Genomic DNA, 121,896 nt, shown 5'->3' on the forward strand with positions numbered 1-121,896 from the left:
CCTACAGACAACCTCCCAACCTTATGAGGATTCTCACCAACAGCCACAGTCTATACCCCAGGCAACCCAGTCCTGGGCCTTTTCCTTGCAACAAAGCCCGCTGCCAGCTTTGTCCACATATCTATTCTGGTGATACCATCACTGGACCTAACCAGGTTAGTCACAGAATCACAGGCACATTCTCATGTTCCTCAACCAAAATGATATATGCCATCATGTGCCAACAATGCCCAGATACTTTGTATATTGAACAGACTTCACACTCTCTCAGACAAAGAGTTAATGGCACAAAACAGACATCAAAACACTCCTGATCCACAAACCAGTTAGTCTACATCTTAATGGAGTGGGGCATTCTGTTAATGACTTAAGAGTTTGTGTCTTATTGAAGAAGACTTTTCACTCTGCTTTGGAAAGAGAGACTGTTGAACTCTCTTTCGTATTCAAATGCGACACATTAACACACGGTTTGAACCAGGATGCAAATTTTCTGGGACACTATAGGGGCTCTTTTGCATACTTGGCTTCATCTAATTCTTGACTGCCTCCCCACCCCTCATCCCTCTGCTCTCTGATTTGCTCACCTTGATAATTTTTTTCTGATTTGTCAACCTCGATTACTATTTTTGGTTCTCTATGCCTTAAATATTGAGTCTGTTCTGGTCTGGCTATGGTCTGAAGAAGTGGGTCTGTCCCACGAAAGCTCACCTAATAAATTATTTTGTTCGTCTTTAAAGTGCTACTTTACTGCTTTTTTTCGTTTTGCTTTTTGAGGAGCTTTTTATTTTCTTTTTTTTACCTTTTATGGTTGGAGTTTTTGTCACTTGAGCATAGAATAACCATTACCAATAAAACAGTGGAGGCACATAAAATCTATGGAGAGGAAAATATAAGGGCTTGTATTGTTTATGTGCTTGATATTAGGATATATAACAGGAGCAGAATGTGGTCAGTCAGGCTCCAGAGTCAGAGCGGGGCAGAGCAGCGAAGATGGGATTTGTTCATAGGCCAGACTCCACACGACAGGTTAGCGTGTGAGTCAGATTTCAGGGTCCAGTCAGGAGGCAAAGTCCAAGTCAAGCCGAGGTTGAAGCCAGGTATCAGACACAGAAATGGTCATAGCAGCTTCAAAAAATCTACTTGCTGTCTAAATGTTTCCTGGAATGCCTTACAGAATTATATAGGGTGGGGAGCCAATCAAAAGCCATGAGGCTGCTTCCTGTCAGACCCCCTGGGGTGGGATGTCACATGGACTCTGTCCAAAACAGATCATGGTGCTGAGGAGTACAAATTGACTACAGCTGCTGTTGGGTGGCTGCATAGCTCTGCTAGTAGCCTGGATGCACTGCAAGCCTGGGTTCTAAACCTGGCAGTCTTACAGATAGAGCTTTTCATTGGTTTAAATGGGGCCCAAGTTTTAGTGAGCTAAAGCTGTTGGTGGATGGAGTCCAATGTGCATAAAGCTTTTGGTAGTCCCAGCCCAGTTCTCAGTTGACCAGTGTTTGTATCACAAAGCCACCACGACAAATTAACTTCGATTGACAACCTTGCTGTAGCTTCAGGAGATGCGTCTGTACTGCATTGTGGACCGTGGCTTGGTGTTTCCAAGCTCTCTCTTGGGCATCCACTCTGCATGGTAAACCTCAGCTTCCAAAGGCTGAACCTCACTCTCACAGCCATATTGAATCATCCATACTGCACTGCTTGAACCTTCTCTCTCAGCTCTGTGGCTTGAGCTACCTCCCCACTACAGACCTTTAAGGTTAGACCCAAGTCAGCAGGACTGGGACTTTGATGCATCACCCTAGCAGGATACTAGGAGCTGGGTCCAGAGTGCCTGATGACCTGATTCAGACTGATTTGTACGTGGACGGTAGGGGAACTTGGGCTCAAGCCTGAGTCAGACCTGTAGCATTCAGTGTAGACATACCCAGAGATGTCATGGTCTGAAAGGTCAGAGACTAAACGTTCCTTTCAACCTTAGAGGTTGTTGCTGCAGGTCAGAGTACTTTGTCCAGGTGGTGTTCAGTTGCTTATGTTATCATCAAATGTTCAATACCCGTTCTCTGGAAAATGTGTTTTATTGAGTCAATTTATACATAGTACTCAGCAGTAGTACCAACTATAAGCCCTTAGGTTTTGATTGATCCTGAACCTATTGGAGTACCTGAGAATTTAGCCATTGATTTTGAAGGGTGCAGGCCTTCTAAGAGACCAAAAAGAAAACAACAATGCTCAACTCCCAGCCAGCCACAGGATCTGTTTTGCTGGGCTTTTTTATATTGCACCTAGTACTGAGCATTCCCTGAAATGCTCGATTACCTCACCCCATCTGCCATACCCGACATCACTGCAGAGGTGTCATTCCATTTACACAGTTTCCGTCACAAACTCATTTTAGATAATTACTTCTTCAAACAATGTACACATATTGAGTGTTAGGTTTAGGCATTTATGCTGCAGTAACTTGACTGCTGCACCAATCTTGGCTCTTAAAAACTGTTCTTTAAAGCAGACACTTCAAATCTCTCAAATCATCTGTCTGCTTTCCCCAAGCGTGGATGTGTTTGTGGCTGTATCAAAGCATGCTCTTGACACATTAAGATGGCACTAACATGTCACAACCTCACTTCTGCGAGGTCTCTGTTGTTTTCTGATTAACACAGGGACAAAATCTTCTTCATACCTTGCACCCAGATTCTTTTATGGTTGTTTAAAATATCAGCCATTTCTACAGCCCTGTGATCATCTTCTTCAAGCAACTTCATTTTGTCATGAAAAAATGTCTGCATGGATAAAAGAAAGCCAAAGTTTGTTACATGGGTCTTCATATGTTGTAGAATATTCTTTGAAGCAGGTCCCCTTGATGGCCATCTGCCGTTACTATTGCCCGGTATGTTCTCGTCCCACATACTCACAAAAACTTTTCAGCAGCTTTAGTGTCTTTATTGATGTTCTGCCACCACTCAGAATGGAAAATATTGACTGGCACAGTGAACAAAATGCAGATACTTCTTTTCTGATTGGTCATAAATGTGGAAAACACTTCTGAAGCATAAAAGCCGCATTTGTGGGATTTTGACAGCACCATTTTTCACCTTACTTCAGATCTCAGATCACCCATGTTCTGTGCTATGCACCATTCAGCCAACTTTGGCAATTGCAATTGTGCTGTGCCTTCTACAAGTAACCTTTCTGCCAGGCAGAGTTGGCAGAAGCAAAGGCCGACTTCAATATCTAGGTCAGGGATAATCCATAGACGGAGCTTGGGCCAAATTCAAACTGCCAAATACTTGCCATGAACTATGTCAGCTGAAGCCAAGCCAGTGCTAGAGCTGTTGGGACCCATACCCACCCCTGGGGTGCTGGGTGAGGGAGGGCCAGGCAAAGGACCAATCACGTTGTTGGGCAGCCCCACCCCCCTCCCCACAGCAGCAGTGGAGGAATGGGGAGTGAATGGTGATTTTTTGGGGGCGGGGGGGTGGGGTGGCTCCACACCTCTGCCCACAGGGAAGCATCATGTGCCTCCATCTCAACCTCCTGCTCCAATTAGGAAGCGCTGGAGTGTCACATGCTCACTCTGCAGCCCAGAGCACAGTGCTGTAGGGGGGCCCTAATCCAAATTCTACTCTGGTTGCCATGGAGACAGCCAGGCCAGATGTGCCAGGGAGTTGACTTGTGGGCCTCAGGCTTCACCAGGCCGACTGGCTGGTAAGTGCCTCATGGGCTCCTGCAGCAGCCCCTTGTGCCAGGGCATTAAGTATGGCACAGTGCCGCCACCTTCTGGCCTCACGCCCCGCCTCCCTGAGCAGTCACTGGCATCAACCCACCCACACACACACTAGCCTCCCATTCCCCTCCCCCATCTTCTCCAGCTCCTCTCCCTGTCCCACCCTACCTCCTGCCCCACCCAAGTCCATCTCCAGTCACCTGCTTTATCACATCCTGGCATCTCCCCACCTTCCAGGGCTGCCATCTCCTTCCTGCCCTTTTACTATCCCAGTTCCCAAATGGGCATCCCACTGCTAGCTGGGTCACAGTCCAGTAGCTTCATCTCCTGGCTCTGAGCCCAGAAGTACTCACACCCTCACACCCTGCTTTGCTGCCCAGATGCCAGCTCACCTCCCTGCCCCCCGTTTGGAGGAGGGGACATGAGCAGTGACTTGCATGTCCCAACCCAATCTGCAAGTCCTGTTGTTTGTTCAGGGAAATATGGTCACTCTGGTCAGCATCCCTCCTCAGTTCTTCACATTGCATTGTGAAAGTGTCACATTACTGGATTTTAAAATTCAATATAAAAGCCATTTATGTCACCATCATATATAATTTGTACCCCATCATCTTGTGCCAGGTGGGTCACGTTAGGTGTCTAATGAAGGCTAGTAATGCCCTGAATCTGTTTGTTACTTGTCTAGCTATACCATCTTTGCATGCACAGTGATAGATATTGGCTTTATACCTGAACTAGAAATGGTGTAGTGCTGAGATTCACAATAGGAGGTGTGATCACCTCGCCAGCCAGGATGATGGACTAAACAACAAAGATTCAGATGTCAAATACACATCTCAGGAATTTAGGACTTGTCATCTGAGATGCAGCCAATGGCAAATGCCACAGCAGCCCACCTGGTCAGGTGACCCTCTGTTGCCTATGGAAGAAGAAAGGAATTTTCTCTCCACATGGCAAGCTATAAGATGGCCCTGGTAGTGACAGTCCTTTGTTCTTCAGTCCTCATAAACTAAGCCTGTGTGGACCAAGGGACCATCCCTCAGAAGGCTGCACTGGGTGGATTAGGTGAAATAGGTTTTATAACCTTTCACCTGAGTAAAGGGGGTTGCTAGTTCTGGGCATTAGGAGCAGCTGGAGAATCTGTGGGTTTGCTTGTGTGGCTTCTGGCTGGCCAGTGGGGGCTGGCAGAGGTACTTTGGTGGCTGGTTTGATTTTCCTTAGTGAGAAGAAAATCACAGCCTGGGCTGTAAGCAGACTGTTTTTTAAGCAATTTGCCCTGGATTGGTTCCCTCAGCTGTGCCCAGAATTCCACCCCACACCCACTCAGTCATACTACAGAAAGTCAGACACACAAAAGTCCTTTGAACATGCCACTCCCCTCCCCATCCAATGCATCCCACTCACAGTTGTTGTCCTTGGTCAGTGAAGCCCCAGAGTCCAGAGGCGCCTTTACAAGAGTTTAGCTCCCTCTCAGGGAGGGAAGGCACCTTAACTCAGTCCACCATCAGTTGCTCTGCCACCCCTCGCTCATGCCACCGTCAGCTGCTCTGCCACTGGCCATGAACTCTGCTGTTCATTTGCTCCTCAGCCACTTGGATGTCGGCCACTTGCACCATCAACTGCTCCACTATCATTCACGCTGCCGCTGCCTTCTTTACTGCAATTGCTGGGGTGTCCTGAGATCCCAACACTAAGCGCAGCTCTCAGTGACGTCAGCTGGTAGTGGGGAAGCCTTTCTGCTAAGGCAGGCTGGGCGGCCTCTTTCACAAGCCACCATCCCACTCATTGTCAGCCATTACAGCTGTAGTGGTCCACAACAAAAGATTCTCCCATAGAGTCTTAATCTGTTCTGGTATGACACAGTGGAAAGCGGGAGGGTCAGACAGTACCTGAGACACTGAGGCAGCGCCCACATTAGCTGGTAAAGGCATCTGTCCACCATCCTCTCTCATGTCCACTGGGCTTTGGCACCCATGCCTCTTGCCTAGCAAGTGTAGTTGCATTGAGGCGAGCCTCTCAATCAGGGCATGCCAAGCACAGTTCTGCTGCCCTGGAGTCACACAAGGATTAAACACCCTTTAATACTCCTGCCCCTAGGGTAATAAAAGGAGTTAAGAGCCAACACTTGCCGAAAGGGATCATTTGGGCAAAGCGCTGCATCCGTCATGCTGAGCACCTTGGCATAGTGACAAATCAAATCGGTTTCTGAAGTCTTCTCTCCCAGCTCACCCCTAGATGTCAAGGGACAGCTCGTTCAGCCCCTGCTTAGATCTGTTGCAGGGGTGGCCAACCAGTTAAAGTCACGTAGATAGAGTGCAAAGAGCCAAGCATACATTTATTTTAATCTATCTAGCTATCCAGATAGATAAATATATAATACATGGCTCAATGCCTTCCGTCTCCCACAGAGCCAAGCACACCCAGCTACCTCCCCAACTCAATGCCCTCCGCCAGAGCTAGGCACCCCTCATCAGCTTTAGCTTGATGTCAGCAACTCACTGGAGCCTCCGCTGCCATGCGCTTCTCCCACCAAGCACTGGGGCGCGCATGCAGAGCGGTGGACAGCAGCTCTGGTGAGTGGCTCTAAGGAGCTGCATTTAGTGTCTGGAAGAGCTGTGGGTTGGCCACCCCTGTGTTATAGCTAATAGCAATAACAGTAATGATGGAAACACTCTGGATATTTCTCTTCAACACATTTATGCATCAGATATATAAGCCAAGATGAGAAATTAAAAGGAAGAGTATTCAGGGATGAATTTTGTGAACTAGTGTTTCTTTCAGGGACCAGTTTGCCCGGGCACACAGTCCCTCATCCAGGGACATCTGGCCACCATAGTTACAGACTCGCCTTTTTCTTGCAAATTTGATTAAATCCACTGTTACCTGGGCTGAGTGGTCCAGGCTGCTTGAAGCGGGACTTCTGCTTAAGGGTGTGTTCATCACAGCTGACAGTTTGCAATAGAAAAAAAAATCATCCTAGAGTCACTGTCTAGAGGTTGACTTGCCTGTTCTGTGAGCCCGAGAGCCCAAACAGGAGTCTGGAGTCTGTGGTACCATAGATAGATAGACCTTTGAAATAGAGAATAAGTTGTGCCCAAAATACTTTTGCATCATGGACCCATTGTAGGAGTGTATGTTTAAGTGGGCAAGGAAATATATATGACGGAGAAGATGATGCCATTCTCTCAGGATGAATAATAGGAAGATTTAAGAATAGCCTGGCTTGATGGATCCAGACCACAGAAGATGGAAAGTGCCAAGACCACCATAGGACTCACTTCCATGACACTGCAGTTGATGAATAGAACATCCTGGAGGGTTAGGCATGGGGCTGTATGTACTGAGGTATGAAAGCATTCTCTATTTTCATGTAAATAACCACCCTTAGATGTAAGTATTTTCCTGGTGGCAAGGAGCCCACCCTTGAGCTTGTGCTAATGTCACTCTTAATAGAATGCCATCCAGCATATTAATACCTGAAAAAAGGTTGGCCACATTTCTAGCCTTCTTCCTTCAACTTGGCCCTGGAATGGATTTTAAAAACAAGCAAACCTGGAGACTGCTTCAAGGAGTAGGATAATACAGAGATGGAATGGTAGGGTAGCTATTAAGGCATTTGATCTAACTGTTCTTAAAAAGCATAGGTGTATATATTTAAGAGTTGTGGAAGATTGAAGTCCTGTTTATTTAAATACGTGGAAGTCGTATTTCCATATGCTGTCTTAACATTGTGTATAAACCCTAGTCTAGAACTATGTCTAGGAGTTAGAGCAGTGGTGGGTAACTTGTGGCCTGTATGCAGCCTATTACAGTGGTTCAATCCCTGTCTCCCATGATACTTCTGATGTAATCTAATTGCAGGCCGCAAGACATGTTGCTGATATTACTGCCCACACTTTCCATCTTCTTTCCCTGGGCAGCTGTGGGATATGGCAGTCTGCACATGGTGGCCAGAATATCCCTGTATTTGCCACTTCCCACAGCTCCCATTGGCTGGAAACAGAGACCCACGACCACTGGGAGCTGTGGGGATCAGTGCCTGTGGACAATGTCAACAAATGTTTTCGTGGCCTGCAATCAGATTACCTTGATGGGCCACATGGGCTGCAGGTTGCCTACCACTGAATTAGGGGCTTGTTGAACCCTGTCTTCCATTAAACCTTTGCTGTAGTTACTAATAAGGAGTGCCAGTTCTACCAGCCTGAGACTTTGACTATTGACCAATATCCTGAGTTTCCCTCCACTTAATCACTGGCAAAATTAAATCCTTAATGGACAATTTATGGCAAATTATTTGATGTGCTTGTGCGCACTTGGAAAATGGACTGTGGACATGAAACTCATTTTACATAGGTTGCCTAAAAACTTGGTGCCACTACTAACTTGGCATATGAAGTGATGTATAATCACTGATTCAGGGTTTCTCCTTTGTAGGTGCACAACAAAGGAAAGGGAACAGAAAACAAAATTAATAATGCCTGTGCAAATGTAACCTTTATTATCTGTTCACTGTATACAAAACACCATTGCTGCATAGTGATAACTTATTTGCTGTACAGTTGACAGTGCTCATCAACAAACAAGTATTAAAGAGGTATACACTTAACAAAAAGGCAATGAGAGCCAGTGCACATAACTGACAAAAACATACCAGGAACCTGCAACTTCAGCTATAAGCTTTAGCATACAGAAGTACTGCATAATCACCTAACACTGGAGTAGTGTATAAAGGGGATAACAAGCATCTACTGACCAACCAAAATAGGAACATGGATGGTGAGAAAAGAGCTAAAGTTTCTGATATACAACACAGAGTGGTAGGAGGAATTTTTACAGAGCTCAGTCTAACATTGTTAGAATTTAATAAATAAGAGAATCTCACAAATCTTTAGGGGCAAAATGCTCCACATTTATTTACATATGAAATGTGTTTAATACAGTTATAATGGACATAGTGTATAGTAACATTTGACAGCAGCAAGACTTTTAAAGAACGGAACAATTACTACAGTATATCATGCGGCTATCTATATATACAGAATTTTTTTAAAAAAGATACAAAATTTGTTTAGGGATACATACAAGGTATAAAATGCAAAAGAAACAAACAAAAATATAACTCTCATGGAGAACTGCATGTGAAAGGGACAGTAGGGTACCTTTTTTGTACTTCAAGAAAACATAACCAGTAATATAAAGTTTACTTTTGGAAAGGTTTACTAGTTTCAGATGGTCAGTGCTAAGTTTGCAAGGCCAGCTTTTAAATAGGCTGGTGTATTACCTTCTTGACAGCTGTGATTGGATGTAACATTGAACACCAGAACTTTTGGTATTAGCATACAGAGCTAGGAAATACCAACTCATGCAGCTAAAGAATTAAACTATTTTCTTTCAGGAGCCAGACCAAAAGAAAATACACAAAGCTGTGTACTTACCTTCTACATAAGGTTAAATAATTTATACAACAAAAACCACCACAATTAGAAAAATCTTCTTATCAAATTAGATAATATTTGTTTAATCCACTGCAACCCAACCCTTCTGCAACAATTTTAACAGTGTTTGACCTTCAACACTTCCTTGCAGGGCCTAAACAAATTGGCTATGTCTACACTAGAAGCATCTGTCTACAGAAGTTACTGTTGAAAGAGATGTTCCAACAAAACGTCTGTCAACAGATCGCGTCTACACATAAAAATGGATCGATCTTTTGATCAGCTCTGTCAACAAAAGGGCCCCCTGGAGGGTCTACACAGCTTTTTTGTCTCCGGTTTCTGTCGACAAAACGCATTTTGCGGGTAGACGCTCCACAAGGTTTGTCTACAAAACCCTTCAGAGTAGATGTAGCCATTATGTAGTGCTGCATAGTTGTGCAGTAACAGTTTTTCAAAAGTGCAATGACTTCCTAAGGTATATGTACCCTGAAGATTTAGCACCTGCTATTTCTGGTGCTACTGCCTAAAACCAACACTGCATTCTCTATGCATGCACAGACTGTTACTTGGGGAACAATTTTCAAAACTGCCCGAGAGATTTAGAAGCATAAGTCCCAACGATGTTCAAAATCTTCTCTATACGTAAAAGCACTGTTTTCTGAGGCAGTTTCATTAACTAAACTTTCTATCAGAAGCATTTTATATATAAAACAGGTTTAACAGAACCCAAGGAACTGCCCCCAAATTAAGAATTCTGTTTTAAAGAAATGTACTAAAAACAAACAAAAAACAGAAAACTGATTTTCCACTAAATATCAATACAAACACGTAACAAAGAGTATAAAAATTGTTAGTTTAAATATATACAAACTCTTTTCAACTCAAATACTGTTTTAATGCTTATTGAGTGTATAGACAATGAGGTGAAGAGGATACATTTATGTAGAATATATTGCAACAGCCAGAACCGTACTGTTAACACTATTATATGGAGAACTTCCTGTAACAAAAATGTCATTTTATATTCCAATGTGGACAGGGATTTTTGCTTCTCAACTATCCACTTACTTTTCAGCTGAACTCAATCTTTTAGATTTAATGAAGGCCATGCCATGTGTTCTCATGTGAGTATTTAAGGCCGCTTCAGTTTCAAATGTCTTTGCACACACTTTGCATTTTCGGTCTGACGCCATGTTGTCAGACGATTCATCTTCATGATTGGGTTTATTTTCTTGCTGATTATCCTCCCCAGACCCATTCTGTTTCGATACTGGCTGAGGCTCCTTCAGCTTATGTACAATGAAGAGATGCCTGGAGAGAGACACATGAGAGGTATAGCAGAGGCCACATTCCCTGCACTGATATGAAGAGCCATCAGATTTGTGCTGAGGGATATGTTCGTGAAATTGAAGAAGATTTTCTGTTGTAAAGCCACACACTGCACACTTGTGGACTTTAAAAACATTTATCTTCAACTTCTTCAATGGCTGAGTGATTGCTCCTCTTGGAGGCCTGAATTCCAGCACAGGTTCTTCCAATTTACGCTTTGGACTGGGAACCTAAAAACAAAAAAAGTGTATTTTATACAGTTATAAATACACAGCTCCTCTCAGGAACAGTCACCACCTGTGGACTAAACAAATTTCTATGGATGTGTTTCAATAAGCCCCTGCTAAATCCAATCCCTGAAGTAACAATCTATGTTAACAAGAATCAGTTCCTTAATATATTGTACAAGAGATTGGTTTTGCTAGCTCAGGTATAGTAGCAGCATTTGGCACATTGCATGAACATTAATAAATGTTTTCCAGTAAATATAATATTCAATGGTACAATATCATTCTATCAGCACTTCAGTGATTATGTTCAGGATCTCAATCTTAATAGGATTCAATTTTATTCCACGCATCATAATAAGAACTGTAGATCACCTTCTGATTATTTGTGTCCAGAGGGAGATACTAGAGAAAGATGAATCACTGAGTAAAATTTTTGATTACTAATCTACTACCAATCTTTTCTTCATTTTATGATGCAAGAGGCCTATTTTTCAAAAATCTTCCACTTATCTGCATGGCCCAGAGCATCCACACTATATTTCAAGCCTGTATAGTAACATGACCCTATTTTCAAGAATATTTTAAAAGGGGGAAAGGCAATTGCATGGCAACAATTTTTAGGTTTGTGAAATAGTCTCACAAAATCTCCCCTGGAAAAAATGTGTGCTGGCATCACTACTATCAGCCTCTGATTAAAAGATGTGTATGCGTCTTAGTGCATAGCGTTCTGTGGGAAATTAGTCTGGTGCTGCCGGTAAACATGTGTCCACATAACTATCAATAAACTGGCATCACTGGTAGAAGTCCTACAAGGCAGACAAAGGACTGAAGGATCAAGGAGACTGCACTGTCCTCTCTCATGCAGTGGCACTCCCCCAGCACAGGACTGAGCAGCAGTGGGCAGCCGACAGCCTGAGGGCTGCATGCAGCCCATTGGTGTTCTACTTGTGGCCTGCATACACTCCCTATACCCCCATGCCTCTCTCACGCTGGGGGCCCCACACTTACCTCCTCCTCCCTGCACTTCTGGAGGGTGAATCAGCCAATTCACAGTGCTTTAGAAATGCCTAGAGGGAGGGAGGGAGTGGAGAAGGAACGGAGTGCATGTGGGAGACAAGACAGGAAAGAGAGCAGGAGCAGGTGGGAAGGAAGGGGTACAGTGGGGGTGAGGCCTGGAACAGAGGGGATGGTTGAGCAGCCCCTAGCAAAATGAGAAGTGACATACATTTAAAGCAAGGGTATGCATGAGGTGTGTGATCCCCCTTGCTTCTTTATGCTACTTTTGCTGGCAATTTAATTTGCCTTTAATGGTGGATCTCATTGTGTTGAAAAGGCAGGATAAAGAAGGAGAATCGAGTGCAATCCATTTAATCTTATTCTTGGGGTCATGGGTCAATGCACATGCCCGATTTAATCTTGTGGCCCACTAAGATGAAGGAGGGCCAAGCATGCAGCCCTGTCTCTGGCCTTGGTGGGTGAAATCAAGGAATAGACAGGGTATTCTGGGGAAGGGTGACTTCTAGCTTCTGCTTCTATCTAAGCTGCAGCTGTTTGGATGATAAAAGTTTTTGGGTTGCAGGGCTTCCAAGAGAGTTCCTTGCAAAACGTACAAGTGAAGCAAGTCACCAAGAGATATGCTGATATCTCCATCACTTGAAGTCTTTAAATGCCTAGATGTTTTTCTAAAAACATGCCCTCATTTAACCACATGATATGGACCTGATGAATGACTTACTGAGTGAAATGCTCTGGTCTATATTATATAAGAAATGGACTAAGACCGAGGGTTCCTCAAACTTTTGCACCATATCATCTTCTGACAACAAAAATTATTGTATGACCCCAAGAGTAGGGACCAATGCCTAAGCCCTCCCATCCCAAGTCCAACCAACCCAAGATTGGGGTGTGGGGGGGGCTAAGGAGGAGCAAAACCTGACCTCTATCGCTGTGAGCACAGAAAATGAGGGTAGTCAAAGTTGAAGCCCCAGGGCTTCAGCCCAAGGCAGGTGGCCTGTAGCCTGAGCTCCAATCCCATGGCTGAAGCCCTTGGCCTTCAACTGTGGGCCTGGCAGTGGGATTCAGGCTTCAGCCCTAGGCCGCAGCATATCTTAGCCAACACTGGTGATCTCATTAAAATGGGGGTCATGGCCCACTTTGTGGCCCTGCCTACAGCTACAGAACCGCTGGCGTAGACAGTCATGATCCCTGCTGTATAAGCCCTACCAAATTCAGAGCCATGAAAAACATGTCACTGATTGTGAAATCTGGTCTTTTGTACGCTTTTTTCCTCCATACTATACAGATTTCACAGAGGGAGACCAGCGTATCTCAAACTGGGGGTCCTGGCCCAAAAGGGAGTTGCAAGGAGCTTACAAGACTATGTGAGAAGGCTCACGGTATTGCCACCCTTACTTGTAAGCTGCCTTCAGAGCTGTGTGGCCAGAAAGCAGCAGCTGATGGCCAGCGCCCACCTCTGAAGACAGCACCCTGTCAACAGCAACAACACAGAAATAACAATGACAACTCTATTACCCAAGATCCATAACCTGGAAATCCCAAACACCTCATCATCTCAGGCACTGGCACTCTCACTACTGGATTGTCTGCATATGTGGACTCTCTTCTCAGACCTTATGCCTCTAGCACTCCCAGCTTTCTTCGAGACACCACTGACTTCCTGAGGAAACTACTATACATTGGTGATGTTCCTGAAAACACTATCCTGGTCACCTTGGATGTAGAGGCCCTTTACACCAATATCCCACATGAACATGGACTTCAGGCTGTTAGGAACAGGATCCCTGAAGAGGCCAAGGTACAGCTGATTGTGGAGCTTTGTGACTGTGTCCCCACCCACAACCATTTCAGATCTGAGGACAATTTATACCTTCAAATCAGTGGTACCACTGTGGGCATCTGTATGGCCGCACAGTATGCCAACATTTTTATGGCTGATCTGGAACAACACTTCCTCAACTCTCGTTCCCTTACTTGCGTTACACTGATGGCATCTTCATCACCCGGACCCATGGGAAGGAGGCTCTTGAAGAGTTCCACTGTGATTTCAACAGTTTCCACCCCATCATCAACCTCAGTCTAGATCAGTCCACACAAAAGATCCACTTCCTGGACACTAATGTGCAAATAAGTGATGGTCACATAAACGCCATCCTATACCGGAAACCCACAGACCACTATGCTTACCTATATACCTCGAGCTTCCATCCATGGTGCACCACATAATCCACTGTACACAGCCAAGCACTAAGGTACAACCGCATTTACTTCAGTCCCTCAGACAGAGACCAACACCTACAAGTCCTTTACCAAGCCTTTCTAAAATTACAATGCCCACCCTAAGGAAGTGAAGAAACAGACTGACAGAGCCAGATGTGTACCTAGAAGCCACCTGCTACAAGGCTGGCCCAAGAAGTAAAATACTGGCCATTATATAGAGCCCCCAGCTAAAACCTCTCCAGCGCCTCATCAGTGATCTACAACTCATCCTAGACAATGATCCCTCACTCTCAGACATTGGGAGGCAGGCCAGTCATCACCTACAGACAGCCCACCAATCTGAAACAAATTCTCACCCACAACTACAGACCACACAACAGAACTGTAACTCAGGAACCAATCCCTGCAACCAACCTCAATGCCAACTCTGCCCACATATCTACACCAGCAACACCATCACAGGATCTAACCACATGAACCACACCATCAGGGCTCATTCACCAGTACATCTACTACGATAATATACAACTCTGCAGGAATCAGAGAGGTAGCCATGTTAGTCTGTATCTTTGAGAACAACAAGAAGTCCTGCGGCACCTTATAGACTAACAGATATTTTGGAGCATAAGCTTTCGTTGGCAAAGACCCCTTCATCAAATGCATGAGTGGGGGTGTGTGTGTGGCTTCAAAGGGGTATTTAAAGAGTGGGGTCCCGGTAAAAGGAGGGGCCAGAGTTGACAAGGTCTATTCAGTCAGGGTGGAAAAGGCCCATTATCAGAAGTCTGTATGGAAAGAGGAAAAAACAGGTCAGATGAGACAGGGGGGATATGGCCCATTGTCAGTCTAATGTAGAGATGTTAACACCTACACCTGTTAACATCTGAGTGTAGCAGATTTAAGGGTAACAGTCCTGAAACAAAGAAATTTCAAAAATCAAATGGAGAGAGAAATCTCTGAGCTGCAATTTATTTGCAAATTTGACCCCATTAACCAAGGATTAAACAGAGACTGGGAGTGGCTCGCACCTTATAAAAGAATAGTAACAGAGGATATGGTCTGAAGAAGTGGGTCTGTCCCACAAAAGCTCACCTAATAAACTATTTTGCTAGTCTTTAAAGTGCCACTTGACTGCTTTTTGTTCTTATAAAAGAAGCTTCTCTGCCCTAGGTGTTAACATGTCTACGTTAAACTGACAATGGGCCATATCCCCCGTCTTATCTGACCTGTTTTTTTCCTCTCTCCATACAGACTACTGATAATGGGCCTTTTCCACCCTGACTGAATAGCCCTCGTCAACTGTGGCCCTTCCTTTTACTGGGACCCCACTCTTTAAATACCCCTCTGAAGCCACACCCCCCCACCACTCATGCATCTGACGAAGCGGGTCTTTGCCCACGAAAGTTTATGCTCCAAAATATCTGTTAGTCTATAAGGGGCCACAGGACTTCTTGTTGTACTATAATATATACCATCATGTGCCAGCAATGCCCCTCTGCAATATACACTGGCAAAAGTGGACAGTCTCTGCATAAAATTATAAATGGACACATCAGATATCAGGAATCGTAACATACAAAAACCCATAGAAGAACATTTCAATCTCCCTGGACACTCAGTAACAAATGTATAAGTAGCCATCCCGCAACACAAAAACTTGAGAAGACTCCAAAGAGAAACTGCAGAGCTAAAATTCATTTGCAAATTTGACACCATCAATAAAGGATTGATCAGAGAGTGAGAGTGACTGGTCAACTACAAAAGCAGTTTCTCCTCTCTTGGTGTTCACACCTCCACATTACCTGCTGATTGAATTGACCTCATCAACTCTGGATTTCCTTTTGATTGAGACTCCCTCCTTTTCATGAGCCTGTATAATTAGACCTTCCTCCAGATTCTCCACTACATTGTGTCTGACTAGGTAGGTGTTTGCCCATGAAAGCTTATGCTCCAAAATATCTGTTAGTCTATAATGTGCCACAGGACTTCTTATTGTTTTTGCTGATACAGACTAACACAGCTACCCCTCTGACACTTAACAGAGAAATAAGTTGGCAATGCCATATCATGCCACCTTTACTTCTGAGGTGTTGTCTTCAGCTACAGACAGTAGGAGAGTAGTGGCTGCAGACTGAGGGCTCAGCTCTGGAGGCAGCAGGGCAGATGTAAGATGGCCATTCTTATGTTTGTGTTGCTGTTGTTGGTTCAGCATTCAGAACCGGGCTCCTGGCCAGCAGCCACCATTCTCCAGCTGACTGCCAGCTGAAGGCAGCACCTCCACAGCAGTTGTACAGAAGTAAGAACAGTACCACAACTCTACTCACCCCCACAATAACCTAGTGATCCCTGTTAACTCCTTTTTTGGTCAGGACACCTGGAATTCTCACAACATGAAATTTCATCTTTAAATAGCCGAAATCCTGAAATTTACAGTTTTTTAAATCCTCTGATCATGAAATTCATCACAATGAAGTGGGAATTTGGTAGAGCCCTCTTTTTGTATATATGAAAAGGTCTAACTTCACACAAAGGAGAATGGACCAAAAATTCACTATTGAAAGAGATACTTCTAAAGTGAGTACCTTTGTGTCTTCCTTTACTTCACTTTCTTCCATATTGGTTGATTCTGTCATTTCTTTAACATCAGGATCTTTAATGCCATGCATCAACTGAATATGTTTTTCTAACATCAGCCGCTTAGTAAAAGTGCGTCGTGAATCTGGACAGTGTCTGTAGAAGTGCAAACCAGAAATACACATGGTTAAATGTGCACATTTTTTATAAACACTTTTTTTTAAAAAGACAGATATGAAGTAGTGCATTAAATCCAGGTGCCAGTGCAATTTGTTAAAGGAAATGCAAATATTTTTCTAACCAAATTTGTACGTGTAAGTACTGAAATGTAAACAAATTTACCAAATACCGTATTAGTTAAAAATATTTGAGCAAATGAACCATTCTCTTGCAGTGGCAGTACTCTTTGGTGTACTATCCTAGGAACTGGCACATGGGAAAACCAAGTGAAAACACAAGTTGCTGAGCTCTTCTCCCTCTAGTCTTCTGTCCACATCACCAGTGGATAAAACTAGACAAACCCTTTCTACATCTCTCCTCTCCTCAATTCAAGCTTTACCCGGGCAGCAAACACTCTCCTACAATCTGAACTTGGATTCCAAATATTGTTGTTGTTGTTGTTAATTTTGCTTTTGTACCTACGTGTCTTATTTATAAACCAAGACCCCGTTGATCTAGGCACTGTAGAAACATCTTGGTCTGACCTCACTCTTGTATTCTTGTAACTCTCTGGGCCTGATTTTCTTCTTTCTTTGAACTAAGCATCCATTCGTAGTTCCCTTTTCACCTCATTTGTGCCTGCTGTTCTTGGCGAGCATCCAGGTTGGTCAAGGGAACAGTTTTATCTCCCCATGGGGCTTGCTCTCTGAGCTGGAGATGGTTTTGGATTTGAAGGCCTCCCAAGTGCCTGGGATATTCGATAACTATCTCCATAACTCAAGTGATGTTTGAGTTGGGCCTGGTGGTGTTCTAGAACAGTTACTGGGAGGAGTGTGCCCAAAGAAGAACAGCAGAAAGAGAGAAAATATATGCCAATATTCTCTTTCAAAATAAACCTGTTTTCAGGAATTAACATTCCCTATGATAACTGCATTGCTAATGGAAAACAATAATATTTGTTATACCAGCAGATGATTCTGAAATTAAAATGAACATCCACACTAAGTTGTTTTTCAAAGGCTATACAAGTCCAAAATAGAACTCTTCATGCTTATCACGTGACATATGAAACAAATGGAATAGTTTCCAAGCAGCTCACAAAATGATTGACTACTGTAATTCAATACTGCTTAGCAGATCAGCTGAAATCAGCCTGAATCGGACTTAAGAGTATGACACAACTTTCCCAATAACCAAAGAGGTGGCAAACCCTAAACTACACTCATTATTTTAAGTCCATAAAGCAATACGCTGTATCAGTGGTTCTCCACTTTTCCAAACTACTGTACCACTTTCAGGAGTCTGATTTGTTCCATCTACCTCCAAGTTGAATCTCACCTGAAAACTACTTGCGTACAAAATTAGACATAAAAGTTTCACAGCACATTATTACTTTAAAAAATGCTAACTTTCTCTTTTTTACTATATAATTATAAAATAAATCAAGTGGAATATAAATGTTATGCTGACACTGCAGTATATCCCACATAGAGCAATGTAAATAAGTCATTGTATGAAATCTGAGTTTGTACTGACTTCGCTAGTGCTTTTTATGGAGCCTGTGGTAAAACTAGGCAAATATCTATAGAAGCTGATGTAGCCACTGGGTTACACATATCCTGGTTCAGAATCACTGTGTTATATATAAATGGGACAGCTTGAATACTGACTCAATTAATTAACTGCTTGGTTTTGCATAAACAAGAAATGAACGTAAACTGACAACAGACTCTACTTTTCTCTCTACCTCTGTTTTAATTTATCTCAAAGAACAATAAAAGTGGAACTTACGAGCAGGTATAAACTTTCCTAATGCCTTTGTGCTTGATACGATTGTGGCGACACAGACTATGTGATGAACTGAAAGATTTGTCACATTGTCGACAAGGATGCTTCTTCATTTGCTTTAAAGAAGGGAAAAAGAATATTAGCAAGCAAGATAACCAAAGGCAGTGGATATCTTTCAAAATGATCAGAGAAAGGTTCTCACTTCCAGATGACACTGTAAATGAGGAAAGGGCAGCATGATGTGCTGCAAACTGTAACCAACTTGTCCGAGCAATTGGCTGAATAAGAAGTAGGCCGGAGTGGACTTCAGGCTCTGAAGTTTTACACTGTTTTATTTCTGAATGCCTTTGTTTTGCACATAATTCTACGTTTTTAAGAGCAACTGTTATGACAAAGAGAGTGCATTACAGTACTTGTAGGTGGTGAATTCAAAAAGTATTTCTTTTGTTTTTTATAGTGCAAATACTTATAATAAAAATACATATAAAGTGAGCAATGTATTCTATGTTGTACCTAAAATTAATATTTGAAAATGTGGAAAACACCCAAAATATTTAAAGAAATGGTATTCTATTATTGTTTCATAGTGCAATTAATCATTCAATTAATTTTTAACAGCACAATCATGATTAATTTTTTAATCATTTGACAGGCATAATCTAAACATAAAGCCAACCCCCTCCTAACATCCAAGGTACGAAAACAGATCTCCTGCAAAGAGCTATGCAGTTTTGGGAAAAAAAACACTGGTAGCTGAACGTACTGGTTAAGATGGAACTCCAGCAGCACCTTAGGTAAAAATTTAGGATGTGGACATATACCTAGTTGTTGGCTCTCTGCTAAGCCTGGGGATGGGGGGCAGGGAGGGGAGCACAGGTTTGAGGCTATTTTCTGTTCAGCCCCTTGAACATTTAAAAAATTGCCATGTGGCTCTCCGATGAAAAAAGGCTGGCCACCCTGTTCTAGAGACAGATTTAGAGAAGGTTCTTCTAACCAAACTCAAAAGCTGTCAAAGGGAATGTTCTATCATCAACATTGGAGATTAATTTCCCTTTCCTTCCTTAACCTGGACTTGACAGCCAGGCAGAAGGTGCACTTCTGGGAGATAAGGGACTCACCCAAGCAATGAGCACATTTATGGTGGCTGTTCCTAACAAGTAGAGCCTCTTGGGGGAACGAGGAGGAATTTAAAACTGGGTGAGCCAGGCATGCCCTGCCTACAAAATATGGCTCCCCAAGGGGAGGGAGAGGAACAAAACAATTCTCTCATTACAGATCTCTAACTAAAACGGTCACTAATGAACAAACAACTACAGGAAAAAATTTATACAAGATAGCAGAGTCCCGTCGAAGGCGGACCCACTAAGACTCTGCCTCAGGCCAAGGTGGCTGAGAAATAACTGGCAGTTGTTCCAACACCCATCCCAGTATCCTGACGGGGTATGGCATGAGGAAGCACACAGAGAATGTGCAGGCCAAATGGACACTGTTAAAGGAAAATCTCTGATTAAAGACTTGAGAGGCACATGTGAACCTGAAGAGAAGCACCTGTAGGGACAATACTTCAAGAAAAAAATTGTGTGGATTTCTTTTTCTATTTTTTTTTACCAACTCTAAATATTATTAGATCTAGATGAGGCAAAGATTCATTATGAGTGGAACATAGGTCTGTAATTTACAACAACCATGCTCATCTGGCCAAACAAAAAAGAAGTTGTTTCTCCAGAACCAAATTGGGGGAGGGGAATGGAAAAAGAATCAGAAATCAGTTTAGCTAAGAAAAATTTCACAGGAACTTTTTTCAGTCATTCTATCTGTTCTGGGCCAATGTTTGGTATTAATTAAATAACCTTACAATTAACTGACGGCTATGAGAGTCTTTCAGTAGAAATTTAAAACCTAAGCAACATAAAGGAAATGGATATGAGAACAGGAAAGAAAAAATAGAGCACAAAAATGAAATAATCAGTAGGAGTATAATTCTATTTATGAAGCTCCATTGAATTTTTAAAAAATAACTTTTTATTTTAGCATTCATTCATGTAATTTGGAAGTTACAGTAACTTACCTTTCCATGCTCTTTCCTCATGTGGGATATGTACACATCTCTCTGAGTGAAGAGTCGATCGCATTCCCAGCACGTCCAGCCAGGGTTGGTTGCTTTTTTGGGCTCTGCTTTCTTTACAGGAGAGGGAGACTTCTTCTCCAGCTTTTCAGTTCCGTTGATGGATTTTGTGTCATCTTTGTTGTGACTGGCTGAGTTTTGAGTTGGGGGTTTAATGCTCAGGGGCAAATGTATACCCAAGTTTGGGGGGCCCTCAACACTTTTCAATGTTCCATGCATAGACTAAAATATAAAAAAATTAAACTGTTACAGAACAGTTGAAATAAAACCAAGGTTGCAATACAAACAAGCAACATCAAAACCGCTTAGATAAAGAATCTTCATTGGCTGAATACAGTTACATTAAGTGAAGCTGTGTGAGTGAGGCTGCGCATACAATACGAGATAAAATTGATTTTAAGTCAGTTATCCCGTTTCTTCCCAGTGCCTGTTCTCACCGTAAATTCCATTAGCTCTATTTATGGACCACTAATATCATCATGATATTGAAATCCTAAAATCGGAGTAACCCAATGGATGTAGCGTCCTATTTGAATTTAATACCGAATGAAGGGTAGGGAGGATGCAGCATGTCTTTAAATTGAATTCATTAACCTATACAGATGTCCCATATGTGCCCCACAATGCACCACAGTTCTCCGCTCTGGCCTCTGACATCTCCACTACTTTCAATTGCAGAGGAATTAGGCAAAAGTACTGTTACAATTTGGCACCTGCAAACCCGTGGCTGTGGAGTCATAAGAGGCTGAAAAATCTTCTCTCTTTTTCTTTGCTAAGAGCGCAGCTGTGGAGTCTGTGCTTCTGTGTATATCCCTGCTAGCAGCCTTTTTTTTCTGCGCTGCCTGGTGCCAGCCACTGGCCCTACCATCTGTCAGCTAAGCTGTGGGTAGGGTCATGCTTGTCTGGTAGTATGAGAAACTTCTTTTCAGTTGTTTACATGTTGTTCTGACCCCCACATCCCCTCCTTTCCCTCCCCTTGGAGGCGCCACACAGTCTGGAACATTCCTGCACCCAGCCACATCACATGGCTTGACCCCGAACCAATAAAAAGATGTGCTGTGCAAGGTGCCAGGCAGATTGCGAGCAGTGAGGGTCATGATTTTTGGGGGCTGGCTATAGCTGGGGCTCTTTTAGCCACCTGAGGGTGATGTCTCCCTCAGCGGTCACAATTTTGAGGGGCTGGCAGTAGCCGGGGCTCTTTTAGCTGTCCGGGGGATGTCTCCCTTGGCAGTCATGATTTTCAGAGGCTGGCTGTAGCTGGTGATTCATTTAGCTGCCGGGAGGATGTCTCCCTCAGCCATCACGATTTTCAGTGGCTGGCTGTATTAGCTATACAATTAGCACAGTTGACGAAGCAAGGCTTGCAGTGGGGAATATTCTTTTCCTAGGGTCTTCTTTTCCAGGTGCAAAGCTGGCTGTAGTCTGGGATCTTTCAGCCTGATGAATCATCTGAGTTTCAGTGTAACAACTGTGTCTACTTAGACATAAGGGTCTTCTTTTGCAGGCTGCCTAAATCCAGATCCAAGTCTGAGAGAGAGACTCCGTGGGCAGTCACCATTTGCGTGGCTGTCACCAGTATACCATCTTTTAGCTGCCCTGGTCCATTACTGATGATTCAGTCAAGTTTCAGTGTAACAACTGCGTCTACTTAAACATACTTAACATGGCAGGGGAAAGAGGGGAATGAAATGTGGGAAGATGGTGTCATATACCCACATCTAATTGTGGAGCCAGAATGCAACAGGGCTCAGGGAACTGTGGGATAGGTTCCCACAACACAGTGCAGCAGCATTTGATTTAAGCTACTTGCATGTGGCTGCAGTAAGTTGATTTTGTGGGGAGCATGAGGGAAGGTGAATATGCTCAAAATCGAATGGATAAACCCAACGTTAAGAAACTGATTTTAATAAAATCGATTTTATCTCACAGTGTAGATGCAGCCTGAGAGGTTTAACCTGCTCTTTGGAGCGGGGATCCTTCAAAAAGGCCCTTTTTCAACCAGGAATTTGCCAATCAGGAGACTGCTTTCACGTGTGAAAGTCTTGCCTTCCAATCACCAGTGTGCTCATGGACTTTTACACTGTCCATTATATCTGGAGTGGCTAGACACACAAACCAGCAAGGCAAAAGTAAACATCCGATCTTATAGCTAGGCTGAGCAAGCAGTCTCACCAGTCAAAACCACTGAATACATTGTTGTACCATAGGAAACTGCTACTAGGATACAAATTTGATAGTTTGCTTTGCTAAAGTATCTCAGTGTCAGGCTCTTCTTTGCAGAATAATCAGATAAATTCCCTGGACTGTTTGCCAGGTATTTTGCCAATGTCATTCTCAGCTGTGCTGTGGGACAGGACTGTCTTTCAGTTTAAGTGGTCTACACATAAACTAATGGCATTTACTTTCCAAGCGAAGGGCTATGTCTACACAATCAGGGTGATGGGTGATTACTAATGAAGTGCTGCAATGCATATGCAGCACTTCATTAGACAAATTCTCCCCCATGGCAACTTCGAAATGTCAAACTTTGAAGTGCCGACTTCTGTGTAGCCGCGGACACTTCAAAGTGCCCACACAACTTCGAAGTGACTTTACTTCCCAAAATTTTTGAAGAAGGGGACAAGTGTAGACATAGCCAAGATGTTTCATTTACAATAAATAAATAAATAAATAAATGACTAAAAAGGTAAGTTGTTTTCAATTTTAACAATTTTCTAGCATGTCTAAATAGGGTATTAGCTATTACAATGAAATTTAGTCCCACAACAAGTTGACAAAAGTTCTGTGAAAAAGAGAGAGAACTTCTGGGGTGTGGAAAAAAGTTATAAAAATATTTTCTCCTTTTGAAGTATTCTGCACATTTTTAATTTAAGATGATGATATCAGAGTCAAATGTTTTATTCTTTACTTACCATATTACATACCAAAAATCTACATTAGAAGAACATTAATGTTGCAAAGTCAAGCACTCAAAAGGCTAGCAAGAAAAACTTAATTCAGTCCTCTTGTTTGTATTCATTATTATATAGTCTTTAATTACAATTCCATGTATTTTTTTCTCCAGAGAACCCCACCTTCAATGAAATGTCTCGTAGAATTTTTAAATGTGAACAAAACAGCACATTATTCCCCAATGTTGTTCTCAAATGGCTAAATTATTTTCAATGAAATTAAAAATCAGCCTGGAGGCACACAAGTTTTCAGCCCAAACAGTAAAAATCTAGCAAAGTGACAAGTTACAAAAATGAGGGCCTTATATCAGAAAGAGTTAGGTAATCTTAATTATAGATGTAGCTGCCAAATCCACATCTCTGCTTTAAAACCAAATGATCTCAAATCATGACTCAATATGTGTGTGTCTACGCCACTATTTACTCCTGTTAAGAAATAGAAAAAGCTGTACACACTGCAAAGGGGATGCTTTCAATAAAATGCTAAGAGAAGCATATCCCCTTGCTTGATGGTTGAACAACAAAATATGATAAGAAGGCAAGTAAAAGGCTAACTTAAATAAAGAAAAGGACAAGCACCAAGAAAAAAATTAGTAAATAAAAAGGGAATATACTACTATTCATGCAACTCATTTGATCATCATACAATCAAATGATGGGAAATATTTACAGTCAGATTAACAAAAACAATGACTTATTTCATCATTGGATGTATAGCCCCACATTACTGCAGGATAATAATTAAGATATCTGGCAAAAATGCAACAAGATTATGAAATAATTTCTCACAAAAACCATGTCACAGGTCTTAACATGGGAGCTAACAACTTTCAAACACTGAAAATACCTTGTCCTCACTTCTCAGAGCATCTTTTGTCATCCCATACATTTGATACACATGCTATTTTTCTCATTTTCAACTACAGCATAAAGTCACTCTGAACAGATGTGTGAGAGTGCATACAATGGTCAAGCGGTAATCGTGAACCACAGGGGCACTGTCTGGTACTGTACTTGAAACAGTGGAAGTTTTTCTGGAATAGAAATTGCGATACTGTCTATGCCATCATACTTACAGCAGAAAGAAAAAACCTAGGAATTTTAAGAAAAATAATTTCTAGTTTGCTTCCTCTTGTTTTATTTTACCTTCTAAGGGTATATAGAATTCTGCACAAAGCTTCTCTTAGCAGCGAGTTATGAGTACAAAAAAAAAAAAAAAGATAGTTACCTGTTCTGTAACTGTCCTGGTGTTTTTTGATATGCCCATTCCCCACTAGGTGAGTGTGCTTGCCATATGTACCGGTGCTAGAAGTTTTTTTTCTCTTGGAAGTATCCACAGGGGAGCAGCTCTGCTGATTCCTGACATGGAACCTCCATGGCATGGTAAAAGGGGCGCCATGTACTTCCCATGTCATCAGTTCCTTCTTGCTGGAAACTTGGACAGTGGGGAAGGAGTAAAAGTCATGGACTGAACATGAGCAACACACCTTGAAGAATACCAGTTATAGAAGAGGTAAACTATCTTTTCTTCTTCAAGTGCCTGCTCAAGTCCGTTCTGTATTAACTTCAAGGAGTTACCTGTATTAGCTAACTTCTGTGGAGGTGGATAGGAGTTCATGATCATGTAGGTTGCAGCACAGCTCTGTTGAATCCTGTGTTGTCCTAGCTTGCTGAGTCATGACATTGTGAGACACGAATGTGTGGACAAAACACCACATTACGGCTCTACAGATGTGTTGAATCAGTACATTGGCCAGAAAAAACGAGCTCTGGATGAGAAGAGGATGCATGAGCTTTGGTTGAATGGCTCTGACAATTAGCAGCAGTAGGACATTTTCCAATTCATCACAGGTCCATATGCAAAAAGATGATTCAATTGGAGATGACACTGGAAGGCCCTTCATCCTTTCCACTGTAGCAGCAAAGAACTGTGTGAGCTTGCAGAAGGACTTGGTACAGTTCAAGTAGAATACAATATCCTTACTGATATCCACAGTATGTAAACACCTCTCCTTTGTTGTATTCAGAAAGGAAAGCCTTGACATCAGAACTACCATATAAGGTATTTTACAGTGATGAGGTCCAGCTGTGTCTCCACCCAGTGTTTTTGCCCAAGTTGGTGTCCTCTTTTTCAGTCCTGCCTTTGGTCTATCCTCTGTACAGGGATGAGCATGGAGTTTTTTGTGTTCACAAGGAGGCCAAGAGACCTGCAAGTCACCAATAATTCCTTGATGTCCCACTGAACCTTAGACCTGGAGTGGCCTTTGACAAGCTAATCATCAAGGTACAAGACTATCTGAGCCTCCTCTGTGTCTCAGGCATGTGACAACCACCACCATGCACTTGGTAAACATGTTTGGTGCTGTCACCAAGCCAAAAGGGAGAACCACAAAGTGGTAGCATCCCTCCTTCCAGTGCTCGAGTGGAACTGCCCCCAGGTGCAGCAAAGCTTCCATCTCCTGTATGAGAAGATTCCCATGAGAGGGCCTCTGAAAGGGACAGGGAGGAGAGAAGAGAAGAGGGAAGGGAAGAAACAAACTGCAAGGTGTATCTGTGCTCCACCATCTGGAGGACCCACTCATCCACGGTGGTGTGAGCCCAGGCAAAGAAAGGCAGCTGGAAAAAGTTGGGGAAGACGTATCCTGGGAACAGCCTGGTAGGCTGTGCTCAGGCTCACCCTCAAAATGGATGCTTGGTTCCCCGCTTAGAACAGTTCAAGTGTGACTGTGTAGAGAGCTGGGCAGGTTGACTCTTACAGCCCTTGCTCCAGTTAGAATGGGGGTCCTGTCTAGGCTGGCTTGCCTGACTGTGGTGATTTAACTGCTTACGGGTTGGGGCAGAGACGCAGAACCCCAAGGTCTTTAGGGTCATTCATGAGTCCTTTACACCATTGAGCTCCCTGCCCATTTGTTCTGCAAACAGGGCCCATCCATCAAATAGAAGTTCTTGAATAAATTGCTGAGCTTCCAAGGATAGACCAGACAGTAGCAGCAAGGATGACCTGCATATAGAAGAGGCCAGCGTCACTGTGTATACTATCAAGTCAACCACATCCAAAGTTGTCTGGAGGGCCACCCTGGCTGCTACTGAGCCTTTCTACAGGATACTCTGGAACTCCTTGCTAGAGCTCTCAGGGCGCCACCTCTCAAATTTACTTGTGGCCTGCCAAGTACTGCAGTCTTAGCAGCCAAAGAGGGCTTGGTGGTAGACAATCATGAGCTGTAGATTACACAAATGAGTGAAATTTCTGCATATAAATAAATCCAGTCTCTTGGAGTCTTTATTTTTTGTAGTGCCAGGTTGTCCCCATCTTTCCTTGTGGTTGATGGCTTCCACAATCAGGGAACTGGGAGCCAGGTGGGTGCAGAGGTATTCATGACCTCTAGCACAATGAAATACTTCTGTTTGTCTCTCCTCGAAATGGGGCCAACGAGGCGGCAGTCTGCCACAGACAGTTATGATTGTTGACTCCCTCACAGGGAGGCAATGCCACCCTGGCTGGGGCAAAGGAGCAGAGCATTTGCGGGCTCTTTGAATTCCTCTGTTTGTAGCCCTAGGTTTGATGCCACTTTCTTTAGCAGCTCTTGATGAACTTTAGCATCTTCCTTTGGGGGGCAGAGATAGCCTTGTCTGGAGATGAGAAAACAAGATCAGTACCATGGGTGCTTCCACCTCTCTGAGCACTCACTGGTCTGTAGCATGGCCACCTCTGGGAGTTGGACCTCATGAGGGGGGCATGACACTGTAGCAAATCACCTCTCTGAGGCCCCTGTTACCAGGCAGGTGGGATGGGATGATTGCACGAACCCCCATGGTTCATAGGGTTGTGTGAACCCCCAGATGGCCCCAGACTCTGAGGCCATGTTGGGGGCTGCAGTTCCAACCACCGTGTTGATCCAAGCCAGGGATGGACAGTGAGTGAGCAATGCCCACGGACTAGCGTGCTGATGATCCCTGACTTCTTGCCAAGTAGTACTGGTCAGCGCATCGTGAGACAGAGAGTTCGGAGCAGGATGTGCCCCTGACATGGAACATCAGTGCCCAGCAGAGATCAGCGGATAGGTGATGGTATCCTGGTGGTCTACACCTCACTCTAATCAAGCAGTACTGGGACCTGGAATGGGAATAGAACCTGGAATATACCTAATTTCCAAAGGGACCTGCTACTCAGGAGGGATGTGCCACTCACCAGCAGGATATCACAATGAGATGAAGAAGCTATACCACTCTTCCTGCCATTTGGTTCATGCCTCCTCAGGTCTATGCCAGATACTGCTGAACTGCAGTCTGACTCTTGTTGTCTGGATCCTGGGCCTAGGAATTGCAGCAAGCTCCTGTAGGCCTGCATCCCTGTGTCTGAGGCATCAGCTCTGCACTGGTGAGCGCTGACAGGGCATTCCCCTGGACGGAGAACAGCGACACAAAGACAGGATCTATGTATAGGTCCCAAAGAAGATTTTCCCTTAGACCACAGAACCACTCAGGTCAGTGCAGGAAGCACTGGTAATGCCAAGGTATCTTGTGCCACCTGCAGGTTCTCAGGTGTTAATGGGGCCTCAGTCCAGTGCAGGCTCTCAGTGTCCAGTGTGGCAGACCTGGCTGAGGATGGGCTAGACTCTTTGACCAGAGCTGGTGCCTTACTTCCTGATGGAGGGGTTGAGCTCTCTGATGTGGGTAAATTCTCTCCTCTGGCCCTTTCCTTTCCAGGAGGTGGGAGATCTTCCCCTTTCAAGTTTTTTAGAGTCTCCTCGGAGGAAGACGGGGAAGAAGACCAGTGCCAGCTAAAGTAAGGTGCCAGTGAAGTGCACCACACCAATGCCATGATGCTCAGAGACGAATCTGATCTTGGCTCCAGTGCCAAAGCTACTGTGGACTCTGTTAGGCATGCCAGAGTGAATGTTACCCTCCCTTTTTGTTCTGGGTCTGAACGACTTACAAAAAAATATGACATCAGTCGCTAATGTGTCCTTCTCCCAGACAGCACAGGCAGCTGGTGTAAGGAAAGTTCATGGGCATGGAACATCTACTGCAGTTGCAGGTTTTAAAGCCTGGGGACCGGAGAATGCCCTGTCCTGTGGCCAAGTCCCGTTTGGGAACAACTACTCACTAATTATGCTAAAATTGCCAAGGAATAACAAGTAACTACAAACTATCAGTTTTACAGGGAAAACAGGCTGTTAGGCTGAACTACACTAACACAAGACAAACAGAACATTTCAGCACCGTCACTGGCAGCAAGAAGAAATTGAGGGTGTGGGGCTGTGTGCAGAGCCCCTTTTACCCCACCATGGAAGGGCTGCTCCCCTACGGACATTGCTAAGGGAAAATCTTCCAGTGCCGGTGCACAGTGTGCACACAGACCTGATGTGGAATGGACATGAGCAAGCGCTTGAAGAAGCAGATCAATTCTATAATGGGCTGAACATCAGCAACTCCCAACTGACTTCAACAAGAGCTAATGATAACTTGCACCCACTGTAAGAGATGCCCAGCAGGACTGGGCCCACAAATCTCACTATGGTCAGTATTATTTGTATATTACCTTGCACACAATATACACAGTCACTGGCAATATATAAAATATGAACATTCAGAAACAAATTTAATTAGTGACTAGAACACAGAGATTCTATATTAAAACTGCACAGAGATATTAACTGCTAAGTACTTATTAGGAATTACCACCATCTATTTCTTTCAGTAGTTTTCTTTCAATTTTGTGCTTTTCTGTGGTGACTTCATGTAAAGCTTTAAATGTGACAAATGTTGTATAAGAATTCAAATGAAAAGAGATGCCCACACACCTTGATATGGTCCATCATAAGTTGCTTCTGTGCATATAAAAGAGAACAGTCTGGACACTTGAAAACAGACACCTTCTGGTTTTCAATGTGTTGATCAAAGTGGCGATACAGCAAGGGTTGCAGGGTAAACACAGTGTCACACATGGAACATTTATATATTATTCTAAAAACAGAAGAAGTTCAGTAAATAAAAGTCAGTCATCCCAATCATTTAACAGCAGGAATCACTATGTTAATTTTCTCCTCATCACAAGTGTGACTAAATGTATGTGCACATGAATATATTAGTCTGTTGTGGAAAATCAAAAATGAAGATGATGATTAAATTTTGATGACTGTGAAGTAGTTTAAGTAAATCAGCACTCAAATAACACAGTATTAAAATCCCAAAACCAATGGCACATTTATACACAGTAAAACTAATAAATGCTTCTGACAAGATTTTCTCAACACACATATGTTTAGATCTTTAATTCACATATATAAGAAAAGAGCTTTTTGTCTACCTAACTTTGGTAGACTGAATTGATCAAAAATGTTAACATGCATAAAGCAGGATTAATTTTTGGCTTAGACATGTGTTACCAACTTCTTGAATTACTAGTTTAATCCCTCCAGTGCCTTTGAAGATGAAATTTCTCTAGAAGGCTGCTGCTCTATTTGCACATTTAACAATTGTAATCAGCTAGCTATTGGTTTCAAAGCATTGTAGAGAATGACCAAAGCACAGCTTCCACCAAAGCTGATGCCGGACGGCTGGAAATAGCAAAAGCCAACTGTGTAATTTTAATAGCAAGTAGACCAACTTCCTTCCTGTTATTTCAATATTCTAATAAAGATGTTACCTACCAATGAAAGCATATTAGCACAAATCAGCAGATTATTAAGTAGTGAAGAAATTCATCCAGGCTTCATAAACAGACTGGTGAAGAACCTAATACAGTAATTAAAGAGGCCCAAAATAGGCTGAAATAGCAAGGGACATTCTAACAGTAGTCTCTGAAGGTGACTTAAATGATAGCATAAAAATGCTTCCTTAAATTAAGGAGAAATTATTAATTAATCTTAAATGGATATAATTTCATCACAATTCTGACTGTCATGCTCCCCATCAATAAGTAATAACCAGAAAGAAACTAGAATGCACTAAAGAAATGGAAAGATCAAGTTAGTTCACTTAGAGGGTAACCCTATGGTCTAAGTGGGGAGTTCAAGCGTTACACAGCAGTAAATGAATGACTAAAAATCAGGAGGTAACTACTGGGATGGCACTGGGAGAAGGGGTACGCCAATAAGGCTGAAGTCCCAAAAGGGTTTTGTGAATGTTTTAAGTCTGGAGAACACTGGTCTAAGTAAAAGAGCTACTACTACCTTAATACTAGTTTGAGACTGGTTGCATTTTGTCAGTGATCTTGAAAACAACATAGAATGACATGTACTAGTTTTCTTTTAATGATCTTTGTTTGTTCTGCCTATTTAAATGTTTCACTTAATAATAAGTTATTAACTGTTAGATTTAAAAAGCACTATTATGACTGGAAGGCCCAAAACGTATCCTCTTTTTCATATACAGTATCTCCAGATAAAGCTCAAATAATTCAATTTATTTCTTCAGAACAACTGTAATTTTTTTAGGGAAAGGAGAGGAAAGGAAAGCATAATGCAGAAGCACAGGAACTATCATATTTGATCAGACTAGCGGTCCAACTAACCTAGTGTCCACTGACAGTGGCAGCAGCAGCCGTTCTACAGAAAAGAGAAGTGTCAAAAATTACCTGACATTTTTCATCATCAGTGCTTCTAAATTTTACTTCTAAAATGTTAAACATAATTTTCCAATGTTAATAAATATTTAGCTGAATCTTACTGGTGCCCAGTCAGAGCATGAGAGCTGAATACTGGAGAAAGATGCAGAGCAAAGAAGTATTCCCCCAGCCACTGAGCTATTTTGGACATGTTCCATGCACATTATGTAAGCCATAGGGATGCAGTAGCTCCTGTGCCCATAACACTTCCATAAGGGACAGGGGGAACCCAAGGATTGACATGGTAATATGTTCATAGTTTGGCTCACTGGGAACTGCTGTTCAGGGGGAACATGTTCCCAGTAGTAGCCACATTCCAAGCTAAGCAGAAAGGCAACAGCAAAAAGCGGTTTAAAACAGTAAAGTTTTATTCACAGCATTCTTCATTTTAATGTGAGAAAATAAAAAGCTATTCACTAGTTAGAGTATTTGTAATTTTTATTTATTCATACATTTTCTAAAGCTGTGTATTTCTATCAATAACATGCATCAGATATCCACATTTTGTGAAGTGACCCATTCCCGACAACGTGATTTACAATGCTAACTGAGAATTATAACCAGGTTTAGAAACTGAAGCATGGGAAAGTTAAGAGACTTGAACAAGATTGCACACCAAGACACTGGCCCTCTAAACAACTGCCATCCATGGCAATATTAGTGACAGAACACTAAAATCCTCTCACCTATCACTAACTACCAGTCTACACTTAGAAACTTAAGACAGGAATAAGATAACATCATTCTGAGGCCATAAATTTTAAGTGAGCAAATGGCAGAGTTGGCAAAAATTCAAAGTTAATATTTTACTCTATTTTATTTATAAATAAAGAAAAAAACCTAAGATTATTGAGGGTACAGCTGCACAGCCAGTGATTTGAGTGGAATCTGTTTCAGGTGCCCAATCTATAAACTTGTGACAACTGAACTGTATATAACTTCAGATAAATGGTAGAATATTGTTAGTTCTTTTTAATTTGCTTTGCCTTCTGATGTTCTCATCATATTTAAAGTAAATTAATCCTTGAGTAATCACTTCAGATGTGATGTAGCAATAAAGCACTCTTTAAAAAAACAGCTATTATTGATGGGAGAAAATAAATCTGCCACTGAGAATCTGTAGAAATTGTCAGATAACTATACATCACTGATAAAGATTACATATCTTTTAAAATATATTGTTAGTGTTCATATTTTAAGTAAACATTTAAGTTAAAGTTACTTTTGCAGAAGTACAATCTTGATAGGAGTACAAATTTCTGAGCTATTTAGTGGTAGACGTGGATCAAATTCATAACAAAATACTTCTTTCAGACACATTTTCAAAGGTAGGTACATTCAACTACATTTGTAAATCAAATAAATTATGTGAGTCAGTACCAAATGTTTCTAGTGAAGGCCCTGACCAAAGAAAGTATTAAAAGCATGTCTTGAAGGGCTACACTTGATCACGACCTAAGTTACTAAAGCCCCAATTCAAATGAGTACTGAAACACATGCCTTACTAAGCTCATGAGTAATCTAGTTGAGGTCAGTGAATTGAGATCTATATGCATTCATGTGCTAAATATCTCCTCACAAATCTAATGCACCAACAAACGTATGTGGGAAATGAACTTATTTCAGTCTGTGAAAACCTCGTCAACAACAACCACGGTCTCAGTGCCCTTTGGTGTCTGATGCCTCCCTCACTATTTTCATCCATCTTTCCCTGTCTGGTGCAGAGTGCCTTGGTTTTTGTAGACTAGCTCCGCGCCAATTACTGTATCATCTACTCATTCTCTGTGGGGTTGGCCTCTCCTATTTAAACCATCCATTACTCCAAATACCAGGGTCTTGATTTTTCATTCATTCTGCAGATATGTCCAAATAGCTGTAACTTCCATTGTATAATCTTCTACAGTAGGTTCTCTTTCAGTTGTATCTTCCTATATAATTTCTCACTGGTGACCTTCTAAATCCATCCTATTCTCGCAATCTTTCTATAACTCCTCTTGAATGCCAATATCTCTCTCTTCGAAACTTTCATTATCATCCATGTCACACATCCATACAACACGCTGCCGAATATACACATTTTCAAGACACTCAATTTTGTTCCTAAGCTAATCACTTTGATCTCCAGATCTTATCTATTGCCTTCAAACTCTCTCTTGCTTTCACTATTCTAGTCACTATTTCCTTCTTACAGTCCAGATCATATGTTATGTTACTCCCCAGATATGTGAACTTCTCTATGTTCACTAATACTATCCCATCTACTCTGATCTTCCTTGCTATTTCCTTATCTCCATATATCGTTTTTATCTACATTCATAATCAGTCCATACTGCTTCCCTTCCTTGTTTATCGCCTGCATCATTCTCACTGGCTTCTCTTCATCTTCTTCAATGATAACTATATCATCCAAGAACCTCAAGTTACTGCTTCTCATCCCATTCATAGATATCCCTTCTATCTCTTCCTTGATCTTGTTCATCACTCTCTTTATGTGCATGATGAAGATGCCCTTGTCTTGTACCTCTACTCGTTCTAAACCAACTTCCCAACTCCGCACATGTTCTCACCGCTGCCTCCGCACTGTTGTTGATATCCTTCAACAACCGTATCAGTCTGCTATCCATTCCATACAACTCCAAAACTGCCCAAATCACTTTCTGATCTACACTGTCAAATGCCTTCTGAAAATTGATGAAGCAATTGAAGATGTTCTTGTTCTTTCATCGAGCGTTGTCTGCTATCAATCTTAGTGCCAATACCTGCTTTATGGTACTTTTGTCTTTCCTGAATCCTGCTTGCTCATCGACTAAATGTTCTTCTATCTGCATTCTCAGTCTCTCCATCAGCATCATCATCAGCACCTTGCCTACCTGACTTGTTATGGCAATTTTTCTGTAGTTCTTGCACTCCAATGCACTTCCTTTCTTGCATATTGTCACTAGCACAGATCTTGTCCATGCCTTAGGTGCCTTTCCTTGTTTCCATGCAATTTTACATAGTCTGTGTATTTCCTGAATCATACTTTCTTTGCAGTATTTGATCCTCTCTCCCATGATCTTATTTCCAGGGCTCTTGTTCTTCTTTAGTAATTTCACTGCTTTTTCTACTTCTTCCTTAGAAATACTGGTCTTGCTCTCGATGCTTGGCAGGGGTATCTCTTTCAGCTTTTCCATCAGTCCCACTGAGACACTTGGGTCAAACTGTGCTTTGTACAGATTGGTGCAATATCTCATACCTTGCTGCACAACCTTCTTCTTGTTCATGAGCACCTCATTGTTCTCATCTTTGATCACCATCTGCTTTGGCTGCCACTTGCTATTAATATGCCTAATCATTTTATACACCTTCCTGGACTTACACTCATGGTAATACCTCTCTATATCGTCACACTGCTCCTCTAACCATTTTGCCTTATGCTTTCTGGCCACCTTCCTTACCTCATTGCATTTCACTCTATTGCCGTTCCGCCCACTCGGAAACATGCCTTCTGAGCTTCAACACTCTCTTATCTTGGACCAACTTCAGTGTCTCCTGAGTAATCCACTTCTTATTGATCTTCTCTTCTTCCAGAACACTCTGCTCAATTGCCTCTTCTATTTCCACGGCTATCCCTTTGACTTCTTATCTAGGTCTTTCTCTGTGCCCACATTCCTAATCTTCTCTTTGAGTGCTGCTCTTTAAACATTCCTTATTTCTTCCTCGCCTAGCCTTACCACGTCACTTCTTTTCTTAAGCTGTGTCTTACACTTTCTCTTGAGTTTCACCTTGGTGTTTGTGATCATTAGACTGTGGTCCAAGATTACAACAGCTCCTTGCAAAGGACTGTGCTGCTGTATTGATGTTACCTATCTTCTTATCAAGATCATATCTATCATGTTCTTGTACTTTCCATCATTCTATCACTATGCCCACTTCCTAAAATACTTTTGTTGGAATCTCGTGTTGTAGATCACCATCTCCCGTTCCACAGCAAACTCTAGTAGTTTCTCATCATTTGGTTCTTCCTCCGTATCCAAACCTTCCCATGACTCTCTCCCAACCTTCATTATCTGTTCTGACCTTCGCGTTACAATTGCCAATGATCAGTTTCTCTCTCTCTGGCATCTCCTCCAGCATCTGTGTCAACTCTTCATAGAATAGCTCCATCTCTTCCTCCGTATTGCCTGACATGGGTGCATGCACCTGAACGACCGAGATGTTGAATGGTTTTGCTCTGCATCTCACTACCATCATTCTTGCACTCACTGGTCTGTATCCTAACAATGCTTCTTTAGCTCTTTTGCTAAGAAGGAATCCAACTCCTGCCTCACGCTTTATTTCGTTCCCTGACCAAATGACTTCGCAACCGCACATCCCTCCCGATGCCATCCAACGCATCTCCGCAAGTCCAAGTATATCACATTGGTATCTCTCCATCTCCTTTAGAAGCTGCTCTAACTTTCCAATCACCCACATTGTTCAGAAATTCCACATTTTAGTTGACAATATACATGTTAGTTGTAATTTTCTTTCAGTAACCAACTTATTGATCGAACCCGATCTCGCAATTGGTGCCGTGGACCTTGTTTATCTGCGCTGGCATCTTTTATCACTTAGTCGTACTGGCATAAGATTTCATTCATATTGCTGTTTCACAATCGACACATCATCACTCATCTGACCAAGCATCCTCCTTTATGCAGGCTTGGGACTGGCATGGAACCCCCTTCATGGTGGAAGCTTCATGGTGGAGTTTGTGAAAACCTGGCCAACAGAAATTCTAAGATCTTCCTTAGAACAAATGAACATGGAATCTATAAGGAATTATTTGGATATGTCAACAAAAGACAATTAAGAATTTTAAAGGTGTCTCTAAGTGGTACAAGTTGGTAAGTTCCAATAATTTATTTTTCTATATAATATAAATGACACTTGTGAAACAATGTACTATACTGTGTACTAACCATCTAATTTGATTAATAAATTGCCTTCATAAATATTAATTTCTCCTAGCCTCAGAAGATTAGCAAATAAAATAAAATAAAACTTACCGCTATTCCTAAGAGCTCATATTAGCTACTAAGGAAAAAAAAATTCACACAGGAGCTTCTTTAGCCCATAAAGTAAATTAAGTTATCCCCTGATGAGATAGCGGGACAGGGATCGAGAATTAAAATAGAAAAAACCTTCCTTCTTCCCATATTAAAATAATCTCATTTGTACCTACTGAGAGCCATTCTACCTAATTTGTTTTTTTAATAAAACAGGTTAAAATGAAATATGAGAAGGGAAATCGTATCATATTGGCTGCATCTGCTCTTATAAACAGCCATTAGCAATACAATTATAAATCATGCAATTCAAATGCCAAGGGCATAGAGTGGCTGACTTAATGGTCCATCTCCATTAGTTCATGTAAACAAAAGAGTGTATGAGAAGGTGACTACCCCATGACACCTGCTGACAGAGGAATGGGGGTGCCTGAGGCCTGGCGATTCAAAAGGACCTGGAGCACCTGGCCGCCACTGCTACTGCAGGAGGCAGCTGGAACTCTGGAACCTTTAAATTGCCACCAGAGTGCTGTATGTTGTGCTCTGGGAAGACCTGAGGGCTGTCAAGGGGAAGGTGGGACAGTGAAGGGTACTGCAGCCCAGCTCAGGCCCCTTCCCGGACCACAGAACCAGGCCACCTGACCACCTTGCCCAGCGGCCTGGCAAGTCTGTTGACATCCTTGGCCTCAGTTACTCTAAAACATAGTGTGTGTCCCTGAGTAGGATCAAAGCTCACCTCTGTCCTAGGACTGCACTTTTGTAACAAACACAGGAACACTAAGACAACTATAAGCCAACTTTAAGCCTTCTGTTCATGCTGGGCTGCCCCCAGTATTCTTAGTTTAGGTTGGACAGGCCCTTGTCTGTCAAATTTTCCTTCTGACATGCCAAAACCCTGTGTCAGTTTAGCGCAGTCCTGAAACTTGTTTTCCCCTTCAGCCAGAGATGGTTCTTCCTTAATTCCTGCTCAGTGTTCCAGGGTGGATCTACTCCTTGTCTCCAGGACAGACCCATAAATCCTTCCTGACCCAGTCCACCTTATTTTCTGAGATGCTCACCACACACAATTCTTGCAGAAGCTCAAGAGCTCCAAAAATCAAACACAATTAAATTTAAAGCAAACTCTTTAATCTTTATGAATAATCTGAGGACCATATATCTGAAGATGCAAAATCCGCACATTAGGAACAAAACAAGTGACCTAATTTACCAGACCACACAACAATTCAAGAGAAGTTACTCATTTGTGTAGTAACGATGGTTCTTCGAGATGTGTCCCCGTGGGTGCTCCACAGTAGGTGTCGGGCTCGCCCCGGTGCCGCAGATAGGAAAATTTCCAGCAGTCTCCGTCGGGTTGCGCATGCGCTGATGCGCGCCGGTCCTTTGCGTGCTTTCGGTCACGTGCACAATCCGGTCCCTGCCAGTTCCTTGACCAACCACCCCAGATGCTCCTGAAAAACACCAAACAGAGCTCCGAAGTGGGGAGGAACGGGTGGGTAGTGGAGCACCCACGGGGACACGTCTCGAAGAACCACCGTTACTACACAACTGAGTAACTTCTCTTTCTTCTTCGAGTGGTCCCCGTGGGTGCTCCACAGTAGGTGACCACCCATCAGTGACCCCAAATAAGGAGGTGGTTCCCGATTTATGTGCGGCTTGCCCTTGAAAGGACTGCTGTCGATAGGCGTGTATCCTCATTGAACACCCGGTGCATGGCACAATGCTTGGCGAAGGTGTCATAAGATGACCAAGTCGCTGCTCTGCAGATGTCTTTTAACGCGATTCCTTTGAAGAAGGCTGTCGATGCCGCCATCGCTCTGGTGGAGTGAGCCCTGGGCAGAACTAGCAGAGGGGTCTTACTCAGCTCATAACACAGTCTTATGCAGGATACAATGTGATTTGAAATTCTTTGTGAGGATAGGCCTTCCCCTTTCGACCTGGGTGTGAGAGACACCAGGAGTCTGTCTGTTTTCCGGAAGGGTTTAGTTCTGTCTCTGTAAAAGGCCAACGCCCTCCTCACATCTAGTAGGTGCAGCCGTGCCTCCTTGCTGGAGTTGTGAGGCTTAGGATAAAACGAGGGTAATACTATTGGTTTGTTAATGTGGAACTCTGAGGAAACCTTTGGAACGAAGGCTGGGTGTAATCGTAAGATCACTGCTTCGAGAATACTGTGCAGGGTGGCGTTGCCATTATTGCTGCAATTTCGCTCACCCTGCGGGCTGACGTAATTGCGAGAAGGAAGGATGTTTTCATGGTAACTAACCGGAGGGGTACCGTGGCCAATGGTTCAAAGGATGGTCCCGACAGCGTGTGGAGGACCAAGTCCAAACTCCATGACAGTGATAGCAGTTTCTGAGGGGTGTACAGGTTTGCCAGCCCCTTTAGGAACCGTGTGACAATAAGATGGGCGAATATGGTTGGCCCTTCCTCTTTGTGTTGAAACGCTGATATAGCTGCGAGATGGACCTTTAGTGAGGATAGGGAGAGTTCATCTCGTTTCAGCTCCAGCAGGTATTCTAGAATTACAGTTGTAGGGACATCCAGAGGAGCTAACTGCTTGGAAGAGCACCAGGAGACAAATCGTTTCCACTTCTGTGCGTAAGTCCTTCTGGTGGAAGTCCTTCGACTGGACTCCAAGACTTGTTTCACTCCCTCCGAACATGTGCTCTCTAAGGCGCTGAGCCATGGATTAGCCACGCCTGCAGGTGGAGTCCTTCAGGATGTGGGTGCACTATGGACCCCTGAGCCTGCGTGAGAAGGTCTGGCTCTACCGGCAGGGGGAGTGGTGGGCGGCATGACATGCGCAGAAGCAGAGGAAACCATTGCTGTCGGTCCCAGGTTGGGACTATAAGTATTATGCATGCTCTCTCCCTTCTGGCTTTCTCTAGAACCTTGTTGATGAGTGTTGTGGGAGGGAACGCATAGAGTAGAGGGCCCTTCCATGGAACCATGAAGGCGTCCCCCAAGGATCCCCGTCCTATGCCTGCTCTGGAGCAGTACTGAGGGCATTGCTTGTTGTTGTGGGTGGCAGACAAATCAATTTGGGGAAACCCCCATTTGTGAAATACTTGTCGGAGCAGATTGGAACGGATCTGCCACTCGTGCGTGAGCGCAAAGCATCTGCTTAGTTGGTTCACCTTCACATTGTGGACACTGGGTAAGTATGAGGCTTTTAGCGTTATAGTGTTGACAATGCACCAGTTCCACAACCGGACTGCCTCCGCGCATAGCGCACGGGATCTGGCCCCTCCTTGTCGATTGATATAAAACATTGTGGAGGTGTTGTCGGTATTGATCCCAACTACTTTGCCGTGCAGGTATTTTCGAAAGCATCTGCACGCATTGAACACTGCTCTGAGTTCTAGTATGTTTATGTGCAATGTCTTTTCCATGGGGGACCATAGCCCCTGAGTTACTTTGTTGCCAATGTGCGCTCCCCATCCTATGCGGGATGCGTCTGTCGTAAGAAAAATCGCAATTTGTGGTTGGTGGAAGGGCACCCCTACTGGTAAGTTCTTGGGATCTGCCCACCATGGCAGCGATCTTCGCACCTCCGTTGTGGGCGATACTGCCCTGTGGATGGTATGGACTACTGGTCTGTAAACGCTCGCCAACCAATGCTGAAGACTTCGTATATGTAGCCTGGCATTTTGTACCACAAACGTGGTGGTCGCCATGTGCCCCAACAGTTGTAGGCATGTTAGGATTGGCACTGTGGGGCTGTACGTCATTACTTGTACCAGGGATTTGATGGTGCAGAAACGGGCATCGGGCAGGTATACTCTTGATGTAATAGAGTCTATGCGTGCCCCATGAACTCTGTATTTTGCGTGGGCTCGGTCTTTGATTTCGAGAGGTTGATAACTAGGCCCAATGAGGTGAATGTGTTTGTAGTGACGTGTATCATGCGTAGGACCTCTGCCTTTGAGACCCCTTTCAGTAGGCAGTTGTCCAGGTATGGAAAAATGAACACACCATGCCTGTGTAGGTGAGCTGATACTACCGCCAGCGTTTTGGTAAAAACTCTGGGCGCCGAAGAGAGACTGAACGGAACAACTCTGTATTGAAAATGCTCCCTGCCTACTTTGAAGCAGAGAAAATGTCTGTGTGCTGGGTGCATTGTTATATGAAAGTACGCATCCTGTAAGTCGAGGGCTGCAAACCAGTCTCCATCGTCCAGTGCCATGATTATGGAGGCAACTGTAGTCATCCTGAAACACTGTTTGCGCAAATGTCAGTTGAGGGCCTGTAAGTCCAGGATTGGCCTCCAGCCTCCTGTCTTCTTCTCTGTTAGGAAGTATTGTGAGTAGAAACCTTTCCCTTGGAATTGTTCCGGTACTCTCTCCACCGCCCCTATAAACATGAGATGGTCTACCTCCTGTTTTAACCTTGTCTCATGAGAGGGGTCCTTGAGGAAGGACTGGGTGGGAGGTTTCGGTGGCGGTAGTGATTGGAAGGGGATCGTGTATCCCGTGGCTATAATTTCCAGTACCCATTTGTCTGTCGTGATGTTTTGCCATTGAGAATAGAATGGTTTGAGCCAATGGTGGAACATGTGCTGAGATTGGCATTGAGAGATGGTCTTGATATTGCAGTCCTCGACATACCCGTCAAACTTGCTGTCTCAGGGCTTGCCCTGAGGGTGCGCGACCCTGCTGGGGACGTCGTCTGGGGGCCCTATACTATTGCTGCTGTAGGTGGCGCCCTTGGTCATAGCCCCGTTGTGGCTGATAAGCGTAGCCCCTTTGTTGGGGGTAAAACTTCTTCCTCCTGTACGGGGGGGTATATATGCCCACGGTCCTAAGTGTGGCTCTCGAGTCCTTGCTGGAGTGTAGGACCGAGTCGGTTGAATCTGCAAATAACTTTTGTTTATCAAATGGAAGATCTACGATTTTTGTTTGCAGATCTCTGGGAATACCGGACGTCTGGAGCCACGATTCCCTACACATTACCACTGCTGTGGCTGTGGAGCGTGCTGCCGTGTCTGCCATATCCAGGGCAATCTGAACTCCTGTTCGTGAGGCTGCATAGCCCTCCTGGACGATCGCCTTCAGCACCGGTTTCTTGTCCTCTGGAAGGAAATCCATGAGGGAGGTAAGTCTGGAGTAACTGTCAAAGTTGTGGTTTGACAGGTGTGCCGCATAGTTTGCCATTCTCAGTAATAAGGTAGAGGAGGAGTAGACCTCCCTCCCGAACAGGTCTAATTTTCTCACATCTTTATCTGACCCTCCTGATTTATATTGGGGTGTCTTGGATCTATGCTGTGATGATTCGACCACCAAGGAATTTGGCTGGGGGTGGTTAAACAGGAATTCCATACCCTTGGCTGGAACAAAGTATTTCTTATCCGCCCTCTTATTTGTAGGTGGGATGGAGGCCGGAGTCTGCCATGTGTTGGTGGCTGATTCCATAATCGCCTCATCTAGTGGGATGGTGATCTTGGATGAATCCAGAGGTCTCAAATTTTTCAGGAGTTTATGATGTTTCTCCTGCACCTCTGCTATTTGAATGTCCTGTGTGTGTGCTACCCTCTTGAACAGCTCTTGGAATTGCTTAAGGTCGTCCGGGGGGGTGGAACATATCTCCGGGGACAACCGCCACATCTGGGGAGGACGAAGAGGCGTCACTATGATATACCTCCTCTAATTCCTCTGATTCCTGAGCTTGTTCATATGCTTGCTCTTTTAAGGGTTCTGAAGGAAGGTCCAGGGACTCTGGACCAATTTCCGCCTGGGAAGGCTGTGTTCTTCTCACAGAGTGAGGCTATATGAAGGGGTGTTGGCAAGGTGTGGGTGGGGATCTACCCCTGGATCTGGACCCCCTGTGCCGCTGTTCAGTATGGTAAGGATGGCCATGACAACAGGGGCAAGGGACCGGTGATGGAGATCTGGACCACAATTGGAGCATGTACATATGGTGCCTAGAAGAGCGTGACCTCCGTGATGACGTTGACAATGGCGGAGATGCTCTGTGATAGTATTCATAGGGATCCATACTGGAGATTGGTGAAGGTTGCTTAAGCCAGGGGTATGGTGGTTGAAGAAAAGGCGATGGAGGTCTGAAGCAGGCTGTTGGAGTTGCTGCCCAGTGTGCTGTGTCTATCTCGGGGGGAGGGGGGAGGCTAGGCGATAACGGCAACGGGATAAAGTCCAGAGATGGGCTACAGTGCCGGGTTTTGGCTTTTGCTTTGCTCCGTCCCTGAGGAGCAGGTGCCTCCCCCTCTGGTGCCGGGGACTTCGGCACCATTGTCGGTGCTGTGCCCAGTGCCACTATGCATGGTGCCGCGCGGGTAGCTTCCTCCAGCACCGTTGGGTCCCGTGCCGGGGTACCCTTGCTCCGGTGCCCTCGGTGCCACAAGGCTTGGTGCCGTGTGAGTTGGTGCCGCTGATTCCGGCACCTGCAGAGCCCTCGGTGCCGACTGCTTAATGGTCGGAGGCCCCGCCACAGGTATGTGCGCTACGGTCTTCCCACTATGAGCAGCCAGCGGGTCAGGGCCCTGTGCTCTGCTTGTCCTGCTCACCGATGTTACCAGCAAGGATCGAGCTGGGGAGAGCTTCTTTTTCTTTTGCACAGAGGAGGTTAGGGAAGCTGCCTTCCTCTTGTGCGACCCTGAGGGCCCTTCTTTATAGGGCTTCTCCGATGGCTCAGGTTGGAGGGCCTTATCAAATAAAATAATCTTGAGCCTCATTTCCCTGTCCTTTCTGGCTCTGGCTGTAAGCTTAGAGCAGTGAGGACACTTTTGTGGAACGTGGGTCTCCCCGAGGCAATGAATGTACTTGTTATGCCCATCTGAGGCAGGCATGGCCTCGTGGCATGACTCATATTTGTTAAACCCCGGTGAAGACATCTCTGCCCAGGCGTTTAAGTTTTTGAAAGTTAATAGGGCACTTAGCGGCTAATCAGTTCTGGAACAGATAACATTCCCGGCCTTTAGGATAGCGGACCGCCTAAGGCAGCCGCCTCTGTCCTCTCTTCTCCCCCTTTTCTTCTCTCTTTCTCTCTCCCTCTTTTTGTTTTTTTAACTATATATGCATATAACACAGAACAGCTTCAACAGTGTTAAACAAACTATCAACTAATAACTATTAACAGTAATAAACACAGTTTTATCTGTCTCAGGCGTTGGAGCTGGAGCGGATTCTGTCTGCAGCTGTTGGCAGTTGAGAAGGAACTGGCAGGGACAGGATCGCGCACGTGACCAAAAGCGCACGAAGGACCGGCACGCATCGGCGCATGCGCGACCCAACGGAGACTGCTGGAAATTTTCTGATCTGCGGCGCTGGGGCGAGCCCAACACCTACTGTGGAGCACCCACGGGGACCACTCGAAGAAGAACATAAACTTACTCCAAGTTCTACCAAGTTTGGATGGATATTGTCATAACATAGGCTTGGAGTGTGCAGGCAAAGATCAACAAATAAAATGATTAAATGGCTACTAAGACACAGATCTCAAGCAGGGTTCCCTTTATTTTTTCCCCATCTGCAGACAGAATACATTTTTTTTAAGTGCACTGAAGAGTAGGGTGATGTGCACCTCCCAAAGAAATACATGCTGTCACCTGTGGGTGGCTGTAGGCATTATGCTAATCAGTGGAGCAACACCTGAATCTCTCCTGGGTGGCCGCCCAAGCACTCAGCTTACAAGGAACACAGACCTCAAGGAAACTTTACTCGCTGAGGGCTTGATATTGCTTCCCTTCAAATCAATGGGGGAAAAAACCCTCCCATTGACTGGAATGGTGCAGGATCAAGCCCTGAAGCAGCAACCACAGCGATCAGAATGGCCAGCCAGTTTTCCAGAGAATTAGGGTCCAATATTAAGAAATATCTGCCCTGAATCACTCATATTGATGCATCAATGCAGATTCCATTACAGGACTGAGGCCTTGATCTGCTCCAGAATAAAGAAGACGACCTGGATCAGGGGGTCTGCTTCCTTTCTGAGGTGGAGTGACAAAATTTGATCTTTTGACCTCTATGTACGGTCTGAGTGCTGGTGATACTTTTAAAACTCACTAATAGTCCTACTTAAAACAGCTTCATTAATAAATTAAGATGCAGGGCTTTACCGTTCAGGCAGTGCTTGGTAGCATTAGCTGGTCTTTTGTTAATCCACAGGTGACATGGCTTTGAGCAAGTACCTGGCTACATGGGGGAGGAGAGGTGGGGCTGAGCTCCTGCCTCACATGCCAACGAAAATCGGTTTGCATGCCACTCTTGGCACTTGTGCTGGGAGTTGCTGACCCTTGCCTACATCTTGTCTACCAAAAGAGAAAGGTCTCCCCAAAATTTCAAGGCAGGTGAAGGGACTGCCACTTTTATTAGTGCCTAAATATGGATTTTCAGGTAACATTCTCAAAAGTGCTTAAGTGACTTGGAAACTGAAATCCCATTTTTAAACTGTCTCGTGTTCTTATGGCCAAAAGATATTTAGGTTCTTAAAGATGGAGACAGGCACCTAGTGGGACTTTCAAAACTTGCTTTAAAAATCTGGAGTTTACATGCCTAAATCTAACGGAAAGTCAATGACAGTTTAGTCCATAAGTGTTTTAACTGCTTTTGAAAATAGGACTTGGATTCCTGAGTCACTTGGATATATTTGAAAATTTTACCCATACGTGCCTAAATTTAGTGACAGGTGTTTGAAAATTTTGGCCTAAATCCTTTGAGAAGTAGAGTACAAACTTTCAGACTCCATATTTAAAATACTATTTTGTCATTTAATCTTGTTTATCTTCAAATTTTGATTTTTGTTTTAACATTTACGTTCCACAGGATTAAATTTTTTTCAGTGTATATAATCATATTTAGCTATTACAGTAAAAGTAACCTTCTTGCAAGTAATGAATTTGGTCAGCTTCTAAGATGTATGCCTCCTAGACACACTTTCAGGATAACAGAACAAGAGTTGTGCTATGGTACAGATAATAACCATCAGTAGTAGCTCCTTCAACTGTGAACATGCAATATGAAGGCACACAAGACTTTGAGGGTTATCAAGATTACTTAGTGTCACTCAATTAAGATACTTGAGAAATATAAAAATGGTCTAAGGTTATCTCAGACACCAACCAATTTACACAGCACAAAAATCACTTTCTTGTTAGACTGCAGTTGAGCTGTACAAGTAAACCTGGTAAATCCTGAGGAAACCTTCATTTCTGACTGGCTTTAAACAGATTTTAATAAGCAACAGTCAGTGTGAGCTCCTCAAGAGACAGCAGTGATAACATATCATCTCCACATTGGTGAAGGGTTCATTTAGCAAAAGAGAAAACAGCCCAAAACCTTAGCACTCGAAGAGGAGAATCCATCTGTAAACAGTCTGTTACGATACAAATGTATAGAGCATTGCAAATCTGCAGAGAGCTGTGGCTCACGCTTATGGATCATGGATAGGAGCCAATCCACACTGGATATATATCTAGGGCTCTGCAAATTTGTGGATAACTACTTTATATCCAGGGACCATGGTTTTGGATCAGACGTCAGATGCAAATGCAAACTTTGTATTTGCACAGGGCTCTACAAGTGTATTCCACAAAAAAGCATGTTGCACCTCCTGGATATGGCTCTAACACCACACCAGTTCATACTCGGAAAAAGCACATCATTTTATATCTACAAAATAGGGGGGTCAGCTCAAAAGAATTAACCTGGGAACGTGACCTGTCACAGCTTGCCACTCCCATGTAAAGGTCAAAATTAATTCAAGAGATCTTTTGAAAAATTTCAGTGTGAAATATTCACTTGTAATTTCTGCTCTTAGTTTATCCTGGCTCTGAAGGGTACCTCTGGCTCCTGCCTCTGCTCCGGTTTACCAACTGCTTAGGGATCCTTAAGCTGGGTCAAACATCTTGGCTACGTCTACACTTGGCCAAAACTTCAAAATGACCATGCTAATGGCCAAATTGGAGAATACTAATGAGGCACTGAAATGAATATTCAGCACCTCATTAGCATGCTGCTGGCCGCAGCACTTCGTAAGTGCCGCATTTCACTCGCACGCGGCTCGTCTACACGGCAGTCCTTTTTGAAAGGACCCTGCAAATGTTGAAATCCCCTTATTCCTATCAGCTGACAGACCACTAGGAAGACTGCAGTGGAAAGGCCTTTCACCGCAGGGCCACCTAAGGACTTCATAGTGTTTCTCAAGTCCTTCAGGCTACGCAGGCGGGAGTTTGTTTGTTCAGCAGAGTCCATCGCCATCAAAGGGAAAATCCTGTATTGTTTGCTGGACCTCTGGAGGAAGCCCCAAGGACTGCAGGCAGGCGCTGTGTTGCATGACAATCCCTGATGAAAGGAGACTTGCAGTGGAATCTGACCTGTCCATTGATGCCTGGAGAAAGGTTTGAATGACTGTCTTGAACCAGGACCACAAATTCATTGCATGATTCCTGGGGCAGATTAAGGAGCGAGAAACTGAAATTGTAATTGTGCCTGCTCAGGATAGCCTGCTCATTAGTTATCCTGTGCACCAATCCCCACATGGAACAGATTTTGCATCCAACAAATCAAGGTGCTTAGTGTCTCTCAATTTAGGTGCTGGGGTCTGCCTTTCTTTTTCATTTACCATCGCATATAGGGTTCCACACTGGTGCCACTGCAGGGGGCTCCACAGTCAACCCAATGGGTAGCAGCTAGGGTAAAACTTTTGGACACCAGTCGTATACGCAGCTTGCATGCACCTAACTTGAATGGATATGAGCAAGCACTCAAAGAAGAAGTGATGCTAGAGAATATTCTAGAAGGTATGGAAAGCAAAGACTCTTTCTGTTCAGTTTGTAATGCAGAGCTATATACAGGAACTTGAGAGAGAACTACTGAGGGACAACATGTATTGCAAAAATTACTGCAATTTAGCTCTCTGGTACCTTTGAATACTAGCTGACAAACGTAACACGTGAGAAAGCGTGGACCTAATGTACCATAATCAGAGAGACATTATACTACTTCCTAATTACTTTCAGGAATGTACGTAGGCATCCGTCAGTCCCGGAGGAGTATGGTGTGTTGTTGCACCCAGGGTTGGATCGACAGCAGTGTCTAGTGTGGCTGTAAAGTCCGATGCTTGAGTCAGGAATGTGGTGCTTGCAATATTTTCATACCAGGAAACCCAATACCCTGAGTAACGTAAGAACAATGTTGGTTTTATGATGAAGCTCCTAATTTCACACAGCTAGTCCTGTGCTTCTGGGAAGCAGCAGGTTGAGTATTATTTCTGCCTAAATGGGAAAAATGGAGCAACTCCCAATCTAATTGCTCACACCAGTGGCTCACTGCAGCCCTCAGTCTAACCTCCTTTCTTCAGGGTCAAGCTGTAGTCTGATTTAGCCACTCTCATCCCCAGCATAGCCGGGAGAAAGGGGAGGGAAAAATCTCTTGGTCTCCAGTGGCCTGCCATGAGGCAACAGACTAGATTTCTTAACTCAGTCTAACGGGTTATGTTAATGTTTCACCTGTCACTTCTGGTTTCTAAGTTTTATGATAAAAATGCAACGGATTTAAAATCAATTAGCTTAACAATAAACAATGATTAGGACTGAATACTGGCAGCTTCTTAGCTTCAGCTATATCAAGTTTTCTGTGCCGCTATTGTTAAAGAAATCTTGTTATGTTCATGGAAATCTTATCTTTATCAAATAAATGACTACCTAAGAATTCACAAAAATGTGACACGTACTCCACATATTATCAACAGTATGATAAATTGCTGGTTACGCAGTGTGTGACTTTTAACGTTATAAAAACAGAGAATGTAATTGCACTGGTTATTAAAATACAGCACTAGAGTTAAGAGTAAAAGATTAATATTGCTTACTTTGGTTCTCCGATCTTGATTCCAGGGTGTTGTGTATAGGCATGGGAATGCGTGCTGGGTGCAGATTTAAATGCCATTGGACAGATAGGACACTTGTAGAAGACTTCACAGTGAGAACCTTGAATGTGAGACTTGAGTGCAGCCACATCAGAGTACACAACATTGCAATGTACACAGCTGTAAGAGGCAGGAAAAAGAGTCAATCTAACATAAACACAAATGTATACTAAAGTGGAATCAAAACTAGGTTTTAGCAGGTATAGGAAGGAGGGTTATATCATCTATATGATCAAATCATGTGATTTTATTAATTAACAAAGTATAATTCAGAGAGACAACATGGATGAGGTAATAGCTTTTGCTGGACAATCTTCTGTTAGTGAGAGAGATGACAATTCCAATAAAAGACAGAACCTCACCAACTTGTCTGTTATCCTGGGACCAATATAGCTACAATAATACTGGAAAGTATCAATCATATATTAAGTTCTAACAATAACAAAAGGGTTATAGACCTAAAAAAAGATAACAATTCATTTGCAAGCTCTGAAGCCAGAGGACACGATTTGATAATAGCTTTACGTCAACAACTAACAAAACAGCCAATGGAATCTATTCCATCTGTTGGTTATAAAGAACCTTTTAGATACTACGGGGCCTAGAGAATACACTTTTTTGAGTACTAGGGGATTGTATAAAAAAAACACTACAATCTACAAGCTGCCAAGAATTAAATACAAAAGAACACCAACTTTACTATATTTTTTCAAGTTTAATTTTAGTGAAATGTTTTCTTAGCTGAGAAATTTTCTCTCCATATTGAGTCAAATCAATATTTGTAAAGGGAAAAGTAAACAAATTCAGGGTGACTAGACAGGAGCTTTACAATCTTTTCTTAATATCAGGTTGGAATTCTGAAAACATTTTTCTAAAATATGCACTTTTGAAGTATGTTCCCACATATCAATCTATAGTAAAGTGAGTAACATAAATCGAGAACAAAGAAATTTCCATGTTGGATCAAATCAGTGGACCATTAAGTCCAGTACCCATCCTCCAGTAGTGGGTGCTTCAGAGAAGTTCCAAAAATACCCTGTAGTGGACAATTATGAAATAGCCTGCTTACAGGGCCACATTTCTTGCTATCCCCAATCTTTTGGATGTTTGCTTGAAGCATGAAGATATATATCCCTTCCAAACTTTATTTCTATCTATATTATTGATCTTCTTGTTAGTTTTGTAAGTACCCAATATCTTTTGACAGCCACTGATTTGCTGACTTCAATTGTAGCAATGAGTTCCACAGGTCATATATGCACTGCAGTTAAACACATTCTTTTATGGTCTTACATTAGCTTCCAATTTCATTAACTGCGCCCTTGTTTTTCTATTACAAGAGTAAATTCACTCAATTCACTTTCACTATCCCCTTTATAATCTACCATGTCTTCACCTGGTCATACCTTCTCTAAACTAAATGGTTCCTACCTTTTAAATCTCTCTTCTTATGGAAGATTTCCCATGTCTCTAATTATTTTCGTTACCCATCTCTGAACTCCTTCTATGTCTGTTATAGCCTTCTAGAGATACGGTGATCTTATGGAAGAGAGATAGCATGATGATATAGAAACCAATATGCCATTTTTCAGATATGGCAAGCCAAAAGAATTAGGAAACTTTTTGAAAATTGAAAATACAATTTGTGAGTGCTCATATCTCATAAACACATTGTCTCTGAGATACCTTAAACCTTCTTAAAAAATTTATACTTTAGCATAACAATATATATGTGAGATTTCAGGTGATTTGGCTTAAGTCTGTTTGAGATTGGTGAGGCTCAGATGAAACTTCTAAATGAAAACTACTGTTCACCTTAACTACAGACACACTTCTCTCTACAATGCAAAGTTTTAAGTATTATCATCTTTTTACAATTAACTTCATATAATCCCCCACCCCTCCACTCTCTGATTTGCTCATCTTGATTATCTTTTTCTGATTTGTCCTCCTTGCTTACCGTTTTTGGTTCTCTGTGTCTTAAATATTGAGTCTGTTCTGGTCTGGCTATGGTCTGAAGAAGTGGGTCTGTCCCACGAAAGCTCATCTAATAAACTATTTTGCTAGTCTTTAAAGTGCTACTTGACTGCTTTTTGTTTTAACTTCATATTAGTTCTACTAGTGTGCTTGTGTTATCACATGCATGAGAATTATTTTTCTCACCATGAGTGGGAATTTTTCCTTGTAAAAAATCCACAAATATAAACACCTACTTCTGACTATAATCTGCATTTTTCCTGAGCACAGAAGTACCTCTGCTGAAGATCTGGGGCTCCCTGCTAGACTCACTGTTGCAAAAGCTTCTTCTCTCTCCATTTGAGAGGATCCAGCTTGAGGCAGGTGAACTAAATTTCCTCAATTTAATTAGTTCAACCAAGTAGTTTAAATCACTGGCATCAGTTTTCTTAAATTATCAGATGATGTTCGGAAAAGCAGAAGGAAACACATCCTTCCTCAAGAGAAAGTTTGGAGTTACTGAGGAGATTCTGATGATTATAAGGAGGAAAAAGATGGATTCTTTATTGTTACATATTTTTGTTTCAGGGTCATCTGATGGGGAGGAGAAACAGAACTTTGATGCAGACTCTGCGGAAGCCAGGATTCAGACAGACTCTCATACAGATTTAAGGAGAAATCCAGGATAATTTAGCACCACTGTCCTGATTTACTGTGGAAAGTAGATTTTCCCTGACTGCGAGGGACTCTTCTGGCTGCTACAGCTTAGGTATATACAATATTAACTGGTTAAACAGTAAACATTAGTTTTACCAATCAAGTTGCCTTAACTGTTAATCCCTGGGCCAGCTGGCCTACCAACCCCAGCTCCAGCCACACCAGCCTGCCAGCTCCTCCAGTCCCAGTGTCCAGCCAGTGGGAGCAGTACCAATCACACTGGCCAATCAGCCAAAGCCAACACCAGCCCCAGCCATGCTGCAGCCCCAGCCATGCTGATCAGACAGTCAAATCCAACCCCAACCTAGCTACAACCTGGATTGGCTGTAGCAGACCCAGCTCCCTCCCTTTAATTGTTAACCATTAAAACAGTATCCGTTTAATTGTTAACCATTAAAACAGTATCCTTTTAATCATTTAAATGGTTAACACGTTAAATGATTCCTACTACGGCCATATGCATAGAGGTTAGGTGTCTCTGAGGAAGACCCTGTTGCATCTGAGTCCCACATATGACTGAGGTACAGGAAGGGGATGGAAGACACATCACAAACCTCCCCTTTCTTCCCAGTAACTCTGATTACTCAGGAGAAAGGGAAGGAGAGAGAGAATAATTTAAAGAGATTTTGGAGCAGATGAGAGTTGAATCTTTGGCCTGACTTACCCAGGTCACCAAAACCAGAAGGATCCTACCACATCTGCCTAAATACAGTTAAAAAGCCTTTTTCCTCCACTCAGAATAAGCTTAACAGAAACTTCTCACCCATCCTCATAACTGAACTGGTTCTTTGAGGGAGAAGAGGTAGTGTTAAACTGGTGGGATTCTAAATTACACCACTCTTATCGTTAGAAAGCCAATTAAAACAGACTGCAAGATTATCCTGAAGTGCTATGCAGAAGCCACCTGCAGGTGATGGGAAAAGGGGGGCTCTTCTGAGCTGTTGTCTTGGGGCTGCTCTGAGTTTTGTTGGAATTCTAGGGAGAGAGTTTCAAGGCTGCTTAGTACAAGGCTAGAGTTTCTTTGATGCTTCTCTAGTCCTTGTTACCCCACTGACAAGTTGCTGCCCAGCAGAAAATTCAGGGAACATAGGAATTGAAGACTTTCAATAAAGAGCCGAAATAGCAGACTGTTGCACTCTCTGGCCATGTCTAGATTACAGGGATTTGTTGACAGCAGTTATTGTAGGAAGATCCCTTCCAACAAAAACTTCTGTTGAGAGATTGTGACCAAACTGCCTAGTAGTGCGCAAGAGCGATCTGCTCTGTCAACAGAGAGCAGCGGGACTACCTGGCTGCTCTACTGGCTGAATGGTCAACTGGGAGCACATTAGGCAGGGCTGACTGGTGCCCCAGAAGCCCCCTCTGTTGAAAGACTGCCCCCCTCCACAAAATGTCCAGACCAGCTTTCTGGCAACAGATTCCTGTTGACAAAGGCGTTACTCCTCATGGGGAGTGGGGTACAGCTGTCGACAAAAGTGCTGTGTTCTGCCAACTTACTATCGACAGGACACCTTATGAATGTGGACGCTTCATAGGTTTTGTTGACAAAACGACCGTTTTGCTGACAAAACCCTCTAGTATAAACATAGCCTGTCACACTCAAGGTGAACTGGTTTTTAAAAAGGACTGGACTTCCCCAATTGGGGAGAAAAAAAACCTCCCCCAACTGAATGAGAGATAGCGAAAGCTTTCAACAGAGTTGCTTTCTGTATCTGATAGACAGGTGGAGTACACCCTTCAGCATTTTAAAGGTACTGTCTAACACTAAATACAAAAAAGCTTACGATTATTCTACTTAGACTACCTAAAAGTCAACTTTGTGTCTTTTTTTAAAAGCAACTAACTTAGTAAAACATGTCTGAATTTTATAAGCTTAGAAACTGTATGCCTTAAATCTGACATCTCATGCCTGGATGAAATTAGCAGTATTCTGGCTGATTACCATATGTAAGCAGATACCAAATGCATGGCTGACATGTAGTAACAATTTTTTCCCCAATATATGAAGTACAAATATTACTGTAGCCATGACAACCTTAAAACAATAAAGCAACATCTTGCAGGCAACTGTCACAATAAAGGGAAGCTATTTTGGTTTAAGTTTGAAAAACGCAGAAGTAAAGCATTAAAATGCATATGTGCACATAAAAACTGACAACGTATTTTAGTTACACATGTAATCATACTGACCGAAAACCAACTCTTCGTGTGTAATGCAGGCAGTTTTTAGTGACGTGGGTCTGGAAGTGGACTGATCTGCAGATTGCGCCACATTCAGGACACGTATATGGGGATTTATGCTGATGAATTCTCTGGTGTGATGCAAAACTGCACTGGTTAGGAAGCAGCATCTGGCAGATATTGCAAGTCTTCTAAATGATAAATCAAAATAGATAAAACAAATTGTTTGGTTCAATTATATGCTTTTTTTCTGTGAAGCATTATAAAACATTTTAAAAAAAACCCTGTGCTATGGTTGTGACATAAATCAACAAGAACAGACAGGTTCAGATGTAGTTCATTGTCCTGCATCCCTTTGGTTAAATAGGGGCCTTATATGGAGAGAGAGAGAGAGAGATGTACCTATCTCATAGAGCTGGAAGGGACCTTCAGAGGTCATTAAGTCTAGTCCCCTGCCCTCACAACAGGATCTCCAGCTATCCCTGACAAATTTTATTCTAATGTATTTGTCCCAGATGCCTAAATGCCCCCCTTAAAGACTGAACTCACAAACCTGGGTTTAGCAGGCCAACACTCAAACCAATGAGCTACCCCCTCTGGCCTTAAAATTGGATATTCTGGGACTGATACAAAGTGTGCTCTATACACAAATCTAGCTCAGTTACAGAGCCTAAAGGTCCATATGAACTACACTTGTGCTCTTAATTTAGAGTACCACAAAAAGCCATCTACCCCACCAAAACACAACTTGGACCGTTGTCTTTACTTTTACAGCTCCTTGCTTTTGTTGTTTTAAACTGTGACATCCACAGTGCTACTTCACTGTACGTGGGGGGGAGGCTAGTTAAAATTGTTTTTTAAGGTGATTTATAACATATTTGCCCACAAGATAAGAGTACGCTGTATGCACTGTAAAATGCAGATATTGCACGCATGAATAAAAATGAAATTTATATAAAATATTTCTAGAGCTGCCTTTTAGGGGGTGGGGAGAGAGTCTGTATGTGCAGTTGCCACTTTCCCAATCTCAAGCAATTGTTTTTGGTTTTCAAAGTTCAATAAATAAATAAGCATTTTAGTATATGCTGATCACCTGTCAGGTCAGAATCAATAGTGCTTTTTGGCTGCTTTGTGCCATTCCAGTGGTGGAATGCAAATGATGAAAGTCAGATGTAAATACATGTTTAAATTACACAGAGAAGCAGACTGGTACCCACAAACAGGTCCATAAAGGTTTTAATTACATAAATGCAAAAAAAAAAATCACTATCTGACTTTAAGCACATGAGCAGTTCCAAAGATTTCAGCTGAACTATTCATGTTTAAATTTAAGTATAGAATGTTTCATGTTTGCAGAACAGTATCCCTAATTCCTCTTTTTAATACTTGGTTTCTTGTTGTTGTTTAAATAAATAAATAAATAACTGACCCAAGGCTCTAAACCAAGGCTGGAGATTATACTAAAAACCAATACCATCACATCCTTTCGGTCATACACTATAAACCCAGCTATGATGTTCATAAATAAAGCACAGCTCATGACCAGGCCTTTTGAAGCTTTTTGGTACAGGGGGTCCTTGTTACAAGTTGCTTTGTTATAAGTCATTTCACAAATATGTCATTAAGTAATTCTGGAGGGCAGATTCATTGTAAATTGCACTAATCTGCACTTACATCATTTAGAGGCTGAGGGACCAGAAGCCAGGAACACAGCAGAGCTTTGTGGTGGCCAGGAAGCAGGTGCTGTCGAGCAGAGGCCCTGGAATTGAGCCCTAAAGTCAGGGGGGACCAGCGTGGAGCTGCGGGAGTGGTGGGGAGCCTGCAGGGAGCGTCGGGAAGCCAGCAGGGACCCGGTGAGCTGCAGGGAGCCACTGGGGACTGGCAGGGAGACAGTTTATTTTCTATTTATTTATTTGTATTTATCATTATTCTTTATCTATTTATTTTATTTATTTATTTCTATTCTATTTATTGTTAATTGTGGGTTATAGGTATATTACATGTACCACACGTGTGTGAACTTTATGTATTGGGAACATATCTCAAGCTAATTACATTATTCCTTATGGCTATTATTTCCCCTTTATAAGTTGTTTCACTATAGGTTGTATTATTTAGGATCATAACTTGGACTTATAATGAGGACCCCCTGTATTTTTCTTTTTTCTTTGCTAAAATAGAATATGGAGGTTATTGTCAGTAACAAAATACAACTTTTAAAATGTTCAACTTCTGCTCTAATGTATTTTCGGGTCAATTTTTCACAAGTGCCCCTTGGCTTTTAATGGGACTTGTGCTCTTTAGTGTCTTTTACACTTTGAAAATAAAATCAAGTCTCCTAAGTGATGCAGGTGCATTTGAAAACCTTACCTTTAAGAGTAGTGATGTGCATGTTTTACTAAAAAGCAAAACAAAAAATCCTCTATCAATCTGCATTACAAGCAAACTTACTGAACTACTGATTAAACAAAACTGTAATTATGAAATCATATAATAATGTTTATTCTTGCTATAAAAGAGTGAGTCCCTCTTAAATTGTGTGCACAATATGAAAATATGCTCCACTTTTGGCACATAGTTCTTTGAATGATTTTATATTTAATAGTAAAATTCAAAGCTGATTCCTCAGGTTTGTTGCAATTATATTTGTGACAGCAGAATATAAATAGCAATTGCAAACACAATAGTAGAATGTTTTAATTAACCTTCATCTGGTGATGACTCTTCACTACTGGCAATTGGGTCTATGAACCCATACAAAGTTACGGCTTAAACCCGCTCCCACCTACCTGAATGTGAGTTTTGATACTACTATAAAAGAAGCAAGAACAGGCCCCAACAGTCACTGTGAAAGATAAAATTAAGGAGTTTGTTTTTTAAAACCACATTCGTAAATACCATGAACCAAAGTAATTCCTCAAACAGTTTAATAGTTTGGGACTCATGCTTATTCTAACATGGAATACACTTTTAATGAATGTTATAGTGATTCTCCACCTGGCTCACAGGCACATTCCCATAAGGATTACTTATCTGAGTAGGATAAATATATAAAGTAAAATACCAGCTTCACTTGTTAATTGGAATTTTGCCTTTTGACTTCAATGAAACCAGAATTTCACCTCTAAAGGAATACCTTTTTAAAGACACTATTTTATACTACTCTCTAATTTTAGAACCTGCAGGCTGTGCTACACTAGCTCCCTACTTTGAAAGGAACATGGTAAGTAGGGTGCTGGGAGAATATTAATAAAGTGGCGTAGTGCATATGCAGAACTTCGTGAAGCTAATTCTCCCCCTTGGCAACTTCGAACTGTTAAACTTTGAGTGCTGGCTCGTGTCTAGCCATGGCTAACCCGCGAGTACTTCGAAGTCCTTAGGTAACTTCAAAGACCCTTTACTCCTCAAAATTTTGCACCACAGCACTTCATTAATAATCTCCCGACACCCTACTTACCATGCTCCCTTCGAAGTAGGCAGCTAGTGTAGACACAGCTGAAATGAGGCAAAGTCAGTTCAATTTTATTACCCCTTAATAACTTCTAAGAGTTCAATAAGCAGTGGAAGTGTTGGTAATGTGCTAGGAAATATTTACTTCCCATTGTGTGGGAAATTCTCTCATCTGGCACCAGTCAGGTCCAGAGTGTGCTGGGGGGGAGAGTTTCGGCCTGTGATTGTATAATACAAGATCTCAGTCTAAAGCTACGTCTACACGTGAAGCCTACATCGAAGTATCTTATTTCAATGTAGCGACATCGAAATAGGCTATTTCGATGAATAACGTCTACACGTCCTCCAGGGCTGGCAACGTTGACGTTCAACATCGACGTTGGGCAGCACCACATCGAAATAGGCGCTGCGAGGGAACGTCTACACACCAAAGTAGCACACATTGAAATAAGGATGCCACGCACAGCTGCAGACAGGTTCACAGGGCGGACTCAACAGCAAGCCGCTCCCTTAAAGGGCCCCTCCCAGACACAGTTGCACTAAACAACACAAGATCCACAGAGCCAACAAGTGGTTGCAGACCCTGTGCATGCAGCATGGATCCCCAGCTGCCGCAGCAGCAGCCAGAAGCCCTGGGCTAAGGGCTGCTGCACACGGTGACCATAGAGCCCCACAGGGGCTGGAGAGAGCACGTCTCTCAACCCCTCAGCTGATGGCCACCATGGCGGACCCCGCTATTTCGATGTTGCGGGACGCGGATCATCTACACGTGCCCTACTTCGACGTTCAACTTCGAAGTAGGGCGCTATTCCCATCCCCTCATGGGGTTAGCGGCTTCGACGTCTCGCCGCCTAACGTCGATGTTAACATCGAAATAGCGCCCAACACATGTAGCCGTAACGGGCACTATTTCGAAGTTAGTGCCGCTACTTCGAAGTAGCGTGCACGTGTAAACACGGCTTAAATGTGAGTGCGAACTTATGGATACCCAGAAAAAAATTCTATAAAGTTTTATTGTAAAGAAGAACATTAACATGAAATATCTTGAACTCATCTACACTGAATCAGGGAATTTAATTTTTATGCAGTTCATTCTTACACTTTCCTTGCTACAAATGATGGCTCTGTATGTTGGAATATGGCCTTGATCAAAGCACATGCCACAATATATTCTCATTTTTATACACATAGAAACACATGCACACTTTAACAAGTCAAATATTTGTTCTTAGTTGTCCCAACAAATAAATCCTGAAACACTTAATTTTGACTTCCATTATTAATAGAACTAACTTGAGGTTTTAATTTTCCGTTCCTCTCAGGCTTAAGGACAAAAGCCTGACTAACCATAACTCTAATTAAAATGTTCTTACCACATTTATTGAGCAGTACGACTGCCACAATTTATCTTTTGCCATTTACACATTAAATAAGCAGTAACACAACATTGGAGAATCTGGGGTACTCTTTGATTACATAAGAAAATGGCAAAACAACACTTCTTATTCCAATAATAGAAATACATGGTTTTTTCACATTCCTTCCAAAGTATCTTTGGATGCAGCACTACAAAAGAAAACCTGGATGTTACACTACAGAAAAGCCATTCACCTTTACCAATCCCAGTAAGTATTCCTCAATTTCAGAAGTGACAGCAGTTTACATAATTAGTCTAATACTAATACTCCAGAATGTCACAAAACATCAGCAATACTAGTAGTCAAAGCAGACAGTTTTCTACTTTAACGATTGTAGAAAATATGCTTACAAGAAAACACTACTGGGGAATTCTATAAGCCAGCAATTCTGCTTAACACTTTATACTGAGCTGAAGGTGGGCTGGAACTTCCATGTCTAACCTTCCAATCAACAAAAGAACAAAACATGATGTTTTTCTCAGTGTGACAAGCATAACATGTCTTCATTTAGGGCCTGGGAGTAAGGAGGAAGGGGTCTGGTGAGGGGAGGGAGAAAAGGTGGTGAGGAGAAATAAAACCCACAAGACCAGTTATGGGCCAGGTCTACACTAGAGCTGCATCTATACTATGAGATAAATTTGAATTTAAGGCTGTTAGCTTGATACTACACCATGATTGTCTTCACTTTAAATACCATGAGCTCTATTTTGGGAGCATCAAGACAGAGATTACAATACTGTCATTACCTGATGTGTATAGCATCAAGTGCAAAATGAAAAGTTTGATTAAAGGCCAGTGTGGAAGTGCCATGTCTTAAAATCAAATCTATTGGCCTCCAGAGATGTCTCACAAGTAACCCACAATGCCCCTCAGTGCTCCACTCTGGTCACTGCTCTCCAGGTGTCCGGGAATTAGGTAACAGGAAGACTGTGAATTTCTAAGCAGGAGCAGCAAGCCTGTGGCTGTGGGCTCATGTCTGTATGAGAGCCTGAGAAATGTCTCTTTGCTAATAGCACTGTGAGTGCATCTACCCATTACAAATAGCTCCTGCTGGGAGCTCACGGTTGTCTCTCTACACTCTTTTTCTGTGCTGCCTGGTGCCAGCTGCTGCCCAGTGCCAGCTGCTGCCCTGCCACACCACATGGCATTAAGGCTGTTGCGGGGGTCACGCTTGCATAAGATGCCAAGAAACTTCTTCTCAGTGGTTTACATTTGTGCACACCCCCGCCCCCGTTCCGCACAGGCAGGGTCTTTCCTATGCCCAGTCACATCATGTGGGTAGCTCCCGACCCAACAAAAGGATGTGCCTGCTGTTCAGTGCTGACCATGATTCCAGGCAGCACTATGTCCAAGCTTGTGCACATTTAGGGCTCCAAGAGCAGGAAAGATATTCAGGAGCTTGCAGCTATTGGGGGATAGTCTCCCCCGGTGACTAGGATATTTGGGGGCTTGCAGCCACTGGGGGAAAAGTCTCCCCCGGCACCTAAGATAGTCATGGGGCTACTTCAGCTATTTCAACATTGCCAGTGGCTCTGCAGCTGCAGATCACAGCATCCCCCACTCTGCACACACCATCAAAAATATTTTCGGGAGCTTGCTGTACTTTGCAGACACCTGCTGGTTTGATATTTTGTGTATAAAATCTTTTTGCTAATGTTTCCTATCTGTCTTCATGCTTTCATGCTTTGACCCCCTCAGAAACAAGGTGGGGGCTAGTTAAGATTCCTGTTTCCATTTTAAGTTCCGTGTATGATATTTCACTGCCATCACCCGTGTTGGCAATATCTGTGTCGTGAAGGGGAAAGTCCAAAATCTTTTTTCCTAGACTTTTCTATCCTCTTTCTTCTACCTTTGAGAATACAGTCCAGACCCCTGTATTATTTTCAGGGATCGGATGTAATGATGGGAGGTGGGACACTCAATAAATGGCCAGTTGAGAACACAGCCATTGCACAGAAGCTTCATGGTGCACCAGAAAGCCAAAGACTCTCCCCTCAGATACTCTCTTTTTTGAAAAACGTTCCTATCTTCTCTTTCAAGCTTCTCAGGGAGATTTCACTGCCATCACCAGTGTTGGTAATATCTGTGTAATGAAGAGGGAAGTCAAAGATCTTTTTTCCCTACACTTTTCTATCCTCTTTCTTCTAACTTTGAGAATACAACAAGTCCTGTGACACCTTATAGACTAGCAGCTTTTTTGGAGCATAAGCTTTTGTGGGCAAAGACCTGCTTTTTTGCCCACGAAAGCTTATGCTCCAAAATATCTGTTAGTCTATAAGGTGCCACAGGACTTCTTGTTTTTTTTTTGAAGATACAGACTAACACAGCTACCTCTCTGATACTTGTCACCGTCTGAGACTACAGAACAGGTCTCTGTATTATTTTCAGGGATTGGATGCAGTCATGGGAGGGGGGACACTCAGTGGATGGCCAGTGGAGAATTCAGATACAGAAGAAAGACATTTCTGTAAACCCTTTTTGCCATCTCTGTTGATGCCCTTCTTTTCCCTCCTTCCAACAGGGAAAATGGATGTTTGCTTGCCATGGGAAGGGAATCAGGAAAATCCAATGTGGGAAGATGATTTCAAAGACCAGCGAGCATACCCAGAATGCCATGGGGATGAGGGAACTGTGGGATAGGTTCCCACAATGCACTACTGCAACAGTCGATGTTTGCCAATTGAGTGTGGCAGCAATAAATCCACTTTGTGAGGAGCACTTGGAGAGGTGAGGATGGTCAAATTTGAATTTATAAATTCCAGAATTACAAAATTGATATTAATAAACCTGAATTTAATTCATAGTGTAGACACAGCCTGAAAGATTCAGTAGAATTTAAGGGTCTAAGGTCAATTTTATAAACCATCAGTCTACACCACAGTGTTCAATACGTCGATTTAAAGGAACTCTAAAAAGTCAACTTTTGTAATGTTGAATTCCCCGGGTATAACTCCTAAAAGTTGATTTTACAATGTCAACCTATGCAAGTGCAGACAGAAGTTTGTTATTAAAACTGTTTTTTTTAGGCAGCAAATCTGTCCCACAATGCCCCTCAATGTGTCCACTCTGGTCATCACTTCACCTCCACTGTTCTCCAGGTGAGCAGGAAGTAGGTGACAAGAAACAGTGGTCATCAGCCCAGGAATTTTTATTTGATTTCCTTTGCTCTCTCACCAGCACGGAGAGCAGATGTCTTGTGCACACCTCTGCAGCACAGCTAGTAGCTGTAAGTTCCCAGGGTCACAAAAGAGCCCTAGCATGGAGCCAGCACGAGATCTTGGATCTCACTGCAGTGTGGGCGAAAGAAGTTATCTTCCTTCAGCTCAAGGCCAGCAAAAGAAATTATGATATTTATGCAAAGATCTCACAAGGCATGATTCTGAAAGGGCACACCAGGGATGCTCAGCTGTGCCACATTAAAATCAAGGAACTGAGATAAAACTAGCAAAAGTGCAAAGAATCAAATGGTCGGTCTGGGGAATCTCCTCAGAAATGTCAATATTATGATGAACTTCATGCTATTTTGGGGACAGATGCAACTTCTTCCCCCAGGAGATGCATCAAGTCCCCAATAAACAGCGCTGCTCAGCATGATCATGAAGCGCGGTCTGATTTGCTGAACAAGAAAGGGGTGGATGACAGTGGGGTCCAGGTGAGTGCAGAAGCAGATCCTACAAGCCAGGAGTTGTTTCTCAATTTGGAGCCCATTCCATTATCTCAGGAGGTGGCTTCGGAGGCAAACCAGGATGCGGGAGAGGGCACTTCTGGTGAGTATGCTTTTTTCTGCTGATAATAGTATGTTGCAATTGTGGGGGAGGTGGGGTGGTGTCTATGCCTGTTTCCCTTAGAACAGATTGTTACTATTTCTGGTGATGGAACACTGATCCTGTTTGGACACCTCACTGAAGGTCTTAAACAGGCACTTTTGGAGTCTCCTTACAAGATTTCTGGGAAGAGCTGACTTGCTCCTGCCACATGGTAAGACACCGTGCCACACCAAGCCACCAGTAAGTAGTCTGGAATCATGGCCTCAGAGTATTCTTGCAAATTTTCCAACATTGTACCTGGACAGAACGAACAATCTTATCCCTTTTTCTTACTCTGAGGAGGCTGATGTCTCATTTGGCAACCTAGAATGTATGGGAATTCTGCTTGTGACACACCCAGCACAGAGGAAAACTCATGCAGCCTGACTGGCTTTTAAATCATGGTGTGGCAGGCTGCCTGGACATAAGACAAAGTCTCCCCAGCAGGCGGGAGGGCGCCTGCATGTGTGCACCTGCATTGTCTTTTAATGACTGTCTAACTCCTGAAGCAGTCTGCTTTTAAATGAAGGCACTACCTCACTCTCCTGGGCTACCCGGTGGCCAATCAGACATGTGGCAAAAATTTTTCCTGTGAACCAAAAATAGCTTACCATTGTGTTGAAGTTAAATGTCAGAGGCAGAAGAGCTCAAATTGTTCTGCTTGGAATCATGCATTCTCCAGATTTAAGATTCCACAAAGTGACCTTGCAGTTGTAGTGTACTCTTCCATACAGACAGACAGCCATTCACTCTGTCAGTATGCTCTTTGTTCCGAGTAAAGATAAAAATGTTGCTATTGACAATACCCTTAATATTTCAACTTTTTTGTTTGTTTGTTTGTTTTGCAGGAAGCAACCTTGCAAACAGACGCAGAGGCCCCAGTCCCCCAAAATGAGGCTGCCGCAAATGGGAAAGAGGAAGAAGTCATGGCAAGAAATGATGGAGAATTATTTTGAACTGGCAGCAACGGAAAAAGTTGAGCTGAGAGAGCAGAGGAAAAACAGTGGATAATCAAGCAAAAATACATGGTTCAGTCCTGGTAATAATGACAAGGCAAACTGAGATAATGGAAGCAATGCCGGAAAAATCAAAATCAACTAACTCTGCACCCCCTGTTCAAAACATGCCCCATTACATGCCACCCTATCTATACTCAATCCCCTCACCTGGTCAGGGCTCTATATCCTCTGGCCACTCCAGGCACCCCCATTACATGCCATCCTTACCACACTCACTCTCCTCTCCTGGTTGGAGCCCTATATCCCCCAGCCATTCCAGGCCCCACCACTTCAGACCTCCCTCAACACAATCAGTCCCTTCCCCTGCCTGGGGCTCCGCATCCCCCATATCATCTATACGCGCACCCCCACCCTTCTATACCTCCTCTTTCCATACATTCCACTCCTTCCTCTCATCGGGGACCCAGAACAAGGGGCAGGGAGGAAAAGTCACGGAGATCCCCGCACTCTACCCACAAGGAGTCACCCACCAGCTGAAGGCTAACATACGATGAACCATGAGCTTAGTTTTCTTCTGTTTTCCCTATACCCGCCATTTTGGGGTCGGGTGTGGTGGTGAGGGTTGTCACACAATTAGAGGGGGTTTCATAAAGGGCAAGGAAACAGCATGGGAGAATTCTAGTTAATGCCTTTCATGATCATTCATAAACTCATTCATAAACGTACATCCCTGATTTGCATTCCCTATTTCTGTGCTTTCCTGTTTGCTCTTGTTTTTGGTTGCTGTTAATTTCTGGCCAGGATCTCTGCCTCTGTCCCACATGCTAGCACAAAATTCTCCCCCTTTGCCTTGTAAGCGTTACGAAGAATACAGCAGGCACCAATGACAAGGGTAGCGTTTTCTTCATTGAGACCTAAGCAGGTCAGAAGACACCTGAACTTGCTTTTTAAATGGCCAATGGCACATTCTACCACCTGCTCAGCCTGGAGTTGAAGAGATCCTTACTGGGGTCAAGGGTACCTGTGTGTGGCTTCATTAGCCAAGGGAACAAGGGGTAAACAAGGTCACCAAGAATCACTATGGGTATTTCCATACTCCCAATGTTCACTTTCTGGTCTGGGAAGAAAGTTCCACGCCGGAGCCTTGTAAACAGACCAGATTTGCATGTCATGTGCCCTTCCTGACCAACCCATGTTGATGTCAGTGAAATGACCTTTGTGATTCACCAACGCCTGCAACACCATAGAGAAGCACCCCTTGCAGTTAATGTACTCTGAGGCCTGGTAGTCCGGTGCCAGGAAGCAGATGGGCTTTCCATCGATGTGCTACTGCAGTTAGGGAACCCCATGGCAGCAAATCCATCCATTATGTCCTGCACATTCCCCAGAGTCACTAAGTTTTGCAGGAGAAGCTTACTGATCGCTTTGGCTACCTGGATGACAATAGCTCCTACTCTAGCCTTGCCCACTCCAAATTGATTTTCCACAGACTGGTAGCAGTCTGGCTACTTCCACAGAGCAATTGTCACTCACTTTTCAACTGTCAAAGCAGGTCTCATTCTGTAATCGCTGCACTTCAGGGTGGGAGACAGCACTTCAAAAAGTTCCATGAAAGTGGTGTTACACGTGAAGAAGTTTTGCAGCCATTGCTGATTGTCCCATGACTGTAAAATGATGCAATCCCATCAGTCTGAGATGGTTTTGTGGGTCTAGAACTTGCACTCCACACTGTGCAGTGACTCCAGTACTGCCAAGAACTCCACAGTGCTCTTCTCTAGATCTTCACATTTGTTACTGCCCCCAGCATCAATCCACTGACAGTGCATGGGCATTAAATTCAGAATATACTCCATCACAGTGTGGGAAGCCATCACAAAACACTGCACCAAACACTGAAGCGCCTCAGGATATATGTTCTTCTTTGTAATAGTGGGTGGCACTCAAGGTAAAAGTGGCGTAAAAATTCCCTCATTCATTTCTTTTCAATGGGAAGCAGGAAGTGAGGGAAATGCAGTCTGGGGTGATGGTATCAAAAACACAGAATCACTTGTGGTGACTTTTTTCCTGCAAGACACTGGCACAGAATCTCAAAATGCAATGGGCCCACAGGAACTGTGGGACAGGTGCCCACAATGCACTGCTGCCATAGGCGAACTTAGGCAACCTGGTGAAGACACACTAAGTCAACTTTGTGAACAGTTTCAGACGCTCAAATCTGACTTCACAAAAATCTAGTGCTAAAAAGTCAACTTCAATAAATTAAAATTTATTCCCAAGTGTAGACATATCCTAAATCATAAGAGGTACTGGCTACACAGCTTCCATGACACCTGTGCAGCTATATCTCTAAACCTATCTTACCTGAGCATTTTATTACAGTATCAAAGAGGTAGCTGTGTTAGTCTGTACTCCAAAAGAACAAAGCAGTGGAATGTAGCACTTTAAAGATTAACAAAATGATTTAGTTGGTGATAAGCTTTCAAGGGACAGACCCACTTCAGATCAATTTCACTTCCAAAACAGATTGACATTTGTAAGTACATTTATAGGTAAGTCCTCTGTCCATATAAATGTCAGTCTGTATTAGAAATGAAATTGGTCTGATAAAGTGGGTCTGTCCCACGAAAGCTCATCACCTACTAAATCATTTTGTTAGTCTTTGAAGTGCTACAGTTCTGCTGTTTTGTTTTATTACAGCAAGTTCACCATCTGTTCTATATGGCCCACTGGCTGAATCCTGCACTTACACACGAGAGGGCCCCCTGAGTTCAATGAGACTATTTTATGAGTAAATTTAGGGCCTGTATACACACTGTGGAAAAAAACTTTATCCGTGAGAAATTTGTTAAGTGCTCTAATTGCTCCCGGTAGGCCCTCAGAGCATGCTCTAAAACAGGGGTCGGCAACCAGTTACCAGTAACCAAAATAGCAAGAGCCGTTTTTTAAACTCAGCAAAAAATCTCAATAATTCAAGAGCCGCAATGCACGTGAATACAAGATGGTCCTTAACAAATAATGTCAAACCATACTTTTTGTCACCCCTGTTTTAAGAACAGCGCACACACAATGATTTGTAATGTGATACATGTTTACTGCAGGATGATAACTGTTTATCGAAAACAGTCATGAGGTTTTTTTATTTTTTCCCCCACTTTGCAATTACAACATCAGGAGCCACACAGAAGTCCTTAATGAGCTACATGCAACTCCAAAGCCACAGGTTACAGACTCCTGCTCTAAGAGGTACTTACTTCACACTCACATAGTCCAATAATGACATATAGACAAGCCCTTATCCACAGTCATCTACTGTATTAACCACTTAATTGTTTTTGCTGTGGTTTATGTGGCTCTTTCACAGTATAACAAGGAAGAGGTCCTGTAATATATGCAGAGGCACATGCATGTTCAACCATTAGGCCAGTGAGTTGTTTTTTTTTTTAAATCATTTTTAAAAGAAATCTACCTCACTCTGAGAAATATTTGTAAGAAAACATTATTATCTAGACCCCACGAAAAAAAATGTTGCTAACTGCATTTCAAGAACAGCTAAAAGGACCCTCTGAAGATTTATAAACCCTAAATAAGTTACTATATTTTCTACTTGTTTGCAAAATCCAAGTAATTCCATGTGTACTTCTCTGCTACTCTCAAATCAATCTACTTTTAACATAATTAGTGCTAGTACTGATTAGTCTAACACTAATATTCCAGAATTCTTGAGCAACTTAACAACAACAAGCCAGTGCTAGGTACAAAGAACAACAAAAGTCAACTAAAATAAAATTTCTCTTTCAATTTTCTAAAGGGATATTAAAACCAGAAAGAAAAAAGAAAAAATATGAATATCTAGACAATGTCCTTCTGCAACAAACACTATTCCCACAATACTACTTACACTGATTGACTATAGGGTACAAAAACATATCTTGTCAGGAAAACATGATATACTGTTGTTACTAAAGCAGTCCTGTTCACTTAAGATGCTTTTATGCTGAGTATTTAATCTCAGTTGCAATACTACTGAAAATAGTTATGCACACACATAAAAATGGACAGAGAAATTGAAGCCATGTCTGACAAAGAATAAAAACCACAAAACACAGGAAAAATAATTCAGTTTTCTAAAGAGGATTTGGAAAAGAACAGAAATTTAAAATATTTATAATATATTAGCAGCATTCTTTAAAAATATTAAAATTAAAACTTTCTGCCCTTGCGAGGGCTTACTGAAATAAAGTGGCGGACGTAGACAAAATACTTGAATTTTTTTCTTTTAAAATAGTGTATCACATGGCCAGACATTTAAACTTTTGAAGAGGTTTTGTTACCAGTTACAAGACAGAGCCATGCTGTTCACAGGTTCTAAGCAATACAATTCAGTTTGTGTCCCTGAACAGCTTTTCAGTCTTCACAACTATATGTATATGTCCCCACCTATCATTCTGCCTAATCATATTTGTATTTTAGGGAAATCTGGACAGCTGTCCCATATACCTCAGCAGAGGAAAGTGTAGCCACAGGACATGCACACAACATAGACTAGCAGTACACCGGGCAAAGGACAACTGGGAGGAAACACCACAAGCCACCCCAGTTACACAAACATGCTTAAGTTTTTCAGTCCACTCTGGAAGAAAACAACCAACAGAAAACTGCATGATGGACCAGAATTTTTTTTCCTGATTTTCTGCTCAACTTTTTTCATTATATCCTTACCTCACCCTCTCAGCCCACCCACAGTCCTGTCTGACATATAGCTTCTGAACTCTCTGGGGGTGGAAAAGGTCTTCTTTTGCCACTTGCTTTTACAGAGCCAGGGCCACTGGGGCCTTGATTGGTGTTTCTAGGCTCTACCATAACATAAATAACAGTAATGGATTAGGTACAAAAAAGCCAACTATATACATCAGCCAAGGCCTCTGACAAGGTTAGCTGACCAGTTACAGTTACAGAGTTTCAATTAAGTTGCAAGAAGGCACAAAATATATTTAGTACAAATAATGCCAATATCTGATTAAATACTGGGTTAAAAACTATAGAGGGACCTAAGGGTGAAAATTCACCATTCTATCTTCCTCACCCAAACTCTGAGTAATCAGGGTTTAAGCAGAAATCTCTACAACATTCAAAGACTAGGAATTCTCATTTGGTAACCCACAGGAAGGCCATGAGATTTCACTAGAGAACCTCTGTAACTATTATCTCAGCTAATAGCTGCACTAGCATCTATTGCTCTGTCACATAATCCAAGCAATCCTGGATTCAGGGTTTCTACACTCATCTACTTATCCCAGCAACACAGTCCCACAATGAGTCTTAAGTAATAGAAGTTATCTGCATCCATACTACCAGAGGATTTCATACAAAGTGCAAAAGTTCAGCAAGTCTATCCCTGCCATTACCCATAAAAGAAAGACTGTTACACCTACTCTCCTGCTTTTTACTGGCTTTCCACTCCAACATAGGGGTGTATGGGGTGTACAGGGAGGGGTAGTACCTCTGTTGGAGGAACCTGTCGTACCCCTTCGGGGGTAGTCCATCCACTTTGGTCCCCACCTGTCTTTCAGCTCTCACTTGTGGCTTCAAGCAGCTGCAGCATGCGCAGCAGCCACACCCCGGGCAATTGCTTCAACAGGCCGTCCAACCCAGGTGAGTGTAACCAGTGGGGCTCAAACCATCGGTGAATTTTCAGATGTGCCTACCCAGCATGTGAAGCCAGTTCCAGCGGACTGGGCGGAAGAGATCATTTAGATCCAATGGCCAAGAAGGTGGTTCTGCAATGCTTTGTGGAAAGTGAAGGGCTTGACAAGGCACGAAAGATCTCAAGGCCATCCACTGCAACCAAAGAAGTTACTAGTCATGATAATTCTATGAACCACTGGTGCCTGGCTTCCAAGGTCGAGAGAGTGGGATTGTTCCCATGCAACGGCTCTACCACTTAAAAAGCTTTCACGCACAGGTCATGTGCAAATCATCACATCACCCAAGTCCTGCGGCGACGGGGGAGGGACGAAGCAACAGGTGAAGGTTACCAACGGGAGTCGTAGTCCCAATTCCGCACGTAGGCGGCCTATGGACAAGTGGTCGTCCAGCTCTATACCTGGGGCAGCTGAGTTGCCCGGCAGCATCCCAGGCGTCTGAGCAGTCCTCTTTAGGACAGCACTGCTCACCCTAGTAAGGGAGGGGCCTAGAAAAGGTGGCCTAAGAATTGCCTGCCCTACAACAATAACTGGCCACAAGCCGCGGCTGGCAGTTCAACCCTACTTGCGGTCGAAACCAAAAGAAAAATTTGAGAAAACTTACCATTGGTGTATGGAATGTTCGTACTCTCATGGATCGAGAAGCTGTTGCAAGACCTGAGAGAAGAACAGCTCTCATTGCTCGTGAACTAGCCCGCTATAACATCGATATAGCAACATTAAGTGAAACAAGATTGGCTGGAGGTTTCTTGAGTGAACCAGGAAGTGGTTATACCTTCTTCTGGAAGGGTAAGACTGAGGCACAGGACAGAATACATGGAGTCAGTCTGGCAATAAAAACCTCACTGATGCGTCAACTCCTAGACCTTCCAGTGGGTATCAATGAAAGATTGCTGAAACTATTCTTCCCACTAAATGCCAAACGTCATGCCACCATCATCAGTGCATATGCACCCACTCTAACATGCCCTGACAACTCCAAGGAACAATTCTATGAAGATTTCAACAGACTGATCAAGGCCACAGCTCCAACAGACAAACTACTCCTACTTGGAGATTTCAATGCCTGAGTCGGGGCTGACAATGAGAACTGGAAAGGAGTAACCGGGCCACATGGTGCAGGCAAAATGAACAACAATGGACTACTCCTTTTGAGCCGTTATTCTGAAAACAACCTCACTATTACCAACACTCTGTTCCAACAAGCAGATAATACAAAACGACGTGGACGCACCCTAGGTCTAAACAGTGGCATCTGATGGATTATGTCATTGTCAGAAGGTGAGACATCCGAGATGTACTGATCAGAGTAATGCGAGGTGCAGAGTGCTGGACAGATCACAGATTAGTAAGGATGTCTCTTCAACTTTACATCACTCCCTCTTGGCACAAATGCCTTAAGCATGTGTGACCTGCTTTTAACATGGCCAAACTGAAGAATGCCCAATGTTTCAACAATTTTCAGAAGAGTCTTGACAACAAATTAACACCCCACGGTAAACTGTTCGGTACTGTAACCAAAAAGTGGGATCAGTTCAAGCAGATAGTGACTGACACAGCAATAACATCGCTTGGACCAAAAAGAAGCATACATCAGGACTGGTTTGAAGAGAACCAAGAAGAAATATGTTCAGCACTGGAAGTAAAGAGAAAAGCCCTTACTGAATGGCAGAATGACCCCTCCTCAGCCTCCAAATGGGACCATTTCAAGCACCTTCAGAGCAAAACACAGAAAGACCTCCGCCAGATACAAGACAGCTGGTGGGAGAGCAAAGCCAAAGAAATTGAGCACTATGCTGAGACCCACAACTCAAAGATATTCTTTAGTGCTATTAAGACTTCTATGGACCATCTAAACCAAGGACTACCCCACTGCTCTCATCAGACAACACAACGCTGGTCAAAGACAAAGAGGGAATCAATGAAAGATGGTGAGAACACTTTAGCAGCCTCCTTAACAGACCATCGACCGTGAATAATAACGTCCTCAATGAAATTCCGCAACAACCCATCCTGACAGATCTTGACTTTCTGCCCACTATAGATGAGATTAAGAAAGCTGTTAGCCAGATGAGTTCAGGAAAAGCTCCTGGAAAAGATGGGATACCAGCAGAGACATATAAAGCGGCAAGTCCAGCAGCACTAGCAGCATTCCATAGCATGATCATCAGCATCTGGGAGGATGAAAACATACCACAGGACCTCCGCGATGTTATTATTGTCTCCCTTTTCAAGAATAAAGGCAGCAAAGCAGAATGTGGAAACTACAGCGGCATATCCCTCCTCTCCATTGGAGGGAAGATCATCGCCCACATCATCTTGAACCGCCTAATAGCCAGTATTTCCGAGACAAATCTACCTGAAAGTCAATTCTGTTTTCAACCTGGCTGGAGCACAGCCGATATGGTGTTTGCTGTCAGACAAATACAAGAGAAGTACATTGAACAGAACATGCACCCGTATGCTGTCTTCATAGATCTGACAAAGGCGTTTGATACTGTCAACAGGCAAGCCCTTTGGACCATTCTAATACGATTTGGCTGACCAAGAATATTTATCCAGATTATACGCCTTTTCCATGAGGACATGACAGGCGAAGTACTGTATGATAGAGCCACATCAGCACCCTTCAACATCACCAACGGCATGAAACAAGGATGTGTTCTTGCTCCTGTTTTATTAAACCTGTTCTTTGCATGCATCCTTAACCATGCAATGAAAGATTTGGACCGAGGTATATACCTGAAATACCGGCATGATGGTTCACTTTTTGACCTCTGTCGCCTGAATGTAAAGGCTAAGACAGTGCAGAAACTCCTTTCTGAGGCACTCTTTGCTGATGACTGTGCCCTTATGGCTCACATTGAAAACGATCTTCAGCACACTGTCAACAAGTTTGCTGAGGCCTCGCAACTTTTCAGATTAACTATCAGCCTCAGAAAGACAGAAGTTCTCCATCAACCTGCACCTGGATCAAATGCTCCTGTCCTAAGTATCTCCATTGACAGCACTCAGCTTAAAGTAGTGGAGAACTTTAAATACCTGGGTAGTGTCACATCCAGTGATGGATCACTGGATAATGAGATCAACGTGCGAATATCCAAAGTGAGCCAGGCACTTGGCTGTCTGCGTGTCAAAGTTCTAAACCACCATAACATCCGGATGTCAACAAAACTGCTTGTGTACAGAGCTGTTGTTTTCTCATCTCTTTTGTACGGGTGCGAAACATGGACACTATATAGGCATCACATCAAGCAGCTCGAAGCATTCCACATGAGCTGCCTCCGTAACATCATGAAGATCCGTTGGCAAGACAAAGTGCCCAATCTTGAGATCCTCGAGAGAGCCCAGATGACAAGCATCGAAATGATGATTATGAAGTCACAACTACGTTGGACTGGTCATGTCAGCCGCATGGATGCCAACAGAATCCCTCACCAGCTTCTGCATGGTGAACTCTCCCAGGGCATCCGGCGTATAGGTCGTCCATGGAAACGCCACAAGGATACCATCAAAGCCAATCTGCAATACAGCAGTATCAAACCTAGGGACCTTGAGGATGCCGCCAGTGACAGAACACAGTTGCGTGCAACAGTCAGAAAAACCTGAATTGCCTTTGAGGAAGACCGCTGCTGGCATCTACAAGAGGCACGCGAACGACGTCACAGAGCATCAGCAATGCACAACCCACAGATTGCAAACTTCCCATGCACCATCTGCGGCAAAATGTGCACCTCTAGAATTGGCTTATACAGTCACCAGAGGGTACACCATGAGACCAATAACAGATGATCTGCAGAGATTTGTCATCATCGGATCGATGGACTACCATTATTACTCCAACATAACAGGAAGTTGCTACAGGGAAGCCAACCAAATGCTTTGAAATACAGTAGAATCCTTTTTAATTGGCACACCCCAGGGAAAATCCAAATATGCCAATTAATCATTAGTCTCAATTATCAAAGGCTTATAGAATACATTGTGCATTGGTTTAGTTCAATTTTATTTAATAAGTTTATTTTATTATGCAATGTACACAACATGTTTAAATATTATATTAAGATAACTTTCCCCATTTTCGCAACCACAGGAAAAAAGAAGTAACAAGTAAACAAATGGTCACACAGCTGAAAATATATGCCTACAAACACCACTTTTCACTCCTATTTTCAGAAGTCCTGCAAAACACAGCAGGCACATCATTTAAAAATAGTTAGTGTGCCATTTATTCATTGCCTACAGTCACTGTAGCACCCAAATAAGAACGTAGCACGCTTATGAACCTACAAGTAATAGAAATTGAATAACAAATAAAAGACAGAATCAACCATAATAAGACAATCATTCCCATTAAGTGATTGTACTGTTATGGAGGGTGCCAATTAAGTGGATTCCATTGTATATGTAAATTCCAAAGCATAAAAAGGGATCACTAAAAATTCTCAGTGAATATTATTACCAATTTCAACATCTCAGATCACAGGACTACAAATTTCACAAACAGTGCCAAGCCCAATGGGCCCTGACTGGGCTTGCTGAGCTGTACCATAATATAAGTAATAGTAAAGGATTAGATACAAAAACCCAACTGTATACATCAGCCTATGCTTAATTTAAAAAACCTCCACCACACTTAAAGGTGTGAACTTTAAGACCTAGATTGAATAATTCTTTTCTAACAAAGTATACTCTAATTCCGAGAACAATAATATCCATTATTTTATGCCTGTAGGATTTTTTCTGCGTTTAAAATATTTTTCAAGCTATTACTATTTATTTCAAATGAGGTATGAGTGTTTAAGAAGAAGCAAAAACCCACATTCATATCTGCTATTCTTATTGCTGAAACACTGGAATTTAAACATAAGATACTCTACTTGTCCACTTGTGTCTGCAGCCTGCTGGAAATGTGTAGCAAGAGAGGTCTCATCCTGGAAAACTTCATTGCACTCCAAACACTTTAGACTATGTCTACAAAGTTTTGATGGGTCTTCATCTAGAGGCATAGCTGGAATGATAGGTGTACTTGCTGGGGCTGATATTACAGTTCCAGTTATACCAGACTGCATCTTGGTTACAGTATGTGTGCCAACTCCCACTGGGCTTTGAAGAGTAGAAGGTGCAACAGCATTGCTTGAAGGAGATGCTATCATTTGATCTGCTGGGACTGGTTTTAAAATCAAATGGGAGCATTGCATTACAACTCCTTTCTCCTTATGTCCACGAGCATGGGAAAGAAGACTGCATTTATTATAGAAAACTAAATTTTTTGTACAATGATTACATGTCACTTCAATTCGCACACTCCTTCTATCATAATGCTGCGTCAGACTCTTTTCAAGAGCAAATGAATCGCCACATTCCAAACACTTGTAACCACGTGTCGGTAATGTTATACCTGCATTGGCAGGAGGACTGAGGTTTGGGACGTAAACTGGGACAGGATTAACACTACTCAGCACCTTATTGAATGCTTCCACTACAGAACTCTGCAGAGATGATACCACCTGGACTCTTGACACTTTTTTAGAAGGCTGTGTGGCTGCTGCAGAAATTATTGCCTGCTTTATTTGTTGCTGAGGTTTTGTTAGCACTTGGCGGAGTTCAGAGGTGGCTTGAGCACCTTGAGGCAGAAGATTAAGGTTGGCAAGATGGACTGTCTTTGGCACAAGTTTAGCACTGGCAAGGCTTGATGCTGGCACCACAACAGTCTGCTGCTGTATAGCATTAGCAGCTTTAATAATGGCACTACTGGCACTTTGCACAGAAGCAGCAGATATTACAGTGGCTTTCACCGTAGTATTGTTAGCAAGCTTCAGATTAATAACTTGTGATCCTGCTGTTTTCACTGCTGAAACTGGGAGAAAGGCAGTAGCCACAGGTTTAATAGTGACTTGTTTAGGCGCAAGTTCTGCAGATGCAACAGCATTGGCGACAACTGTTGACTGGAGAGGTGCCCTCGGAGGAGAAGAAAGAACAGCAGCAGAACTTGGAGAGGATAAAAGAGATGTCATGGAAGCTACCATGGAGGCAGTTTGCTCTGGCTTTTTACCAGAGTCCAAATCAACTTCTGGCAACACCCGGGTAACTGTTCTCTTGATTTCCCCAGAGGAAGTCTTGATGGTTTTTATGCGAACTTTTGGAATGGCTGGTGTTGACCCTGCAGGAGAAGATGGAGAACCTTTGCTGCTGTTTTCACTTGATACACTTCTAGGACTATCGGGTTGTTTTATAGATGGTTTTTTAGCACCATCAATAAGACTCTGAGATTCAGGTGATTTCTCAATAGCCCGGGGACTTTCATTCATGTCTTTTGGTAATGGAGACGATTCTCCTGAAGTAGTCTGTAATTCATTACTGTTATCTGTAGCTGCCTTTTTAGCACTCAATGCAGCAATTGCAGCAATGCACGAAGAAAGCTTTGCTGATGACTTTGCTTTGGACTGTGAAATGCTGGCAAGATTTGCTTCAACTTTTTCAGTACCTAGTTTTCCATCAAGTACTCTGTTTTCAAGCAGCTTTTCAGAATTATCTTTCAGCAACTTGTCCTCTAGTTTTCGGGCTTTGAACGATTCGTAGACACTTAAGTTCACAGAGTTTGTTTCCGTTTCTCTTTTAACAACTTTGCTTTTGTCTACACAACTTGAAGCTGGAATTCCAGATTTAATCAAGTTTTCCCCTCCAAGAATCTTTAGTTTGTCATACTCCTGCTGAGAAACTGATCCTGTTAACACATTTGCTCTGAAATTTGCACGCATCTCTTCTTTATCTGGAGGATCATCCACCTCTATTTTTTCGTCATCATCAAATTCTTCAGCACTTGAGATTGGGCTAAACTGGTTGAAAGCTGAGTCTTTCAGAGGAGCCTGGGAGGCTGACCCCTCTTCTTTCAGACACTTCCCTTCGTCTTTACCATAACTGTCAAGAGCAGATGCTGTTAGAAAACCATTATGTAAGCCATTGCCTGTGGAATGGTGGCCATCTTTATCCATTCCTTCAGAGGAATCAATATTACGTACATTTTTCACAATGACACTCACACCCACATCAGAAGATGATGGCACATGACAATCTTCATCTGTATGAGCATTCTGTTTTATGTGGCTTTCATGATCGTCATGTCCAGACTCAATAGCTGCTTTAGGATCGACCATATCTGGGATGTCAAAGGCAGCAAGAAGGTCGTCAAAGTCAGGGGTCTTCATATCCCCCATGGTCATGTATTTGTTTGGAAGAAAATCTATAAAAAGAGCAGAAAACATTTATATCAGTATTTTAAAGATCGAAAGTACATTTTAATATACACATATTAATAAAGATAATGCCCCTTCATATAGTATGCTAATGGTTTTGTGAAGTCTTAGCATGCTTATTTCACGCATGAATTTATAGACCACAATTTCTTTTTAGACGTTAGAATCATGCAATAGCTGCCCAGGTCCAAGAGAACATGGCAAATACTTACAGTGAGACCAGAACAAAAGAAGACTTTGGGGATTATACTTTTCCTTTTTATTTAGACTTACAATTCCCTTTGATAAGCATCCTGGCTCCTGTGTTTAAAGTCAGTCACCTCTACATTATGAAACTTGAAAACCTAGATCTCTTGCATATTTGCAATTTTCAGGTTAGTCAAACCACTGAAGATACAGAATGACTGTACATGATATGGGCTACGTCTACACTGGGACACTACGTTGAAATAGCTCATTTTGACATAGTGAAATCCAAATAAGCTATTTCGACGTGTAGCTTCTACACATCCTCCACGGCTGGTGCTGCTGTTGACGTTCAGTGTTGATGTAGGAAAGCACTAAATCAAAATGGGCCCCGCAAGGGAGCGTCTACACACAAAAGCAGCCCCAATTGGAATAAGGGGGCTAGGAAAGCCTGCGAACAGGGTCACAGGGCAGACTAGCCCTTCTGGGGCAACAGCAAGCCACTCCTTTAAGGGCCTCTCCCAGACACACACAGCCTGCACAGCACAGGTCGGCAGAGCTGACAACAGCTGACCACGAGGGGATCCAGGTCCGGGAGGCCCTGCGGGCCCATTTTGACCAGGCTGTGGGGTGAGCACCCACCACCCACAACACACTACACTGCCCCCACACCCACATTACCACACCGAGAGCACACGACACACGTTTATTTTGTTTTAAATAAACCGAACGTTCTTGAAACCCAAAAAAAAAAAAAAGAACTTTCTAAACATGAATGGGGAACTATGTACATTGGGGAGGCGGGGACAGCTACTAAAGGGGGGATGGGAGAAGGCAACTATTTACAATAATGCGGGGGGGGACTATGTACAAAGGGGGGGCCTGGATGGCCCAGTCCTCAGCTCCCTTCCCCCTACTGTGCAGCGGCTGGTATGGGGGGGAGGGGGGAGCCCGCAACCCACTTCTGGGCTGGAGGCTCCGTCGAGGCTGGGTGGGGGCTGGGAGGACTGGCAAGTACAGCCGGGCTGGCTCCTGAGCCCCATGGTCCTCCTCCTCGGCAGGCTCCAGGGCAGGTGGACGGCGGCTGGGAGGGACAGCAGCGTCGCCATCCACTCAGCGCTTCGCTCAAAGGTCCTCATGAAGGACCCCCCCAGCCTCCTGGCGCCAAGCCAGTGCTCTCTCCTGCAAGTGGAGCTGGCGCTCCTCCACTTGCAGGCGGCGCTCTGACACCTCCACCTGGCGACAGAGGGTGGTGAGCAGCTGGGGTTCAGCAGCCGCCCGTGAGTGGCTCAGGTGATGGTGGGCTCATCCTGGGGCCAGTCCCCGCTCCATTGCCTGGCTGCCATGGTGCAAAGTCCCCGGTGGGCTGTCCAGCACAACGGATGCAGCGCCCGTGCTGTCATGGCCCTCAGACAGAGTGGCTGCGGAACAGAGCAGGGAAGAGTGAAGACAGCCGTTAGTCTGGGTGCTGACCCATGGCCCATGCCCCCACCCCCCCGCTGCTGGGTCCCCATCCCCTGTCCCCCAGGGATGATGACGGGTGCGGTGTCCCCCCCGTGGGTGACCCCCTTCGGGGGTTCTACTCCCCCCTACCCCCAGGGACGGTGGTGACACCGTCCTGGGGAGCAGGTGCTGACAGGCTCTGAGGTACGTGCCACTCTGTCCCGGGGCCATGGTCTGGCTGGGCCGTGGTGGGACGGGGTCAGCTGGATGTGTGGAGGGCCTTGGTCATGTCCCTTGCCCCCGCCCCTTAACCCGGGGGTGTGCACCTGGGGTACATACCTGACGATCTGCTCCCACGGTCGGGGGACACCCGACAGGCGGACGCCCTGCTGGAGCTGCAGAAGGGGAGGTCACTCAGGAGCCCCCCGTCACTGGAGCCCTCCTCCTCCTCCTCCTCTTCTGTGCCAGGGGTGGGCTCCTCTGGGGGCCCGTGGGGTGCAGGGCTGGCCTCCGGGCCAGACTCCGGCTCCAGGGCCTGCTGGGGTTCCTTGGCAGAGGTGTCAAGGGTGGCCAGGGGGAGGAGGTATACCGAGGGCCCAGGATCTCCCTGAGCTCCCTGTAAAAGGGGCAAGAGGCACGGGCAGCCCCAGACTGGCTGGCCATGTCCTGGGCCCAAGTGTAACCCTGCCGCAGCTCCTTGACTTTACTCCTGATATGGTCAGGAGCGTGGACAGGGTGACCACGGGCAGCCAGGCCCTCGGCCAGCCAGGCGAACACGTCTGCGTTCCACCACTTGCTCCCCACTACCTGGAGCACCTCCTCCTCATCCCAAAGCCCCAGCAGGTCCCGGATCTTGGCGTCTGACCAGGAGGGGCCCAGCCTCTTCCCTCTGCCCCCTCCGCCCCCAGCCTTGGGCGGCTGGCTGACTGCCACCGGCGGTGGGTGGGGGATCAGGGCATCTGGAGGGCGTGCAGGCTGTGCATGTGTCTGTGCTGCTGCCTGCACGCTCTCAGCTTCCTGCCACAGGAAATCAGGGACCATGGAGCTTTAAGGGGCTGCTGCACGCAGCAACCATAGAGCCCAGGGGCTAACCAGAGCATCTCTCAACTCCTCAGCTGATGGCTGCCATGGAGAACCATGCTATTTCGACGTAGTGGGACGCGGCTCACCTACACATGCCCTACTTCGATGTTGGATGTCTAAGTAGGGTGCTATTCCCATCTTCTAATGGGGATAGCGATCTCAACATCTCACCGCCTTACATCGATTTCAACTTTGAAATAGTGCACGGCGCACGTAGACGCACTGGGCGCTATTTCGAAGTTGGCCCGGCTATTCTGAAATAGCCAGCTAGTGTAGATGCGGCTATGCACTCTTAAAAAAATGGTATTATTCCATCCAATTATCTCTATGTGACTTGGGTGTCTTTTAATACTTCCACTGTCCATAATACTCATTTTTCAGTACAGCTATGAAATAGGTTCCATTAAGATTAATTCCAATTTAATACATTTAGGTTAGTAAGTTCACTCCAATAAGAAGGGCAAAGGAATATAGTGTGATGCCTGTTGTTCACTACTTGACATTTACTGACAAACAAAATGTGCAATGTAAATTCTTTTATTTAATCAACTTCCACCAATAAGAGACAAGCTTCTGCATGACACAGATCTCTTCTTCAGGTCTAGAAATGGTACTCAGAGTGTCACAGCTAACTAGAAGATCAAACTATCTGTGACACTGAGTACCTCTCCCAGACCTGAGGAAGAGTATCCCAAACCTGAGGAAGCTCTTGAAAGGATGTCACGAACAGAAGCTGGTGTCAAACTCCATCCCCATCTCTCTAATATCTGGGGACCAACATGGCTACAGTGACCCAGCATTATCTAGTAACTGAATGAATTAAAAGTCATGAGATCTTTGCAGTTTGGGGCATTTCAACTATCTTCACAGTAAACAGTTAACCTCAGTAAAGGTATTTCCCAGACTGTTTTTCAGTCACTCACTATGGCCCCAAGTCTGAAAAGATTTACCCACATGTAACCTTATGTATTCTGAATAGTCAGTCACATTGACTTTTACATACTTTTACTGTGTTGGTTGCTCTTTGTTCACTGTTACACTGCCCATCCATTTTTCCTTTTTCTCTGCAAGAACTAGGCACCTTGAAACCCCTTTGAGATTATAAAAGGATGGGTTATCAACTAACTGGCCCCAGAACATTTTGATAAGGTTGAGGAGTACCTTTAAAGGTCTTTTTGCTCCCCTCTATTCTAGGGGTCAAATACTGTTGTTTGTTCTGCTTTTAAACACGTCATATCAACACTCCTCGTCATGTAAGGTAAAGCAGATATATTTATAAGCAAATACATCCTAGACTAAAATACAGTATTGACCTCATGTGTAAAGTAATGTGCTCGAATGGGCATTTATTTTTTTATTTAAAAACAGCAATTCTGCATATAGGATGTACAGCATGCAACTGCTACACCAATTCAGGAGCTTTCTGCCTCCCTGGTTCTTCTATCTGTAGTAAATATCCAAGGCACATTGTTTCACACTTTAAGCCTCGGTACCTCTTTCTCCACACAAGCTGCCAGTTAGGCTAGCCAAGGCCTGTATCTCCCATTATTGGTTTACAAGGATATCCAGAGGCCTGAGACGTAAATGATGTAAACCAGTGCAACTGCAATGAAGTCAGCTCTACGCTGTCTTTCCCAAACTCACCACGAGAGAGCTTGCGTTTGTGTATAGCAATAAAAATGAACTTTTAAAAGTCTTGTCCTGTATTAACAAAGACGCATGGCCTCGTCTACACTGTGAGGGTGAGTCAACCGAAGTTACGTTACTCCAGCTACATGAATGACATAACTGGAGTTAACACAGCTTAGTCTGACTTACCACAGAGTCAGTACTCTCCCACTGACTCACCATTTACTTCTTGGGCATCTAAGCCGTGTCTACACGTGCACGCTACTTCGAAGTAGCGGCACTAACTTCGAAATAGCGCCCGTCATGGCTACACGTGTCAGGTGCTATTTCGAAGTTAACTTCGACGTTAGGCGGCGAGACGTCGAAGCCGCTAACCCCACGAGGGGATAGGAATAGCGCCCTACTTCGACGAAGTAGGGACCATGTAGTCGTTGTGCGTCCCGCAACGTCGAAATTGCGGGGTCCTCCATGGCGGCCATCAGCTGAGGGGTTGAGAGACGCTCTCTCTCCAGCCCCTGCGGGGCTCTATGGTCACCGTGTGCAGCAGCCCTTAGCCCAGGGCTTCTGGCTGCTGCTGCGGCAGCTGGGGATCCATGCTGCATGCACAGGGTCTGCAACCAGTTGTTGGCTCTGTGGATCTTGTGTTGTTTAGTGCAACTGTGTCTGGGAGGGGCCCTTTAAGGGAGCGGCTTGCTGTTGAGTCCGCCCTGTGACCCTGTCTGCAGCTGTGCCTGGCACCCTTATTTCGATGTGTGCTACTGTGGCGTGTAGACGTTCCCTCGCAGTGCCTATTTCGATGTGCTGCGCAACGTCGATGTTGAACGTCGACATTGCCAGCCCTGGAGGACGTGTAGATGTTATTCATCGAAATAGCCTATTTCGATGTCACTACATCGAAATAAGCTATTTTGATGTAGCGTTCACGTGTAGACGTAGCCCTAGAGTGCCACAATCAACCAGACTGCTGGTGATTTAGCAAGTCTGCACTAGAACCACTAAAATAATACATGCTGCATCCGCTACAGCAGTATCACTCTCCCTGGCAGTGAAGATAAGTCCTTATTTCCATCCCCTGTTTAAGCGGTGTTGATTCTAATCATTGCTGCACGGTTCTCTTGAGTTATTTAACTATAAAAGCTGGGAATTCTGATCTTGACCTACAACTGGCTCTTAGTTTAAAAATCTGCCCTTTTGTTACCAGTTCACTAAAAATGGTTCAGGATCCAAAAATGAATCGATACTAAGGCTTCAACCACAGTTAAAATCTGTTTGGCTTAACTGGCTTTAGAAACAACAACATTTTAAAACACATGTCCCACTTTAAACAGCCCTACAAGTGTGCTCTATTGCCACAGCTGGAAGAAATCCCCTCTACTTTGAAGAATGACGAGGTGTCACCAATATGACAGATTATGTTTCGCTGGAGCACGAGGAAGGGCTCCATGGAACACAGGTAGAAAAGAGGATGGGTCTGAGGGACCAGACTTCCTTTCAGATAATCAAGCCTGAGCCACAACAGAACTTTTTGCTTGTGACATTTAAACGTGTGTTCAGTTTCTGTAACTTGTTTTTTGATGCCAGATAATTGGGCTCCCTTAGAAGTTTTTAAGATGTGGTGAGATGTAATTTTTACAGATGAAATGACCATCCCATCCTGAGATCAGCTACAGTCTTATTGCAGTAAGTACAAGTGCCTGGGAACAAAATGCATTTCTAATAGCTGTGTTTGGTGCCTTGATAAGCAGGTGATGGACATCTTCAAAGGGCAGACAAATAAAAAGTCTAAAGACACGGTAAATTGTCATCTTGTCCGTTCAGGTACTTGAGGGTCCAATCTTGCCACTTTTGGAAGCCCACATTTCTACAATTCAGCTGACAGCTATGAGTGTCAGGCAGGAAGTTTCCACCAACCCACGTTACATACAGACTGCAAATACGACCAGATAGCTTACTGATGGTTGGCTGTTTACTTTCCTCTGAAGTATCAAGTACAGGGCACTTCTGGACACAAGCTAATACAGGGTCTGACACATCTTTGGTTTGATTTAATATAGCAAACCCTATGTGCAATGAAAATCAGCAGACAACGTTGTGCAGCCCAACAATTTAGCTTTCATGTGGCAGGCAGACAGCCACTGAACACTTTTGTAAGTCTACTTGGAATCGGGCTCCACGAGGATTTGGGAAGCCTGGGAGTATCAGCACTCCTACCGCACATCATCCTCCATGGCAAGATTTGGCTGATAGTCAGTGACCATGGAACTGGTTGCTCAGCAGACAAAGAAATAAGAGGCTAGAGGCTTTCCAAGGAATTTAAAAGTTAAATTTTTCATATAAATTCATATATACATTAATATAAATTTGAATTTTCATGTTGAATATCATAATTATTTCATCTAAACAATATTTTTTATTCTGTACACAAACCCTGACAAAGTATTTTAAAGAAAGTAACACTGAAATTCCTCACTACTAAAAAAGCTCAGACATCACCAGATTAATTTTGCAAGCCTGTCACCTCAGATCAGATCAACTGCCATAGACTTTGGAAATGCTTCTGTGGAGATAAATAATCTCTCTCACAACTGCAGCACAGGATTTCAAAAACTCTTTCCACTCTGATAGAAGAGAGTCTGATCATCCATATTGAAAACAGTACACAAAGAAGTGAACATAACTAGAACTTTTAAGGACAGCCTTTAGTGGACCATGTTGCAATAGTTATCAGAGGCATAAAAGAGATATAAAGACAAAAGAATAGCAGATACCAGCATCACACTTAAAACAGAGGATGATATAGCAAATAATGTCAAATACTGCACTGAGGTCAAAGAGGAAAATAGCGCAGTGTAAGGCTGGATGGGAACGAGTGCAGCAGGGAGTGAATTAAGCCACTCAAAAACAACCACCAAAAAGCCAGGGATGAGCGCTGCATTCTGGGAACTCACTGTCATCCTTCCCCTTTACAAAGAGTTTGACCAGGTAGTTGGTACTGCACTAAGCCATAAGCACTTCATGACAGCCTGGTCAGCAACCTTCTAAGCACTGAATCCAATACAGCACCAGAAAGCACCAGTAAATGCCTCACGAAGCTACAGAAGTGATACGTGTGCGCAACCTGGTGCCCAAGAAGGCTCTATTGCTAGAGCAGCTGCAGCTCACTCTGGGTCACTATGTGAAGACGTTTTTTGATGCTCTACTGCAGGAGCTGCCTGCTGCACAGCCAGCGTCAGAAACACAAAAGGCAGAAGTAGCCCCTGAGCCTGGAAAGTTCCTGGCTCCTTGTTTACTGTTATTAAAATAGGGATGGGACGAATTTCCTGTTTAATGACTATCAACAAATTACAAGCAAGCTGGGGGTAGCAGAATGTATCTGCTAACAGCTCGCACCGTGGCATAAGCCCATTTTGACACCCACCACACGGACTTCAAAAATGGAGATCAGGAAGTCCAAAGAACCATGAAGCATGCATTTATAGCTACATTTTTAGTAGAACCTCACAAATGTTGACAGAGATACAGTGGGTTGTTTAAAATGAGAACCTTCCACTGCTTTCCCTTTTGGTACACCACGTCACACAAATCAAGAATGTCACATCATAACTAGCTGCATGTGCACGAAAAACTGTTTGTTACGGGGAAAGTTAAGTATAGTCCATCCCTGGGTGAAAAATCAATGTCTGGAGAGTAGGCAGGAGCTTGTATGCAGTCCAGAAATGCGCCAGGAGCATTGGAGCGGATGGTGGTTCAGTTTTTTGAGAACCCATATAATCATGTGTTGGCATGTAGTCTCTGAGTAGATGTATTCCTAGCAGCCCACAATGAGTGCTATACAGAGCTGTACGGAGACAACCATCCATCTGGACACTTGTGTAGCATCCTCCTGATTCCCTCATGAATTCTGATCCCATCCTGGGCACTGACAGCAGCATCTCCCCTTCTCCCCCATAGTAGGGTCATCAGATAAGCAATCAAATTTCAGGGAAGGGTATATATCCCATGCCCTCCTCTCTAGGTCAGAAGCCCAGTCCAATCACACATGCTGCTCTGTCACCAAATGTTTGAAAACATCTATGCCATACTCAGCTGTCTTGCAAGCAGCACCTTGGAATAAAAGCCCCCTTAGCCCTCCTGGGACCTCAAGGATTGGCGACATCCTCAAACATGTGAAATGCCTGAAAAAACAGAGAAGGCTTATGTAGAAATTTGTACCAGCCCCACTCCAACCCCAAAGACCAAGGAGCTCTATACTTTTTAAACAAAATAATTGTAAATTGAACTGTCTTTTGACTGTGACTAAATTTTGTCTAAGGAGCTTCTGGGAACTGAGATATTGCTCTCAGAACCTACATAAGTTCAAGGTACAGTGTACCATTTTTAGCTTGGTGTTTCACAAGGCACACAACTTCTGTGGAAAGCACTAAAATAATAATGCGTAGTTGGATATCTGCTTTTAGACTGGGGTGGCCAACATGTGGCCCACAGGCCAGAATCCAGCCTGCAAAGCCTTTTTATCTGGCCCCCTAAGCCTTTCCCTGTGGCAGTGACACCATTTTACCCAAGCTGGCTGAGGTGACTGTAGGATGCAGGGTATAGTCAGGCTGGGGCAGGGATTGGCAACCTGCAGCTCCGGAGCCGCATGTGGCTCTTTAAGGAGCCACTTATGACTCTCTGTCCTGCCATGCCGAAATAATGGAACTCAACTTAGTTGCTTGAATAGCCAGCAGGGTGGCAAGAGGCATCCAGTCATTAAACCAATTAAATTTATCTTCATTATTTCAGGTCAGCAGGGCAAGGAGCTGCCTGCCCTGCAGGTGGAGAAAGTAAGGAGACCTGCGGGGAGGGGCAGCTGAGTCTACCCCTGCTGGAGCCGTGCAACCATGCTGGGGTGGGGAGGTGAGTCGGCAGCTGCGGAGGAGCAGTGGCAGCACATGGAGCTTGTCATCTGAGGCAGGTTAATTCTGGGGATTGGGGGATGGGTTTGGGGCTATTTTGTGTTCAGTCCCCAGAACATGTAGAAAATTGCTGTGTGGCCGCCAATGCAAAAAGGTTGGCCACCCCTGGTTTAGACCCTTCATGCTCTGACGGTCCTTCCACCTCTGATGGTCCTGCCACCTCAGCAGCATGGGTCCATTCCAACAGGCTCCTGTGATGCAGAGCTGCCATAAACCAGTCCAAGCAGAGGTATTTCTGTGATGAATTTATGGTGAACTCTTTGAACAGGGCAAAAAGCATGTGTAATATCACAGGAAGAAAGGTATGTGGGAAGTGGAATGGCAGACACTACAGCGCGATAGGTTTCACACAGAGTTTCAGCACACAAGGAAGATCTGCAGTAGTTTCCGGAGCAAAAATATCAATGGAGGGAGAAAGTCAGAGCTCAGCTGAAAGCCCTGTTTGCGAGGCTACTTATGCTTAGAGCCACCAGATTTCAGACTCTTCCTGCACTTTCACCATGATCCAAAACCCCCTTTGTGGATCCAGTGCTGCAGAGCAGGAACACTTGGGATAATTCCATGGTCTGCTGACCCATGTAATCAGGACTTAGCAGCTGGACAGCGCAAACCCAAGCAGATCTCCACCCCATGTTGGCCCCCTCCTCCTTGCATACATACAACCACTTGCTGACCTCTGCTCTTATGAGCAACTCCACCCCTGTGGTGCCAAGTGTGCACTACATGTGAAGGACAGACGGACAGGGGACAGCCAGCAGTAGTTCATTGTTTGGATGTGGGTGCATTACTTACACCATTCCTGTTTAAGGAACTAATCTTCCTGGCAATGGTTCAACATTATGTGTTTCTAATATTTCCTCAAAAATAATGGGTTTTATTTTATTAAGAAATTTTATTGGCATCACTACATTGTACCATATAAAGTGCACTTCAAATAATAAAAGGTTATCACATGAAAAGGGGCAGGTGAGCAGCTGCGTGCAATCACTATTTCTCAGTACATTTCTCTACCTCAAACCTGTTACTGCCCCTTCCAGGCATCTGGGATCCAATACCTTCCCGGCTTAAATTGCACCTTGGCCCTATCACAGCAATCAGGCATTTGAAGCCTAACTCCTCCCTTTTACCTACAGAGCTCTTCCTAATTATTCCTTCATTGTGGAGAGCTCTGCCTCTGAACATCACTTCTGGCAGGTGTCCTAGAATAAAATCAACAGCAATACACCTGCAGGCAGCACTGTAACAAGGGTGGGGTTAAGCAGGGTGCTCACCCTAGGCACAGCACAGTCAGGGCCCAGCTCTGTTAAGTTGCAAGGCCCCTCCCCCCCTCACTCCAGATTGTCTGCACTGGCCCCTACCTGGCCTGAATCCGCTCTCCCATGCTGCAGGGCTCTGCCCACTGCTCTGGGAGGTGGCAGAGACTGGGTTTCCCGGTCCCACACTGCTGCCACCTCCATATGCATCAGAAGCCTGGACTCAGCCACAGCTGCTCCCCATGGAGCGTGTGCAGACAGCATGGGTGGGGAGAGCCCTTTCCCAGCACAGTGATGTGCCCAGCTGGGGGCTGGAGCCAGCTCTGGGCAGTTCTGGCCTCTTCCCCCAACAGCTCCCTCAGCCTGCAGGTGAGGAGAGGAGAGCATATCATTTCTTAAATAATTACTGAACACATCTGTCCAAAGCGATGAAAGGCCATTTAGTATTCAAATCAGGGGCTCTCTCACTTCAGAAAGGGTGATGCAGAATGAGATCTTTCCAAGCCCTATAAAATGCTTTGGTTTCTCTCTTTTGTGATGGTTGTCTATTCTGACTACCCAGCAAAAGTCTTCCTGCTTTTGTAAAGGGACCTGAAATCCCTTTCATACATCTTGCATTATGAGAAGCATTTTCCCAGCTTCTCTCAAAATTCACCCACCGCTTTGTCTACTGATCAAAGATTCTCCCTCAGAAGTTTTCCAAAAAATGTAGTCTAGATAAAGCCCAGATACTGATCTTCTAGCAGAGATCTACACGTTTCTAAGAGACCACTGCATAATAGAGAGTAACATGAGTGAAGCAGATAATATGAATTACGTGTTCAGTGGTTTGCTACTGGAAACGCTCTATTTCTTTCGATCTTCTGAAGCCTCCACTACAAGGCTGCTGAGGCAGAAAGGCAGAAGACCATGCTGACTCTTGGTAGTACGGGAAGAAAGTTGCCGCAGCAGGAAATCCATGACTGGGGGCCCTTCTACTACTGCTCTCGTTTCCTAGAATCTGAGCTAAAATGCTGATTTATCACAGCTGTTGTGGACCTGGAAGCAGAGAAGTTCACATATGCCACATCAAAACTCCTCAGGTGATTTATTAACAATAGCCATTTCTCTGACAGGGGCTCCACAGTGAGGGGTTAATGAGGGTTGATTTATTAAAGGGGTTCTCCATCACTCCTCCGCAAGCTCTGTGGCTGGACTGGTGTAAGTTGAAGAGACTCTAGTCCTAAAAGCAAAGTAACCAAAACTATCCTTTCAAATACTTTCGCAGGGGAAAGGAACAAGAAAAACACTGTTGTGTCCCAGCTTTTTTGTCTGCCATTTCACTTAGAGCTGGAGCGAGAGGACTGGTGGTGACTCAGGCGGAAGACTGGGAAAGAACAGTCTTCCAGGAATGAGGCCAAGCTGCTATAAATTAATACTGCAATGGCAAAGTATTGGTTTTTGGTGTCACTTTGACCTGTAAAGAGGAAAACTGAAGCAATAAACTATGAAACAGCCTGAAATCTTGTAGGAGATCTGTCAGATCAACGCAGATATGGAAACAGAATAATCTGGCAGCCTCCTCAGTGGATGGGCATCGCTGGGGTCTGGTTTTTCCCTCAATTACAAGCAAGACACGACTACAACTGCTAGGGACCCAGTTATGCTAAACAACCTTTTCCCTTTTTCAATTATTTCAGTATTTCTCAAATTATTATTCAATAAATCTAGCGCCGGGGTGCAGCTTACTTCGATCCAGCCCACTATAAGTCTTGGGGCCTTCAGGCTGACACTCTCACTCCAGCCCAGCAGCAAGCCTCTGAACCTCTAGCATGAGCCCAAGCTCACTCTGTTGGTGGAAGCCTAGAGCCCTGGTGCCGTCGGCTGAACGTGAGGGAGGCAAATGTCTTTTTGTTTTTGTTTTGCTTGCCAGCGAGGAGACCCGTCACCCACTGATTTTTCTGTGGGTCAGCAGCCCCTGACTGAAAAAAGGTTTCCACTGCTGATCTAGAGGTTTCTAACAACCACTTCTAGACTACATTTTGGGCCCGATATCTTCAGTCCTTATTAGCCCTCCCTCTCCCTCCACTATTGCTGATACAGCTGATCACCTTCTTCCCTCCTTCATATCCTGTCCCCTCCTTTGGTCCCAAGGTCTCCAAACTTTATACACCCAAAATCACTTCCTGATTCTAAGGGCAACTCAGGATCTACCCTGCCCCTCAGCTCATTCACTCCAGCCTCTTCTCCATCACTTGCTTCCCTCGATCCTCACTCACATTCACCAGGCTAGAATAGAGGAATGGGGTTTGGGAAGGGGTGTGGGCTCAGGGCTGGGCCACGGGGTTGACAGTGTGAGAGAGGGCTCTGAGCTGAGCCTGGGGCAGGAGTTTGGGGTGCAGGGGGAGTGACGTGCAAGCTTTGAGAAGGCATTTCAGTGCACAAGGGGCTTGGGGCAGTGACAGAACGTTGGGGTGCAGGAGGGGATATGGTGTGCTGGCTTGGGGCGGGCAGGGCTAGGGCAGAGGGTTGAGGTGCAGGAGAGGGATGCTGGCTCTGCGAGGGGCTCAGGACTTGGGTGCAGAAGGAGGGGTGCTGACTCCAGGAGGGGAATGTGGGGTGTGGTGCAGGTTCCCACTGAATCACACTTACTACAGGCTGGGTGGCAGTGTGAAGTGCTAAGGAAGGCTCTCTGCCTGCCCCCACACACCAGTCCTAGGAGAGGTAAATGCACCCCTGTGGCCTCCGGGTACTAAGAGTGGGGAAGTACATGACTGTATACACTGCCCCTCTCTGCACACTCCATGAGTTTTGTCTACAAAACTGGGGTTTTACTGGCAAAACTTACTAGTATAACCGCAGCCTTAAGGTCCCTTTCAGTCTTAGAAGTCTTACAGGATATTCATCAATAGATCAATAGAGCAACATCTTTGGTACCTACAGAAAGCTTGTAATTTGTCAACATTCACAGTCGTTGTGAGATGAGTATATAAGTAACACTTAAAGAATGTATGTTTAATGTACTTGGAATAGAAAATAGACACCAAAAGATAACGTGCGTTGGTGGTGGCCCATACTGGCAAGGGAGAGCTATCACACCCTCCTGCTTGACCAGTGATGCAACTAGAGGCTCAGTTGTTGAGCCTTGAAAAATACTAAGACTTTGAATGAGAAAACACCAAGAGAAACAACAATCAAGAACATTTAAAGGTATAAGAGAAAGTTTACAAAAAGACAGAGGTTCATCCTGTTTGTGAATGGAAGCAAAGAAGGACTGTTTTCAATATATCCAGAGAAACACATTGTATCTATTCACCTAGGAACATCCCTGTGAAGTGGGTGTTCCTCAGTAAATTGATACAATGTGGCTCATTAACATTTGGGTCCTGGTTCTTGAGAAACCAGACAGTTCTGCAACAGACTTAACTTTTGATATTAATAAGATACCTTTGCTAAATGTAGTCCTCAATTCACATATCATGATTTTGTTTTGTATTGTAACAATTTGTTTCCAGCTAAATCTTTCATTTTTCTTAGATAAACCTAGTTTTCTTTTGTTATAAATGCCCACAAGACACTATGTGGTTTACAGGCTCCATAAGGTCAAATTCATAAATGTTATATCTTTGGGTCTACAGAATCAGGAATGTCCATGCATAGCCAGTGACAGAATAGCACAGGGGAATGACTGAAAAGGACTCAGATGCAGAGGTACCTATTGTTAATCTGCAAGGTGAAGTCAGGGCTGGCTTAGACCAGCAGAAATGTCTTGAGTGACTAAAAGGCAGGTGGTGTCAGGCAGCTGACCTCAAGCTACTCCAAGAAAGACTCCCTCCAGCTAGAGAGGGCATAAGGTGGGGAGGTGACAAAGTCCTGGGTGCCCCCAAAACATTACACCTCTTTCTCCATGAATCTAACCACATTACACAGTCTCTCTATCCTTTTTCTGTCTCCTTCTTTTCTGCCCTGGCAAATCTAACTACTTTGGCCTCACATTTTAGGCCCTACACAGTTTTGCCAATACCTACTTTCTTATTTTGTCTCCTTATTCAAAGAGCTCTTCAATCTGAACATTTTTGCAACTCCCACAAGAAGTGAGCCTACGATTACTATAATATCTATTAAATATTTAATTATTATTAAAATGTCCATATAACTAACACGAAAAATGCAGATTTATGACTTACCTTCATTCTTCCTGTGGTGGGGCAGAACCCCAACCAATGATAAGAAAGCACATCAAAAGCCAATCAGAAAAGGGCTTGCTGGAACAGCCCAGATATAAAAGATTGCTCAGCCGAGTAGAGAACAGTCACTACCTGTAAGCAAGTGAAGGGGACTGGCTGCCTGAGGAGCACTGCAAAGAGAGCAGTAATAGGCAGGGTCGTGGGGAGTGAGAGGGAACTCTGGCTTGACTGCCTGCCAGACTAGTGCCCTGCTACAGCAGCAGAGAAGGTTCTACGGTTATGGGGATGTGACCAGTGAAACAGGCAACAGGACTTGGAGGCACAGTAGGTGGCCACCAACTATAGGGTCCCTGACCTGAGACCAGAGTAGTGGGCGGGCCTGCCCACCCCATGCACCCAGCAAAGAGAGTCCACACTGCAGTTAGCTTCTGAGGTGCAGGCCTGGATCTGACACTGCAGTTTGTCATGAGGTGAGTGGGGAGACTGAAGGTCCCCAGGGTCCGCAGCGGAGTTCGGGCACAGCTGGCAGGCCATGCCCTGAAGATGATGCTGCGCTCCAGTACTGGCGCAGGTCCAGAGGAGATGGAGATGGTGAAATGACATAAGGCAGGACACCACCCGAAGCAGGTGCAAGTGAACTGAACTGACCTAATTACCAGAGTGACCAGCAGGAGGTGCCATGACAGCAAGTCCACCCTGTCCTTGGTGACATAACTCCAGCCCAGCGGGAGGGACGACATTGCACAGAGCCACCTCCCTTCTCCCCATCCCAACCAGACAGGACCGGATAACACACAATGTCTGCAACCCAAAAAGAGCTTAACTTTTAGCAGCCCAGAGATCTATTTGCAGGGCTCCCCAGAGTCCTGGGCTGCAACCACTAAAGGCCCTTTCTTATTGTGGCCCTGGGAATGGGCTTGGGGCATTGGTACTCATGCTCCAGTCTGTGTGTGGGGGGAGGGCTAAGGCTTGGAGCTTCTGGCCTGTGGCATGGAGACCTGCCATGGGCTGGATCAAATTAAACAGGAGGCAGGAGGTTCCCCACCCCAATCTAATTTAGCTTTCTCACACTGAGAATGTTCCCAGCATAGCTACAGCCAATTAGTTATTTCAGTGTAAGTATACACGTATAAGTAATCACGTGGACATGCTACACTTTAACCAAGCATCCTTACAAAGAATTATAATAATGTTCCTACAACAACATAACTATTCCCATGTACCTATGCTCGGAAATTTCCCCACATGGACACGCCCTCTCAGACAGAAGAACAATAATGGATATCAGTTCTTAACACCAGCCGAAACAAAAGAAAATATGTTAGCTGTGATGGCGGATCAATAGTTCTGATGATTTGCTGTGACAGTCAAGTATGTCAAGGGGGGTGGGGGGAAAGGCAAAAAGCAGTACATTATTTTTCATGAGCTATCAACTACTGTAACTTCTCTGGGAAATAAGAGCTAACCACAACTCAAACTGTGACTCAGCACAGTCTGAAATACTCATGAGGCAACTAGAGATGGTAGATACCAGTTTCCCCTCAATCACCCGTGCCACTCTTTCCAGCTTAACACACAAGCCCCATCTGGCTTCCCAAAACCCCCACAATTTGTTACTATGGGACAGCCAGAGGAGAAACTGTTTCAGAAATACAATTGTTACAATAAGATGTCATATTACTCTGTATTCTATGAAATGTTTATTTTCTGTACCCATAATGCAGGTTGCATCTCTCTGGTCCAGCACTCAGTGGTCCCAAATGATGGATTTTACCAGACCAGGGGAGGTTAATGCCGCCAGTCACTGGCCGTCCTCCCTTTGGCCACCACTTACCCCTGCAGCCAGCTCCCGGGCCCAACCCTGCTGAGGGATGCTGTCTCCATCCAGCCTCAGCCCTGCTGCCCCCACAGGGCTGCTGGAAGCCTCGCTCCATGTGCCCTTCTGCCCCAGCCCTCTGGTCCAGGAACATCCCTGGTCTCTGCTAAACAAGGAATGTTGCTGGACCAAAGAGTGCTAGTTTTAGGAAGTGCAACCTGTACCAATAAGGTGATAAAGCCTTAGTTTCCTTAATATTTTTGCTGAAACACTAGTGTATCTCAGTTCCAGACAAATTGGCACCAATCAACAGAACCTCATCTAATTCAACATAATGAGCAATTAGTAAACATTATCAAAAACCATTTATCTCTGTGCATAAACTGCAATGAGTAGAAGAAACTTTAATACCAGCCTATCAATTTACGCACTTTCCAAAAAATTATGTTTTTCTTTAGAGCACAGAATTCTTAACAAAGAGTCTATTGGAGAAATCTTTCCAATTTTAAAATGTTTAAATTAACGCTCACAGCAAAGAAAATCATGAATTTCATTTATGAATTGCAACTACTTAATAACTGATTACTGCCTTAGACAATTTCAAAGTTTATTATTCCACTCCAAAAAATTTGCTAAGGATATTCAGCTACATTTCCCAAATCGCTAAAAATCAAAGCCATTACCAGTTAAGGCAAAATTAAAATTCAGACCTATCTTGTCACATGGCTCATTTCCAATCATTGTAATATTCTGCTCTTCCTCTTTTGTGCCACAGCACAGGTCCTAGCCTTCTAAAATACTGACATCCTCAATGAATATGTTTAATTATTTACCATACTTATGCACAACCTAATTCTGATCTAATGGTGAAGATGTCACAAAAACAAAAATAACACGACACAGTTTTAATGGGAAACTATTTACATTTAAAAAATTCAGAGACCAGAGTTAGAAGTATACAGGCATGATTACACTACGCACAAAACTTGTATCTGGTCATAAACAGCACAACTGGGTGTATTCCAGCACCTTTCCCCTCTTGAGGCAAGAACCCAAGACAAGCTGAGGTCCCAAACATATTTTTTGAGATATTCCATTGCCTTCTTTGTTTCTATCACAAAAGCAGTGTACAACTGGAAGTCTATGTTGAGGCAAGACCAAGACTGGTTATAAGAGTTATGGCTGAAGTGCAGTAACAGGGAAGCTGGTACATAACTTACCAATGCTAAGCTAATTATAACTTTTTCTCAAAATGTGTACACATTTTAGCCACTTTTTAAAAAAAATATTTAAAACCAAACTACAGAGTAATATGTTCAGAAACTTCACTCAGTGAAATCCTGGAGAATGAAGTAAGAGAGTATAAACTAATTTCTATGATGTTATTTAAATAACAGTTTGCTGTGACAACAGTGGCACACTTTTGACATAGTTAGATCATTTTTATAGTACATTCAGGATACTACACGCAAATCAGGATGATAAAAGAAGAAAAAATATTCCCAACTTCAACACCCATTAATAATATATTATATTCTACGATCAAGCTAATGACAGAAAGGGAAGGAAGACATCATCTGATTCATACAAACCTATAGTATCATTTCCGTTGTAATGCCTTCTGCAGCATGGCACAAGAGATTTTGTGCCCTCCACTTCCCAGCTTCAAGTTTATGACGTACCATCATTGGAAATAGACAGAGAAGTTGGATATTATTTGAAAGTCCTTTTTCCCACAAACATAATGGTAACAAACACGACAAACCTAGAACAATTACTCACCTATACAGTGAAGAAATAAAAAGCAGTCAAGTAGCACTTTAAAGACTAGCAAAATAGTTTATTAGGTGAGCTTTCGTGGGACAGACCCACTTCTTCAGACCATAGCCAGAGCTGTTCTGGTCTGGCTGTGGTCTGAAGAGGTGGGTCTGTCCCACGAAAACTAACCTAATAAATTATTTTGCTAGTCTTTAAAGGGCTACTTGACTGCCTTTTGTTTTGATAGTATATAGACTAGCACGGCTCCCCCCCGTTACTATTCAACAGTGAAGAAATAAATTACTTACTTAAATTATATATATGTATATATATAATTTAAGCGTCAGCTTCTAAAAATGGTACTGTAACTTAGCCATCACAAAAGTTGCACTGCGACTCCCCCACTGAAAGTAAGTAGTGTCTTATCAGTCAATGCTCAAAGCATATCACTCTTGTATTTTTTTTAAAAGTATTATGGATTTCTGTAAATGTACGGAGAGGTTCAAAATGATTTTCCATTTTGATGGTGGGAGACACTTTGCTACTGTTATTGAATCTCTCTAGTATGACACCCTCAGGACCTGACCAGTGCCAAACACGAGAATTTGCCAGCCTACAGAAGATCTATATTGTCTCTAGCAGCATAACCAATACTTCCACTGCTTACTGGGCTCTTAGAAGACTTTTAGGGGGGAAATTACAGCTACATAATAGCACAGAACATTGAGAGCCAGGATAAGTCGCTATAAACAAACTTTATGGGATCACGGAAAACTTAGCTATACCCATGGTAAGCGGTCATCTGGCTAACTAAAATCATGCCAGATTACAGAGGTTGCCAGATGAGAGTGTGCTGGACTAGAGAGGTTCAACCTGTAGCCGTACTACAAATTTTCAAGGAATCTGAATAGATATGCAGTACAGGGTATTTGTGAAAATGTTGTGATTTGCCAACTATGATAATCTTGTTTATATCACCTTTGTATCATGCATTATAGATATATATGGTATATCCACATATCACACTTTGACCATGATTACTTTTTAGATACCAATGGGTAGATGGAGGACATCAAATGTAGAATCTCTGAAGAATACCATTGCAGCAGACTTGTTGTTAAAACACAATTCTTGGTGGAACCTAACAAGCTACAAGAAGCACACACAAACTGAATTTTCTAAGATTGGAAGTATATCAAGTTTTAGGAAAAAGCTGAAGTTGATAGATAAAAGTACTAACTATGCACAAGACTCATCTTATACTAGGGTATATGTTTTGAAAAGAACACCCGTTTCTTAGGCAGTGATTTGAAAGCCCATAGGCATCCATTAAACACGTTCTCAACATGTGACACAGGTAAGAAGCTTTATCATTCAAGAGAGAATGCTGCATGGCAAGCAGAGAAAGCACACTGACCCAAATGGTGTCCACACATAGGACAGTGTCTATCACATCAGTACATTCTTGCTGTAGTATGTGTTGCATCAAAAGGTAAAATTAAACAGAAACAATTGCCAATTCTACTATTGCAAACCTTGCAACTCAGCTGGTGTTCATAAAATGTCCTACAAAGGCTCTAATGGATGCAAAAGTGGTGGCAATCACTGTTGTAGAGGCTAAGTTCAGAGACATATGTGCTTTGAACTTGACTGAAGAAGAACAAATGCTTAGCAGAAAGGCTCTTAAAACACTTACTGTAGATGAACTATGGGATATGGATAGCAACCCTACCCGCAGAAATGAATTACAGTGCTTATTTTTAAAGACTGCAAAAGATAGCGCTATGAAAAGCGGAAGACAGTGCTGATGTCAACATTTATATGCAGACGCTGTTTGAAACTGCTACACTTTAAAGGAAAAACCTTTGTCCTGCAGCATGTGGGAGTTTCAGGGATCCTTAGCTGATGCCCCACCTCCGCCCCCGCCAAAATAAACATACATAAAGACTTGCGGTGCTGTATCAGTGGCTGCAGTGATTTCAGCACCATCAAGTATGAGCAGGGTGTTTTTATTGTGCTGGTACTGAATACCCGCACATTGGAAGCACCAGCCACGGGACTGGCTATGCGGAGGGTGGCGGGGGGGGGGGCCCTGCGGCGTGGAGCTGTCCAATTTAAAAAAAAAAAAAAAAAGAGGAGCTGGTAAACAAAAAAAGGCACTGGGTATGAGAACAAGCAAAATGGCCTCCAATGCTGTCATTCTATCATAAAACCTCATATATGAGTGACTGAGAAGAAAGGTAGATTTCCACAACTGCATATCATAGGTGTATAATCCAGCACTACACATGCTGTTGAAAGACACAATTATCTTACCGGAAAGCATTTGATTCAGCCTCCAGAGATTTGCTCGTCACTCTGAACATGCTCAGAATGGCTGTGAGAGCTCCTAATGATCTCATCAATGCAATGGAGATGCTCACCTGCTAAGTTTACCACTTGAAGACCAACTTTCTGACATCTGCAGAGCTACACTGGTGGGTATTTTCCAAAAAGAGGAAAAACTGCTACCAAGAAGGGGAGCATTTACACCTAGTATCAAGAAGGCAAATCATCAAGCAACGGAACAGCTCCAGGATGATCAGTTGTACACAAAATCACCTTCTCTTACTGGACACAGATGTGGTTTGGAGGGTAGACTGATCACACCAGTTATGTGCAAATACCACATGCTTCCAAATCAGTCCTTAAGCCAGGGATGGGAAACCTTTTTTGGTCCAGAAAAAAAGCCACACCCAAGTGTGCAGTGGGGAGGAACAAAAACCCTCACTGACACTGCCCCCAACTTAGAAGCAGAAAATAAAAGGCACTCAGCTCACTCATGCGATTTTGGGTGCCTGGGTTCCCCTCGCATTCTAGCCCTGGCTCTGGGGCGGGGCCAAAATGAGGGGTTCAGTGTGTGAGAGGGGACTGCCAGGGAGTGAGCCCAGACTGGGGCTGTGGGGGATCTGGACAGGAGGGTGCAGGAATAGGGTGAGGGTGTGGGATCTGGGTGAGAGGATGCAGGAGTGGGTTGGGCAGGAGTGCAGAAAGGAGCTGGGGATTGGGGCACACACCTGGCACAGCTCCTGGGAGGTACAGGTGGTTCTGCACTACCTGGAATCTGCAGGCATTGCCTCCAACCAGTGGGAACGGTGAGGGGAAAGCCTGCAGGTCCCAATGATAACTTCCCTGTGTGGGGGGAGCAGATTGGCAGTGTACAGAGCTACTTCCTCTCCCTGCCAGGGACAGCCAGCCACAGAAAGACTTAGTACCACCTCCCCACTGCTTCCCCCCTCAAGGGGAGGGGAGAGGAAGAGAAAAAGAGCAGACAGGGCCAGGTCCAGCTTTCAGGCCACACGTTTCCCATCTCTGCCTGAAGCAAACCAAACATGTGTGTGCAAAAGCTGGATGCGAACGTTGAGCCAGCAGCCTTTCTTGTATGGAGATATGCAAGTGAGGCTCAGACACATATCAGAGCAGTGGTGCCCTATATGGAGAGAACACCAAAGCTGACTTAGATGAATAAACATTCGCAGTCCTACATGCCAAAGCTAACTCCCCTAAGATCATCAAATATCAGTGGGTATTTTTTTTAATGTAGGCAACGTATCCCTATGTTAAAAGTATATAACAATCCGTCCACATCATTGCTCTAGGTATGTCATGTTTGAAACCGCTGTGTTCACTGGGGGACAGGGGTCTCAACCTTCTTCTTTCTGAGGTCCTTCTCAACCTGTTATGAGAACGCCATGGCCCAGTTGCACCACACCAACTTTTTCTTCTGATGATAAAGGCCAGGTCTGGCTTCAGAGGGTAGCAAGCAGAGAAACCGCACAGAGCCTCATACCACAGGGGGACAATGTGAAGCTACACTGCTCAGGCTTTGGCTTCAGCCCCCAATGGTGGGACTTGGTGCCTTGGACTACAGCCCCATGCAGCAATGCTTTCTCTTTTCACCATAGCTCTGGCACCTGTAAGGCCAGCCATGCTTGGTGGACTCCCTGAACATAGGCAGCAGGTCTAAAGGCCAGGGAAGGCTAAACCTCCCCACACAGCTTGTCTATGGCCTTTGGAATGCACTGCTGTCAGGAGGGTGGGTGCCCCTCCCGCAGTGCCACTCGCAAAGAAGTTCATGCGAGTGGCTGGGCAGGGGGTACGCTTTGGTGAGGGGGCAGAGGCACAAATGGCCAGCTGGCTGTCTCAGCTGGCAAGCAACCCCTGGGGCGGGGACGGGAGGGAGCAGAGAGGTGCAGGAACAGCCAGGGGTGAGAGGTCAGTGGGTGGGCTCAGTTAGCTGATTCACCTGCCAAGGTCTCAGGGAGGAGACAAAGAAGTGAAAGCAGCTGGGAAGGTTTAGGGCACGGGCAGACAGGTGCAAGAGGTGGTCAAGGGAGCTGATCAGGGCTGGGGATAGAACCTGGGTAAGGCTTCCACTGACGGATGCTGAGCAGAGTAGGCCTCAAGGTGGGATCATGCTCTGGACATGTGCAGCCTCCCCAAACAGAGGAGGCATGTGTTGCCCTAGCTCTTGAAATCCGGTCGTGGACCCAAAGGGGACACCAGACCCAAGATGGAGAACCAGTGCACTGGAGAAACAGCTTTTGAATAATACCAAACCAGACCCATTTCTGACAACACTGTACTATCAACATTTCCACCAACCAGAAACATGTAGCTGAGAGCTGGGGGAGACAAGAAGTTCACAATGTACTGAAATTATGATTCAGTAGAGTTTTACAAATTAAGTAAACACCCTTTTTATCACTACCCTGCCCATGGCCTGAGACTAACACTACATCATACACCCTGACTACTACCGTTTGGCACTGTAAACTAAAGCCAATGCTAAAAGCAAACTATAAAATATATATGATGGGATAATAAATGCTTTAACAAAAATGTAATATTCTCTTTTAAACTCATTTCTGTACTATCCTATTTCTGAAGTATAGCAGAACCTTGTTTATCCATAATGTATTTCTATAGTTTGGCAGAGAGAACTCCCAAGGATGTAGGCGTGTTCAGAACAGCTTCTACTAGGCCACACAAGTAACTCGGTGCCACGGGTCAGGGGGCAATGGTCTGTATCCATTTCCTCACAGAGAGTACAATGGCAGCTCCAGAAAGGCTGAGCAGACACTTGGAAATCAGCCTTCTGTTTCCCAAGCTTTCTATAGCCCCTACAGGCAAAGCTCTTTCCATCAGTCTTTCATTATGGGTTCAGGTTTGGGGACTGGAGCCCCAGATGGAGGCAGAGGCAGGGATACTTAATATCAAACTTCTGTGCAGAATTCTGGTATGAAATCTTTATTATCCGGTAGGCAAAACAGCTACTTGTGTATACACCTTAGCTGAGTTTTAAAGTTTTGGACTACCAAGCACTAACAAAGTGACAGTGGTCCACAATCACAAAACCATGATTTGTTCTGATCTCCAAAGAAAACTTGAATAGTTTGCTATTTGCCTATACAGGTTGAACCTCTTTCATCCAGCACCCTCAGAACCAGACTGGTGCCAGATGAGAGAATTTGCTAGGCCATGGGAGGTCAATATTGTCTAGCACATTGCCAACACTTCCACTGCTTCCTAGGCTCTTAGAAGACATTTGGGGTAAATTACAGCATAGAGCACGGAGAGCCAGGACTGGTGGCTGTAAACAAAGTTTATGGAACCATGGGAAACTTGACCACACCCATGATAAGTGACTGTCCAGCTAACTAAAATCATGCCAGATTACAGATGTTGCTGGATTAAGAGAGTACAGGACTAGAGAGAGGTTCAGCATCTATTATAATAGCCAACGACTGGTAACTTGATAGTCTCAGAGGGGTAGTTGTGTTAGTCTGTATCTTAAAAATAAAAATAATAATAACAAAAAAAATAAGCAGTCCTGTAGCAACTTAAAAACTAAATTTTATTTAGTTAGTTAATTAGATAGATGGCAACTGGTGTTTTATTTTTAAATGATGGGTCCTATATCTTGGAATTCTTTAATGTTTGATTTGTTGAAAGATTATCTTTTGTTTTCACTGTTGTTAACTAAGCTAACAAATCTTCCATCTTTAAAAAAAATCAAAAACCACACTCATTTTCTAATATTTAAATAAAATACTTTGTGGTTTATGACACTTTAAAAGCTTGAATCCAAAATTTACTTTCTCCTCCAATCATCAATGGTTGACAAAGTGGGCTGTTATTTAGAATTAATTTTGGTGAGGGCAGAGGACATAGAGAGTGTGAAAAGAAGAGGGGAATTCTCTGGAGTTTTAAATGAAGGTCTTGCTCCTACAATCCTTCTTCTTGTGTTGCATTTTTTGCAGTTTTTATTAAGGCAAAGTTATGATAGAATAACACAATACATTTTACTTTATTTGTTCATGATGATGTTAATATTCAAAAGAACCTGGCCAAAGATTCTGGCTTGCCAGTTGCTGAGCCACCCTCCTCTGAGTACACTAGGAAGGTTGCCAAATTTCTAAATACTATCCCTCTTTTTGGTTCTTTTTTTTGGTACGTGCTTTGTGTACTCATCTGACATTCTTCTGGTCAAAAAGAACCAGCTGCAGTTTTTCAAAGTTTGCTACTGCCAAACTATGGTTGGCAAAAAGAGGAAAGATTTTTCACTAACATAATAAGTAGAATTTACCAGTCAGATCTCAAAGCACTTCACAAAGGAGGTCAGTGTCATCATTCCCTTTTGACAAATGGAGAAACCGAGGAAGTGAAACAAGATGTGACTTGCCGAAAGTTTCTCAACAGGTGCCAGGAACAGAACTCAGCTCTCCTAACTCCTCATCCAGTGCTCTACCTTTAGGCCATTGTTCCCCTAATTTTTCAGGGTCACACTTCCCCTTACTCCCATCCAACACCCTCACCCCACGGGGGGAGGCAGGCTCCCATGGTGGAGGGGAGGAATGTGGACAGGGATAAGGGAGGAGTTGAGAATGAACCTGCTACTGGGGCCAGAGCTGGGATTAGAGCCCCAGTTGGAGGCAAGGACAGGGCTAGAACTGCAGCAGGGGGCTGAGCCTGGGGGCAGGACCAGAAGTGGGGTTCAGAGTCATGTGTGCAGCCAGGGGCGGTATCAGAGTACAGCTGGGAGTGTGGCAGGTATGGAGTGCACTCCCTCCACACCTTCTGTGAGGACTAGCATGGACTCACCATGCCACCTCAAACATTCGTCCATGCTCCCTACCCCACAGTTTGAGGAGCATTGTTCTAGGCCATGGCAAGGACTGCTTTCCCCATACACCCTCTGAAGCTGAGCAGAGTGCCTCTCTGATGAAACACTGGAGGAAGGTGACATGTAAAATTGCCTATATTTTGCTAATATATTTTATTTTAAAAGGTGTATCAAATTTTGATTCTATTAGCAGTCATATTTTCTCTTCAAACTGAAGCCCCAAAACCATTTAAATCCTGAAAGCTTCTCTTTTACCATGCTGTTCCGAAAGATTATTACAAAAATGGCTCTCTTTTACTCTCTTATCTTTTGTACGCAAAATTTAAGTTACAAACACCAAAACAAAAGAATTCATAATGGTAACTTAAGAGTTCATGATAACCTGAATCTAATGACACTTCTTCCCTCTACTTGCCCCACTCATAGTAACATAGTCTTCTGCAAAGTGGATGGAAATTCTTGATCAAAAGCAGCATGAAGTAGCAACAGGGAATCTCAAAGAGAGCACTCCAAATCAGGCAAGGCCTGTCTGCGCAACACCAGGAAAGAAATCAGGCCCTGAAAACATCAGGGTCAATATTTTCATATTCATTTCCAGGAATCAGTATGCATATCTATGTTCCCCTTTACAGTCACACTTCCAGGAAACAGAAACCTAGTTGTTTCATTCAAAGGAGACCTGGAACCTGATAAATCATTATCTTTCTGTTCAAGATCAAATTCAGGAGATAAGCCTCAAACCAAGATGAGCGCATGATTACTGATACAGAGGACCAATCCTCTAATTTTAAGCAGCGTTTTCATTTTCAGCTGAAAAGGCTGGCCTATGTATTAAAAACCAATGCCACCAGAAGTACCATTCAAACCAGCATGTATTCAGGTTTCTCATGTTATAATTTCCCCTTCTCACAAATGTAAAATATCTCTTGCAAAAAAATAAAAAATGCAAAATCCACAAGAAACAAATAGACTGAGCTTTGCAACAATTCAAAGAACTAAGTTTTAAAATAGTTTAATACTCTGATGGGGAAAAAATGAAAGGTACTACCATGTAACCAAATGAATTTTAGCTGACACTTGGAAAGGAGCATGCATCATCATCAGTAATAAATACTATCCTATTATGCAACATGGATTCATGTTTGCAAGCATAATTCTGTTACAGATGTCTATAGTCAAATATAGAACCCCTGCACTCAGAAATTATGTAAACTATTAAAAGAAATCATAGCACAGTGATTTGTTAGGCATTTTACTCCACCATGCAAGCTATTCATTATCCTATCAAATCTGAGAAACACAATATATTATACCTACATTTAAAACTATACAAAGTATTTTCAGGCTAAACATTTAACATGCTACTTTCACTGTACAGCAAATCACTTTCCAAATACCTTATGTAATTTACTGCAGTCAGAAATAAAAAAGGTTCTTTCATATTTGTCACTCCTTGATACAGACACCCTGCCTATCAACAACCACCAGACAACTTACCCAATCCAAAAATTCTCAAGGCTTTTACAACTGTCTACTTTGCTGAACACAAAGAAAAAAGGTCATTGCATACTAGAATAAATACGTTTTCAATATATTTTTCCTCCATATTTTTCTTGACTGTAGATTTATAAAACCAGCTTACAGCCAGGACTGGTTAGATTAGTGAAAATCATACTGGATAAGATTCGAGAGCTGATGATTTCCTGTTTTAGGAAATACCAGTTCTCGCAAAAGAATCCCCAAGGCAAAATGTTTAGTGTTCCAGTATGTAAGCTCTAACAGCCTTTGTTCTTCCCTTTGCTATAATCATTACTGCTTTCTTCTGTCTCCCCTCTCTCTCTTTCTGAAGGCTCCAGCTTTCAGTATAAGATGCAAATACCAGCTCAAACCTAAGTACAAATTTATTTTTTTAGATCACCAAAAAATCCTATCCATTATCCATTGCTGTGAAGCTTTGGTTAAAAGCAGCCATCCCTTAGCAGCTGATGCACTGCCCATCCGGTTTCCTAATCTTACTTCATAACTGCTCGATATTATAATTTATATCAGTAATAATCTACTGGAACTCTATCAAACCTTTAAAATGCATGCTTCCATTCGCTGCACAGTCCTTTCAGTGTACTCCAATTTAAGAAACACAATGAATTTGGTATATTTTACATATATTATACACCCATGCATAAAAGATATATAATATACAAACATTATATTAAAGTTGTTAACTCAGAAATAAGTAAGCTACTTAGATTTGGCCATGCAATCAATTTATAAATGATCAGATGGAAAAGTCTAAATGTGTAGTGCTGTACTGCAATGCAGAATAGCTCACTGCCATGTGGTCCAAAATTTATGATTGTCACTCAGAGGCCTATTCTGTATAACTGAACAGTGAAAAAATCCTTATCTATGAGACATAGAAATGAAGATATTGTATTTAGCCTGCGTATCAGTAAGTCATTACAAACAGTACCTTTAATCCTATTAAACTTGGATGAGGTTAACAGTATTTCTTCACCTACATTTAAACCATTGTTTCTTCCCCATTGTGCCAAGTGTGCAATCAGGAGTCAGATTTAGTTTTTGTATACATGTAGCTTCCTATTGTTGTTATAGTCATACTCAAAACACCATATCTCACCTTGCGAACCTTGACCTTTGAAAGGTTTTTAGCCACTGCTCAGTTATTGTCAGAGATGCACTACCTCTGCAAATATGAAAGGGTTAAAGGCAGCCCCAATCAATAGGCCTACAAGAAAAAGAAAAGAGTATGCCTTACAGCATCTTTGCAATGCTTTTATGCACAATTCTACAACAATATTGTTTCCTTTGGCCTATAAGAAAGACACAGCAGACTCCCCCCTTCACATTTAACAAAGAAAACCATCAGACAACACCCTGTAAATAAAATAGCATGCAAAGCAGCATTCTTCAAGCACAAGCATAACTACAATTACAAATCATTCAATCCATTTTTATTTAGTTTAACCAGTGTCCCATCCTAGCAAAGCAAAAATATTTTACTAAGGGTCATAAATCTCAGCTTTTGCCCATTCTTTAAACATAAAAAGGAATGAAAAGCTAACGTAATCTCAGTTACTGCAAATATGTAAATTTATATACAGAAGCCTTTATGACTACATTAGCCACATACCAGTGCTGTGTATTTAAAGTGTGCATTCACATACTGTTTTGGGATGGTATCTTTCTGCAAGCTCCTCTGCTTTTGGCTGCCATGAAGGGAGGAAGCTATCCCACTGTAGTAGCTCAGTGACTGCATTGTGTTCAGGAGCTGATCTGCCTCAAACCAGTCTCAGCCGGTTCTGGTCACCCTACATAAAAAGCTATGGCAACCCTCGCTGAGTTGCCAACAAGTCCCTGAAAATCGCAAGGGCTCTTTTCTTCTTTGGGTGTGGGGGTGATTTCAATTATGTCCCCCTATTTCAGTCATATCCCCACTGCATACAAACATCCTGATACCCCAACTCCACCCCACAAACATTCCCTTCCTCTCCTCCCCCACTTACCTCCCACAACCTGGCTGAAAGCTGGGAGCGTGTGTGTCTGTAGCTAACAAAGAGGCTGCAATAAAAATCCTCATAGGATCTCTCTTGCTGCACAAGGCAGACTCGGCCGCAGCACTGGGGTGACTGCTAACCAAGGTCTTCTCTGTCTCCGCTCCCTACAGTATAGGGTGGCTGCTCAGTAACGTCATATCTGCCCCCTCATGCTGGGAGCTCTGGGGTGGCTGCTAACCAAGGTCTTCTCATCCCATCCTCCCACCTCTTCACAAGACTTGGGGTAATGCTAAGAGTGGTTTTCTCCCCTGCACACAGCATTTTTCTCCCCACCCCACAATGCACGTCCACAAGGAATCTCTTCTGCGCACCCTCCCCACACCCAACAGCACTATGGTAGCTTCTTTGCCTCTCCACCCTCTTCAGAGCACTGGTGGAAAAGAGCTCTTAAACAAGGTCTGATCTGCCCCACACACGTCCCCAAAAGCACAGGGCTCAGGGAGAGGATGCTGCTAACTGAAATCTTACCTCCCGCAAACCCCCCCCGGCCAACCCCAGATGTAATTCCATCCTGGTCAAGGTCTGGTCAACCCACTCAATTACCCAAAGGTCTACAGTGGCTACTCATCAAGGCCTTTTCAGCACTCACCCCTCTCATCACCAGAATAGTTCCTAACCACGCTCCCCTCTTCCTCCTCCATCTTCCAATCTATGGCCTCTCTTTCTCAGCACACACACGAGGGTGGCTCCAAATTAAGATCTTCTATGCCCCACTGTGGTCCTGTCCACCTTCTCTTGAATCAGTCTTGTCTGTCTGTGCCCTTTTCCCTGCACTCAGTGAGGTGGCACCTCAACATGATTTTCCCTGCACCAACAACCTATCTCCTGCATTGGTATAAATTTGAACTGGTTTCTTCCCTCCACCACTTCCTCTTGGAGAAGAAACCCCTGACAAAAGTCTTATCTGCCTCTGATCCTCACCCCATCTCCTCCCCACACAGAAGTGGTTCACAACCACAGTCCTTTCTACATCCCTCACTCATCTCCTCCCCCTCCAGGCCAGCTCTCAACCACAGTCTTTTCTGCTTCATTTCTCTCACTCCCATCCCTTCCCCTTCTCAGGATCATACCAAAAACCACAATCTTCTATGCATCTCTCACTCCCATTCCCATGTCTCGCTGTTCACCCCCATTCACTCAATACACTGGGAAGCTCTAACCAGCCGTCTTCTCTGCACCTATCACTCCCATCACCTCCCAGCAATGGGAGGGGCTCCTAACCACAGTCTTTCCCACATCTGTCACCTACATCCCCTGCCTGCCCTGGGGAGGGGCTCCTAACCACGGACACGGTCTCCTCTGCATCCTTCTCCACTATCCTCTTCCCAGCCAACAGGGCTCCTAAATTTGATGCCCTCGCACCTTTCACCCCCTTCTCTCCCCTCACTGGCAGGCTTCTAACCAGTCTCCTCTGGTCCCTGTCCTCCCTCTGCACTGGGGGGCGGGGATAGGGGCTCCCAACAGTTGTTTCCTGTGCACCTATCAGCCCCATCCCTTTCCCACACAAGGGGGCTCCTAACCACAATCTCCTCCACACCCTTCGCCCTGATCCCAACCTTCCACTAGGGGGCTCCTAACCAGGGTCCCTTCTGCACACCTGACTCCCAGCCTTTCCCCTCCCAGGCAGGCTCCTAACCAGTTTCTCCCATCCTTCTGCCTCCTCCTCCCCCCCGCCCGCCGCCTCTCCCTGCACTGGGGGGGGGGTGCCTAAAAACCATCTTCTCTGCACCCTAACCCCGCACCCCGGCCAGCGGTCCATCTCTTCCACCGCGGTCGGAATACATTTTATTGTATGCCCCAAGGCACCTGTGATGTGCACCGCCAATGGAAACACACCCTGCCTGCTGTGGGCGCTCCACTAATCAGCTGGGTGGCACCTGAACCTCTCCTGGGCAGCTGCCCAAGTGCTCAGTTTACAGGGAACGGTGCCCCCCATCCCCTTCCTTCGCGGGGGGGGCGGGGGGGGGGCGCACCTCATACCTCTCCGCACTGGGTGGGAGGGCTTCATCCCCACTGCCCTCCCCAAGTAAAGCCCCTGCCTGCTCAGGGGGAAGCTGGGCCTGGGTGGGGCTGGACTAGTTCGGGGACCCCTCCCCAGAGTCTGCTGGGCGCCCCTGGGGCCTTGGCTGGAGGCGAGGGCGCTGCACGGGCAGGCCGAAGTGCCTACGCCCCGTCCCCTCCAGCGGCTGCGAGGCACGGGAGCCGCTAACCAGCCCGCGCCGGGCTGGACTTTGCAGCCGTCAAGCCCTGGCAGCTGCACCGCTCGGGTGACCTCGGCCCTGCGCGCTGGCGCCGGCTGCCTCCCCGTTCGGAGCGGGGGGGGTCCCCGGGTCCCTCCCTGGGGAAGGCAGGGGACACCCTCTCCCCCTTCTCCCGGGCGGCCTGGCTCCCGAGCGCGGCCTGGGCGGCGGCTCCTAAAGCGGCGGCGATGGCCGGGCCCGGGCGCAGAGCCGCGGCTGCCGCATTCCAGGCCCCTCTGCCACAGCCCAGCGGGGCCTAGAGCGCGTGGGAGCAGCAGCCAGGCCCGGGGCAGAAAGCGAACCCGCTGCATGCACACGCCGCACCCCCATGCAAACAGACCTGCTGCTGCCCCGCAGGGCCAGCGACCCGCACCCGGGGGGCTGCTCCTGCAAGGGGGGGGCCTCGGGCAGACAGGGCTCAGGGTTCTCTCACTGCCACCGCAGCCTGCAGAGAGGCCTGGTGAAAAGATGGTTGAACATAATGGCAGAGAGAGGCTCTGGCTGGGACTGGAGGAAAAGGTGGGGGTGGGGGGGTGCCTCTGTGCCTTGTCGAGAGAGGAGAGAGATCTTCCGTGTCATCCGATTTTAAGATGTCTCCTTTGCATGGGAAGGAGGTTAGGGGCTTTCATAGGTGTGTTTGAAGCATTTCCTTTGACAACCAGGGACTCCTTGGGGGACAGAAGAGAGACAGAGAGAGGGCGAAGGAGTTAAAAGCATACATGTCTAAATCGCAGACAAGGGGAATTCAAGTGCAGTGCTGGCTTAGCAGAGGAGCTGCAATTTCGGGATTTTTTTTTAATTTGTCCTTTAGGAACTAGATTGAGCAGGCCCAGACAAAGAGTTTATATGCAGCAATACAGAGGGGTTACCTGCTGATAGACATGGTTTCCTTTTTTTCCAAATTGAAGAGTGAAAATGGTGCTGGCTAAAATACCATTAGCTGGGAGATAGACAGGATCTGATTTTTTTTTCTTAAATATCACATAGGATTTTACAGCTGGAAACTGAACTCAGTTTTGAAATACAGAACAGAAAAGTCCCGTTGACTTCAGTAAGAAATGAGGGAGGTGATAGCAGGTTTTCTCCTTTCACAATCTTTTCTGTTTTACTCCATCTTTGCCTATGTTAAAAAGCTTATACTCTAGGAAAGTGGACCATCAGTTGTTACAGCCTAGGAATCAGATCTGGGTTTTGTCTTCACCTTGCCCAGTGACTTGCTATGACTACAAAAAAGCAGAAGCTTCTTTATGCTACTTTCATCACCCTCTGTAAAATGGGTGCAATAATTTCTTTCCTCACAGGGACATGGCACAACTTTGTGAAGTTATTTGTCATGCCTGTCACAACAGGTGCGATGGAAGAAGAAAGTATTATCATTATTTGCAGTAATATTGGAGGGTTTTTGTTTTGTTTTTTGTTTTGTTTTCTGACTCCTGAAGTAATCAATTTACACCGTAAATGTGAGAGTTGATTAGACTTATTTTGGAGTGCACAAAGGGACATGGACAGATTGAAAGTACATATTTTAAAATGAGATGGCTTATCTGTTTTAGTATCATTGTAGATTTAATACACCAACAGGAATTTAAAATATCTGCACTTGCTTTTAAGGTTACTGCAGATCGTTTGCTTTTCACTTACTGCAGACATTGGACAATGAAAACAGTTTCACTTTTGTTTCCTGGCAGTTTCACTTTCTGCCTTATAGGCAAATGTTTAAATACAATATAAGGGCTAGCTCATAGAAGCTGGTGCTTACAGTCTTCAAATAGAATGTTAAGTCTTAACTTTTCTAAACCTTCTGCCTTTCTACTTTTTTTTTAAAAAACAAAACATATAATATTGTCTTACATTGACTCCAGTATCCCCTAAATACAAATATTATAGATCATAAAATTATCCAGCCCCTTTAAAAATTACACTGTAATATGACTGATCTCTTATGGCATGGGTTTTATGAGCTGACTAGTGGCTGCATGTAGAAATAGCCTTTTGTTCATTGGAAGACCTGCCATTAATTTAATTGTTTGATTCATTTTCTCAGATAATGGGACAACATATTGTACAAGTGTACAGTATTAGTCTTTAAACTTTTCATATGAATGACTATAGCATCACAATAACAACTATAATTGCATTTGAAATATGTGTTACTATTTTATGTTATATACTTGGCATGAACATCTGGCATTTTTGTAGATATATAGACATGCACACTAGATAATCATGAATGCTACAGACACATTCCACATAAGTGCTGAAAACAGCATAGATGCAGTAAGTGCTACCAAATTATCATTAAGATACCATTTTATGGAAGGATACTTTTATCAGAAGATAAAAAACAGACTCACTTGGGACAGATTATCCACCTATACGTATCAGTTTGCAAGATCAAGATGTTCACTTGCTTATAATCTTAATCAAAATAATAAATGATTAGAGCAATAAGTTAATTACACGAACAATTTGATTCAATATGCGTTTGGCCCTTTTTAAAGTAAGTATTCAAATGATTTTTCTAATAGTAGTAAGAATAAACTAGTTCATGTTCTATGGGACTTGTTTTAATATTTAATCTAGCACCTTTCATCTAGCTCTGCAAAACACACAAGACTGCTTGTACTGAGCATGTCATAAAATTCTATTATCTTCCTGATAACCAGTAAAACACTTTTCCTCTGATGATTTTAACATTAAATCAAAGTGAAAACTAGTTTCTCTTCTCTTATACAGGACTCCAGTAGGCTGCTTGGATTCTAAAATAAGCAATGTGACAGCTACTAACAGTAGTCCTAGAAATACTAATATTCAAAATTTTCTGTTCAAATAGATTTCATGGTTTATGCACAGGTAAAACACTCATGAGCATGTTGTCTTTCAGGGTGTTTTATTTTTTTGCTTCCATCCAGATGCCCTTGACATTTCTTTGTGGAAGGGAAAAATCTATGTATCTCTAAAAACAAAGGAAGCCCACAATCCACAGCACAAAGACTGAGAGTGTCAGTCAACTGATTGGGTTAATGCTACAGGGCTAAAAACAACAGTGTAGATATTCCTGTTTGGGCGCAAGCCTGGGCTTTGAAATCGGGGGACAGAGTGGGTCTCAGACAGTGTTCCCTGTTAGCTGAGTGCTTGGGCAGCTGCTCAGAGGAGATTCAGATGCCACCCAGGAGAGCACCCATAGCAGGCAGCTTGTGTTTCTATTGGTGGTGCACATATGTACATTCATTAGTGCACATAACAAAATTTATTCCACCCACATATGTAAAAAAAAAAAAAAAAAAAAAATTAGAGGGCACACTGGTCTCAGAGTCCAGAATCCATCTTCAGTGGGAATGTCTACACTGCTATTTTTAGCCCTGCAGTGCAAGTCCATAGCAGTTGACCAGGGCTTTAAGACACATTGCCACTGAGGGGTTGCAGCATAGCCAGAGCCATACCCACCAAGGCCCTGTATTATTTTAAAGCATACATATTTAATGCTGAGAGAATTTACAGAAGCACTGCTGAATTGAGCCAGGCTGACAGTCCTTGAAATAGAAGTTTTCCAGAACAAGAAGGTAACCGGCAACAGCAAAGCAAGCTTATCCCTAGCCATTATATTGTAGTTCTAATTTTAAAGGACCCACTAGGATTTCTAGTGGTTTTGACCTTGCCTCCACTGCAGAAATTACAACGATAGTAACCCCTTAGTGCAGGGGTGGGGAACCCGCAAGCCCACAGTCTGGGTCTGGACCACAGCTTGCCTAGGTCCAGCGCCCCAAGGCTCAGGACTCCCCTCTTCAGCATCTGGTCCATGGCAGAGTGGGGGGTGTGGAGCCCCAAGCCTCACAGATCAGAGCTGGACACAGCCCACAGGCTCTGCTAGGGGACAAGGGACATGAAGCTTGCCCAGGCAGCACTGGTGCCGCTTGCTGCCATTCCCCCATCCTGGGAAAGGGCAGTGGCAACAGCAACACTGCCTGGCGGCTTTATCCTGATGCTCTGAGTGGCCAGAATTCTGCCCAATCAGAGCAGTGGAGAGTGGTGCCTGGGAGCAGAGGTGAGTGGGCGCAGAGCCATGTGCATCGCTGGGGTGCTGCACTTGTATGCTGCACCCCTGTTACCCAAACCCTGTGCCTCTCAACCATTCCTGCCCCTCCTCCCCCCCAGACTCCCTCCTGCAGCCCTCCTCCCACCTACACACCCCACCCCACCCTGCTCCTGTCACCCTCCCTCCCAGACCCCTCACTTGTACCCTGACTTCTCCCTCCCAGACCCTGCACCCTAAACTCTCCTGCATCCTCCCTCCAGCCCAAACCCCACATCACAAGCTCACTTCCTGTCAGCCTCCTCCCACAATAAACTTGTGGCCCACGAAATGTACTAGAAGGCCCACAAAATGTACTAACCCCAGGCTCCCTAGGCTCTGGGGCTGGTGTGCGAGGGGAGTGTTTGATTTTCAGTTGGGGCCACATCAGTGAAGGGTTTTGTTTTGTTTTCCTCTTGCTTGTGTGGCTCCTTGCTGACTTTTCTGTAGTTCAGTGCCCCCCCTCCAAAAAAATGTTCCCCACCCTTGCCTTAATCCTTCTAAAGAACACTTTAGCTGTGTCTACACGTGCACGCTACTTCGAAGTAGCGGCACTAACTTCGAAATAGCGCCCGTCGCGGCTACACGCGTCGGGCGCTATTTCGAAGTTAACTTCGACGTTAGGCGGCGAGACGTCGAAGTCGCTAACCTCATGAGGGGATCGGAATAGCGCCCTACTTCGACGTTCAACGTCGAAGTAGGGACCGTGTAGTCGTTGCGCGTCCCGCAACTTCGAAATAGCGGGGTCCACCATGGCGGCCATCAGCTGAGGGGTTGAGAGATGCTCTCTCTCCAGCCCCTGCAGGACTCTATGGTCACCGTGTGCAGCAGCCCTTAGCCCAGGGCTTCTGGCTGCTGCTGCGGCAGCTGGGGATCCATGCTGCAGGCACAGGGTCTGCAACCAGTTGTAGGCTCTGTGTATCTTGTGTTGTTTAGTGCAACTGTGTCTGGGAGGGGCCCTTTAAGGGAGCGGCTTGCTGTTGAGTCCGCCCTGTGACCCTGTCTGCAGCTGTGCCTGGCACCCTTATTTCGATGTGTGCTACTTTGGCGTGTAGACGTTCCCTCGCAGCGCCTATTTCGATGTGGTGCCACACAACGTCGAAGCTGAACATCGACGTTGCCAGCCCTGGAGGACGTGTAGACGTTACTCATCGAAATAGCCTATTTCGATGTTGCTACATCGAAATAAGCTATTTCGATGTTGGCTTCACGTGTAGACGTAGCCTTTATGTCCACACATAAAAGTGGACCAATTGATTTTTGGGGAGGCAGGAAGTGATTTCACTCCCAGATCATTATAGAGACAAGAATTTCTGTAGATTACATTGGTGCACACTCACTTCACCCATAAAATATCCAGCTGAACAGTAAAAAAACTCTCGCTATTAGTGACTGAGAAGCCTAAGCCCTATTTTCAAAGATAACTTGGGGTGAGATTTTTCAAAAGAATTTAGTCTGTCAGCTGGTTTTCTTGTGTGTACGCAATTCACAGACAACATGATAGCTACAACATGTGAGACCATGTTTATGTAACCATTCTGCCGGGGGAACCAGCAGCAGCAGCCAGGACTAGTTCATTATTTAGAGGTTACTCTCCATCCATCTAACACAGAACTGGCTTAAGCCCCCAACCAGTAACCTGGGAAATTCATGAACCACACACGTGTGCCTCTGAGAGGCAATGCTTCCCCCTCATAAGTGCAGAATCTGTAGGTAAAAAGGAAATTTTGAATAAAAGGCAGGGAAATAATTTGGCGTTAATTTGGGAAATTCCTTGAGTTCCTAAACAAACCATAAGTAAAAGTCTGACCCCAAGTCGGTTGGGCAGTGTCCTTTTCCTCAGTTTCTTAAGTCCAGCAGCCTCAATATCCCCAATTCACATGCCCAACACTTCTCTGCACCTGCTCACAGTCACTGCCCTTGGTCAGAGCAGATCCAGAGTTCAGAGGTGCATCTGCAGAATTCACCTCCCCTCCTGAGTGGGGGAGGTAATGAGACGTTTTACTCCACTCCACTGCCACCTGTTTGTTCACTGCTCTCTGCTGCTGCCCTGCTGGCTGTTCATCTTACCTCTCTGCCTCCACCCTGCTGGCTACTCATGAAGTTTTCCTGCCACAGCCCAGCTAGCTGATAGTCCTACTGCCACCACTCTGCTGGCCTCTCATGACATCCCTCTGCTGCCATCCTGCTGGCTGTCAGTCACCATCGGCTGCCATCCACTTCTTGGCTGTGACTCTGCCCATCAGTCTCAAATGATTTCAGCTCCCAGTGATTTTAACTCTTAGCAGGATAGAAGAAAAAACAACTCCAATGCAACTAATGTAAGGAACCAGAGAGATAGCTGTGTTAGTCTGTAAGACACCAAAAAAGCTCATCACCTAATAAATTATTTTGTCAGTTGTCAAAGTGCTGCAGGACTGCTTTTTGTAATGAAAAGAAGATTCTTGATATGCCTATTTAGCTCTGTCCTTTGAAGAAGAAAAAGGAAAGAACAGGTCAAACTAATCCAGGTAAGGTAAGCTATGCAGCCTGCTCATCAAAAAGGCCTTCCCTGACCTTTTTTTCTCGTATACAGCTCTGACAGTTGAGCTCCTAGTTAGCAAGGTTCTTTCTACTGACTATGAGCCCTCTGTGTTGGAACAATTTAGCACCATCCTATTTTTTTGCTTTCTCACAACATTACAGACATTGGTAGCCATATGTTAGCTATCCCTGCGTTTAATACAACATAGGTGGTAATGGGTCATAAATTAGGTTGCTTCCAATGAGCAAAATACCACTGCACCTGCTGAGCATGTAACAGATCTGAGCAAAATGTATTTACACAGGTACACCCAGGGTCTTTCCCATTCCAGCTCGCTGTTGTGGAAGTATTCCTTCCCATCCTGTTTACATTTAAACTAAAGATATTACAATGTTGTAGTTGGGCCACTGTAGCACCATAGTGTAGAAGTTTCCTACAACAATAGGAAGGGTTTGTTTTTGTTCTGTTTGTTTTGGGGTTTTTTTCTTTTGACCAAACTGGGACTGAGGAGGGGATGTTTGGGGGAAGAGGCAGGCTGGCTGTGGAGCCTCACAGCTGGGGACCAGGAGTGCAGTCCTGAAGGAGCACACCTATCTCCCCAGTCATCCTGCTTCTTTCCCAGAGTGCCTCTGCACCACTCCGCTCCCTCCCTGCCTCCCTGAGCGTGAGTGCTGCAAGTGAGATATTTGTGGTGCTCCTGGAGCTCTGGGAGGGCAGGGGAAGAGTTGCTGAGAGAAGGGCCCAGCTTTTTCCCATGAGTGCCCCCGCCTGGGAGCACCCACAGCGATACTGGAATACAGATGTTGCCAGATGGTGGAAGTCCAAACTGTAGTACTGGGCAGCTGATTGCCTACCCTGATGCTTCTCTTTTTCAGGTCCCATCCTGCCACCTCTCCTGTTCAGAGTGTATACTGAGCCATTGGAACACATGGGCTTTGCTGAAAAAGGAGAGCTCTTTACCTCATATTCCCGATCCCCTCCCCTCCCAAAGTAAAAACACAGTGAAGACAAGGCACTTTAGTTTTACTACAAAGTACACAAGATAAGGGAACCCTTGGGATACCTCACAAGGGACAGCTTGCCTTGGCATAGCTCACATGAGGGTAAACACACCGGTGTAGCAGTATAAACAAGACCTTGGTGGAAAAAGATGGTCTCACTGTAGCATCTTCAGTTCGCAGATGACACTCAGGCATAACTTCTGATGTTCCTGATGTAACCCTTCTGTTAACGCCAGATGCCTGCCAGAAGGGCCGGGTTCAACTCTTGTGGGGTTTTCCTATCAAGGATGCAATCAACCGGCTCGAGCCCCCACCCAGTGGCCTGGGACAATTTCTCCCCCGTGCTGGGTGCCTGTAAGGCAGTTCTCCCCCCGCCTCGCAAGCACAGAGTCTGAGATAGAAATGGCTTGTTTAATGACCGTAACCTACCCCAAGGTTACAGCGACAGATGCAGTATATCTCAGCACAGAAGAGACAAAACCCCTTTTACCCAGATACCATCCCCATATGCAGTAGAACCCAGTCTCTTGCTGGGGCTCTTGGCCCTTTTCCACACACACACAGTTACAGGGTGTACCCTCTGTGGTGCAGTCCCAAACTCAAAGCCCACAGATACATCACCAGGGCAATACTAGCTGTCCACTTGTCTGTAGCCTCCCCTTGCTGTCACCAGCCATCTGCCAGTCGCCGTCGTCTACCGCCGCCGCCGCCGCTCCTACCGGCCGCCCGCCGGTGTCTACCGCCGCCGCCACTCCTACCGGCCACCTGCTGTCGTCTACCACCGCCGCCGCTCCTACCAGCCGCCCGCTGGTCCTGCTGTTGTCCGCCGGTCCTAACCCCACTGCTTGGGACTGCCCTAAGGCAGAACCCAGTAATTTCAGCTCTGTATGGCCTCAGCTGCCACTCTGTGATTTCAGCTCTTGGTATCTCTAGTGTGGGGTTTCACAAACACCCTAGTATCCAGCTCTATCTTTTAACAGGTGGGGAGGGTTAGTCAAGCCAGGCTTATAGCTATATGGCCAAGGCATAGGCAGGGCCAAGGCACTCAGCAAGCTGGCTCAACCAGTACCCCTCCCCTTGCTCTCTCACAATGCTTTAAACCAGGGAGCCCTGTGTAATCAATGTCTTACACAGCTAAGGCGACTGCCCTGTCCCCCACAACAACCCAGAGCATTGGTGAGATCTCACAACTCCCACCTTAAGTGTCAGCTTAAATTGTGATTTTACAACTACATATTTACAATAGACCAAATCTCATGGCTTACTTGCTACCCATTAGGCTTTGCCTGAAAAGGTATCACACATGCACACCTTTTGCATTCTCATGCAGATGACCTCTGGGAGACTCATTCCTCCCAGCCTTCAGCAGCACTGCATTCCTTCTGCCACATTCCCTACACTGACAAAAGGTACCAGCAATAGGCTCTGCATCATTTAAGGGAAGCCTGCAGGTTAAAAACAAGTATAGATGAGGACAAACTACAGTTAAGACCAACACTGAGACTATCTGAACCACAGTTTTCTGAAAGGAAGCTAAATGAGTTTGCAGTTAACCTGTGCATTTCTGAGTCTGTTGTTGAAACGTATTATCACCAACAGGTACTTCTTCTGCTAGTACAGGATCTGGCTTTTGACAGGGCTTTCCCTAGTGATAGCCACATCTCAAGGACATCTGTGTAGTAGGAGATGGGAATGGAAGACACAGAAGGCAAGAAGAAAACAGTTAAATACAATAAATATAATAAAAAATAACACACACTCCTGCGTAAAGAGACCCTGTAAGAATAAACCCATTAGGGCATGCTCATTGCTTCATTACTTTGTTGTCTGGTACATAAATACAGTGGCTAGATTTGATACCTGAGGAATACTTTCTATCCCGTAGAGGATGCTTCTTCAAGTTACCTTGGTGAGCAGATGGAAGCATGACCAACACTTAAGCTGTACCTAAGCAGCACTGCCTGTAGCTATACAACTTAAATGTTTAAGACTGTCACAAGCAAGCTCCAGGAAACTTTTTTGGGGAAAGGGACAGGGGCTGTTCTCTTAATGGCTGGTGGTTAAACGGGAATCACTATTCCTTTGTTATACCCATCTGCAGAAGAATCACTAGCTCCACAATATCAGAAGTAACCTGAAAACTGTACTATTGAAAAACTGGAAACCCAAACAATTATCAGGTATTTTTGTCTGGAAAGATCAAAACAAGGAAAAGCCTTGAGCTAGAAAGCTCTGGAGAAGGTTTTTGAATCACTCATAGAAAATATTCTGAGTTTAAGTCCAGTACAAATAGGCAAGCTATGGCAGTGCTTAATAAAGTTTCTGTTCTAGTTGCTAACACAAATGAGCAAACTGGGCACTATGCTGAGAAACTATGCTTCATTAATGATGATCAGAGGACTAAAACAGCTTTACAAGGAATCATAAGCAATGACAACTCTGCTCCTCATAGTATACAGTACTTGGAAAAAATATAGCAATTTTCTGCAATATCCTTGGGGGAAAAACTGATCAAATTAAGTTGAAGTATCTTTGGAGTCCACTGTATTAAATACAAATATTATGTATTATTATGAACCGATACTGAAGGTAACCTCTTGGGGGTGAGGGCAGATGGGATGTGTACCCTGGAAAGTGCTATGAATTGCAGAAAATTGGTGCCAGACAACTGGATGAATGAACTTTTGAAACAAAGACAATTAAGTGATTTTCTTGGCAATCTCTATGGGGGGGTACATTTTTGGCTATCAAGGGCCATTAACCCACAGAACAAAAAATCAGTAGGCAGCCACACACAACCCTGAGAACACACTGGGGACCTGGAGGCTTGGGGATTCCCCTAGGCTCTGGGTTGGGGTCAGAAATAAGGGTTTCAGGGTGCCTGAGTGAGCTCTGGGCTGGGAAAAGGCTCAAGGGCAGGAGGAGATGATGGCTGTGGCTGGAGGGGGTGGGCTCTGGGGTGGGGCCTGAGATGTGGAAGCTGGGATGGAGCAGGGTTCTCTGGGCTGCAGCCACGAGGTTTGGAATGTGGGAGGGAGGCTCAAGGCTGGACAAGGGGACTGGGTGTGAGAAGAGGGCTCTGGGGTGGGGTTGAGTGTGAGACAGGGTTTTAGGGTACGGGATGAGATTCAGGATGTAGGCTCCGGGCAGGAGTTTGGGTGCAGGAGGGAGGCTCAGGTTGAGGTATGGGGCCTGGGAGGGAATTAGGAAGCAATAGAAGGTTCTGAGCTGGGGCAGGAGGTTGCGTTGTGGAAGGAGGCGAGGCATGCAGACTCCAGCAAGACAGTGCTTATCTAAGGTGTCTCCCTGTCAGCTTCACAGCAGGGCTAAGACAGACTCCCTGCCTTACCTAGCTTCTTTGCGGCCCCTGGAAGCAGCCACCACATCCAGCCCCTACAGAGAGGGGCCAGGCAGCTTTGCGCCACAGGTGCACTGCCTGTGCTCACAAATGCTGCCCCTGCAGTGCTTTCTGGCCATGGTTCCTGGCCAATGGGAGCTGCAGAGCTTGGGGTGGGGGCAGCACATGGAGCTCCATGATTGCCCTTCCACCTAGGGGCATCAGGGACACACAGGCAAGCCAGGGCTCACAGCTCCAGTCACATGAGGCGTGGGGGGTTGAGACTCAGGGCTGCTGGCCTGCAGCAAGCAGTGAGCTGGGTGCAGGTTTCCCACCCCTGGTCTAGGGAATGGGAAAGGCAAATTTCTTAACTCCAGTTATGCAAAACCCCCATCTTTGGAAGCTACATCCTGAGGAGAGAAATGCTACCTACTGACTACCTGTTCTTGGAACTGGAACATCAAAGGCTCAAGCTGCATAAAGGAAAGACTAACCGATTCATGGGAGTACCACGTCTGAGCTAAGGTTGTTACGAACTTGTAACCACAAGAAATATCCTTTGTGGAGTTTGAGGGACTGTCTCTTAACAGATCCTTTGCTGGAGTTAGGGAGTGATATCTGGGTCTCTCTTTAGTATGCAAATAGGTGCTTTGACTGTTTTTATGATGCTTTCTGGAATGCTTTTACCTTAGGTATAAATGTTCTTGCTTACAAAGGGCTACGTGATAATTGCTGGCAATTACAACAAAGCATAGATGCTGGCCTACTTATGCAATCTGGCTTGACAGAGACACCATAGTGTAGGCAGGGAATCATGGAGACAGGTAAAAACCCTGACTGAGAAAAGGAGAGAGGTGTGGGTCTCCATCCAGGAGAGGTGACAACTGAGGGATGCCCTTGAGGGACCAGGGAGTGGGAATACAGGTGCAGTTGCCATGAACTCTGACAATACTTGCCAGTGATATTAGTATATTATTGTGCTGGATGGAGTTAATGACTGGCATCAAGGAAAGCTTTTGTTCATATACAGTCACAGTCTTGGTTAATGCCACCCAATATCCCAAGCACCCTTCTTTTAGGGTAAACTGAAGGAACAATTAAGCTACTTTAAGTAGTGAGTTAACTGCAAACAAGAGAAGCCACTGCCTAAGGCAATGGACAGCATGATGAGGCCTGATCAGAGACTAAAACATAGCACCACAAAATACTAGAACTGGAAGGGACCTCAAGAGGTCATCAGCTCCCATCCCCTACAGCTTTACCTGTGCCAGCAGGAGGATGCCATTTGCTTAATCCCAGGCATTTCTGGACAGAGGGAAAGGGAAAGGGAAAGGGAAAGGGATGAATTTTGGGATTGATCTACACTTAAATAAAAATGCAATCTGACTGGGAATATAACATTCAGATTTTGTAACAACATTGCAGGCATAATAAAGGATGACAGGAACATGACTGAGATGTCTGTGTTTCATCGTCTCTCACATAATTATATGAGCCCCGTTACACTCTAAGCCTATAATACCTGAACACGACACAGTCCTTAATTTATTTACCCTCAACAACACCTTCGTGATGCAGTGAATTACTATTTCCCTCATTTTACAGATTGGGAACTATGGCTCAGAAGGACTAAGGGCTCATCTTCGCTGAGTGTAATGGTGGCATGAGTTAACTACACTCAGGTTAATCTAACAAAACAAAGCAGCAAAAATGTAGCACTTTAAAGACTAACAAAATGATTTTGTCAGTGATGAGCTTTCATGGGACAGACCCACTTCTTCAGATCTATTTTATTTCCAATACAGACTGACATTTATAAGTACACAGGACCAAAAAGAAAAAAATTGCAATAAAAACTGCCAAATCAAATAAGATAGAAGGAAGCGCTCACTCCCTTCCTTCTATCCTATGTGATTTGGCAAAGTTTATTGCATTCTTTTTCTTTGTGGTCCTCTATACTTATGTCAGTCTGTACTGGAAATGAAATTGATCTGAAGAAGTGGGTCTGTCCCACAAGAGCTCATCACCAACAAAATCATTTTGTTAGTCTTCAAAGTGCTACATTTCTGCTGCTTTGTTTTGTGGGAGTACAGACTGACAGGGCTACCTCTCTGTTACCATTCAGGTTAATCTAGTTTGAGTGAGAGGACACATTGCAAAACACTGGAGCTCCATAGAGTCATTGGATTAGGAGCACATGTCCCCACTGCATTTCTAGCTCAAGCATCTGCAGTAGTCAAGTGTCAACCCCTTATGCTCTACCAGGCTGGCTCGCTCAAGTTTAATGCATCACTCAAAGCTACAGATATTTGTATGTGGACAGGAGTCAGGTTAGGGGCAACATGCAAGTTATACTTTCAACTAGCAGATGACAACAAACTGTAATCATCACAGAGAGCATCTATGGAAGAACAGGAAATCAAATCTGGCTCTCCTAAAATCCCAGGCTTGTGCACTGGTTCAGCCTTCCTCTAGTAGCATCACATACAGATTACGTGGCTCTGACCACAAAGTGCAGAGCTAATGGATCTTTTCACAGGTTCTGTAATTCCTGCTGCTTACTAATGCTGGCAAATGCTGTGTCACAGGCACCTCACTCGGACCTCTCCATGAGTATTAGGCATGCACATGACTAACGTCTAATATAACCAAACTTGTCAGCTGGGGAAATTGAAAAATGCCTTTTTTGTTCCCATAATGTGCCATATGTATACTTTTGCTTCTCTTAATATTTATTCAAAGGCACTTGGATTATTGCTAAATTATTCATCATCGAATATATCTGATTAGACTGTGGCTCACGCTGCTTAATGACTGAGCCATTAGCCTTTTGCAGATGGTGCTGTCATCAGCTATTTGACTGCTACACGTTCACCTGCATTTACACAGGCATGTAAAAAGAAGGCTAGTGCTGAAATCTGTATACAGGATTAACTGATTATTTACTTTCATGTCAACGGAGCCATCATATCTTCTACCTGCTGGTGGCTGACTCACTGTCAAGCCTTACCAAGGCTGAGCCCCACTGACACACTGCGTGCGGAAGGTAGGGGCTTTCAACAGACCTTAAAAATAGCTTGCCTCTATAGCCTGCTGCTTAAAAGCTTCCCAAAGTCAGACTCCCTGACCCTGGGACGTAGCTGCTACACCCAAGTGAGAAAAAAACAAAACAAAACATAAAAATACCTTTTTAAAACACAGGCAGGCACACTTGGGATGTATCCCTGGGGCTAACCCCAAGTTCCATTCGGCAAGATCTTGAAAACAAAGAGGAATAAATTAAGCTGCAATTTGACAGCTGAGCTTTCACTTTTGGGCATGCATCTACACAGACCCTTCTCTGGGACACAGGAATCAAATCCTTGCCTTAAAAAAGTGATTTATTAACAAAATAAAAGATGAAGTATACAGATAAAGTGATAAAGCACACTTGGATGCTAGGTCTTACAGAGCAACTAAACAAGGGTAGATAAAAGCACAGAGAATTACTTCCCTGGGATTCAGTTTAGAAGTTACAGGGTACAGGCAGGTACATCAGCCAGCTTGAGAAGTCCGGCACCAAACCCAATATAAACAATAAACTGATTGCACCTGACTAAATATTTCTTTTCTACTTACATATCTGTATACCCAGATCTCCTTGGGGCGTGGCTAGTCATTGAATTCTTCAAGCCCTGCTTAAGCTTAAATGTGTTTCTCGCCTTTGGCCACACAAAAGAAAGACCCCTCCGCAGGTAACTGCTTCAGTTTAAAATGTCCCTCTCTCTTCTCATTGGCTCACCTGGCTGCTTGCCAATAGTGCACTAACTCTCTCTGGGTTTAACCCTTTGCAGGCATTCATTGATGACAAGCCTCCACTGCATTGTACAGGAGGTGATTCTCCTGGCCACAAACACTAGGGCTGTGGCCACACTTGGCCAAAATTTTGAAAGGGCCATTCTAATGGCCAAATTGGAGAATACTAATGAGGCACTGAAATGAATATTCAGTGCCTCATTAGCATGCTGCCGGCCACAGCACTTCAAAAGTGCTGCATTTTGATCGCATACAGCTTATCTACACAGGGCCCTTTTCAAAAGGACCCCACAGACTTTGAACTCCCCTTATTCCTATCAGCTTTTTTTCTGTCAGTGTCAAAAGAAGGGGCCTCTCTCATCCCTTCCTGCAGCCTTTG

General features: G+C 44.1%; 1 protein-coding gene across 2 annotated transcripts; it reads right to left on the reverse strand.

Annotated features, from left to right (window-relative positions):
* Positions 1-8,218: 8,218 nt before the first annotated feature.
* Positions 8,219-107,266, reverse strand: ZNF532 (zinc finger protein 532). Of its 2 annotated transcripts, XM_074995714.1 has the most exons (10): positions 107,129-107,266; positions 103,612-103,719; positions 73,144-75,506; positions 52,938-53,119; positions 48,018-48,194; positions 29,360-29,522; positions 20,548-20,826; positions 18,483-18,595; positions 16,541-16,688; positions 8,219-10,724 (listed from the first exon to the last, which is right to left on the reverse strand). In XM_074995714.1, exons 3-10 carry the CDS (start codon positions 75,484-75,486, stop codon positions 10,230-10,232), a joined length of 3,900 nt encoding a protein of 1,299 aa, XP_074851815.1. In that variant the 5' UTR covers positions 75,487-75,506; positions 103,612-103,719; positions 107,129-107,266; the 3' UTR covers positions 8,219-10,229. The 2 variants fall into 2 exon arrangements, with proteins under 2 accessions (XP_074851815.1, XP_074851816.1); XM_074995715.1 differs by lacking the exon at positions 103,612-103,719 and having other exon boundaries at positions 107,129-107,216.
* Positions 107,267-121,896: the final 14,630 nt, after the last annotated feature.

Source organism: Carettochelys insculpta, chromosome 5 (genome assembly GCF_033958435.1).
Source record: "Carettochelys insculpta isolate YL-2023 chromosome 5, ASM3395843v1, whole genome shotgun sequence".
Classification (NCBI taxonomy): domain Eukaryota; kingdom Metazoa; phylum Chordata; order Testudines; family Carettochelyidae; genus Carettochelys; species Carettochelys insculpta.

Coding starts and splice junctions, on each gene's coding strand:
- ZNF532 (XM_074995714.1), bottom strand. CDS start 75,486: ATGACCATGGGGGATATGAAGACCCCTGACTTTGACGACCTTCTTGCT. Junction 18,596..20,547: donor TGAGGAAAGAGCATGGAAAG/GTAAGTTACTGT, acceptor CCTTCTTTAAAG/CAAATGAAGAAGCATCCTTG. Junction 10,725..16,540: donor AAGTAAAGGAAGACACAAAG/GTACTCACTTTA, acceptor TTTTGTTTTTAG/GTTCCCAGTCCAAAGCGTAA.